Source organism: Neolamprologus brichardi, chromosome 20 (assembly GCF_056152115.1).
Source record: "Neolamprologus brichardi isolate AB-2024 chromosome 20, ASM5615211v1, whole genome shotgun sequence".
Lineage (NCBI taxonomy): Eukaryota > Metazoa > Chordata > Actinopteri > Cichliformes > Cichlidae > Neolamprologus > Neolamprologus brichardi.
In genome coordinates this window covers 10,394,852-10,530,454 of record NC_142123.1, presented here as the reverse complement: position 1 = coordinate 10,530,454, position 135,603 = coordinate 10,394,852, and the positions used below count along the sequence as shown (strand labels likewise).

General features: G+C 40.9%; 5 protein-coding genes across 14 annotated transcripts; 4 read left to right on the top strand and 1 right to left on the bottom strand.

The window, feature by feature from the left end:
• The first annotated feature begins 8,521 nt into the window (after positions 1-8,521).
• LOC148096914 (uncharacterized) lies at positions 8,522-19,034 on the top strand. The gene is made up of 6 exons (XM_087833321.1): positions 8,522-8,684; positions 11,085-11,300; positions 11,984-12,235; positions 17,494-17,913; positions 18,334-18,565; positions 18,650-19,034. The coding sequence occupies exons 1-6, from the start codon at positions 8,522-8,524 to the stop codon at positions 19,032-19,034; spliced, it is 1,668 nt and encodes a 555-aa protein (XP_087689447.1).
• Positions 19,035-37,963: 18,929 nt separating this feature from the next.
• On the top strand, positions 37,964-52,270 carry cdk11b (cyclin dependent kinase 11B). 5 transcript variants are annotated; one of them, XM_035905643.2, is made up of 20 exons: positions 37,964-38,013; positions 38,725-38,855; positions 39,172-39,311; positions 39,901-40,028; positions 40,118-40,259; positions 40,627-40,763; positions 40,993-41,112; positions 41,225-41,323; positions 42,535-42,666; positions 42,741-42,815; positions 44,964-45,190; positions 45,304-45,394; positions 45,490-45,611; positions 45,708-45,813; positions 45,983-46,104; positions 47,427-47,534; positions 47,900-48,016; positions 48,423-48,571; positions 50,908-51,097; positions 51,636-52,270. In XM_035905643.2, the coding sequence occupies exons 2-20, from the start codon at positions 38,745-38,747 to the stop codon at positions 51,726-51,728; spliced, it is 2,409 nt and encodes an 802-aa protein (XP_035761536.1). In that variant the 5' UTR covers positions 37,964-38,013; positions 38,725-38,744; the 3' UTR covers positions 51,729-52,270. The 5 variants fall into 5 exon arrangements, with proteins under 5 accessions (XP_035761536.1, XP_035761534.1, XP_006785402.1 ...); XM_035905641.2 differs by having other exon boundaries at positions 40,588-40,763; XM_006785339.3 differs by having other exon boundaries at positions 40,115-40,259.
• Positions 52,271-53,348: 1,078 nt separating this feature from the next.
• On the bottom strand, positions 53,349-62,604 carry mmp23ba (matrix metallopeptidase 23ba). The gene is made up of 8 exons (XM_006785340.3): positions 62,280-62,604; positions 58,997-59,133; positions 58,151-58,290; positions 57,567-57,734; positions 57,308-57,472; positions 56,327-56,437; positions 53,812-53,938; positions 53,349-53,697 (listed from the first exon to the last, which is right to left on the bottom strand). The coding sequence occupies exons 1-8, from the start codon at positions 62,421-62,423 to the stop codon at positions 53,523-53,525; spliced, it is 1,167 nt and encodes a 388-aa protein (XP_006785403.1). The 5' UTR covers positions 62,424-62,604; the 3' UTR covers positions 53,349-53,522.
• A 4,788-nt stretch (positions 62,605-67,392) lies between these two features.
• On the top strand, positions 67,393-73,523 carry ubiad1 (UbiA prenyltransferase domain containing 1). The gene is made up of 3 exons (XM_006785341.3): positions 67,393-67,574; positions 68,662-69,286; positions 72,602-73,523. Exons 2-3 carry the CDS (start codon positions 68,722-68,724, stop codon positions 73,087-73,089), a joined length of 1,053 nt encoding a protein of 350 aa, XP_006785404.1. The 5' UTR covers positions 67,393-67,574; positions 68,662-68,721; the 3' UTR covers positions 73,090-73,523.
• A 3,424-nt stretch (positions 73,524-76,947) lies between these two features.
• Positions 76,948-115,003, top strand: mib2 (MIB E3 ubiquitin protein ligase 2). 6 transcript variants are annotated; one of them, XM_087834371.1, is made up of 19 exons: positions 76,948-77,043; positions 89,738-90,136; positions 91,159-91,330; positions 97,230-97,336; positions 98,678-98,872; positions 99,158-99,300; positions 99,666-99,773; positions 99,865-99,969; positions 100,551-100,713; positions 101,292-101,425; positions 102,859-103,007; positions 103,446-103,602; positions 104,302-104,456; positions 109,910-110,036; positions 110,135-110,395; positions 112,046-112,224; positions 112,477-112,670; positions 112,809-112,874; positions 113,188-115,003. In XM_087834371.1, exons 2-19 carry the CDS (start codon positions 89,914-89,916, stop codon positions 113,427-113,429), a joined length of 2,880 nt encoding a protein of 959 aa, XP_087690497.1. In that variant the 5' UTR covers positions 76,948-77,043; positions 89,738-89,913; the 3' UTR covers positions 113,430-115,003. The 6 variants fall into 6 exon arrangements, with proteins under 6 accessions (XP_087690497.1, XP_035761625.2, XP_006785405.2 ...); XM_035905732.2 differs by lacking the exon at positions 76,948-77,043 and adding an exon at positions 77,995-78,074; XM_006785342.3 differs by lacking the exon at positions 76,948-77,043 and adding an exon at positions 81,369-81,796.
• The last annotated feature ends 20,600 nt before the right edge of the window (positions 115,004-135,603 follow it).

The following is a 135,603-nucleotide window of genomic DNA, read 5'->3' as shown; positions in this document are numbered from 1 at the left end:
AGATATCAGGGTTTGTATATGGACGCAGTGCAGCTGTTCCCTGATCACCTGCAGGAGTTTGTATATGGGGTTTGTAAAGTGAAACATGCTGAAATTAACGGCAACATTTTTCCACATTTAGCTCAAAACAAGTCCTTTTTTACAACATTTAGTAAAATATTTGTAACTTTTCATATTTAAAACAGAATTTTAAATGTTAAATCTAAATGTTAAATCTAAATATTATATTTAAATCTAAATGTTAAATCTAAATATTATATTTAAATCTAAATCTAAATGTTAAATCTAAATCTAAATGTTAAATCTAAATGTTAAATGTTAAATCTATATATTATATTTAAATCTAAATCTAAATGTTAAATCTAAATGCTAAATGTTAAATCTAAATGTTTAGGCTAACATGCAAATTTATTGCACGGATCAGCGGAAATACCAAAATAAAAGCTTTCCGAAAACCACTGGTGCAAAAATGTGCCGGTAGTGGTTGTAATGATAACAGCAAATCCTTATTTGCCTAGTATCATGTTTTATGTTTTTAATACTCCTAGACTGTAGGGGGAGCTAGAGAGCCAGAGGAAGTTACCTCGGAGTAGACTGTGATGGCGAAGCTTTGTTTACATGTGAACCACAGTTCGATAAAATACCTTCTCTTCAAGTAATGGTGTCATTCTTAAGAACCCACAACAACATAAAGAAACAAGACAGTGGTCAGACACGTTCTCACTCCCTAAGCATAATAATTTTAATTTTAATTTAATAATTGTCAACATTTTATGCTTTCGGGTACCCAACACGTTCTTAAATGACGGCATCGGAAAAAGGAGAGCACATGAGAACCGTTTGGACTCAATCTACACATGTTCGTTCATTTTCTAAAAATCGCTTTGGAAAACACTATTTTACGTCATTTAACTGCTAGTAAAGGTTAGGAATAAGGTTAGGGATAAGGTTAGGTTTAGGGCTGGAACACATGGCTGGAACGTCTATTATGGCGGGACCGTCATTCCACTGGAATTCAGCCATAACCCGGCGCCGATCATGGGAAAGCACGTCCGGCGATTTAGCTGAAAACATCGGAAGATCCGTTTTGTCGGCTATCCAAAGGTTCAGCAGTAGTGCACTCTTAGCAGCTGCAGTCTCCACTTCACAATCGCTGCAGCACATATCCAGCAAAATCGCTGGACATGCTCGTAGGCAAGAAGTGAAGCAGCACATGGCGGGAAGAAGTGAGGGGCAGTGTTGCCAACTCCTCAGTAAGGAAAATCGCTATTGGCTGTCCTAAAAGTCGCTAGAAGTCGCTAAATGACGTCATCACCTAATTTGCATAATTGGTCATGCTAATGTAATTGTAATCTATGTTGTTGGAGAGAGAAATAACATCATGGAAGAGACATAAAGTGAGTAAAAAAACGTCCTAAATGGATTTAGAATTTATTTAGAACTACAAATTAAATTTATTTTAGCAATTATTGTTTTTTTAATGTCACAATTCCAACCCTGCTCCTTGGGCTTGGACCGGCTAAGTGACCCGAAATAGGCACTCTGGGTGAGTTACTTTGTGTGTGTGTTTATAAGTAGTTTTAAACCTTGTGATCCAGAAAACAGCATAAGAGTAAAAGAGTAAAAGAAGAACTGACTGCTTTACAGCACCCGCTGCTTGTTGAGTGATATGCGCTTTCACGTCTTTTTTCAGCGACTTTTTTTTTTTAGAAAAAAAGTCGCTAGGGGGTCTGAAAACTCGCTAAATATAGCGACAAAGTCGCTAAGTTGGCAACACTGGTGAGGGGGAGAGCAGACACAATTTTGCACCGGAGGTTTTCGGGAAGCTTTTATTTTGGTATTTCCGTTGATGCGTACAATAAATTTGCATGTTAGCCTAAATATTTAGTTTTCTGTAACATTTAGATTTAACATTTAACATTTAGATTTAAATATAATATTTAGATTTAACATTTAACATTTAGATTTAACTTTTAACATTTAGATTTAACATTTAGATTTAAATATAATATTTAGATTTAATATTTAACATTTAGATTTAACATTTAGATTTAAATATAATATTTAGATTTAATATTTAACATTTAGATTTACTATTTAACATTTAGATTTAATATTTAACATTTGATGAAAAGTTAGAAATATTTTACTAAATGTTGTAAAAAATTACTCGAAAAAACATGTTTTAGGTAAGGTAAGGTTTTGAGCTAAATGTGGAAAAATGTTGCCGTTAATTTCAGCATGTTTCACTTTACAAACGGCGCCCCATAGAGCTGTGCCTTTTAATTTGTTTTAGAAATCCCTCAGTCAGAACCTGGTATATTATATTTAGATGGAAACTAGCGAGCTAACTCTCTGCTAACTTCTAACTTCAGACAGATTTTTAACTCTCAGTGATCATTTGACTTTGAGACCTGCAGTGTAGTTTGGGTCCAGACACGGCTAATGACCAGACTTAAAGACCAAATTTCGGGTCACTTTTGCTGGTCCCAAGCCCAAATAAAGGAGCTAGCTTGAAGCGTGACATAAAAAACAATAATTGCTAAGAAAAGTGTCATTTGTAGTTCTAAATATATTCTAAATGCATTTAGATGGTTTTTACTCACTTTATGTCTCTTCCACGATGTTACATCTCTCTCCTATGTTGGTTACAATTACATAAGCACTTAGCAGGACGGTGGAAAAACCCAGGACCACAGTGATACTGAGAATTCCACGGTGTTCACTGTCTTCAGCAACCTTACAAGGGCCGGTTGAAGGGCTACAGTCTTATCATACATGTGCAGTGTTCCTACAAGCCATAAGGTTACCTTGAGTGAGGAAGATGATGATTGAATGTCTGTCTGAGTCCATAGGTTGAGGTGCAAGCACATTTCTCCCATTCTCCACAGAGGGCAGTGGCACAGGTGTGATGTCAGTAACACTTAAGTTGCATTAGACTGATAGCACAAAATTGTGAGCGTTACACTTGCATGCGGCTTGAAGTAGGCACACATTGCCAGGGATGTGGTTGGAACGGCTGACTAGATAAGGCCTGGCGTCCAGCTAATGAAAAAGAGCTGAAAATTGGGGTGGGGCTGTGCACGGGTGTGCACTTTAAATATAGCACTTTTGCCCTTTCATTCCGGGCCGCCCAAGTGGCTCATGGGAAAGTGACAAGCCCTATGGCAGAGATTGAGGACAGAGGGCAGTGGTTCGAATCCCATGCGGACCTTGTGTTGGGGAAACATGTTGAAAAAAAAAAAATAAGAAAAAAATCCCTGGATCTGAAATTCACCTGCTACGCTTGCTTAGAAGCCTATAGATGGGCTCTCTCTGCTTTTTTTTTTTTAAACCCCTGTCTCAAAATCTCTTCCATCAATCAATATTGGTTGTTATGGTTGCTATGGACGCCAAACACACCATGCATTGTCGCTTTCTCTATCTCTTCTTCATGTCCAAACTCTCAATTTTGCCTTCATTAACACAAATTATACATCAAAACGTAGGTATTTTTCTTGCCTTTCACAAAATGGCACTGTCATTATTGTAGGAGTTGCCGTTTTCTTGCAAATGGCCTCGAAGCAACACAGTTAAAAAATGTCCACATTCAAAGTCTATGGAGACTTGAGTGAAAATGACAGCTGAAATTCTGTAACAGAGGCGTTTTCAACTCCTCATATCTCCTAGATGTATTTTTCTTTAGAGACCTGAAAACCACCTTGATTTTTTTTTTCTTTTTTATTAAAGCCTGCTGATTGTTACAGTGAAAGAAAGATGTCGACAGCCCGTGTACTTTTGGAGTTACAGAACATTTTGTAACACGAAGAAACAGCAGTTTTCACCTCTCAGTTGTGGTAAACGCTTGAAATATATTATAGGGCAGGCCGCAGCGTAGAGAACACGCTTTGGGAGTGAGAGACCCGGGTTGAAATCTAGCCAGTGGCAGTATCTAATATCTTTCCCTAATTCACTTTATAATTTCAAATTCTCAACACTTGAACATTCCCACGTGTGTTCTGATCAAAACAGTGCAAGAATGAGCTCTTTAGCTTTTGATTTACAACTTATCCACATTTCTTTGCGGACACTCCTGCATGTCACAAATACATTGCACAAAGCGCATCTGTGGCTGTGTACCATTTGTGGTGCGTTGGCTCCCTCTACTGGTACGCGCCTCATTCAAATGTCGCCGCACATTTAGAATTGCAGGGTGTCTTTACACTGTCATAGCTCCTAGATAGATTTCTTCAGAGACCTGAAAATCGCTGTGATTATTCACCATAGCCTGCTGAGTCTTACAGTGAAAGAACGATGTCAACGTATAGCATCGTCGGTTACTTTAATTGTGTTTGTTTTTTTAAATCAAATCCTACAAAACAGGACCATTGTGACACAAAACCTCTCACACACTAACACAAACTATTATGAAATTAATAATTCATTATTAATTATTTATTATGAACACACCTGGCACCCTCAAGTAGAGGTGGCAGAGAGGAGGCACTTGGAGTTTCGGTCAAGAAAGTGTCCGTGTGACTGAGTCCTGTCCCAGCTCTGCTTCAAGGTCTGTCGGTCCAGCTTGTTGAGGGCCTGAGAGCAAAGACGGATATGGTGGACCAGCTCTGACAAACTGTCCAGGTCTTGACTCTCCCAGGGGCCAGAGACCTGACAACCTGCAGGTTAAGCAACAAAGAAACATTTTATTTCATATCCATAATTTCCATTTTCCCCCCTATAAATATTTGACATCCAAATGTAGCCTATTAGCTAGCATCCAGCAATGTTTTCTGCTCCGTAAAATGGAAAATTAATTCACAGCTAATCTTTTTTTTTTTATCTTTAAACCACACTTCTATATTTTAATGTCTGTGTGTGTACTCATCATGTAACACCTCTGTGCATACATACTAAATGTTCAAACTTAGAAATGCATCAAAAGGACACAGACTGATAGCAAGAAACAAACTGTTGCCAAGTACAACTTTGCACAGGTGATAAAAACATTAAAGAAATCCAAATTGTGAATTTGTGTGAAACGGTGAATCTAAGAATAGCTTTAGAAAAAAAAGGAACTCCATGGAGTATCTCCAAGTTCAGACATACCTTCAAGGTTTAGAAGTGTCAGTGGTCGACGGGCCTCTCTGACAGACGCCAGGATGTTGTGAAGTCCCGCTGATGTAACAGACGAATTTCCTGACAGATCCAGACTCACCAGTGTGGGACACGACGAGAGGCACCTGTGAAATAATAATAAAAAGTCCAACAGGCCAGTAAAGAGTGACAATTTAAACAAAGGCAAAGCCCTAATAACATGAGTAATAACTGAGCCGTAGAAATGACGCCCTCACACAGACACCTCGCCAAGGTAGCTACACTGCTGTCTGTCAGCCCATTTGGAGCCAGGCTGAGGTGGGTCAGAGAGCACTTGTCCTGCAAAAACACAAAAGTCTTAACCTGATTGCACAATTATATCTTTCGACAATAAATGACATTGCATGATTTTTGCGTGCACACCTGTGACAGGACTTTGGCGAGGTGTTCCAGTGCCGGGTAATCAGCAGGCCCTCTGCAAACAGCTGACAGGTCCACGTGTGTGAGGCAGTGGAGGGGCAGAGTCTTTAACACCAGCTCAAAGCCGGTGGAGCCCAGGGGATTGTGGGACAGGCACACTGCTTTCAAATGGCCTGTGCCTGAACGTTCAGAAGATGTAAAGTTAGTTGCAGTTTTGCTTATGGGTGGGAGTTCAGTGAAGCTTAAGGCTTCAGTCAGCTGCTCGTTAGAGAGTCACCTGTGAGCGCGCTGGCTAGCAGCAGTCGATGCTGCTGAAGGAAACGAGCAGTGAGGCCGCAGGCCTGCAGAGACAGCTTGGCTAGCACAGGGCAGCAGGACAGCGTCCCCCAGTGGGTTCATACTGAGGTCCAGCACCTCCAGGCACTTTGAGTGGAAACAAGCAGAAAAAGCAAATGATCACGAGAGCCAATTCTCTCTGACAGATATCATTGATACAAATCAGGTTAGCTTGTTATTAAGATCTAAGGTAGTTATTAAGACCAGAGCTAGTTAAATACAGGTTAGATGGTAAACCTGGAGCTGCCAGTATTGGCTAGCTGAGGCCCTTACTGGGAATGCGGGTGCACTCTGGAGTTTGCATGTGTTTTGGAGTTTGCAAGTGTTTTGGAGTTTGCAAGTGTTTTGGAGTTTGTACGTGCTTTTTCTAGGGGCCACCGTAGTTATGAGAGTGTGAGTAATGTGAATGTCTAAGTTGTGAGATAAAATTGAGGCACGCAGGCAGCCAGAAGGAGACAGAGGGGGGGATGCCTCCTCTGCACCCTGGTGACACATCTTTACCCCAAGGCCCTGCATGTGTGGGTGATTGTGGTGGAGCGGGAAGAGGGAGGCAGCTGGAGATGGGGAGGGAAGGAAGGGAGGGGCAAGTGACCCCTCCCTGGGGCCAGCTCCCCCGCTGATCTTCCTCCACCTCTCCTGTATCTCCCCCTCCTGCAGAGTGAGTTCCTGAAGAGAGTAGAGCTCCTACAAGATGTAACAACCTCCCCCACCAGTTGAAGAGCCCCCCAGGTGGCTCGATGCACCGGCGGCACCCTGCGCCAGGACTGGACCCCCATACACCCACCCGCCCACAACCCCGGCAACACACCAACCAGGACCCAAGCCCCCAAGGCCCAGCCAGGGCCCCAGCCCAGAGACGGAGCGCCCCCAGAACCTCACGCCCATCCCGGACCCACCCAGGGGCAGCCAGGCTACCAGGTCAGTAACCCACGTCCGTCAGCACAGATGCTCCCCTAGCCCCGCTGCACGCAGCCACGAGGAAACCGTCACCTAAGAGCCAACAGAGCCCTTAATAGGCCATGACCGCTACCCCGGGTTGAGCCCTCCAAGGAAGATGCTCCTGGGGAACCCCCGACGCCCCAAGCCTGTCCCTACCCCCACACCAATCACAACAGCGAAGGTGGGACTAAACTATGACCCCCCCCCCCACACACACACACACACACACACACTAGGTGATGGAGCTGATCAAAGGAGCCCAGAGCAATTGATCTGATGTGGTGGCAGAGGCTGTATCAAGACTAATGTAATCTAATAGATAATTTCTGTATTGGTTAGAATTAAGATTATTATTTTTCCAGTTCATGAGGACTGTTTTTTTGGCTATGCATAGGGCAGTGAAAACCATATGGGCTATATTCTTTTCTGAAGTGACATTATCTAAGCTGCCCAACAAACACACTAAAGGGGAAGTTGGAATGTTACATTTCAGACACTTTGATAAGTCTTCACATATCTCGTGCCAACACTTCTGAACTGGTGGACAGAATCAAAGAGCATGGATATAATTGTCTGGTGAATTGGTTTTTCAGTGTGAGCAGTTGTTGGTAGACGTAAAGCCCATCTTGAACATCCGATGACCTGTATAGTGCACTCTATGTAGTATTTTGCATTGAATTAATTGAAGACTGGGATTTCTAATTAGATGAAAGGTTTTTAAGCAAATCTGAGACCAGAAGTTTTGGTCTAAGTTAACTGATAAATCCGCTTCCCATTTTGCAATAGGAAGTGATATTGATTCATCTGTTTTAGAAAGCATTCTGTATATTTTGGAAAGTAATTTGGGGGTTTTAAGAGTAAGAAATTGAACCACACTTGGTGGTGTTTGTAGTTCAACTTGACCCGGTTTAAATTTCTTTTTTACTATGGATTTAATTTGTTGATATTTTAAAAAATCTTTTCTTGTTGATTCCATATTGTGTAACTAGTCTGTCAAATGAAATAAATTCTGTTTGTTTTTTTTTTTTAAAAAAGAAAAAAAAAGAAAAAAATTCTGTTCCTTCTAATATATGTTCTAAATATTTGATTCCTTTACCACTCCAATCTGAAAAGTTTATCATATTATTGTTTTGTAATATGACAGGGTTGTTCCAGATAGGTGTACATTTGCATGGGATTAATGAAGACTCCGTCAATTTTAGAAACTCCCGCCATGCTGTCAGAGAAGAGCTGATGTTGATGCTTTTGAAGCATTCATGTCGTTGGATGTTTGAGCTGATAAATGGTAGATCTGAAATCTCTAGATTATTGAAAAGTGCTTGTTCTACATCTAGCCAAGGTTCATCTAAGAGGGTATGTTTTAGCCATCCTGAGATAAACTGAAGCCTATGTGACAAATAAAATTTGAATTTTTAATTTAATTTTTTTTTTTGAAAACTTATTTACAAGTACAAAATATTTATGACCACAATTTGAGCCCATACATTCACTCTCACATTCACTCCCGCATTCACACCTATGGGCAATTTGGATTAATCGATTAACCTATCCTAGTTGTATATTGTTATTTCATTCCAATTCATGGACCGTACTAGAGAAATCAGGAGACCTGACAGGGCAGTATTACGCCTTTGATACCTCCAGCCTACCGTAAATTCAGTAGAAGAAGCAATGGCGCCATTGAGAGATCTCATCGCGATCTTGAGTTAAGTTTGAAGATGTTGGTTTGGCAGTATCGGTTGTTGTTGCAATAATGTCTTCAGTTCAGAATCTTAGAGAGTTTATCAAGGAGAGATTAACTTCTGCTGCAGAAGAAATCTTCTCAGAGTTTGAAAAAACGATCGTCCGGTATGAGGAAGAGATCCGTCAGCTAAGACTGCTTGATATCAGACCCGGGATAAAGTCAGACAATACAGGTGTGTAAATTGGAGGTGGAGGTGTGAGGGTTGCGGGATCATCGTGTGATTCACGTGGGCATGATCTAAATGCATTGAACTAGTAATACACCACAGTAAAGTGTATGCAGTTATATCTGTGCAGTGTTGAGAAGGTTGCTTTTAAAATGTTTTCCACTAAAGATTACAGAATACATGGGCCAAATGGAGTTTGTAACGTATTCCGTTAAGTTACTCAATGTGAATAACGTATTCTGAATACTTTGGTCTGGATTACTTTATTACTTTATTACTTGCTTTTTACAACCAATTGAATGTACTATTGCCGTGTGAATTATTGCTATAACTGAAGGCTACTAGCCACCGAGCTAACATTGTTAGCTGGCTTTAGCTAAAGTTATTTCATAGACTAAAGACTGTTAGACTTGATTCATTGCATTAACATCCTGCTAGCTACAAACAATCATGTGCAGTTCTGAAAGTAATCCCAAGTAAATTTTTAAATCGTGATGTAAAATGAGTAACAGTAGGGTGGACATTAGGCAAGGCTGCAGTTTTTTCAGCGATCTCGTATAGAACACAATTTCTGTATCAGTAATAGGTTTTCTTTCTTTTTGCTTTCAACACTGCACATGATTATGTGCAGGTAGCAGGTTGTAATGCTGCCTTCAGTAATAGTAATGAGTCACACAGCAATAGTACATCGAAGATTCTGAAGTGGGACATATCCTAGATAGCTACATAAACTAATACAAGGTAGTTGTAGTAGGCTTACGTTAGGGCTGTGCAATCAATAAAGATGAAGCAGAACCTGGTAGCTCCAAACAGAAGGACCAGTCAAAACAAATTGAGGATGTTATTCCTAAATGAGGGGCTCCCCTTGTTGCATGGACATGGTTTGGTTATGAAAAGTCTGACACGGATCAGAAAACTGTACTATGGAAATTATGCCCAGACTGGTCCCCACCACGGACTCAAGCATGACAAACCTCTTCGACCACCTACGCATGAATCATGTGAAAGTTTGTGGAGAGAGTTTATAGATGAGAAGCAAAAAAGAGCCATCAGGTGCTCAAAATAAACCTTAGACTCAAACGTTAGAACAGGCTTTTCCCCCACGTGTAATAAATACTCAGAAAGAAAATGGCGGCCGTTACAACATATATCTAAAAATATATAGTGCATTGGTCAAAATACTCGACTCCAGGTACACTGAAAACACTTCATGAAAGTCGAGTTGTCCGACATTCACAGAATTTACAGAAAAAGCACTATTTTGTCATATATATCATTATCGGGACGAGAAACGTCTTATATTGGGATATGAGATTTTGGTCATGTCGCACAGCCCTAGCTAATGTTAGTCTTTAAAAAAGAATGTACTTCCAGATGTTTCTTTCGGGTGGAGTCTTTATAGTTGAGAGCAGCTCGGTTGCTGGGTCCATTGTATAACTGACGCCACCAACATTACCAAGACACTTACACTAGAGCCTCTTATTGCGTGTTTTGTTTAGGTTTCCAGTAATGCGTGAAATCAACAAAATTAGAGCGGGTATAGCCTAACATATGAAACAGGAAAAGACCATCGTGTAATCCATTTATTTAGAAGTAACTGTATTCTAATTATTACCAATTTATCGGTAACTGTAATGGAATACAGTTACTCGTGTTTTGTATTTTCAATGCATAACGCCGGTACATGTATGCCGTTACTCTCTAACACTGCATCTATGTAAACATACTTTACATAGTGTAGTTAAAATACTTTGTTAACTACACCCGTTCAACTACTCTTTAATCCAAAATGTAATCAGCCAATCAGATGGCAGCAGTCCATGCATTTCAGCATATAGTGATCAGTGAATTGAAATCACTTTGATCGTGGTGTGGGTGTTGGTGCCAAATTGGCTGATCTGAGTATTTCAGAAACTGCTGATCTGTTTAAATTTCCAGCACAAACATCTGTATGATTTACAGAGAGTAGTCCAAAAAGAGAAAATATGCAGTTCCCTTAAAATGACCACCAGCTCTCAACCCAACAGAGCACCTTTGGAATGTAGTGGACCATGAGATTTGCATCATATTTATTAGTAATGTTAAAAGATTAGCATTAACAGCATATCTTACCTGCCGTCGTAAAATACTTTAAGCTTTCATGATCATATTCAGATCATGCTGCTGTTCATTTGTTTGCTTATTTACAGTGTGTGATGATCACTGGCAGTCACATCTAAAAATCAGACCCCAGACAGCTGTAAGGTTATCAACATCATCCAGTGAACAAATGACTATCAGTGAATGTTTCTGTGGCAACATAAAACACAAGCTAAATTCTCAATAGGTGACCGTTTTCATCCTTCTTGAGCTTTCTTATCATCACATTAGTCACTATTTTCTTGTGGCCTTTTGTTGAACACGAAGGTCTGGATGATCAGCAGTTCTGTAGCCAAGAAAGGAGCTCCAGTCTGGACCAGCAGAACACAGATCCTCCACAGACTAAAGAGGAACAGGAGGAAATCTCCACCAATCAGGAAGGAGAGCAGCTTGAACTGAAGCAGGAGGATGAAGGGATTAATGTCTGGACCGGAGAACAGCTGGATTTGTTGTGGAAACCTGGATTACAGCTGACCAGATTTGGTATGTAAAAGTGTAATAAGCAGATTTCATAATATAGAAATGAATATGACTTATAACAAAATGTCACAAAGACACATGGCGTGCATTACCGCCTGGGATACTGCCTCACTGAAGACATGTTTTCTGTTTCAGATTTAAGTCATGTTAGCCCAGAACTGTAAAATGGTAAATGCCTGTATTTGTATAGCGCTTTTCTAGTCCCTAAGGACTCCAAAGCGCTTTACACAACCAGTCACCCACCCATTCACACACGCATTCACACACTGGTGATGGCAGCTACATTGTAGCCACAGCCACCCTGGGGCGCACTGACAGAGGCGAGGCTGCCGGACACTGGCGCCACCGGGCCCTCTGACCACCACCAGTAGGCAACGGGTGAAGTGTCTTGCCCAAGGACACAACGACCAAGACTGTCCAAGCCAGGGCTTGAACCTGCAACCTTCCGATTACAAGGCGAACTTCCAACTCTTGAGCCATGATCGCTCCCAACTGTACGCAGAATGTAGAAAAATAACATTCTCATAAATGAGACTGAGAATCTCAGCCTCATAAATGATGACTTTCTGCATGTAAACAGAATTCTTCTCTGTTCACTGCATGAGAGAGAATATTTAAATATCGCTCACATATCTGAGAGACCTGCTCACAGTGTGACTTTTTTCTTGTGTGTTCTGTCCATCAAGACCTCCCACAGCAACATGATTGTAAGGAAAATGAGGATCTGGATGACTCGCAGGTCTGTAGCCAAGAAAGGAGCTCCAGTCTGGACCAGCAGAACACAGATCCTCCACAGACTAAAGAGGAACAGGAGGAAATCTCCACCAATCAGGAAGGAGAGCAGCTTGCACTGAAGCAGGAAACCAAAGGCATCATCATCTGGACCGGGCAGGAGCTGGGCATCATGTGGAACCCTGAAGTAAAGTTGCACAGAATAGGTATGCAAAACTTTAATAGATAGATTCAGTTTTGTATTAAGAAATCTAACTCATGTTGGGTCCTAATCAGACCTCCGATATACTTTATAGAGGCAATATGTCTGTGAAGGTTCTCAGTCATCCAGGTCATCGTAGTCAAAGGAGCTTGCAAAGAAAAGCGTCTGGACTTCTTTAAGTTACTTGAAGACGTTTCACCTCTCATCCGAGAGGCTTCTTCAGTTCTAAGGTCAAATGGTGGAGAGTCCCAGATATAAACCTGGTGGGAGTGTCCCCCCACAAAGGGACAAAAAGACCCCCTGATGATCCTCTAATCGCCTGAGCCAAGGTGTGGAACTGGGTGTGGGTCCCAATCAGCCAGAGTTTCGGGTGAGTTCATTGTGAAACCTGGCCCCACCTTATCATGCGAATTCCTGAGGTCAGATGGCCCAGGGTGTGAGTGGGCGTTAAGGCGTCTGGGAAGGGATCTCAAAACTGGATTATAGATGGCAGAGAGGGGGTCCTTTTGTCCCTCTGTGGGGGGACACTCCCACCAGGTTTATATCTGGGACTCTCCACCATTTGACCTTAGAACTGAAGAAGCCTCTCGGATGAGAGGTGAAACGTCTTCAAGTAACTTAAAGAAGTTCAGACGCTTTTCTTTGCAAGCTCCTTTGACTTTATAGAGGCACATGAAGAATTTAAAGACCGACTGCAATAAGAAAACTGACGTAATATTCTAAGAGCCAAAATGTCTAGCCCTCCCAGTATCGCCCCTGTCAGGACTGTCTTATGTTGAAAATAATTGAGTACAAGAGAGAGGAAGACACCCTACAATGAGTTGAAACGTCAGCTTGTTATTTATTCCTCCATATTCATATTTGTCATTCATATGGTCACTTGGTCACTGCAATTTGGTTTGTCCCTCCAAATTGCAGTCGTCACTCCTTGGCCTGTGCTGCGCCCCTGCACCTGCAGGCACACTTACAGTGAATATCAAATTTAATAACAGGAAATTAACTACGCATGTACTTTTCTTTCTTTTTTTTGCCACATTTTTCAGGTGACCTATATTTGACAACAGCATATAAAAAAATAGAACAAAAAAAGAACTTTAAAATATGTTTTTGGTGTGCCATCTCAATGTTTTCAGTAGCCCCCATATGGCCACCCATATGAAAAAATTCTGGAGCCGCCCCTGTACATTATGACTGAGTACATCCACTAAACCTTTTGTGGATAACATAATAATCCCCATTAGGAGTGAACGATCAATTTAAAAATAAAATATATCGATTTGAAACTTAAGCTTTTAGCAAACCACACAACACTATGATAGGTGTGTTCTTGTGCCATGTGTTTCTGGGTCTTTCTTTCTTCTTCTGTCCCTTTGGTTTCCAGCACAATGCCTGTATAGTGATGCTATTGGTGGACTTCCTGATTGTGTGGCCAATCCAGCACCACTTTCTCTCAGAACTGGTATTGCTATTGTTTTCTGGTTTGTACTTGTCCACAATTTGTAATCCTCTCTGGCCACTGGATACGGAGGATTTGTTTTAAGCAGCTGCTGATGAATGTCTGCAACATACAAAGCGCTGTCTTTGCTTCATGTTTACGAGCTATAGAGAAGTATAGGTGTGACCCTGATTTTAAAAATGCTCAGCTTGGTGGAATTTCTGACCTCTTGAGTTTCAAACATTTTTAAAAATAATATTGTTTCTTTTTTCTTATTTTTTTTAACACTAAATTTACTAACCCAAGGTGTTATTCACCCCTACTGAGATTTTCAAAGGTCGTCAGCTCAATTCTCCTGCTTTTGTTGTGCAAACCACCCATTATCTTTGAGGCCTGGCACATTTGCATTTGTTTACTCAGAGTAGCTCAGATCCAAGGCAGGCCAAACCTCTGTGTTACAACCTTCAGAAATGCCTGCCGTATCTGTACAAAATATCCCACACATTGACTGACCTGCAAATATTAGGGGTGCAACGATACACGGTTCGGTTTGGTTCGATACTTTGATGTCACGGTTCGATATTTTTTCGATACAAAAAATGTTCATGCCTTTTTAATTTGTCATTTATTAAATTTTCACGGCACATTCTGCACCACATCTCTGTGCGTTCATCATTTGTTTGAAGCCAGCTCACCTCCTGCAACCACTTTTCCGAGAATACGCGCTTCTTTTGTGGTTCGGACTCCTTCTGACATTTCTTTGGAGGTGGAGGAACATCACAGTAATTGCTTAAAGGAGCTTGCTTCTTCGACATCTTTAAGAGTTCTAAACAAATGTCTGTCCTCCTCCAGAAAATCTTATGTATGCAAACACGCGTTGCAACTTCTTATCTTGTGCGCGTTTTTTATTTTGACAGTGAATGCGCACCTGTGGACCACTTCTGTGCAGCCCTGGTTATTTAGCTTGTCATATTGCAGCCACAGAAATTCTTTTGTCCATGAAACCATAAAGCTGCACTTTCTTTTTGCCTTATAGTCTGATTTGTCATAACTTTTCCGTTTTGTGGTCACTTCTTCACCCTGACCTGTCTTATTTAGCTCAGCAGAACTAAAATATATATCCTGCTCCTTTTACACACGCACTCACATAACGCTCAGCGATTCTCTGCGCGATCAACCTCTCACATGTTTAAGCTTGCTGCGGGAGATTTCACTTGTCATGTTTGCATAGTAAGCTAACGATTGATAAGATGATGTCAGAGGAATTGGTGCGCAAATTATTGTCACTCACCAATCAGTGCTGTCGCTCTCTATACACAGTTTGCGCGATTGCAAAGTGAAAGCAAAAAACACAGTAGTTCCCACCCATTTAATTGAGCATTGCGTGGCACATCCGACATACTGTTTTACTTTTGTCCATGACGCGCTTACCTTCAGGGTCATACTTCACATGAAGACCAAAATAGTTCCAAAGGCCAGATCTGAATGACGGTGGGGGAGGTTCAATTTGCCATGTTGCAACGAGCTTAGCTTCTGTCTTGCTAGCTTGTGCTGCACTCAGTGGATCTGCGCTCAACAGTGCAGCCTAGGCGGAGTAGTCGAACGCAGATCCAGTGAACGCTCAACACAGACAGCATGGTCAGAAGAAAAGTTGATAAAATAAATTAAAAATTTTGTATTGTTCGATACATATGCGTACCGAACCGAAAGCACTGTATTGAACGGTTCAATATCGATACGAGTATCGTTGCACCCTTAATAAATATATATATATATATATATATATATATATATATTTTAGGGGTGCACCGATACACAAAATTCACGGTTGGGTTGGGTTCGATACTTTGGTGTCACGGTTCAATATTTATTCAATACAAAAAAATGTTCATGCCTTTTTAATTTGACATTTATTAAAATTATAATTATATATTTTAACTCAAAAGTACAGTTTTTAAATTTAATGTTGCTGAAACAACAAAATAATAATAATAAAAAAATCTATCTGATCGAGAAATCACTTGTAAAGTCAAATTGTTGAATGTTTCATTGTGTTTCTTAAATTTGTCTTAGTTCAAGCAGTAGGATCAAAGCCATTCCTTTGATCCTGACCACCCCTCCAGCCAATTTGGTGCTGGGGGAGACTGACGTAGGTTTTATTGTAGATACATTCTATCTGAAAGATCTGTTTCTTGTGTTGTAAGCTTCCTGCTTTTATGACCCTTTTGGTGAGCAGGAGGTCACACAAATGCACCCCAATGACACAGACACAGACACACACACACACACACAGTGCCATGTCTTAGAACCATTGGGGGGTGCTTGTGCTGTGATGTGTATTGTAACTGTCATGTCAATAAAAAGGCTACGAGGAGAGCTGCTCTTTGAAGGAATTGGGCTTAGAGACAGGTGAGGACCATTGCTCCACTGCCTGGTTCTGACCGGTTGAAGATGTTCTGTTTTGTCTTGTGTTCTTCATGAGGAATAAGTCTCTAAAGTAGCGGGGCCTGTGGAAACACAGACTCAACATCACTCATCTTTGGAAAAGAGAGTTTATTACAGAGAAATGGCTCTTTCCAAAATAAAAGCTATACTATACGCTTCTTCTGGGCTATATTCTCAGCAGCATATTAAACATATCAGGTCCCCATAAGGAGAATCATGTGCTAACGGCTGTCTAAATGACTCGGGTAAAGTTTGTAGCATGCGTGCTTGTTGTTTTTGTCTGCTTCCACTTGTCTTTGCACTAGGATGATGTCGGCGTAAATGTGCAGTCATATTCGCTGTGTTCCCACTAGTGCTGTCAGCGTTAATCTCGTTAAAATGACGTCAACATCATAACGCGGCAAATCTCCGTTAACAAGTTACCGCGGATTGCCCCGTGTGTGAGGCTGGACGGCGTCAACATGTTAACCAGCTAACTGCGCTAACGCACTAGTTTCCACCAATGTAATTGAGCATTGCGTGGCACATCCGACATACTGTTTTACTTTTGTCCATGACGCGCTTACCATCAGGGTCATACTCCACATGAAAACCAAAATAATTCCAAACACCAGATCTGAATGAGGGTGGGGGAGGTTAAATTTCAGGTAGCGTTGAGGCAGTTGCCATGTTGCAACGAGCTTAGCTTCTGTCTCACTAGCTTGCTAAATATATATATATATATTGGTGTGCTAGTAGGTGTTAGGTTCAGGGAATTTACGCAAATATGCGTGGGGTTAGTAAATCTAGTGGTAGGGTCAGTATTTCTAGTGTTAACCATAATGTAAACCAACAAGAGGCCACCAGACAGTAAAACATACAAAGAGACTTTAAGAGAATGCTAACTGCCCCAACAGTACTGACCTAAGCCTAATGTTAAAAGTAGAGAGGGTGTCTGTCTTCCGAATCCAAACTGGCAGCTGTTTCAATAGAAGAGGGACCTGAAAGGTGAAGGTTCTACCTCCCATTCTCCCCAACTTTCAGGCAATGAATGGTTAATCTAAAAAATAAACAAAAAAATCCTGCAGTGAGTGTCCTGTAAAGTTTTTAACTAATTTTAAATAAACTTTTAAATGTTTTGTGCACTTTGATTAAAAAAATTTCAGGGATACGACTTTGTTTTGTTTGATTATATATCGTCTTTATTTTCTCACCGTAGATGGTCTGTTGATATTATTTGTAGAGTTTGTAAATGAGCAGCCAAAATGGTTTTCACTGAGTCAGCAAAACTGTTTCTCCCCACAACATGCATTTCATTGGTATATCTAAGCAACATGCTTACCATGTGGAGATTTGCTAATGGTTAAGGCAAAAAATGTATGCTTTTTGATCTGTCCCTTCAGATTTTCCACAACATGACTGTAAGGATGAGGAGGGGCTCACAAATCAGCAGGTCTGTAACCAGGAGAAGAACTCCAGTTTAGCCCAGGAGGATCCTTCACAGATTAAAGGGGAACAGGAGGAACTCAGTACCACTGAAGAGGAAAAACCGCTTGTACTAATGCAGGAGACTGCAAATTTTCCATCTCGTGAAAAAAATGACCACAGTGAATCAGAACCATGCTGTGACCAGTGCCTTTCTCACAACTCTTCTGACACAGATCAGGATGAAAGCAAGGATGGTAACTCACACAGAACTAAGTCGGAGCAAATCGTATCAGGCCTGTCAGTTCAAAATTCCAAGACAGCTAAGTTATGTAGAACCTGTGGGAAAAGATTTATTTGGAAGTCAGACTTGACTAAACACATGCGAAGTCACACTGGTGAGAAGCCACATTGCTGTAGTATATGTGGGAAAAGATTTCATGTAAAATCAAATTTGAAACCACACATGCAAACTCACACAGGTGAGAAGCCACATTCTTATAGCACCTGTGGGAAAAGATTTACTCAGAAGGTTCACTTGAATATGCACATGCAAATTCACACAGGCGAGAAGCAACATTGTTGTAGTACCTGTGGGAAAAGATTTACTCACAGGGGTGAGTTGAATAGACACATGCAAATTCACACAGGCGAGAAGCCACATTCTTGCAGGACCTGTGGGAAAAGGTTTACTCTGAAGGTTCACTTGAATATGCATATGCGAATTCACACAGGCGAGAAGCAACATTGTTGTAGTACCTGTGGGAAAAGATTTACTCACAGGGGTGAGTTGAATAGACACATGCAAATTCACACAGGTGAGAAGCCACATTGTTGTAGCACCTGTGGAAAAAGATTTACTCGGAAGGATCACTTGAATATGCATATGCGAATTCACACAGGCGAGAAGCCACATTGTTGTAGCACCTGTCGGAAAAGATTTACTCAGAAGGTTCAGTTGAAGAGACACATGCAAATTCACACAGGTGAGAAGCCACATTGCTGTAGCACCTGTGGGAAAAGATTTACTCTGAAGGGTAACTTGAATATGCATATGTGAATTCACACAGGCGAGAAGCCACATTGTTGTAGCACCTGTGGGAAAAGATTTACTCAGAAGGTTCAGTTGAAGAGGCACATGCAAATTCACACAGGTGAGAAGCCACATTGCTGTAGCACCTGTGGGAAAAGATTTACTCAGAAGGTTCACTTGAATATGCACGTGCAAATTCACACAGGCGAGAAGCCACATTCTTGCAGCACCTGTGGGAAAAGATTTACTCTGAAGGTTCAGTTGAATATGCACATGCGAATTCACACAGGTGAGAAGCCACATTGTTGTAGCACCTGTGGGAAAGGATTTACTCGGAAGGTTCACTTGAATATGCACATGCAAATTCACACAGGCGAGAAGCCACATTCTTGCAGGACCTGTGGGAAAAGGTTTACTCTGAAGGTTCACTTGAATATGCATATGCGAATTCACACAGGCGAGAAGCAACATTCTGTATTACTTTAGTACAGTTGAAAATGCATTTCAGAAACCATGCTACATGCTAAGTTTCATTCTTAGAAAATGGTGATGGCAGATCACATAAACAGTGTTTGGATCATTTAAAAATGAACATTAAAAAAGCAACAACTTCATTTTGAAAAGGTTTTTGGAAGCTCAGTTTCTTTTTTCACACATGGACAAGAAAAAGTGTTTGTCTCGCAACATGAAATGTGTGCACCTTTATCACCTTATTCTGACGTCATTTTTTTATTGTTTATGGGCTTTGTCTTTACTGAAGTTTCTTCATTTTCTTTGGCATGGCCTCAACAGTGTTTGAGATATTTTTGGGTCTTGACATAAAAGAACTATTTCTCAGAATCACACTTGGAAATATTAGTTTAAAAAAATACCCATGTACATGCAGTAGCCTTTATTGAAATCAGTTTTTTTCTCTGAAGTTCACAGTTTGAAAGTGTTTAAAGCATGAGACAGTTTACTAACTGTGCACTGTTCGCTAACTTGCACACTGCCAGAACTCCTGTTGGGATATTGTTTTTTTAAATGAATTTATACACTGGATTGACATTAATGGGAAGTGCTTTGTATATGGAAAGGGAATATTTTAGGGAATGGCAATGTTAGGCGGTTAATTCAAGTTCTCGTATTGTTTGTGACCCATATACTTAGGTCATTAATTATTCATATTTTTAACATAGCTTGCACTACTGTTATGTGAGCACCTGTTGATACCCAGCTGTTGTTTTGTAAAAGGACCTCAGAAGAGTCCCGGGAGTCTTCATCTTTATTTATCTTGATTGGCATTTGGCCTGCATGTACTTATGGTGAACACCCTAGTGGGCTTTTCTTTCTTCTAAATCTTAATCTTGTATGTTCAATAAAACTGTTGGCATCACACTTCACTCATCTCCTGTAGATTTTGTGTTTTGGTTTAAATTGTGTTCCAAAAGCCTGAATCAACATCTTTCCAGCCTATAGAAATTCTGCAAAGCCTTTAAAATTTGCGACCCCACAATCCTGCTGCTCTTTGAAAAACTAACAGTACTTCCAAACGAGCTGTTAAACAGGGCTTCGTGTGATCTGCCTTTTGGTGATCAACTGGCCAGAAAGATTCAACGCATTCAAGTGGATAATCATGCTAACTCCCTTGATTCTCGTCCTCACTTTCCAGGTCCTCAACGGTACTCCATCAATGTCTCCTGAAGTTGTGTGTTTCAGAACAAAAGTGGAGCAAATAATAGCAAACACTGAACACACACCTCCCCTGTCTGCCAAGAGCATGTCTTTTTTTTTTTTTTTTTTTTTTTTTTACCATTTTAATTTGTTTTAATTGTCTTCCCCAGTCATGATATTGTGATATAAACATGACAATGCTTTGAAAGAAAAAATTACCTGAGGTTTAATTCTTCACAGTCAGGCATTCGCATCAGTTTTTTTTTCCTAAGCTTTATTTTCATTTTTAAATTGGAAAACAAACAAACACAAACAAACACACAAAGCAAAAAAAAAACAAACAAACAGAAAACTCACAACTATGGGACAGAGCAAGTATCATCAAATAACCACAGCATGGCAGGTCATTGTGACCACAGAAGCACTCCCAGGTGCACACTCTTGTATCTATGCCTTTCAAAGATAACCTCAAACATCTGAAAACCAAACACAGAAAATACAGGCATCATCATCATCATCATCATCATCATCATCATAATAATAATAATAATTGATAATTACAGAAATAACAAACACACAAACAAACAAAGAACTCAAAAAAAAAATTGAGCAAAACAGAAAACACATCATGTGAACCCCTCCCACCATCCCCCCCACCCCTTTACCCCTGTATGGCTCTCAACCTCGTCACATTCATGTATCCAGACAGCCCATATTTACACCTATCTATAGAAACTCTCATGCACAGGAATCAACATCCCACACGATAAAACTGCAGCACTCAGGAAATCGAGTCAGGAGGGCCTAACCGGGGATCAACTCAAGGCAGACCCAGGGGGATTTGTGTCATCTCTATGATCTCCAAAAGTTGATTCTGTTCATCTGGACGTAGCGTTTTCTGGGAGAAACGTTTCGTCACTCAACCAAGTGACTTCTTCAGTCTCAGCTGACTGCAGGTTTCCCAACCTTATAAACAGTACACATGCATAATGACTATGACTATGATCTGTTAGGTCCAAAGACGGTAGTACTGACAGGAAGGGGCCCCAAATTTTTTCAAAGGTTCCATATTTCCCTTTTACACTATGCAATATCTTCTCAGGTGTGCAGTAGGACGCTAGCTCATTAATCCAGTGTCTCAGTGTTGGAGAATTTTCAGATTTCCAAATGTAGCAGAATACATTTTTTCACTGCAGTACTCGCAAGTAAAATAAAATATTTCTTATGATAATTCACATTATTAGAACCTGTGTCACCTAGAATCCATAGTTTTGGGTCCAGTTCAATTTGGATCCCCATTACCCTTGAGATTATTTCAGTGGCCCATCTCCAGAACTCTTCTATCACTGGGCAATTCCACAGCATGTGCAGGAGATCATCATCTGTCACCTTACATCTCAAACATTTGGGGGAATAATTATTATCAATTTTATGTAACCTATGAGGGGTGTAATATATCCTATGAAATATATTAAATTGCATTTGCCTGTGTTTTGTAGAAATTAACATGGTCTGTGCCTGTTCCAATAAATGGTGCCATTCTACCTCTTCATAGACATAGCCCAGGTCTGTCTCCCATTTTCTTTTTATAGAGGCTTTGTTATGGTCAGGTAACTTTTCATTGATAATAGTATATATTGAAGATGCTATTCTTTTTATTGACTTCCATGGTTTGGTGCAAAGATGCGTTTCAAGAGGAGTTTCTTTTGGTATCTCGGGGAATAACCCTTTGGATTTCTCTTTGACCCAATCTCTTATTTGTAGGAATTTGAAGAAACTTTGTCCTGGGAGTTTGAATTTTTCCTTTAGTTGTTGAAAGTCAATAATTGTATCATTATTGTATAAGTCAGCAACAGTTCGAATATTTCTGTCCTTCCATCCCCGCAATATTGGGTCAGCAATATGATGAGAGAGATCAGGGTTGCCCCATAAGGGTGTCCTTCTAAGAAAAGAGATATTTATTTTCAGAAGTGAGTGGGATTCCTGCCAGGCACAGAAGGTGTTTAATATTATCAAATTGTTTGTGAGCTTGGATAGACATTTTTTGTACCTAAAAATAGAACATCTTTTAATGGTATGGGGTTCACCTCATGTTGTTCTATTGGAACCCATCGAACCTCACTCCTCTCTGCATGTAGCCAGATCCAAATTGATCGGTACTGGGAGGCAAGATAATAGTTCCTAAAGTTTGGTAAATCAAGTCCTCCCCTTGAATATGGGGCCTGTAGTGAGGAGAGTTTGACTCTTGGATTTTTCTTTTGCCATATGAAAGAAGTTATGAGTTTATTAAGCTCTTTGAAGAAACTTTTAGGAACATTTGTAGGGAGACATTGAAATAAGTAAATAAACTTAGGCAAAGTGTTCATTTTAATAACATTAATTCTCCCTATAAGAGATAATGGAGAATCCATCCATCTCTGAATATTAAGTTTGGTTTGCTCCAACAATTTGATATAATTTAGTTTGAATATTTGATCCTCGGATTTACCAATTTGTATACCTAAATACATAAACCCATTATTACACCACTGTAATGGGTCAGTAAGAGCTCTAATACGGCTATCTTGTATATTTAATGATATAATCTCACTTTTGGTATAGTTTAACTTGTATCCTGAGCTTGCACTGTATTCTTTAAGACACTTCATTAAAGAGGGAATTGATTTAAGAGGGTTTGTTATATATAGTAGGAGGTCATCTGCGTATAGAGAAAGTTTATGTTCACTTGTGCCAAATTTGATTCCAGATATGGAGGCACTAGTATGGATGGCAACTGCTAGTGGTTCGATCACAATCGCAAAGAGCAAGGGGGAGCTTGGACAACCTTGTCTGCAGCCTCTAGTTAAAGAGAAAGTGCCTGAGAGCACATTATTTGTTATGATATTGGCTCTGGGGGCATTAAAAAGTGTCCTAACATAGCGGGTGAACTTTTCTCCAAAGCCCATAGCTTCCATCGCCTGAAATAGAAAGTTTGGCTCAATCCTGTCAAATGCTTTATTAGTGTCCATGGAGATTATTAGCAGTGGGTCTTGGTTTTTTTGAGCAGTGTTCAGTATATGGAGCAAACGTCGCACATTATCTGCTCGATGTCTGTTTTTAATGAAGCCTGTTTGGTCGGCATTTATTATCTTAGGCATAATGTCTTCCAATCTGAGTGCAATTATTTTAGATAATATTTTATAATCTGCATTTAAGAGGCTGAGGGGTCCCATATGGAAAAGATATATATAAATCTTATAAAGTTTGTATCTGTCTTGTGTGAAACTTGTATGAAAAGCATACAAGAGTAAAAACAGATATAAGATCCCTTGAAAAATTATATAATGAAACTTGTATGTTTTGGATACTTACTAAAACAATATATGAAAGTAATGAGAAAGTGGCCACTTTCATGAGTAAATCATGTAAGCCTTATATGATTTACTCATGAAAGTGGCCACTTTCATGAGTTAAGTCATATAAGTTTTTACTATTTCTTTTCCATATGGGGTCTGTAAGAGTCACATCTCTGTTTGTCCTTGCCCAGTTTTGGCAGTAATGTGATTGTTGCAATTTCCAATGATTCTGGTAATTTATTATTTTCTAAAGCTTCTTTAATCATATTTGTAAGTGGTGTCAATAATTTATTAGAGAAAGCCTTATAATAATCAACTGGGAATCCATCTGGTCCAGGGGTCTTATTATTTTGTAAACACTTGAGGGCTCGAAGAACCTCCATCTCAGATATATCTGCATCAAGCAGTTCTTTGTCCTCATTATATAATTTAGGAAGGGTTATTCCATCTATAAATCTTTTTGCAGCAGTACTGTCGACCCCTTGCTCAGATTTATACAAATCTTCATGGAACCGTTTAAACTCTGCATTTATGAGTGCTGGTCTGGCCTGGATGAAGGTTTTGCCACACATCAATTATGCCTATATCTTTCATACCTTGGTTCAGTGCTGTTGCTGCCTTGGATAGTGAAGCTGTTTTAGGTGAGGACCGATCCAAAGAAGGATTTAGGACCAAATTAAAGTCTCCACCCACAATATACTGGCCCTCAATTGTAGCCACTTTCATTATTAAGTTGTTAAAGAATAAAGGGTCATCGTAGTTGGGCCCATATATATTTACCAAAGTTATCTTATTTCTATTTATTTCACAATCTACAAGTAAGAATCTGCCATTTTTGTCCTTTTCAACTGAGTTTAGTTGAAAGTTCAGGTGTTTATTAATAAGCAGGGTAAAGCCTCTTGCTTTGGAAGTATTTGTCACGATCCTGGGTCTTATGACCCAGCGTTTTGAGTTTTAGTTCATTTTGATGTTTATAGTGCATGTTTAAGCTCATTAGATTTCTATGTTCATTTGCTTATTCTATTCCCCTTGTGTTTTCAACCCTTGTGTTAAGTCTCCCTTATCCTTCATGTGTTTCATGTCTGTTTCTTATGTTGTCAAGTCCATGTAGTCATGTCAGTGTTTCATTGTTTCCTATTTTATTTTGAAAGAGGTCCTATGCTTCGGTGGTCTGTTTTGCTCTTTCCCTGTGGGCGTTGTTATGTTCATGTTGTGTCTACTTTGCCTTTCTGTCCCATGTTTCAGCTCCCTATGTTCTGTCTCAGTTGCTGTTAAGTTTACATGTTTTGAGTTCAGTCAGTGTGTTTCCTGTTTTACTTCGAAGGTCCACGTCTCATGTGAGTGTTTCTAGTTTTGCTTCCCTTGTCTCGTCCAGCCTGATTACTCCCAGCTGTGCTCTCCTTCTGTGTCTCATTCCCTCGTTATCCCTCTGTGTATTTAAGCCCTGTGTTTCTCTTTGTCAGTGTCGTAGTCCCCCTCATGGCTGTGTTTCCCTGTGTGTTAGTTATCTATGTCCCAGTTTAGTTTAGTTATATTTTTTGGTCCATTCTGCAATAAAGCAGCTTTTTGAGTTTATTTTTGTTGTCGTGAGTTTTGCGTTTGGGTCCTTCTCCTGCCTGTACACAGCTGAAACATGACAGTATTTGACGAGTAAAAAACATTGCCCACCCAATCTCTTCGTAATTTTAAATGTTCAGCGTCTGTGAGGTGACTCTCCTGGATAAAAGCGACATCTACACTCTGCCTCTTTAAGTATGTCAACATTTTTTTCCTCTTAATAGGTGAATTAATCCCTCTAATATTCCAAGATATACAAGTTAGATGACCCGTAATTTAAGTTTTTATTATGAATATCTTGGACAGGTAAGTGTCATAGTATTCAACTCTGGGGATTTCTGAACACATTCCTGCTTTTCTGAGTTTCGATGTGGTGAAGCTCTGTACATGGGTATAATAACAAGATACAGCCTAGACCAGGGAGCTGTCTGAACAGTTGCATAAGTATGAGTAAAATTTTTGGTAAGAGACCATACATAACCCCAAAACATTAAAATAAAAACCTGCCTCATAAAACCCCTATAACAAAACCACATTAGGTAGGTAATTCAGCTAAACAATAGTGGTGGCCCAGGCAGCTGCTAAGGTTGAAACTTTAGCCACTCTTGGTGAAATATTTACAGCAAAGTACTGAATTTTTACAGTCAGATATAGAACATAACTGTGTAAGGGACAAATAAACTGGTTGATCAAGATGTAATCACACTCATCCAGTAGGGGGTTGATATCATGATCATAAATGCACGCAAAATCTGTACTTTTATGAATTCGTACACATTATTTTAACCGACTAACGAGCAATTATTTATATTAGTTATCAAATACCGGATTACTATAAATCATATCTCCAATTTGTCTGAAAAGTGGAGGATGGAGAGTTTCTATGTCAATGCTTGATGTTATAGTCTTTTTTTCCTTCATTTCGCCCCCACCCCCAAAGTTAACAGTGGAGGGCTTCTCATCTGAGAGTATAAGAGCGAAATGCTTTGTTCAATCACATTAGATCACTTTAGTCTACTCACTCGGAAGATCTTTCAAATAACGTTGTGCTTCAGCAGGAGTGGGGAAAATTTTGATAGATCCCTGGTGCCTGATGCGAAGTTGCGCTGGGTACATCAGAGCATATTCAATCTCCTTCTCTCGCAGCCTCTGTTTCACGTCATGGAACTCGTCTCTTCTGCGTTGCAGGTCTGCGCTGTAATCTGGGAAAAAAGATATTTTCTTATTCTCATATGTCATCTCTCCCCTACTTCTGGCCAGTCGGAGGACTTTCTCTTTGTCTCTGAAGTTCAGAAACTTAGCAATGAGGGGCCGTGGTCTGTCAGACTCAGGTTGGACCTTCTACTGCGGTTCTCCAAGTCGTCAATTTTGTCTTTGAGTTGCATTGTCAATTTCTCCATTTTATCGACACGGTTGTGTGCATCTTTAATGTCGTCTTTGTTTGCGCTCACTCGCGCCTCCATCTCCTCAACCTGCTCAGGAAGCGCATTAGAGGATTCAATTTTTGTCAGGGTTGTTTGTATGTCGTCCGTTTTTTTTGTCAATATGTTTTGTGAGGTCCTCTTTAGTTTCCTTGATAGCATTGAGTAATTTGCTAATTGGCAATTCCTCCTCCCCATCCGCCATATTTCTTGTTGCCAATATGTGCAGGTGTCCTGAAGTTTTAGCTGTTTTCTTTCATTTTGAGTGTCGCAAATTATAACTTGCCATACAGAAGTTTCCTTAGTAACTTTGCCTCTTGCTATGGTCCAGAATTGTATGAGGGCAAGTCAGGATAAAGAAAGATTCCTGGGCCTACCGCCGGGAGCTCACAAATACACGTCTACTCTCGTCCGCTGTCAGCCATCACTCCCCCTGCCAAGAGCATGTCTAAGACTTTTCTATACCACCATCAGTGACGTGAAGACAGATTGTTCAAACAAATCTGCGATGGTATTTTCAGATTAAGTTAGCCAATTAAACATCAAAGTGGACTTAATTAATGCAGTCAACAATTCCTTAGGAGGTATCATGGCTCGTGGGGTGAGCTGTGTGGAATTTAACTAGGACCCAAGATGCTGGCAGCTGAGATGCAGGAGAGTTTTATTGAGAAGGTATAGATAAAAACAGAAACGGCGGATGTGTGTAGGAAACTAAGCATAACCTAAACTGTAAAAAACTAACAAAACAAACCTGAAGCGCTAACTGGAGACCCGGGAACATAGAAACACGCAGGGAGGAACACAGGTTGACACAGGGAATTAACGCAGACGAACCAGCAACAGGCAGGAGAACACACAGGGCTTAAATACACACAGCAGTAACCAAGGGATGGGAGACAGGAGGGGAACACACCTGGGACAAATCAGAGCTGACGAGACAGGGGAAACGTAAACTGACCACAATCACATGAGACAAAGACCTTCAGAATATAACATGAAATTTACAGACACAAAGAACCAGACAAGACACTGAACTCAACAGACAGACTCACAAGCAGACACAGTGACACCATGGACAGACAGAGGGAACACAGAGAAGTGGGTGCAGGCAAGCATAGAACAAAACCCTAACAAATGGCAAACCTAAACAAAAGACATAGCAGAATAAACAGGATAGATAGAACAGATAGAACATAGAATAATATAAAGAAGAATATAAAGAACCATTTCCTGCAGTCAGCTGAGACTGAAGAAGTCACTTGGATGAGTGACAAAACGTTTCTCCCACAAAACGCTGCGTCCAGATGAACAGAATCAGCTTTTGGAGGTTTACTTTCCTGGATGATTGAGAATGCATCAAGACTTTTTAACCCACTTTGGCAAGGACTGCGCCAAAAATTGGTCCACCCCAAGGATCGGGTCCCCCGACACAAACAGAGTAACATAGTGTACGCCATTAAGTGCCAGGAGGATTGCCAGGATTTATACATCGGGGAAACCAAACAACCTCTGGCGAAGCGGATGGCACAACACAGAAGAGCTACCACGTCAGGCCAGGACTCTGCAGTCTATTTACACCTACTGGCCAGTGGACACTCTTTCAATGATGAGGATGTACACATCGTGGACAGGGAGGAACGCTGGTTTGAGCGCGGAGTCAAGGAGGCCATTTACATGAAAAGGGAAAGACCATCTCTGAATCGAGGAGGGGGCCTAAGGGTACATCTTTCGCCATCTTACAATGCTGTGATTGCAGCCAATTCCCAACTCTCTGTGAATGGTACTCATGGCCATTAATCAGTGGTCTTTGATCAGTGGGTTTTGGTCAGTGGTTGTTGATCAATGGTCATGAGCATTTGCATAATTATAGTTAAGGAACTGACCTACCAGCTTATTGTTCCTTCAGTGGGCTGGTTTCAGTCATTATGCAAATTTACTGTTTATAAGATTTGGGGAAACCTGCAGTCAGCTGAGACTGAAGAAGTCACTTGGATGAGTGACGAAACGTTTCTCCCACAAAACGCTACGTCCAGATGAACAGAATCAACTTTTGGAGAAAGCAACAAAACAACCTGAAGAGCCGGTTCAGAGCCGAAAGAGCTGGCTCTTTTTAGTGAGCCGAACCGAAAGAGCCGGTTCTCTAAAAAGAGCTGGAAATCCCAGAAGACAAATGGCACGATAGACACTTTTCTATCGTCCACGATATATATTGTCATATCGCCCAGCACTATAACATTGTATTTAATGTTTACCTCTAATGAAGAATACACATGACGAGCAAGTTGTTTCTCTGTCAAAACACCCGCTATTATCTAAACATCTGGTGTCTTCTTCTTGAGTTTTATTAAAGGTTGTCAAACAGCGAAATTGTAATTACCGCCAACATTCAGCGTGAAGTGTGGACCAGAATATTGCTCAGGAAAGCCACTCCTTTCATCTCCTCATTCTCCTTTCATTCTCCTTTCCTTCCTGACAGTCCCCAAAGGACTTATGTCTCGTTCCAAACTCAAACTAGTGATCTTCTGTTTGATATCTTAACTTATAAAGCAATACACTATGAATCCACTTGCCCTTAAAGAAAGTACACAAAAATCTAATTCTAGCAGATAACAGACTAACTTAAAGGATATTAAGTTAGTCTGTCTTAGAAAATGCAATATAGCCTGATATTGTTCATTTCTTGAGTTCTTTTACAGCATATCAATAAGATCCACTTTGACTCCTTTTTCTGGGGCTTTGCATCAGTTGCCTTCTCCAACCCTCATATTTCTGACAGTGTAATCAAACATGTTCTTTGGTTTTATCTTCTCCACGACTGTGTTTCCCTTCTTAGTGGGTTCTTATTATAAGTAATGTGCCAAAATGTTATTACCTGCATGGGCTCACAGTGGGTAGTTGTGGGTGGGACTGCGTGAGCAGGGCAAACCTATGCTTATCCCACACAGGGCAACAGAAGTTTTGACCTTTGGTGTCCCTATATGGGTCCGGACGGACAAAATTATTTTGGATTGGTCTTCTAAAACCTGTAGCTTTCCTGTATAACCATTGCTCCATCCTCCAATCCAGCAGATGGCGAGAGCGTGCCCACAGGTGAATGTCAACTGCAAATGCAGCCGAGGAAAAAGTTAGCGTCATTTCCTGCTATACGAAAAGCAGCGGCAAAAAGTTGAAGCTCGGAGCTCGGAGCTCTGAACCGGGCTAGACAGCTAAATGGAAATGACCAAGTCCTGATGTACCAGATGGCCCTGACAAGATTTATTAATCTGATCACGGAGCGCCAACACAGGAAAAAGAAGCAGTGGCTGAGAAACCTGGCTGAAAAAATAAACATCCCGAGGTGGTTGGTGGACCTGAGACAGAAGCCACGCACCGGAATCCTCTTTCTTTGAAATTGTGCCAAAAGGGGATATAAGGTGACCCTGCAGTGTCTTCAACAGGAGTTCTCGTGCAGGCAGTTGGAAGGAGAGGATAAGGTAGGGGACCTCAAGCAACAGGAGGATAAGGTCATTCTTTATGCCTTCAGTCATAGTCTAGTGGGACTAGGGATGGGTACCGGCGGTATCCGGTGCCATGATGGCACCGGTTCTGACATAAACGGTAGTAACCAGACCGAAAAGCAGCGCACATTTCGGTGCTTTATTTCGGTGCTTTTTTTTCCTGAGCTGTGATACACTTTAGATTCTAGCCAATCATTTTACGTTTCCGAGGATAGTAGGTGGGCCCAGGTACGTACGTTCTTTTAGAGCAGAGCTACAGATTAAAAATGCCCAAGGCAAAGCGGTCAAAAGTCTGGCTGTACTTCACAGCAAAATATGCAAACTCAGCAGCCTGCAACAAGTGCTTTAAGCTGATACTGTGATACTGTCAAAGGAGGTAACACCTCAAATCCGATGAAACACCTAGCACGCATAGCGTTTTTTTTAAAAGCCGAGAAATGCGCTGTATTTGATAGCTTGCTGCGAGACCTCACACCGAGCACATCTACTGCGGGTGTGGTGCCTTTTATCGGACCCGGAGTTAGCAACATCCCCCAAAAACCCGAAGAGTAGAGTCCTGGCCCCTAGCCCTGCCAGTGTAGCAGAAATGATGACGGATGATGATGGCAGCAGCAGCCGTTCTTCTCTGCGTGAGTAGCTTAATGTTGTTCGTGTATAATTTACATTGAGTAGGCTAACCACGTTATTACATTAATGCATGTAAGGTGAACTAGCAAACATCATCATAGCTACATGCGGCTGTCTTCTTGTTTGATGGCAGATACTCCCTTTACCCTGGCCAAAAAAGCTAAAATAACCAAAGAAAAAGTGGAAAACAGTTAAACATGAGAGGTTTTTGGACAAAGTTTGTGTTTTTTCCATTGTTTAAGCACTGCTTCCAGCCAAGAATGATACCATATATGCCCCATAGCTGCAGAAAAGGCTAACATTGTTATCTTTTTACAAAAAAACAGCTGAACATGATAGGTTTTTGGACCAATTTTTTGTTCTCCATTCTTTAAGCACCGGTTTGAGCACCGTTTAAGCACCGGCACCGTTTCAAAAGTACCGGTTTGGCACCGATATCGGATAAAACCTAAACGATACCCATCCCTAAGTGGGACTCTGCTGCCTTGAAGAAAAAATGGAAAGCAAAGGAGATCCAGTCTTTCTTTCCAAGGCACCCATTTGCCCATGTGTGGGATTTGGTACATGTCCTATGAGCAGAAATCTGTGCCATCAGAAACTGAATTTGAATAACTTAAATTTGAATTTGAATTGCTGAATCTTTTGAATCTGAATTGTAACTTGATTAAATGCTTTTAAAAACTGAATATGAATTAGCCTAATTTGAAATTGAATTTATTGGTTTGAAAATGATCATCACTAAATTGAAATTGAATTTTATAGTTTCAAGATGAATCCATTTGCTTTGAAACCGTATTTTATCCTTTAAAAATGTAGCTCTCGAATAATTGCAGATTCACTTCTCACCATTCAGTTTCAGTTCTACAATTGACTATGTGCACGTTAGCATACTACTTCCGGTGCGGAAACTCCTGTGTGGAGCTTTGTTTCCGGTGTCCTATTCACGCCTTGTTTACGGTCCAAAACAAGTTAAGCAAATGAATGAATCAAGCGGCGATTTACATTTCTATAGATGTCTTGGGCATTTACCCAATATATCTGTAAATGATGTTCATCGACTTGTCGATATTTATCCCCGCGCATCAGAGCAAAATAGAAAGGGGGATTCAAATGTTATATTTCTCAGCTGTCCCACGTTTATCGTGGGTGTTATGTTCTAAAAATAACCAGCGATAGGTGAAATCAAGTAGCCAATTTTATTTTTTGACGGTGCAAAACGTTTCGTGGACATCGTGGACATACAGTACTGCACTTCAGAGTCACACTGCTAGCGATCGATGCAGCGATTCTGTACTGTACAGGAGAGACATCATGGAGGAGATCGTCTGCAGCGATCAGGACGCAGGACACAATGTGACGTAAAAAAAAAGCATGCAAACTTGCACTAAAAAATCTGCGAAACAGCGAGGTGAAAGGTGAACCGCGTTATAGCGAGGGACCGCTGTAATTTTGAAGGTAAGTCACAACATACCCTTCGTAAATACTAATGTACAGAAACCCTTACCAGCAATCATTCATTTTTTGTGTGGCTTTTTTTCACGGTTTGTTAACATGCTGTGTAGGTGTGTACTTGACTAGCTGATATCGACATAACGAGGGAAACATCTGGTTTGACTATTCTTCACCTGTAGTTTGAATGCTGAACATTTGCCTGTTTAAATCATAAGACCAGTCACAGAGATAATTCTGAATGTGGACGATGTGTCTTCTGCATGCAGTAATGCAGTTCTGCTTGTGTTGAGTGATGTAAACAACTGATCGATCTAAACGCTTTAAACGTCAAAATTGATCATTAGATTTTTTATGACACAACAGCGGTGAGTGTTCCCACCTTCTGCTCTTTGTAATTTAACGCGATCTTTCCGTTTTCGATTTTTGGACATGATTTTGGAGTATATCTTCGCAGTAGCGATTGACCGCAAAGTAAAGCTACTGGAAATGCACAAGCCCACATCCGGTCTCAAACCAGGAAGTTAGCATTTTGTCGTGCACAGGGTCAATTCAATTTCAGTTCCAAAATTCTGTTTTTTGGGACTTACATCCGGTTCCGGTTCAAGAGTAATCAAGCGCAGATTAATAGAACTATGTTTTACTAGCGGACCGAAAGTGTTACTGACGGGAGTCTGCAGCGTCTTGAGCTGAATTAAGACTTCAGAAGTCATTCGTCATGTCGAATGACCAGCGGATAAACTCTCAGGTTGGTAATAAATGTATTACATGTATAAGAACAAGCGTCATGTTAACAAATGATAGCCGTACGGTAACTCTTATGCTTATTGTAGCTGTTAGCTAAAAACGCTAATTTAGCGTACTTTGCCCTGAATTCAACTTTGACAAACAAATATGATCGACTGTTTCTAGTAGAATTCCAAAGTTGTCATCTTGTACCCTCTCAGTGCCCTGTATGCTTGCAGAGACCCCTACAGTACGGAAACATGCAAAACAGTGTCCAAAACTTTGTAGTTTAGCTTTATTTTTGTCTTACACAGCATCCCAACTCTTTAGCTAACTTAATAACTTTAGCTAAAGTGAATAGTTAGTGTAATTCATTAGTGCAGCATTACTGGATCACCTCTGTTTGAAGTGATATGTGACTATCACTGTGTTTAACTACCATAATAATTCTTAGGGTACTGAGTGCATGCTTAATTAGTTGTTTGTTTGTTTGTTTGTTTGTTTTTAACATACTGCTCCATTGCTATGTTTGACAGGCTGAAGTTGTCGGGTCACCTCCTAAATCAACCATCTTTTACAGGTGTTTTGTGCCAGAAATGGAGTGTCCAGTGAAGACTGAAGATACTGAATCTCTACGCCTTGCCATTGATCCCTCTTGTGCCTTCATCTAGACAAGAGACATTAACTTAACCACTCTCACATGCTCTGTACCTACATCACCTTCCCTGACAGTCGTAGCTTGGCTCATCTGAGGGTGAAATTATAAGAATGTGTTATTTTGCAAAGTGCTCTCTAGGGTTCCTAAATACAATATGGCATTGAGGTCATTTCTTTTGAATTAATCCCTTCTTCTGAAATATAAGAACTTCTCCTGGTTTTAATGACACTTTGGATTTCCTTACTTTCTGTTCCACTCCCAACCCCAAATAGATACTGACAAGCTGACACAGTAACATGGAAGAGGGAAAGAAGTTGGAAAGGACTACTAAAAACTAAAAAGAACAATAATAATAATAATAATGATACAGGTAAAAGATGAAGTAACAAGTTTTTAGTTTCTTGTTTATTCCAAATGATCATGCTGAACATGCAGTCAGACATGCTGTAACTGTGGGGTAGAAAACTGCATGAACACCATACGGCAGGGGTCTCAAACTCCAGTCCTCAAGGGCCACTGTCCTGCAACTTTTCCATGTGTCCCTGTTGCAGGACACCTAGTAGGTCATTAGGAAGACTATAGAATTTGACTGCATGCTGAGTTGGCAATTCAGCCATTTGATTCATGTTACAGCAGCTCATGATTGAATGAACATGGTGCAATAAAAATATTTTTAGAAGTATATTATTATTATTATTAGTCCTTTATTTATCCAGGTAAAAAATCTCATTGAGATTAAAAATCTCATTTCCAAGAGAGACCTGGCATCATGGCAACAAATGTCACATACCACATAGGTATATAACATTTGAAACAAATACAATATCCCATACCAACATGTGTAAAATATACAATAACAGATCAAATTAAGAGTACATTAAAAACAATCACACTGAGTAAAAGAGCTGTTCCTTTAAGACAGACTTAAATTCTCCCAAGGTAACCAATTCTGATAATTTCAGTTCCTTCTGCAGATTATTCCAGGAAGCAGGGGCAGAGTATTTAAAAGCCTTTTTCCCCAATTCTGTTCTGATTTTTGGGACAATCAATTGTATGATTTTGTTCGAACAAAGGCTGTATTGGTTGTGGTTTTTACACATATAAACATATAAATAAGATGGAACCAGCCGAAGGAGAGATTTATAGATAAAGATCAACCAATGGGAGAGTCTGCGAATATGCAAAGATGGACATTTATCAGCAGCATACAAAGAACAATGATGTACACGATTTCCATAGCCAGTAATAAAACGTAAAGCACAATGGTACACAGTATTCAACCTCTTTAGGTAGTGGGCAGGTGCATTCATATCTATCTATATATATATATATATATATAGATATCTATCTATATATATATATATATATATAGAGAGAGAGAGAGAGATTAGGGGTGCAACGATAAACAAAAGAAATTGTTCAGACAAAAGACAAAATGTTTGTATAAATTTAACAAATTAAAAATTGTTTATTATTGTATTTCCAGTTGATTTTACTCAGTGTTTTAGTCATCAAATAAACAAAGCTTTCTGCAAGTGTCTGACATTTAATAGACCAAACAATACATCTGAATCCAAAAAACTGATAATCTGATGAACCGACACTGAAAATATGTAGCTGTGGTCATAAACAACTAGCTAATGCTAGCTAGTAAATGCTAGTTGTTGAGGGGAAGTTGGTCGTGATACCTTCAACCCAAGTTTAAAATTGAGGTTGCACTGTTGTTCTGTTCACATTTTCAGAGATGAAATTAACAAACAGCAGCATTCGTTTTCATCTAGTGTTAAGCTGTGGCTGGTGTTACGGATTCAAATATTGGGGATGGATACAAGAGGTCAAACGATGATTTAATGAACACACGCGTGGGAGGTGGACACCATACAGCAGACAGCATCAGATCTCAAAATGGTGAAGCCTTGATCAAACTCTTATAGCCTCTAGTGGCCCCCACCTAATCATAAAAGCCTAAACATTCACATTCTTTCTCTCACACAGCGCCTAAGCTACGACCTTGGCTCCCTGTTTATCTGCTCCTGCTGAGATGGGGCAGTATGCTCTGTTCTCTTCTAATCAGACAAATAAGGCGATGACTTTCTGGAACAGTATTTCTTATAACTCAGCAGTATAATGCATCATAAAACAATATCATTCATTCACAATAAATCAGCAGTCTAATGTAATGCAGATCAGTTTAACAAATGTAATAGTTATCACCTTCTTCTAATTCAGGAGAATAATGCAAACCAAAACTACATAATAATTCACAATCTTTAATTAGGGGTCTAACATGGCATAAAATAATATTATAATCCAACACTGGAAAAGTAAGCTAGCGCTGGCTAACAGATATGTTCAAACAAGATGATAAGTAGGACTATTTAATCTAAGAGAAGATGTACTGTTTTCATCACAAATGCTGAGTAATTCCTGTGTTATAGCAGTCGCAACACAACTTTTAAAAGAATAACGTAAACAAGGAGTAACCTGAAGTAGTGTTTTTCTTGTGACATTACCAATAAGTTTGATGTGTCACATGGCCCTCTTCCTATTGAAAAAACAAAGGTTGTATCCAAGATGGCCGACTTCTAAATGGCCACCACCTATCTTGAGGAGTTTGCCCCCTCACATATATGTGCCACAAACAGGACTTTAATATCAACAACCTTTCCCATTTTATTACGGAGTATCCATATAAATGGCCCACCCTGTACATTCAGTCACACACACACACACACACACACAGTTGATGGCATGTAGCCACAGATGCCCTGGGGTGCACTGACAGAGGCAAGGCTGCCGGACACAGGCACCACCGGGTCCTCTGACCACCACCAGTAGGTGGTGGACACAACAAGGACACAACAACCTGGGCTCGAACCGGCAACCTTCCGATTACAAGACAAACTGCCAACTCTTGAGCCACAATCGCCCATATGACTGGTACAAGCCAGATTGTTTTATTTAGCAAAACTGATTAATAGTTAAATATTATTGTTGAGGGGCACAGACAGGACTCCGCATGCACACACATTTAAAAAAATTGCGTCAACAAAAGGGCACTTTGGGCACCTACCAGGAAAGGGACAGGTGTTCAAGCCCCCCCTTTGCATGTGTCAAAGTATATTTTAAATATTTATTCAATTTTTTTCCAAACCCCAGCAGCTTTCTGTTCTAAGTTTTGAGTCTCTACTAAAATAAAAATAAAAGCATTCTAAGTTCTTTGTTTTTATTCAATAAGCAGCAAAGCTATATACTATTTTTGTGAACTGTGACTTTCCCCTGTTAACCTTTGATCACCCCCTCACCTGTATGTCATCATCCACAGGTGTCTTATCAGTTTGCATTTGCCTTTCCTCACTGTTTTTAGTCACAAACTTAACCAGCCTAAACATTTGGACTGTTTTTGTTGTAACCTACAAAAATCCATTTTGTACGCTCAGAATGCAATACCACCAAAAGGTAAGGTGTCTATCCTGTGCTGGCACTTTTAAATTTAAGCCTGAGATCAAAAGCCCTGCCTCCTATGATAACTTGGCCATAGTACATGTCAGTCTCTCATAAATTCTGCTGTAATCTTGCTCTTCTTTTTTCACCTCATTATATAATTCTTTCTCAGTTATAAAACCCAGTGTGGTTCATTATGGTTTCATCCTGCACATCCTGTGCAGATAGTAGGCTACATATGAAATAAAAATGTTAATGACGATGCTCATGATACTCCCCTGTGCCAACTCGATTTGATGTCTTTTGTTGTCTTTTCTTTGGCTACACTGCAAAGAATATTAGTGATCCAGTTTGATGGAGTTGGAATAACAGCACCCTCTGGTGTGTATAGCATGAATAAATTCAGCAATCACTCATTTTGAGGCATGTACTCCACTCTGAGAGAAAGCGTTTAATGTAGTTTTCTTTGACAAATATTATATGTTAACTTCTCTATGCTCTACTCTGCCGAAGACCTTACATCAGCAAGGTGCTTTTAAGCCCCCTCCCCGACCCTCTGTGACTGTAGTTTGGTAAGATGCTAAGATCTTCCGTGCACAAATAGATGTTATATCTGCACTTATAATTAATAATGTAATAATTAATTAATATTACTAATTAACATTACTTCAAATTACTTCAAAAATGACCTGCACTCCCTCCCTTCTGGCCCACTGTGCAGCACTGTAAAAAGTGAAGGAGGGCATGCATTTTGGACTTTTAACTGTATTTTCATTAGTTTTACGCTATTTATAGACATTTAAAATGACACCTGTTTTTTCACTATCTATTATTGAAATACAACTTTGTTTTATAATTGCAGGACAGCCTGGGAAATAAGCCACCAGAATTTTTTCTTTAGTTTTTACATTTAATTCTTACAATTTAAGCCTAAAGATTTGTGATATTATATTATATTATATTATATTATATTATATTATATTATATTATATTATATTATATTATATATGACCTTGTTGGTTTACACCGGAAGTATTACATACGTTACCAGTGCGTTGTAACTTCCGGTGTGCCATAATACCGCTGCGCATATTTCAGGTTTGTTTGACCATTTCATTCGCTCGGTCAATAATTTGAAAGTTCACTGCATTTATGCTTTCAATTTTAGATATGCACACGTCTATATGTGTGTAATTGATTAACATTATTGGCAATATGAGTAGTTTCTTTCAACACCATCTTATTAGCTGTTGAAGTTGTTTAGCAGTGATTCCCCATGTTAGCTTTCGCTAACTAACGTTTAGTAGCTAGCTTGTTAGCATCCACCGCTTTAGTCAGCCGATTTAGCAAGAAGTCGCTTTTCGACTGTGTTGCTCTATGTATTGGCATGTTTTCCCACACCATAAACTTAATATTGGGTATTTTATTTTTGGTGGCGACCTGTACGCGTCTAACTACACTTGGTTGGCGTCTCTGATATATGAAAGTGGTAAAAATGACTGACGGCTGAGCAACACTTGAACTCTCCGACACACTGCACGAGGGCATTAAACAGCGTGTACACAGTGTATGTTATGTCCACTGGCTAAAACTTACTTTATTTAATTATTTCAAAGCCCTAATCTGTTTTTTATTAGTAGTTGTCCAAAGCAAAGACGGGGGTGGGATTCTGAAGCGTTGATCCTAAATTAGTTGAATGGTAAATTAAATCAGTAATTAACAAATGGTAAGCCCCTTTCTCTGATTCAAACAAAGCTAAGCTAAGGAGACAGTACTGAACCCTCTGTGTGTGTTTGTGTTGCAAAGCAGGCGGTGGAGAGCAGACGCCGATGGGGGACGAAAAAGACACCTGGAAAGTTAAAACTCTTGATGAAATCTTACTAGAGAAGAAACGCAGAAAAGAATTACAAGAGAAAACAGATCCGAAACGCCAGAAAAATGTAAAGTATCTAAAAGCTAATATACAATCTATGTTACACATGCATGCTGAGACAGAATGCAACAAACAGATTTGTGAATTAATGTCTTAGGTCTCAGTTATTGTCATGTTAGCATTTTTATCTTAAAACCCAGATGTTAATTTAGGATTGGAATATAGAATTTATTAAGAAACATAGCCTAATTAATTTAGTCTAAACATTAGTGAAGTTGCTAAATACAAAAATGTTGTGGTCTTTTTTTGTATGTTAGCCCTCTTGTACTCAATGTCTTCTTGTAGGCTTTAACCCCAAATTCTGGATTTCTTGTCTTGGCCAGTTCTCAAAGGGCCTTGCTTCACAGGCGGATGATCGGGAAGCCAAACGAGACACTCCGGAGGAAGGAGAACTTCGGGATCAAAGAATGGAAATAACAATTCGTAACTCGCCGTATGCACGTCAAGACTCAACGGAGGACAGGTACTTGGAAGTTGGGGGAAATTATGAGTGGGTAAACTGATCCATGACTTTTTCTTCTTTTTTTTAATGTGGAAATTAGTATACATAACCAGCAGAAGCTACTATAACATACAGCTAGCATGCAGGTTAGCAGCAATAACTTATTACAAAGTTATAAGAGCTTAAAGCTGCTGTATAATGTTAATTCAGGTCACATTTTTTTGTTGTTGTTGTTGTTGGGCTTTTTTTTGTTATTGTGCAGCAAAGCAAATTTGCTGTATCAGTTGGGACAGCACAACAATGCAGAGGACACACTAAACATGCAATGCAAAATTACAACATAAGGGCAAAAAATTATGAACATGCAAAATATAGTACAATACCACACAATACAGTACAGAGTACTATAAATAATATAATTAATATAAATAGTAGCAGATTATTTACTTTTAAGTAGTCTGCTATTGCTTATAAGTGGTTATAAAGCCAATACTGAACAGATTTATTTATTAAAAAAATTTTCGTGGAATGATTCATAAGGGTATTAGACAGATATTGGTTCTGAATTGGTGCAACTCTCCTCACAATGTTTTCTTTATGTTTCTTGTAGAGGAGAAGAAGACGAATCACTAGCAATTAAGCCTCCACAGCAAATAGCAAGAAAGGACAAATCTCACCACAGAAAAGAAGAGAAGCGAAAAGATAAAAGACGTCATCGCAGTCACTCAGCTGAAGGAGGTTCAGAGACTCTGCTTCACATGTTTTACAGATAAATATTTTTATTTTTAGGGCTGTTTTTTCATGTCTGTTTGTTACTTAAACAGCAGGAAAACATGCACGACTCAAAGATAAAGAAAAAGAGCGCGAAAGCGATCGCAGGAAACGTCACTGGGAAGAGGACAAAGCCCGGCGAGACTGGGAAAGGCAGAAAAGAAGGGAACAGGCCAGAGCTCATTCACGTAGAGAGAGGTGAGCACCAACTTTGGCCAGAAGTAAATAATCTCATGTCAGTTCAGATAATTTCTGATAATTTTGCCTCTTTGATATTGTCAACGCTAACTTGTTTGAAAATCGGTTTTGTTGAACTTTTGTTGATTGCATGTCAGAATGTTAAATCCTGTCAGCGCTAATGTGTTTGATCCTTTAAAAAAAAACACTGTAATTTTATATGTGATGTTCCTTTTTAAATTAAATAAAGACGTGAAACATAAATAATTCAAGTTAATACTTAACTACTGTCCATTTAAAGAAACCAAAGAAAGCAGTGACAAGAGTGAACTTTGGATTATCCAAACAGACCTCCAGTGGACTCTGCTGGGTTTTTTTTGGATCACAGGGACCGACTGGAGCAGCTCGAGCGCCAGCGGGAGCGTGACCGAAAGCTCTGGGAACAGCAGAAAGAGCAACGAGAGCTAAAGGACCGGGAAAGGAGGGCTGAAGAGCGACGCAAAGAAAGAGGGACTCGACGAGAAGGTCAGTGAGTGTAACTAAACATGGTGTCCTTTCCCAGCTGTGTAATTTCAGCACAGAAGAAGAGTCATAATTTTATTCTCATGTAACTGGGGAAGCAAATGTATTTAAGCAAGTAAGCAAATGTCTCAAAATGCTAAACTGTGACTTGATGGATTGGGATTTTTAGACCCTGCAGCCTGTCAGGCAAACCTGCATCAGTGATTACCTAATTATTTTTTCTCATCTAAAGTGCCATCTCGGATGCTACCTGAGGAATATGATGACAAGCCAAAACAAAGTCACCGCAGCCGTAGTCCAGTACGTGTTCCCAGAGAAAGGTCTGATCACAGTGAAACACGGAAAAGCGGATGTGAGTTTTTTATTTTTATTTTTTTATGTTTTTTTTTTATTTTTATTGATGGTTATTGTTGAGACTATTAAGAGATTATTTTTTATTTTTTTATTTTTTTTATTTTCTGCAGCATCAAAAGAAGAGAAGCCTGAGAGCAAAGATCTGCTTGCTGATCTGCAGGATATCAGTGATAATGAAAGGAAGACTAGCACTGCAGAATCCTCCCTGGGTGAGTTAAATTGTAACCTACAGATTTAGCAATTAGCAGATAATAATAATAATAATAATAATAATAATACGTTTTATTTATAGGCGCCTTTCAGACCCTCAAGGTCACCTTACAGTAACACGTAAACAATACCATAAAAAACATAAGAAAAATGTATATAGCAAACATGGTAGATAAAATTTAGACATAAACAGTCATAATAAGTATAAAAGCAAATATAAAAACTGAGCAAGGTAAAAATGGCCTAAGACAGATCAGGTGCATGCAATTCTAAATAGATGAGTTTTGAGTAGTGATTTAAAAGTGGTGAGACAGTGTGTGGTCCGTAGAGCAAGTGGAAGTGCATTCCAAAGTCTCGAGGCAGAACAACTAAAGGCTCTGAGTCCCATGGTAGTCAGGTGAGCAGGTGGAACTGACAGAAGGGATGCTGAAGAAGAGCGGAGTGTACGAAGGGGTGAGTATGTATGGAGAAGATCGGATAGATATGGAGGAGCAAGGTTATGAAGCGCTTTGAAAGTGAGAAGCAGGATCTTGAAATTGACACGGAGGTGAATTGGGAGCCAATGGAGCTGTTTAAGAACAGGTGTTATATGTTCGGTGGATCTAGTTCTGGAAATAATACGAGCAGTTGTATTTTGAACCAACTGCAATTTATGGAGGGAATTATGAGGTAGACCATAGAGAAGAGAATTACAGTAATCCAGACGAGATGTGACAAGAGCGTTGACAAGTATGGCGGTACTGTGTGGTGTGAGTGAGGGACGAAGACGGTTAATATTACGGAGATGAAAGTAGGAAGACCGAGTGATATTATTTATATGTGCTGTGAAAGACAGAGTGCTATCGAGGATGACACCAAGACTCTTAACCTGAGGGGAGGGTGTGACAACAGAGTTATCAATGGATAACGAAAGACTGGTTAGAACTGTAGTCAGTTTTGATCTGGTGCCTATTAAAAGGAATTCTGTTTTATTGCCATTAAGTTTAAGAAAGTTAAACTTAATGGATGTCAAAGACTCCACTGCAGCAGACGATTAATATTGATAGGGATGTTCGTTGATTGGTCAAACTTGGTAAGACTTCTGATCATGATCAGAAGAATAGGATGACAACAAATATCTACCACAGCTCATTGTGTTAGGAAGGCTCTGTAGATTTGCAGTTAATTTCCAGTTTTTAAACTGTTTTTTATCTTTCCTTATGTCATTTAGCATCAGCATCTGTTTCTGAGGAAGAGGAAGATGAGGAGGAAGATGAAGAAGAGTCCAGCAGCCAGAGTGAGGGTGAAGAAGAAGAGGAGGAGGAATCTGCTTCAGGCTCAGGGCGGTCTGAGCAGAGTGCAGGTACAAATATTTTTGGCCCATACGGTTCTGTCACTGCCATCAGATGCTTATCAAAGTGGCTTTCTTCCTCTCAGAAGATGTGAGTGAGGACGAGCAGTCAGGGGAAGATTTTGAACAGGAGAGGGAAAATGGAAATCACATACCTGCAGGTGAGTAAACCTCAGATATTAAAGAGAGTAGAAATCATATTTGGAGAAGTAGAGTTTGTTTTTTTTAGCTTTTTATACCCAGCCAGGACTCTAACTCTGCAGACTGTGCCTTTAAGAAACAATCGCACCACCATAAGGGCAAAACACAGAAATAGTATGAAATAGTATTCAGGCAAGAATGAAAAAAAATGTTCCTTAAATTAAGCCCTTTACTTTACTTTAGTTGTACCAAGTTTTATATTTGGTAACTAGATGACATCAAGGCATCTGTATAGCTAGAAGATTTTATCAGCCAAATGTTACTGTGCAAAAAATTCAGTACTGTTAAAAATGTACAGAATTTTCACATTTAAGAGAACACATTTTCTGATGGTGTTTTTTTTGTTTTGACATTATGCCACTAAATTAATTACAACATTAGCATGGCAAAAGAAAAGAATCTTTAAAGCCATCATTTTTAACTCAAACTATGGCTGTTTTTTTTTTTTTTTAACTACTGTGCTTTAGTAATGATGCAAAATAAATACTCTCTGTAGCACATTCATAAATGACTAAACTTCTGATAAAAACTCCCCTTGATCACAATCTACACAACATTATTGCCACAAGCTAAAAATGGAAAAGTCATCAGCATCACTAATGAGGCACCTTTTGGTGGCTGATGGGTCACACCTCAGGTGTGTGTGACTGTGCTGTGGATGTTCCTCTCATATCTGAGAAGTTTGCTGAATGAGCATTTGTGTACAAATCACACATTGTTTGGAGTTTATTCATCTGAAAATTCCAGTAATTTAAATTTTCTGACATAATTTTGAGAGATCTTATCTTAATTTCATGGAAAATGAATATTGTACATATTGGAATGTCTTCTTGATTGCTGCATCACATGGCTGTTTTTGTGCAGAGTTGGGATTCTTGTCCTGCTTTTGGATAGCTTTTCCTGTGCTGTGTCACATTTATGAACCAGGTTAAAGGGAAACTATTTTTTATCTCATCCAACCGATGAGCGAAGTGGGTGTTGTCTTGCTATCCCTAAATGATTCCCCAAAATTGCTACTCCTCCTAGAGTAGAGGTTCCCAAAGTGTGGGGCCCAGAGCCATTGCGTGGGGGTGGGGGGCGCAGTATGAAAAGAAAAAAAACTGAATGCTTGGACACTGCTAGCATAATGGACAGGTTTTTGACGGGGCTCCCACACAAACGCAAAGCAGGAAATCAAGCATCGCCAAATATATTTCCAAACCAACTTCCTTCCAAGCCAAAGACTAGAAAATATGATGAAGCATATCTTCCCTTTGGCTTTACCTGCAAAAGTGCCAAGGTAGGTCTCCCCTGCAGAATTTGTTTTCCTTACAGACAAACAGTATCCCACATTCTTGATTTTTAGTTCACAAACACTTCTTATAATGACTAACTGCTCCTGAAATTTTGACAATGTTAGATGTTTATACAGTAAAGTTACAGCGGGATACAAATAATATCAGGCTGATCCTGCCACCATTTGTTCCCCCGGTTCAAATCACGGACAAACAGTATCCCACAGCTGTTTGTTTTTGAACCCATTTTGCACAGAGAGGCATTTTTTGAAAAATGTATTGATAGCAATGTTGAATATTATTACACAGAAAAACAACTACATGTAAAATTACCCCGTGACGCCTCTGCCTTTCTAAATGGAGGGACAGTAACTGCGTGTGTATATGTAAGCGTGTAAAAACTGAAGATAGTAAGATTAACAGAAGCAGTATTTTGTCTATCTGCTATTGTAGAAATTCATCTCATGTAAACAATAACATGGCGCACAGCGTGACGTCAAAAAAGGCACACACCTTTGATGCTGCGTGACAAACTCCGTATTCCTCATCCACACGTAAACGCAAAAACAGAGTTTTTGAAAATCTCCAACCTGGCAGGAGTTTTTCAAAATCTTGTAAAACAATAGGGGGGGGAAGTTTGAGAACCACTGTCCTAGAGTACCACGATGATCCTTGTATTTACCCAGATTGTGCTCAAGGTCAAATTGTGTATTTTATGGGCAATAATTTGTGAATTCAGATAAATGAACTACTATTTCAAAATAGTTTCTAAATTGTAATGTATTCATTTAAAACACATACCTTATTTATAACATGTAACCGTTTACCACACAGTACCAGAGTCCCGTTTTGACCATGACTCAGAAGAGAGTGGTGAGGACATGGAGGAGGAGGAGGAGGAAGATGAGGAGGAAGAAGAAGCAGGAGAGGGGGAACCCACCCCTCACTCTCAAACTCATTCCCGTTCAGCCACTCCAGAAGGGAACTACATCCCAGAGTCTCCCCCAGTCTCACCTGTGGAGCTGAAGAAGGAGCTGCCCAAATATCTGCCGGCTTTTCAGGTTAGTGTCACAAATGTTGCGTATCATCCATATGAGCGCAAATTATGGATGTATGTTATTATTTTTGGCCCATTTTCTGTATGTTATCATCTTGACTTGCATTTTGTGTTCAGGGTTGCCGCAGTGTTGAGGAATTTCAGTGTTTGAATCGCATAGAGGAGGGAACCTACGGCGTGGTGTACAGAGCCAAGGACAAAAAGACCGGTATGAAAAGAAAGATACTCATCTATTTACTTTTGTGCTCTTCAGCTGGGTTTATTGTTTTTAGTAAAACACTGACTATAGTATCATGTTCACAGATGAGATTGTTGCGCTGAAAAGGCTGAAGATGGAGAAGGAGAAGGAGGGCTTTCCCATCACATCTTTAAGAGAAATCAATACAATTCTCAAAGCTCAACATCCAAACATCGTCACAGTAAGGGTAAGAAAACATTTTGATATTTACTTAGCTATTAACATTTCACCATTTACAGCTTCGACTAATGATTTGTACATACAACTAATCCTTTCCTATCAGGAAATAGTTGTTGGAAGCAATATGGACAAGATCTACATTGTGATGAACTATGTAGAACATGATCTGAAGAGTCTGATGGAAACAATGAAGCAGCCCTTCCTGCCAGGTAGAATGGATACATTGCTTCAATCCATTTTTGTGTATGTCTGTGTGAGAGTATCGTTGAAAAAAGATCTTCTGACTTCAGTAGAATGTAAGATCTCATAGATGTTTCTTTGCTTCTGGGTTTATCTCTGAAGGTAGCTAACTGTACAATGTGCCACCTTCTCTTCCAGGAGAAGTAAAGACTCTGATGATTCAGTTGCTTCGAGGAGTCCGACACCTCCACGATAATTGGATTCTTCACCGTGATCTGAAGACGTCCAATTTGCTGCTGAGCCACAAGGGTATTCTCAAGGTATACTAGGAGAGTAATTCTAACTCTGAGGGACTAATGGTGTAGTAACCTTAGGCTACGTTCACACTGCAGGCGAAAGCGCATCAAGTCCGACTTTTTTGACCCTATGCGACCATATCCGATCATGATATGACAGTGTGAACGGCACAAATCCAACATTTACAAAACCGATCTGGGTCACTTTCGTATGTGGTACTGAATCAGATACATATCTGATGTTTTAGAAAGCAACTGCTGTTTGAATGGTCAGGTCGCATTAAATCCGTCTTTTACGTCACTGACACAAGACAGACGCCAATTATCAGCGCCGGAGAAGACATCGTGAACGCTTCTTGGCCATCCAGTGAAACTGTTGGGAAGACAACGTTGGAGAAACGTGAACATGTTATTTGTACTGTATAATCTGCAGATTCTGACAGAAATCAGCAACTATCCTTTGAAGCACCGCTCCTCTCTAAAACAGCAATAAGGATAATTATTAGGCCATATGTAAATAACAAAATAACTTTATAACTTAAAGCAAAATTCGAAATGTAAAGTCCGAAACAAGTCTTTATATTAAGGGCCATCAGTCAAACAATACTGTTTGCTCTGGGTCTAAACATAGCGCGTTGTGTGTGACGTCTTCTTTTGTGCATGCGGGCCGCTTTGAGGGTTCACAGTAGAGCGCGTTTGCTGTTGCATTTTATTTGTAGTGTCAACAAGCAGACAAAAAAATCAGATTTGATCAAAAAATCGGAATTGAGCATTAAGACCTGCAGTGTGAACGTAGCCTGAGACACCGATAGTTGGTTTATCACTAGTCTTCATTAAGAACAGTCACTAGATGACAAGACTTGAAAGTCCTGGTTTGACTCTTAAATACTGTCTCACTTTTTAAATTTTTTTTTAATCTTTCACATTTGTTTTTAAAGCATAGTAATGGAGGAAATCCAAAAGGTGATTTCATTAATGCGTCTTTCCAACATGCTAGCAGCGTGAACACAGTTGCATAAACAACACATGATTAGTAGAATTCAATTAGAGCATGAATTTCTGGCAAAGGGTAGTGAAGATTGGGTCCATGTGTAAATAAACAAACTTTTTACAGACACTTGTTGGTGTGAATTTTATGCAAATTGGCAGTAGATAATGTGAATTACACTCGATTGTGTAATTTTTTTTCAAATTGAATATGACTCCCTGTTGCCAGGATATGCAGTCATTTGATTTCTTCTTTAATGGTCAGATGATTTTGATATAAACACCTTTAATGCTGAAATACTGTTATTTAGCCCAAACTAGAGCATTTCAAAGGTCTCCTCATCCGTCTTGGATTGTAGATTGGTGACTTTGGTTTGGCCCGGGAGTACGGTTCCCCCCTGAAGCCTTACACCCCGGTGGTGGTTACCCTGTGGTACAGATCGCCTGAGCTGCTGCTTGGAGCCAAGGTGAGGATTCAAATTCACACACTGCAGGAGTCTGATGAATCCTGAATACAATAGCTGAAACTACAGACAGTAAAGTGATGGCCTTTCATAGATAATAGTTACATCATCCTGACTGATTGTTTTACACAAAGGCATATCTCTCCAATAGAAGACAACATCTGTTGAGCATTTGGCTTGTAACACACCAGATACCACAAAATGCTATTAGAGTTTTACAGTGCATGATTTATGCCGTCAGACGGCAGAGGCCCAGCGACCCGTCAGTGTGCATCCACTTTCACATAAACTCCAGGAGGAACGTGCCAGGCAGACAGTCTACTTTATGTTTCTGTGGGCTGCCACTGTGTTTGTTCTTCTCTCCGCAGGAATACTCCACAGCTGTGGACATGTGGTCAGTGGGCTGCATATTTGGCGAGCTTCTCACTCAGAAGCCTCTCTTCCCTGGAAAATCTGAAATTGACCAAATTAACAAGATTTTCAAGGTAAATGCTTTCATTTGTGCTTATAAAAGGTGGGGTATTGTCACTATAAATATTAAAGCTTTTATTTTTACTGCTTGTAAGGTTTTCTGTCAGAGTGCAGTTCTGCAGTGAACCACAGGGTGGAGCTGCTGGTGGCTGTCACCCCAGATGATGTTGTTATACCTTACACTAAATGATCTAAATTAGGCATAACAGCAATATGAAGCGATGTTACCTGGGCATCCCATGTTGTTGTTATCAGTGATCAGTTTTGAAATGCACCAAGGACTGGCTACTTGCCACTTCTGCAGTTAATGAGCACATCAGCCAAACTGGGAATCTCTCGTGTCCACTTTTTGTTTTTGTTTTGTTTTTTTGGGGGGGTGGACTAAAAGTATGTCTGCTGACTTGTCTGTGTTGACTCTAGGATCTAGGGTCGCCCAGCGAGAAGATCTGGCCCGGTTACAGCGAGCTGCCCGCTGTGAAGAAGATGACTTTCACAGAGTACCCCTACAACAACCTGCGAAAGCGCTTTGGAGCACTGCTGTCAGACCAGGGCTTTGACCTCATGAACAAGTAGGATTTTTAGAGACTTTTTTTACTCTTGCATAAGAAACATAACTCCTTTCACTGCACTGCAGTCAGGTTGTAGTATTCCAGCTATTGTCTGTTTTCATGTTTCTGTAGATTCTGTGTTTTCAAAAAATACTAAAGAGGTTATAAACCATAAAGACACCATTTGAAAAAAAGGTCAAATACATTATAAATTAGCCATTTTTAAGGAGTAGAGAATAAGTCCCATAGACTTATGTAAATATTTGATGGCAAATTTTCAGTGTTGAGAGAACACATATCACTGGTATACAGTGATGAAGAGCATGTATTAGGTAACAATCAGCACGGCTCCTGCAGTGGAAATTGCCTTACTTGGACGAACCCTTTTCTACCCTGTCAAATTCTGTTACTCTTTCCACAGCTTTTTATTTAGTCGGTGCACTTCTGGCAAGCTTTCTTAAAACATGACAGCAGTAGTGGATATATCCCAGCAGGAGTCCAGTTCCATCCCCCTTGTTCCGTTTCACACACACGCACTCACCATGGTGACGCTCCACAGTACAGGAAAATGTTTTAGAAAACACACATTTAATAGGGAAAATCAGTGATGGCTTCATAATTCTTTCTCTCACATTCCAAAGATCAGCTTTGTTCTGCACTGCGCAGATGAGCTTCTCAACTGTCCTCTCAGGTCTTTAACCAGCCACAGAAACTTTTCTCTACACCTGTAAATGATAAAACCATGCTGGTCAGCTAGCCCCCAGCTGCAGAGGATGGTAACAACATGTTCGCTGTGCTGCTGTGTGAGGAACCACAATTTGGTGGAAATTTGGTTCATTTCCGAAATTGCTGAAACTTCAGCTGTCAGTGTACAACACGTAGGGAAGTGCTGTTAAAAAAGCTTCACAACTGAGCAGTACAGAGAAACTTTGGAGATGTATCTGGCAGGTTGACATTGCAGAGCAATGGGTTTTTGGTTGTTGTTTGCAATATCACACCTCTCCTGTGTGTGAAAGCATTTGAAGACCCAGATTCAGTGTCTAACTGAAGAAGGTTTCAATTCACAACTCTTTAACCTGTTATACGTTTACCATTTCAACATGTAGTAGTTAAGAGATCCCAATTTTAATCCTCCTAGAGAGCCAGAATACTGCCTGTTTTCTGTCCTGTTTCTATCCTGTTAGATAATGAGTCTCCATTACCTGGTGTCCCGTGCATAAATAGGACTGTAGTCCTCAAATGAAAAGCAGCTGGGTCCTCAGTCAAGAAACGGAACAAGCTTACAGGACAGGAAGAGTGCACATTTTTGTAATTCCATAACAAAATTGTGCATTGGACACAAGTAGCAGGTTTTGTCTTATGTTGCTAGTATAGTGCTCTTGTCTTCTAGGCCTGGTGTCTGTCTAATCCCAGCCATTAATCCTCCTGTAGATATCCTCTCACGTTAAATTAGAGATCATTTGTTTTGTAAAATCTTTTATGTTTAATGTCTGCACTCACTTACGGAGAGTTCCCCTCAGACACAGTCTGAGTCTGTGTTGCTTCTGTCATGTATAATTACGACTGTTTGCAGAAACTCTCTGGCCTTTGGCATCAGCACCACACCTTGTGTTCAGACTGTGTCACTACAGGGCCTGTTATACACTGTTATACACTAAACACTAAATATTTTGTTCTTTGACTATGTAAGAGTAACTTTGCAGAATAATCAGACTGATCCTTGTTAATATTATTTGGGGGCGTTGGAGATTAGGTGGGTAGTCCTTCTGTAGACAACCACATTATGAATATGATTTTTTTTGACATCATTTAGAGTAGAAAAAGTAGGGAAAACAACGGTGAAATGGAGCTTTTCAAGCATTTTGATGCCAGTTATATGCCAGCGTTACCCAGTGTGACTGTGACCCAATAAATTAAAAGTCAGCTGGCACATGTGTAATCTTCAAATGCTCGTATCAGACACAACCATCAGCAGGACTTTGATTACACAGAAACCATTAATTAGCTGTTAGGCGCTGTTAACTTACAGCAACCTGTAAAGCTGCGTCAATCCCATCCATGCATGCGTCATTCTGCTGGCCATTTCTCGTCACTATTTTTTGGCCATGGCACAGAAAGATCGCTCCTTCATGGTTAATCCTACCTACAGAGCCCTGATTGGTTTTCCAACTGTGGAACTGGCCTTCATTGAGCTAAAAGGCAGACCCGTTTGAATAGCAGAGAAAAAAAAACTTGAGGTGAGAGCAGGTCTGGCAGTTTTGTCCACTCAAGAAGCCTGAGTTCTCCGAGGCAGTTTGGCATCTCTGATGAAACGCTGCTAAAACATAAGTTTAAAATTATTATTGATTGTTTTCCAGGTTCCTCACCTACTGCCCCAGTAAGAGGATTTCATCAGATGAGGCTCTCAAACATGAGTACTTCAGGGAGTCTCCTCTCCCCATTGACTCCTCGATGTTCCCCACCTGGCCAGCTAAGAGCGAGCAGCAGCGGGTGAAGCGAGGCACCAGTCCTCGTCCACCCGAGGGAGGCCTGGGCTACAGTCACCTGGTAAGAGCATTAGGCCTGACTTTTCTCCATTACACACAGCTACCAGGCTTTCTGAACGCTGCCTGTGTTAAATAGATTACAGACCTACAGGCTTTTGCTTTGTGTCCGCGTATTTCCTCCTTGTGTTTTCCATGATGAGCACTTTTTAGTTCCTAATGTTTTCAGCAGTGGTCCGGCTCACCCAGCAGCTTAAGGCCACTACTGAGATTTTTCATTGGAATTAAGTGTTGGTATTTGCTGCCTTACACGCCAATTAGACCATGACAAGTGTATTTTTGTCTCACTTTTCTTCTCGTCAGGGTGGGAAAAAATGTGTGCTGGAGCTTGTGATTAAGTATTTGGAGGGTAATAATAATAGTCTTAATACAAACTGTTAGTTGTAATCAAATCCCTCATTAAATTCAGGTTAGGGGTTTCCAAAGGTAACTAGAGTAATAAAATAATATTGGTCAGTTTTGTAATAAGCATGTAAGAAGTGCAAGATTTCAAAAGTTTTTGTTAATGCTACAAGTTGTGAATGTTTCCATTGTCTCTGTAGGGCGATGATGACCTGAGAGATACTGGCTTCCACCTGACAACCAGCTATCAGGGGGCATCTGCAGTCGGTCCAGGATTCAGCCTCAAGTTCTGAGCCTCAAGCTGCAGGACGCCCAGCTGGAAAACAGAAAAAGATCCAGCAAAGACTCGTGGGACTTCTTGTTTTGTTTTGTTTTTTGTTTGGAACCGGATGGTATCACTGGTTTACAGCTTTAGAGCAGATCAGTATCTGATCATTTACAACTGTTACCACATAGTCAAGACTGTCTCACAGCAAGACTGATGGCTCAAACCTGTTGAATTTCCACTCTTCCTGTTTGTTTTTTTGTGTTTTTTTTATTAAGCCATTTAACTAACTGAAATGTGACCTTTGTAGCTCTTAAAGAGGAGAAACAACCATAAATCTATTCAAAAGTGTTTCTCTCATGTTTGACTTTTATTTTCCCTTTTATATTTCATGAGAGAGGACCAGGTTTTATAAATGGTTGGTATTTCCTGGCTGCCTGAGCTACTGTATAATGATGCAGCATTTGCTGTGTGTTCCATCCAGCATAATGTTAAAATTTAAATGGGAATGTCAGCTCTCCTGATGACAGGGAACTGATGTTTTTGCTAGAAATAAAGTTTGAAACTTTGTTTTGTCTGCCTTTTTTCCTATATTTATAAACTCTGTCCAAGCTATGCAAACACAACCGCACACTGCCAAAGGAGGGGGAAAAAAATGAAGGGAAGTCGAGCCTAAAAGAAATCCAGCCTTCAAACCAGCTTGGTAGCTGCTGTCCAAAAGTGATGTCATTCCTTGTGCTGCACACTTTGTCTCAGTACTTTGTTCTTTCAGGGGGAAAAAAGAGGCCCCGGCTTGCTTTGCTTTTGTTTTTAAATGACTCTGACTTCAGAATGAAACCAATAAATTCTTTGATTTCGAGCCAAAGAAAAATAAACAGTGCAGCTCGGGTCCCTGCACGACTGGAACAGGTACTGAAAAAAGGCCCCTCCTGCCCTGGGGCTCGCAGAGCCAGCACTAAATGGAAATATTCATTAATCAATTTTATCTATCCCCTGGACCCACCGTAGGCCTTTCTGCAGATTATTACACCTGATGTGTTGAATAAGCTTGGACAGAGAGCTGCGAGTGGAACTGACTGCTCAGTCCCTGGAGGCAGACTCTTGGCCTCAGCGTGCGACTAGTAAAGTAAGCTAGACGTCTGAGGTGTTCCATATGCGGTTTAAGGTCCAAATGGTTCCAAAGGCTGTAGACAACATTGTTTATTCTGGCTTTAGTAGCTTACTTGGGGCAGTGTGTAAATTATTTGAATGCTATGCATCTAAAGCAAGGGCTTCTGTAAGTTTTTCAGGTCCATTAAAAAAAAAAAGAGACATTTGGGACATTTTGTAGAAGCTATGGTGAGTTCTCCCAACAGTACTAATATCTTCTGGGTTTCTGTGCAACTAATTAGTCCCTATTTTTCAGAGGAATCCCGTGGGTGGCCTTGGACTCCTTCAGCTGCCTTAGCTGAAAGAGCTTTGAAGAAGTCCAGGCTTGATGAGTCCAGACTTGATGAGTCCAGACTGACGTCATCGTCCCGAACAGCTGATGAGAGCTGCACTGAACTTTCATCACCAAATAAAATGCAAACCACAGCATCTGCCACAAACAGCTTTTTACAGTCAGGTAGTATTTTCCACAAAAAAATATCTGTCACAGAGCATTTATTCTTTGCACAGATGTAAACGCATTTACACAAAGACGGTCAACAATTTTACGTGGATACAGGAAGAACGTTTAAAAAACAAAAAATACTAGTATGTGCCCTAGTGAGTGAGGTCTCCTGGTGACCATCTGTGAATATGTCCTGTTCAGTGTGCAGAGGTGCTGGGCTGTTCTGCTTCAGAAGCGCACGCGTACCCTCCACGAGTAGTTAGTGAGAATTTTGTTCTTCTTCTTAACGATGCAGGTGTACGTGCCTTCGTTGATGGCGTTGGCCACTATAGTAATGTGGTCGTCTTTCAGTGAGATGTAGTTTGGGTGAGAGAACTCCAGCAGCTCCCCGTCCTTGTACCAGCTGAAACAGGAGTCGCACGTTAGAGACGGCGCTCAGCAACTGCAATACTGTAGCATCACTGTAGCCAGGTAAACTGATAACATATTGGAGGGAGAGAGAGAGAGAGACACTCACTGTACTTTGCCTTTCTTTGATGCTATTTTCTTCCCGCAACGAAATGTCAGTTTCTTGCCCTCGACCACCAGCTTGTGTTTGGTCCTTGGGGGAGCCGGGGTGGGAGCTACGGTGGGGAAAGGGAATTCTGAAGAGGATAGAAAAGAAAACACTGGTGAGCTGCTGCACCACAACAGGAAATGCAAAGGTCATAACTTGGTGTTCTTAACCATAAAATGATCCTCTTAAGATACACATGTGCAGTGTGACAACTTGCAAGATGTGGGCTAATTTAAACGATAATACAACGTTTGGGTTGAATATTAGTAATTTAATCACTCTAACCTGTAGCTGTGTTTCCATTCATATAGCTGGTGTGTGGCTCTTGGCTGACTTTATCTAACTTAGTCAGTGTGGCTGTATGAAATAAATGTTTCCCACCCGTGATCAAAGAGGAACTAAAAGATTTGTGATAACCATAAACCTCAGTTTCTTTCACTGTCTCCAGCTGTCACAGCCTTTCCTCACACAGCAGTGCCTGAAAGGAAAATGTGAACTAGGTGCAACAGTTTATTGAAATTATGCAATCATACATGGAAATACATTATATACGGCAAAAACAGAGTTTGTGTGCAATTCTAGTGAGCTTGAAAGTCATTATTGTTATGACCACCTTTATTCTTCCACACAGCTTGAACTCTCTTGTCATTTCTTTAAGTAGTCATCAGGAATAGTTCTCCAGGGTTCTTAAAGGGCATTCAAAGCTCTTCTTTGGATTTTGGCTGCCTTTTGTCAAGATAATCCCACACTGCTTCAATAATGTCGAGGTCCGAGATATGCCAAGTTTTTGTCTAATAGCTCTTTGGGAATCATCTTGTTGGTGCAAAAATACGATTCCATGCCTGTCAAATGGTGTTATCTTTGGTATTTTTCATAGATTTGACTAAAGAAATGGAAAAGATGATGCTTTTTTTTTTACATACTGGTAGTAATTCTAAGATTGTCTGTTATGTGTAGACACAACACTGATTCATCCCTTGAGTTAAGCATCTTTTTATGATTGAATGATTGATAGGTCAGTCTTATGAGACTTAACAAACAAACAAACGAGTGAAAAAGCAGCCAATGTCCAAAGAGAAGCTGTGAAAAATCTTCAGAAAGCCTGGCAAACCATTCATGAAGAGAACTTTAAAAAAAAGTACGAAAGTCTTGTTTAGTTAAAAAATTAAGAAATTAAATTATCCTGCTTTCTGCTTTCCACTAGATTTTGGATGCACATAGTGTCATTTGTACTCCATATTTTTTAAGGTTTAGTTACTTATTAGTTATTGTTTTAATTTGCTGAAACGCTATATTAATGTAGAATTACTGTAGGTAAAACTACCCGAGAGTACATAAGTAAATAATATCCTCTCTAGCAGCAACATTAAAGAGAAACACAGATGAATGAATGCATGTTCCTACCTGATGAGTCATTTTCCTTTAGTACTTTAAAGATATTCTGTGTGGGCACTATTTTTGATATAATACTCTATCTGGGCGTCGGGCTGCACATGAGAGATTTTTATCAGTATTTTGTACGCCAGGTTTCTTCACTCTGTTTATTTATTTTTCACCAAATATATAGATTTCTTGATTTCAGCCCGCGTGCGAACCCCATGTTTTGTTTGTTTTTAAATCCCAGAAACGCCCATGCTTTCACAAACGCTTCGCCAAAATGCTGATTACTGTCAAAATCATTGATAGCAGCGTTATCACGTCAGACATCCATGCTGCTAACCTGCTGGCGGTGTGCCTGTGTTATCAGTGTAATCTCTCCCATCTGGTGACAAGCGCAACAGGCCGCCTCGTGATTAACTCAGAGTCTGCCTAAAAAACAGTCGCTCTCGTTAATGCTGCAAAAATCCAAATTGACCTTGTGTGTCTCTAACCCTCAAGCCACAGTCTGAAATTCCAGCGGTTTGGAGTCACTCAGGAATTTTCCACAGCCGTACAACGTCTCCCAATCAGCAATGAGGAACAGATTACTGTGAGCCAGGAATTGTATCCTCTTGCCTCTCTCCACACTGTCCCCCTGTTGCTGACAAAAAAATCTCAGAAAGCCACAGTCTGTGGGGCTGTGATAGTTAAAACTGAGCCACTTCTTGTTGTGCAAAAAAAAAAGGAGATCTCTGCACCACAGCATCCTACAATAAACCTACAGAGGCAGTTGTTTGATGAGTAACACTTGTGTAAAGCAGCCCTCACTGAGCGAGCAATCAACAGGTAGCAGCCCTGCTGTGTGAGCGTTCTGAAACGCTGCCACTCTCCAGAAATAAAACACAGACTCTCCCAGCGCCAAGTGCAATCTCCCTACAAATCAGACCCTTGAAAACCTCCAGCGCAGCTCTGCATGGCTGGACCTGTTGGCTCCCGTTGCTCCATTGGCAAACGGTTCACAGCAGCTCCTTGTACTGCTCAATTGAGAGAAAACTTTCTCTGTCTTTTTTTTCCTTCCCCCTGGACTCCTGCTGCCGTTGCCACTGCTGCTTCTTACCGTAACAGAAATCACAGCTGGAGGGGCAGTGCTTCTGCATCAGTCTGCGTTTGCTCTCGCAGTAGCCTTTCCGAGCCCAGGCCGGACAGATAAATAGACGATCCAAACATCCTGGAGGAAGGGGGAGAGATGAAGTGAGGAGGAGGGTCAGATAGCAGCTCTTAGTCAGGCAAAAGAATTGGAACACCTCCAACCCTCCAAACACAAACACACAATCTGCTTTTTGTGCCAGTGAAAATGACTCGCTATGATACACGCTAAAGACCACTCGTGAGTATTTTGTACAGTATTCATTAATGTTTCGCTTTCAGTCATCAAACGCAAACATTGTGCTCTACATTTTGATTGGTTTTGATCAGAAGCGCACAGGAATATTCCTTTACAGGAATACTCCTTTACAGGAATACTCCTTTACAGAAATATCTAGATGCTTCTAATACCAGCATCAGACTACATTCTGAGAAAGCGTCCAATCCGGGCAATGCCTTAAATCATCCCAGTGGGATGTTGGACAGCGACCTATGCAGTTTGAAGGCCAGTTGGAGTCTAGACCCAATTCGTCATCTCATCTGACAGCGGCAGCATCAATCTTGTTTTCCTTCGGCCATGTTTAACAACAACGTTAAGGAATTCTTGAACCTGTCAAACTGCCCGAGGGAATGAATTCTCCTGCAGGTTCTTCTGTCAGGCTGTTGAGAGGCTTCCCAGATGCACCGTCAGTTTTCTGCCCTTGTGAAATACCAGTCGACACTCAATGCTCATTTTCGTTCCTGATGCTGCCATACGTGTCATCAGCCTCATCATGTGTCTTGATCCCAGCTCTTTATGGGCCTCATTCATTCAATCAAGAGGCTTTGGGATGCCTTTCAACGTGTCATCTAGACCACATAAGTCCCCCCAAATCCTCAGATGTGTTATGAAAGTACAAAAAGAAGACCTTTAATGTTTGTGTAAGAGAAAACATAAGGACTGTGAACAAACCGTAGAGCCGGTGCAAACCCCACACCTCATCCTGTGTGATGAGCTTGCGCCCTGTCAGAGTTGCATTCAGGTGCATCAAAGCTTTGGGATCCATGGAGTGCATGAGTCCCAGGACGTGACCGATTTCGTGAGCCGCCACGTGGACGAGATCCGTCAGCCAAACCCCTGCAACAGAGACAGCTCAGCTCGGTGTCTGCTGCATTCATTACTTCACGCATGAAATATTAAAAGTTTCAGCAAACACAATAAAGATGCGTGCCTTTCTTCCAGCTGAAGCGCATGTTTCCCAGAATCCAATATTCGTGGTCGTCAAAGTGGATCTCGCCTGTTGGCGGGAAGAACGCGTGAGCCAGTTCTCCTGTGATGCCATCGAAACAATGGTGCAAGTGGGACTGCCAACAGTCTGTGTGGTTGACTGGATAGAAGCCTGCCGAAACAGAGAGAAATAGCTCAGAGCCAAGGAGGGAATCCCTCCCTCCATTATTCCTGCACCGTGGAGACTGGAGTGGGGAGATGATGGATCACAAAAGACAAACTCAGAGGATGACGACCATTCCTCTCACTCACTCTGAGAATTTATGCAGGACTCTCGAGTTTGCACCCAAAGGGGGCAGATAAAGCGGAATTTAGGGACTTTTGCCATGAGCTGATATGTCTGGAAGTTGTTAGACATTTTTTTTCATTAAGAATTATGAAACGTGTTGAATATAAGCTTGGTAATATCTTTGCAGTGCTGCGATTTAATGAGGCAAAGAAATTACGGCGACGGCAGCAGGGAGAAACAGAAAAGTCTGGCACTCAGAACTAACCAAGCAACATCTTTTGAGGGAGAGATGCACCCACCGATCTTGATGTCCGCCTCTTGGTCGGCCGGCACCTCTCTGAAGGTGAACGGCGAGACGTCGCTCCACATGCCAAAAGCCTTGGCGATTCCCCGACGTGTATCGCTGGCGTTCATCAAGTTTGTAGGGAAGGAGAGCAACCTGCTCGGAAACAACAGCATGGTGGGGTTAATAGTTGTCCCTCAACACATTCCTCTACCGCTGAGGAATCTGCCAAAACACAATACCTACTGTTCAGACACAAAAGAATTCCCACATTCCTCAGCACAGCTCTGTTTTAGTGAGACCTGATAGTTTCTAATATCACGGTTAGACAGTAACTTAATAAATTGTTGATACCATCCATTTTACTAGTGCGAAAATGACTTAAATTAAGCTGTTTTTTAAAAAAAAAGTTTGTCTACCACCAACCAACGGTTTTTGGAGCTCCTCTAGCTCAATCTAGTCTTCCCGTTAGCAAATCATTTTACAGCTCCAAGATGAATAAAGTTACTGGATCTTCTCCTGACAGTTAACACAGCTCAATCCAACTCTTTGGAAGCCAAGCAACTGTGGCGTGACTTTCAGAGTCCCCTATGTGCTCACTATTTTACAGTGTTCACAGTCAGATGATAGTTCAGACCACTTTTTGGTGCTTCGACAAACTTTTGGTGGACAAGGTTCAGTGCAAACAGTGACTTAAGATTAGAAAATGTAGCAGCTGACCCACATCAACAGTAGTTATAGTGCACGATTGTTTGAAATCTGGAGCCTCGGTCTCTCATCTCGGTTTCTTTTAGCACTAATATTCGCCCTCCCTTTGCCTAATTTGTATTGCTTTTGTGCATCGCAGGCTGTAAATAAATACTTGTATGTGAGCTTGAACTTGTCCCATTTGAGCTTCTCCGGGGTGAGGGTGTAGCGCTTGTTCCTGGAGAGGTGAAGTACTTGTGACCGGGCCTCTTTGCGGATCCCGATGAGCAGCACAGTGGTGTGAGCTTCTTCCTTGGACAAAGAGAAACTTTGAATGAATGACCTCACACTGTGACAGGAGTAACTGAATCCTAAAGACTCATTTGGCTTTCCTAAGAATTCAATGAGATTCAACTGGTCACATTAGTGAATATTATATTTTCAACTTTCCATCTCAGGAAAGAAGTAAGAAAAAAGTTGCATTAAGTTTGATACTTTTCACCAGTATGTTGAGTCTGATATCTCTTCGGGGGGATGACAGCTGGAGTCTGGACTCTGTTATAACTCTGAAATGCTGCCTATGGGTGCTTTGAGTTTTAATGCTTTCATAAATATTCTGCGGCTGATGTTGAGTTGCAGAGATATTCCATAATAGTGATCACACCTCGCAATAAATCTATAACTTTCTATGGAAATGGGTTTGAGCAATAAATCCGCTTTTCGGCACTAGAAGAGGGGCTGCGATTTCTCAGTTGAGGAGCCCATTCCTGTGCTTGACAACAGGAATGTTTCTCGCACTGCCTGATGGCTTTAATGGGGTTTTAAGGAGGCAGACATTTAAAAAGAGAAACTGCTGAGGGTACACAACTGGCAGTCATTGGGAGACACGTGCACAGCACACGCTTTTGAAGGCGCTGGGCGAATATAGGCTTAAACCTGACTTTGTTGAAAAGTACCACTTGGTCTGTTATACCTGGCTCTTTACAAGAGCCTGACTGATGAGCAGGAATACCGTGTGTCAGGTGAAATGCAAGGGGATGAACAAGATTTTATAGTAGAGAGCAGAGCAAAGTGAAAGCTTTCACTATGCTTCAGACTAAGTGTTTCTTCTGTGGTCTGACAACAAGATTAGAAATGTCCTTTCAGGGTCTAACATGCAGCCAACACGAGGCTATGGGTCATGCTCGCCAAGTCTCTTTGGGTGTGAAACTAACCAGTGTCTCCATGTGACTGCAATCATCGTCTGAGTGAAAAACAGAAAGCAAGACACCACAAATTCCTAAGAGCATTGGGATTTTCACGAGCATTCAGAACATGGATGCGCTGATTAAAAATGGCTAAAGGTTCAAATAAAAAGGTCCGATTATGCACAAGTTATCCCCGTGAGCCATTCAGTTTCAGACAATTTTTTCTTCTCTTGCCTCTCTGTGATGTCATTACACGTGGATATGTTTAATATGGTCATATCAGGCACTCTGCTCTGATTGTGACCACCGAAGCCCCAAACCATTGGCTGTTTGCATCATCTGCTTGTGAGGGGGAGCCAATCAGAGGAAAACCTTGCTTTTACAGGGGTACGGTCCTACATGAGAGGCCGCACCAACAAAGTCCTTCTAGGAGCAAGTTTTGCATTTTGGCCATCTCAAAATCTCTCCAAGCAGTTATTTGCGGTTATTTTTAATTTACCTTAAACTTCAGAAGTCACTTGGATATAAAGCTGGATTCTACTGTAAAACCACAACTCCAGGATTCTTTGAGTACCATGCCTCTTTTTTTAATAATATCTCTGACACTAAAGCCCAGTACAAATATAATTTTCTTTTACAAATATAAGTTTCTTGCTGAGGAAAAACACTGAAGATGGAGAGAAAATATCAAAGTCTCTCCCTTCATTTTGGAATCTACGCCCAGTCCTCCAGTTCCTGTTCCTGCTTCACCCAGTCAAGACAAACAGATGCAGTACTTCCTTCATTTCCTTTCCAATATAGTTCTTTGGGTGGCCAGACTGTCCCACACCGTTATTAAACTTCACGATCTCTCGTGGTTTGGTGTTAATTATAACATTTCACTACCAGATTAAAGGCATAGGTCACTGTTTTATACAAAAGTTGCTTTTCCCGACCTCAGCTGACATGCTGGAGTCATGCGTTCAGTGACTTATGAGGTGTTAAAGCCAGCGCGTTTCTTAATGTGTCACGTCTTGTTATATTCACCACAAAGCTCATCTCGCATGTTTGCCACAAATAAAGGTGAACCGCAAACCCACTAGTCCTCTAGACTAAACCTCAGAGCCGGCGGTGAGAGCTGACAGAGGGCCAAACATCTGAGGACAAATCCCACAGGGATCGTTTGGGGAGTCTGGAAGAGTTTAACCTCGTTTCCAGAAATTTCTAAACAAGGGATTATGATTTTCATCTGAACCTCAGAAACTTTGAGGGTTCTAGTCAACAAAAGCGATTTTCTGTACACAAATCAAAACACAGACTGTCTGTCGTACTTTTTGTCAACACGCACATATTCATGTTAAAATGAAACAGAACGAGGCTGAACATTGTCAAAACAAATATTGTTAATCTCGTTTAGTAATATAGAAATAATAAGTATGTTACAGTGGATAATTGCCGATTCATTTCAGTATAAATCAATGAGAAATGCTCTTTGGTTGTTCTGTTACTTAACTTCATGAAGTTGTGTAATCCCCACCAGCGGGCTTCTTGACTGACACATAATGAGAGCGTGTGGCAAAGGCAGTGACATAAAGCGATCCCTCAGGCTCTATGTCACAGCGGGTGGGTGGCACTGAGTGAAATGTGTGGAGAAACACATTTATCCAACTCGCTGAAGATATTACTGCACAGAGACCCATTCCACAGACATAAGCTAATAGCAGCATTCATCTAACTTCACATAATTGAATCTGATGCCTATTACCATCACTCACTGATTTCATGTGAGGATTTCCAGCTAAAAATATCTTTGAAGATCCAGACGAATGGCTTGAAATTGCACGGATTCTTGCATAATGTAACAGTGAAAGAAAATGATGTGCATCGTTCCTAAATGATCTGGTGTTTTCCTGATACCTGCTGCTCTGTTTTACTGATTGTCAAGTGGGCACAGCCAGCACAGCTAATAATAAAGCAGATAAATAATCTTTGTGGATTTGTGGTAAATATATGGTGCGTTGCTTTTACCTTGCCTCTTACTCTCAATATAAAACAGCGTTTCATTGCTGGGTTCACCACTACTGCCACTTTCACCATGAACTTTCAATAAGCCTTACTTTTCTACCCCCGTATGTAGTCTCCTGTTACATAAACAGTTTTGCAAATGGAGCAGAATTCTGAATGGAGTTTGGCGTTATGTGACTTCAAAAGGTAACCAGCATCTTAATAACTTCATAAGCACAACTATGTGCCGGACTCTGCAGCTGCAGGAAAAAAGTGGTCACAGCATACCTCTAACCTCCAGGTGGGAAACGCTGTGGTCTGCTGCATCCCTGCAAGCAGAAAGCTGAGCAGCACAGCAGCCAGCAGAGGTGCGAAGCCCCAGTCGCCGTTTCGTAAACTTCTGCCACTCTGACAGCTCACCATGGCTGCCATAGCGCACCTCTAGGGGAGACAAAAACAAGAAGAATCCCTTCTGCAAAAGACTGCTTCACCATCTATTCCAGTGAATGCTACTGCGTGGCCATAGCACGCATCGCTGCTGGTGGGTCACTACTTGGGGAGCTTGTGGTCGCTGTGCGCAGCAGGCAGCGCAGTCCAGCCCCGCGGACCGACCGGGTTGTGAAAGCAGTGCAGACTGCATCAGCTCTGCTCGCCTTTCTTCCGCACAGAGCGCCTGCCAGCGGGCTGGTTTCACGTTACTGTAGACAGGGCAGGGGGTCAGTGTCGAGACGACTTAATGAAAACCAAACGTCCGTCAAACCACTTGTTGCAACCGCCGGAGATGCAGCCAAAGCAGAGTCATAGGCTGATTTTTTTTATTTTTTGGACACGATTATTTTTTGCACGTTCATGTAACGCTGCTGAGTTTATTCTTCTCCTCCTTACAGCGTGGCAGATATTTTTAGGTCAGAATAAAATCAGGTCTTTATTTAGTCGGCTGTTTTGTTTACATTACTCTATAATTATTTAAATTTTTTTTACAGCTGTCATGTCCAGGAAGAAGAGTATGATATGAACAATGAATGTACCACAGATAATAGATTTTACTTGTACTTTTCCAGCTCCAGAGGTGACACTAATATCGTGTACATGGTGAAACTTGAGGGGGTATGGACAAATAAGTATATACTTCTGCCTACTCCTTTTCAAACAAATTTTGTAATGATTGTGAAGGCACATGTTTGAAATGTTTGAAATAAAAATGAACTGAACTGAGGTGGTCATAAAAATATTGATGATACCAACCTGCTATTGGTACTGGATCGATACTAGTGCGATAGGATCAATATTTTGTTTCTATTTTTCAAGTTCAGTATGGCAGGGCAGTGCCCATCTGAGCCTGATAAACTTTGTCCAGCTGGGATGTGGAGAATCTGCAGCGCTTGGATTGAAGAGTTGAGCTTTTGTGAGGGAGCCACAGGAAGTGGGTTAAGCCACCCTCCTCTGTACTATCCACCTCCAGATACTGTCCAAAGCTGGGCACAGTGACACAGGCAGCCCTTTATGGTTCTGGTTTGTGCTTGTCTAATCCATTAACATGCAATCAGTCCAGCTAGCTGCAGGGACATCAACTGAATACTCTAGACCTTTGGCCTCAGACAAAACTGTGTCCCTGGACTCAGAGAAGAGAGAGCCCTGCCATGCAACAGCAGTTTTTCCTGACACTTTCTCCAAAAGTGTGACCTTTTTTTCCAAGATGGAGCACTGGAGCAGGCAAATGTCCAGGCACACGTTGTGCTTGTCTTCGTCATGCAAAGAAACCAAACCGGTGAGGACAAGTGCAAACAAAACTACTGCAATCTTAAAATCTCTCGAAGGCACAGTTTCCAGAGGCGATCTGCAAGTCCTTCACTTATCACGTTTGTGTTTTTTAGAAAGGAAAAAAATGTGCTTGCTAGACTGAATTTGTATCAGGCCTCTCTGCATTGGGGGTTTATTTGTGTCCAGTTTTAAGGAAAGATCTGTTTGTTGGAACCTTTCACACTTTGCTTCAGAATAGTGTTACTCTGTCACTCTCCGGTCGACCTCACTGCTGCTTTGTTTCTCTCTCTGCTCATCAGCAACTTCTGCTGATTCCCCTTTGTTAACACCAAAGCAGAAAAACTGCAGATTAATTTTTTTCTAGTACACCCTTGGGTGAAGCCAACAACAAAATGTCCAGGCACATTTCGTGCTTGTCCTTGTCATGCAAAGAAACCGGGATGTTCATCACTGAGATTTTTTTTATATTCGAAAAGTCCAAAACCCACTTTTTTTCCACCCCAAGTTTGGAAGTCTTCCTAGTTTATCAACTGAACTTGTTGTCTGTTCTTCCTTTTTCAGCCAGACTCAAAATGCATAGTTGATTCCCAAAAATCATCACAAAACACAGACACGCGACATTTTAAATGAACTGTTGTTGTTCAGGCGTTGATTAATGAAAATAAATTCATTTTTTATTTACTTTAGAGGTTCCCATTTAAAGAGATTAAAGATGCCACTAATAGCTTGGTAAACAGTCAGTTTATTACACTGTCAATCTGAGCTGACACAAAATAGCACAGAAGAGTAAATCTGTACAGGTGTTGATTTAGTACTGATGATATTAAACTTTCCCTTTTCATACATAAAGACACTTCCAACCATGTTGCATAAAAGGTGGAAAATGGTGCAGAAAAAATCCACCAAAATGCAGGAAAGGACGTGTCAGAGATTTAAACTTGAGAGAAACCTGCTGCTTCTGGGATGAAAGTCAAACCATAAGCAGTGAGTCAAAAATAAGGTTGAGTCTAATCACAAAAATGTTCCATGAGTTGTTCCCCTACAAGACGTAGTGACACTTTAATGGCAATTTTCATTTGCACCCTCTGTGTGACCCTGTTATGACTCTGTATTTAAATAGCGTAGAGGTATTTCTATCATGTGATCATTTTTGTGGCTTTTGGGCCAAATTTTGTTTGAGTGTCTCTGACTCCGGTTGGTAAATAGTTGCTTTTTTCCCCGACACACAGTCTGACTGACAGGAAAATTGGTGGAATTTCTCGAATTAATAAATACTTCATAATGTCATGCCAGTTTCAGGGTTCTGGTATTATGCATGCTGACTCGCATGCTTGGCCCCGAGGACACATAAATGATATTTAATGATGATTCTGCCCATGTTTTTCCTTCCCGTGACAAGCCAAGATGCTCTAAAGAAGACAGATCAACAAAAGTAGAAGGTAATCAACATTTTTTCCCTGAACTTAACTTTCAACAAACTAGAAGCATTACTGCAGCCTTAAAATACTTTATCTGTTTGATTTGGTACAGTGACCAAACCCAGAAGTTATTTCATAGAAATGATTCCACTGGATCCTTTTCTAAAGTGATGTAGCTGAATGCACTCCCACATTATTTGTCTTAGATAACCCAGTAGCTGGAGCGACCAATCCATTTTTGTAGTATACATTTGTGTAAAATGTTACAACTTTCTCTCTCTCTCTCTCTCTTTTTTTTTTTTTTTTTAACATTTTCTTACCGAGTATATCGTGTGCAGCCCAACTGCTCAAGGGGGGAGATTTTCTTTTTCCCCTGGTCTGATGACCTTCCCCTGAGTTTGTTGTTCTAGTACACCCTTGGGTGAAGCTGGGAAAAGTCCTCAGCCAGCTGACTGTCATCTCTGGCCAGACCTGGCTAATCTTTTTTCCCTTAAATGGCTGGAAGCTAGACCGCTTGAACTCATGCGTCACTCATCCAACCACAAACCACTCTACTTACACACTGATTTTCTTTTTTAAGTAGCTTAACTGTGATTAACTGAGGTGAGTAAATCACTCTTTGTTATATGGCCAAGCCACATGTGATAGTTAGATTTCTTTCCCTGTGTTTGTCAGTTTGTTTGTTTCTTCCAATCATCTGTTTTGGATTGTTTTCATGGCCATGAGCACAAACAGCTTCTTGTGACCTCAGTATGCATATGATAACTATGGCTATAACCACTTTTTCCTTTAAATTGTATATGTCATTGGAGGGTTGACATTTTGCCTGATTACATCATTGTGTGTGTTTGATGATGACATAATAAATATATATACAATACTGTGCTAAAGTCTTGAGCCACCCTCATTTCTTTACATTTTGCTTCCAATGAGTCAGGCCTTCTTGGGATTTTTTAAATGGCCTTGAACAATAGTTCTCCAGGCTTTCTGAAGAACTTTGAGTTGTTGGTTATTTTTGTTGTTGTTGTTGTTGTTGTTGTTGTTTATATTGGGTGCTTTTTCACTTATTTTCAGTCCAGTCCTTGTACCTGACCATTGTCAGAGAAATGTTGTTAAGCCACTTAACACTGACCTATACATCATTCAAGCACACAAAAATGCATCTAGCTCAAGGGGTCAACCAGTGCTGTGTTCACACATAACACAGTTTAGCAAAGAACCATTTTTAAATTGTATCTTTAGGCATTTTATTACCATCTGCTTCTCACAAAAAAAAACCCCAAAACAAAACACAAAAATCTTTTTTTTCTTTCTTTAGTTGAATCTACAAACAATGAAATAACACAGTCTGACAAACATAAAATAGTGTTTTCACCCTAACATGGTGACTCCCAAAGGGCTATTAGCTAAAGAAGTTTCATATCTTGGTTTGATGTCCAGTGTCTCCTTAAATATTTGAGGAAACTGGACAAGTTGGAGGTCTGGAGAGAGGTACAGTGAGTGTCTGCAGCCATCCGTAAAACACGGTGGAGGATCTGTTGCAGTGGGGCTGCATTTCAGCCAGTGGTGCTGGAGATCTTCTTAAAACAGATGGAATTATTAAAAAAGCAGAAAAGTGCTGTCAGATTTTGATCCTCCACCACCATTGATCCGCTATCTGTATTCGGGTTAGCTATATATTTTTTAAGCATAGCAGTGATCATAAACACACTGTCAGTGGAGTAAAAGCATTGACAATGTGTTTGGGAACATCATCAGTCATGGATTGGCCTCCACGGAGCCCGGACCTCAACGCTACTGATGTACTGTGGGATCGTCAAATGAGAGCCAACATCCAAAGAAGAGCTGTGAATGTTCAAGAAGCCTGAACTATTCATGAAGATGATTTAAAGAAATAAATGGAAGACAGTTCAGGCTGCGTTGAAGAACAAAGGTGTTCACATCAAATATTGTCGTTCAAGCTGGATAGAATTTTACAAACACGTTTGTTTGTTTTTTTACGTTTTTGTGCCTTATATTCTGTGTCTTTGCTTATGTTCCAACAACAATTTTCAATTCCCATTTTCCTAACAACATATAAAGACTTTTCCAGTGCTGTATCCATCCACCCGTCCACTTATTTTCTGCCTCTTATCCGGGTTTATATCTAAGAATAAAAAAAGGAGGGCAGAACCTTTTTTACGACGCTTGTTTTCTTCGACCTTTGTACGCGGTTACACTCGTGGCGGAGGAAATGGCACCCGTCTGGTCTCGCAGGCTTTACAGTGGCCAGCCAGTCGGGTACTGTCGAAGCTGACACGTAAGCTTTCTAACTGCCTCCTGCAACACAGAGCTCAGCTTGAGGAGAAATATGGTTTTAAGTGGAGAGAGTGCAGGTGTGTGTGGGATATTGAAAACATAGCAGGTAAGAACTGCTGTCAGACATTTCCTCCCCTCCGTCTCCGTACACACAGCCATTAGCTCGGATGGCTAGCACTTAGCTTTAATCCCATAATCTCAGTCGTTAGCCTCATGTTGTTTGCCCCCTTTTGAGTGCCGTGTCCTTGTCTGGGTAGCACCTGAGCCGTTTTTCTCCCGAGGGTAGTTTCACTCAAATTTCAAATGAAGTTGGCATTGGCAGTAAGCCGGAGTTTGGCTTTTAAACGACCCACTTAAAAATAAATTCCCTGGCATTACTTTCGTGGAACTCAGTGAGACTATTTGTCACGCAATTCGTATTTATTAATTCATGGAAGTTTAACAAACAAACTCAACATGGTGTGTACATGTCTACAAACAGCCTTAAACTGTGTGAACATTTGCCAGAAGATGGAGGATGTGACGTGGTTGTGTACGTCAGTAACAAAGTCTGTGTGAAACTTTCAGAAAAAAAATGCGTAAAAGTTTTTAGTTCTTCGCCAAAACAGGATAGCATGTCACTCCTGTTTTAGTTTATCTTAACTTTTGGATTGTTTTTATGATGACTTTTAAGGCCCTCTCTAGACTTCCGTCAAAGTATAATTGAAATCATATGATACCATAAACTTGTGGTTTCAAGTCAAGACTCTGCTAGCCATCCCTGTCTTTTTAAATCTCTCTTATAGACATTTTTTAATAATTGGGCTTTCTCAGTGTTGAGTTACTTTTATGTTGTGTTGTATAATGTGATCTCTTTTGGGTGATTATTTTTCAATATGTTATATTTGCTTCTGCTTTTAATCTCCATGTGCCCAATACATGTGTCAGACTCAAACAGCTAAGAGTACTAAGTTGTGACCTCTTGAAGCTGGCATTCATTTCTTTCTTAAAACTGGGGATCTTTTGTGTGTAAGGCAAATGGTGTAAACCATTACACCAAAATTCTTGACGTGTTTCCTCAAAGTACTAAAGTTTACTACCTGGCTTTGTTTAGTGTATTGGAAATGATATGCTCATATGATGGCTGTGGTCTTGTAAACACTGTCAGCTGTCTATTTTGTAAATTTATATTCTGTGTTTTTTGTTTCTTGCAGAAATCCCAGACTCGGAACATTTGGGAACATTGCTCGTGTTGCAGACCGCCTTGAAGGACAATGGCCAAAGAGCAGAAACAAAGCAGGGCGGAAACGTTTTTACTTGCAGGGTCGAATGGTCATAATGGCCAGCAATGGGCGACTGGTATGAGTAACTCTGTGCAAAATCATCCTGCACCTGCTAACAAAATGTCAAGGATGGCTCGTGTTGCCTCGGATGTAAGGCACAAGTGTGCGGCCTACGTGCTAGCATTGAGGCCATGGAGCTTCAGCGCCTCACTTACGCCCGTGGCCCTTGGCAGCGCCTTGGCGTACAAACTGGATGGCTCCGTGGACTTGGTCGTTCTGATGGTGTGTGCTGTGGCCGTGCTCGTGGTTCACGGGGCGGGTAACCTTGTAAACACCTACTATGACTTCTCCAAAGGGATTGACCACAAGAAGAGTGATGATAGGACTCTTGTGGACGAAATCCTGGCACCACAGGATGTTGTTATGTTTGGCGCTTTGTTATATTCTCTGGGGTGCTTGTGTGCCACTCTGCTTTTCTTCCTGTCTACGCTGAGGCTGGAGCACCTAGCCCTAATTTACTTTGGGGGTCTCTCCAGCTCCTTCTTATACACCGGTGGTGAGTGAAACGTTAAATTGAGTATTAATCACTGCTTAGCTGTTTGTCAACACACATCTTAAATTTAAGCTGTCCTACGCAACATGTTGGAGGGTCACTTTTGGTTCATAGCTTTGCAGATAATTTGTACTCTGCATCTACCCTAAAATCATAGAGGTGCGATTCAACGCTGAAAAAAAATATTTCACAATCTGGTGGCAGATGTTTGAGAGACAGATGACTGAAAACTGGCAAAAAGCCCATCCCCACAGTTACCTGTTTGTTGAATTTGGGTGAACTGGCCCTTTAAGAAAGCATTTCTTTAAAAACATGACAGAGATGTGTCACATTTTTTTCATAAGGTGACGTTTATGCTTTCCAACAGAATGTAGTTCATCAGGACTTTTTTTTTTTTTTTAAGTGTGATATTATTTTGTTTTAGGAAAAAAAGTTCAGGTGATCAGGATTCATATATAACAAAACATTTCTGTCAACCATTCAGAGCTGATTTTCAGGAAAAATGTTTGTCTACCAGCACAAGATGTTGAATAACTTCTATTACCAGATATCTGCAAATGCAAAGGACACGGGTTTTGTAGGGCTGCAACAATACACAAAATTCACGGTTCAGTTCGATACTTTGGTGTCACGGTTTGATATTTTTTCGATACAAAAAAAATGTTCATGCCTTTTTAATTTGTCATTTATTAAAATTATAAATATATATTTTAACTCAAAAGTACAGTTTTTAAATTTAATGTTGCTGAAACAAAGTAATAAAAAATAAATCTATCTGATCAAGAAATCACTCATCTTTGGAAAAGAGAGTTTATTACAGAGAAATGGCTCTTTCCAAAATAAAAGCTATACTCAGCAGCATATTAAACATATCAGGTCCCCATAAGGAGAATCATGTGCTAACGGCTGTCTAAATGACTCTGGTAAAGTTTGTAGCATGCGTGCTTGTTGTTTTTGTCTGCTTCCACTTGTCTTTGCACTAGGATGATGTTGGAGTACATGTGCAGTCATATTCATTGTGTTCCCACTAGTGCTGTCAGCGTTAATTTCGTTGAAATAACGTTAACGCCACAACACGGCAAATCTCCGTTAACGAGCTACCGCGGATCGCCCCGTGCGTGGGGCTGGACAGGGTCAACACGTTAAGGAGCTAACTGCACTAAGGCAGTAGTTCCCACCCATGTAATTGAGCATTGCGTGGCACATCCGACATACTGTTTTACTTTTGTCCATGACGTGCTTATCTTCAGGGTCATACTTCACATGAAGACCAAAATAGTTCCAAAGGCCAGATCTGAATGAGGGTGGGGGAGGTTCAATTTGCCATGTTGCAACGAGCTTAGCTTCTGTCTTGCTAGCTTGCGCTGCGCTCAGTGGATCTGCACTCGACAGTGCAGCCAAGGTGGAGTAGTCGAACGCAGACCCACTGAGCTCTCAACACAGACAGCATCGTCAGAAGAAAAGTTGATAAAATAAATTTAAAATTTTGTATTGTTCATACATATGCGTACCTAACCGAAAGCACTGTATCAAACGGTTCAATATCAATACGAGTATCGTTGCACCCCTAATAGTTACTACACGCAACCTAATTAAAAACAACAACAGGTAAACACAGTGCAGTTCAAAGATAATTTTAAAATACTACTTTGTAAGAAAAATAGGTGGCAGTATTTCCTCCCACAGAGAAATGACATTTCCTTTCAACATCTGAAACATCTGAGTGTTCAATAAGAGTCAGTGGCAAAACTGTAACCCCCTCATGTGTCCTGTATCAAACGGTTCAATATCGATACGAGTATTGTTGCACCCCTAGAGTTTTGGTATGAGAAGCTTTCTGGTTTCTGTTTGTAGTCTTATGTAATTGTATGAAGGTAAACACTTCATACAAGGACTGGATTTGCTTTAATGCAGTCTGAAAACCAGATCATCTCATGACAGTGTAACTATTTATTGGCTTTTGAAAATATTTCTGCCTTGCTAAATAATGAGCGGTAGATGGAACACAAAGTATTGGCCTGAATTTACTATGATTATACCAGAGTGCTTATAAGATTGGTGAGCTTAAGCAGAATTTATGGGCCTGCAAATGTGTTGGATCTGTGTACATGTTTCCATTCGGACAGTGATGCCTACACCATAACCTTCCATGTAACATGATGTGCATCTCCCGTCGTCACGTTGCTGAAAATGGCGGATGTAAGCATTGAGTAGGCTGGAGTAGGAAGGGATTGACAGCAAAGTGCAGTTGGAGTGGGAAAAGCACCCAAGAAACCGCAATAAAAACGCAGACAGTAGCTGCAGTGGACTTTTGTAACTGTTTTTACCACTGTGTTAGTGGACAGTGCACATGTTGCCTCTGTTGGACTGCAGGCAGAATTTATGGTCCAGGAGAGGTGGCACGTTCGCTGACTGCTGGCACTTCAGGGATGTGTGTCATCTGTTGTCAGATGGAGGCGATGTACAAAGTATTTGGTACAACTGGTCTAAGGGTTACTCTAGCTTGTGGTGTTGGTCAGTGAGCCACAGCGAAAAGCGAAGTTTTCTCTGTGAAGCAGCCACTGTCTGTGCTTTTATTTCTGTATTTATTTGCAGTTCTGCTGTTCCATGTGTATTCCACTGTCACTCTCTTCACTATTCCCTTCCACTTTTCAGCCAGTCACCATATGTCCAGATGATAAATTACGCTTCAGTATGCACACTAGCTGGTGGGTTCCTAGATTGGCTGTTTGATGACATAGTCAGGCTAAGGGATCACTTTATCTATCAGTTAAATTTCTAACATTGTGTTTAAGTAGAGTCAGTTGCAGTGAGGTGGTGGAGGGGTCGGGTATTCATAGATCCACTCAGGCTGAAGTAGGCAGAGGTGTAGGGTTACATTTATTCCTGAAAGACTTTACCATTACAAATAATAAAGTAAAATGCATCATTTGAATGAACGGTGATGTGTTTTTAGGAATTTGATCACTGCTAAGGGAAAAAAAGTTGGTGTTGGGGAACATCACTGATATAAAAACAGCAGTTTACTGGCTGTGGTAGGTACTGGTGAGTGTATGATAATAGTTGGTCAGTTTTTCAAACTGGCTTGAAAGACTTTACATGGCAGTGAGGCACTAATGAAAGGCTTTAAAAAATTGTGTCATGGGAGGTGGGGATCAAATGATTCTGACCAAACTAAGACTAACCCAAACTTTTTAACAATGCAGTACCCAGACTGCTGGAATACTCTTTTAAATGTACTGCCAAACTTTTGCCTGTGAGACACGGTGGAACTCAATTTGCTGTTTTTGACTGATCCTGTTTTCTCTTCTTCTCCAGGCATTGGCCTCAAGTATGTGGCCCTGGGAGATGTAGTCATCCTCATTACCTTCGGCCCACTGGCAGTCATGTTTGCCCACGCGGTGCAGGTCGGGTACCTCTCTGTGCTCCCGTTGGTGTATGCCGTCCCGCTGGCCCTCAACACAGAAGCTATCCTCCACAGCAACAACACGAGAGACATGGACTCTGACAAGCAAGCGGGGATCGTCACCCTGGCCATCCTCATTGGACCTATGCTGTCTTACATCCTCTACAACCTCCTGCTCTTTGTCCCTTACGTGCTCTTTTGCATCCTCGCTACCCGTTACACCATCAGCATGGCACTGCCTCTGCTCACGCTGCCCATGGCCTTCTCCCTGGAGAAGCAGTTCAGGAGCCGATGCTACGCCAAGATCCCCCAGAAAACAGCCAAGCTCAACCTCCTGATGGGACTTTTCTATGTATTCGGGATCATTCTGGCTCCTTCTGGCAGCCTGCCATTACTGTGATTTAGTAGAAAATTCAAATTTTGTCCATTTAATACTGACTAGTTTACGTACTGATTTGTATTTGTATTCATACAAAACTGTCTAAAGTCTCTCGCTGGCTTTAATTTATTGTTTAATTTATGACCTGAACAGACTTAGCTCCTCCTTCGGGATGCTGAAAACATAATCAAGATGCTTTTATCGAGTATTAAGCCTGCTGTAATGTGTTGGTAAAAGTACGAAGTGTTGGTGTTGATTTGTAGGGGCGGGCAACATTTTTATCATATAAAGACTAAAAGTAAACCTACTGTTGCCATATTTCTAGACATGACATATAACATGATCCTACAAACATCAGTAAACCTGTCCTCTCATTATGGTACGTACTCTTAATTTGTTCATTGTGGTTTTCATTTTGGAGAGCCTAATAGTATTTTGTCAGTAATAAAAGTTACTCATACTGACGTGCCATGTCTTCACTTTGAATCAAAGGTAAGATTGCTTACTCATCTTTAATCCAGATCGGTTGAGACAAGTAAACATCACTAAACACTTAGAAATCCTTAGTTTTACATTGGGTGGGGGAAAAAAAACAACCTCCAAATATGAAAAAGAAAATGCATCACACATAATGACAGAGCAACTAATGCTTCATAATATGGACACTTCTCTCATGTTCTTGGAGCGATACAAAGCTGGCATGACTAGTAGCACAGTCTTATTCATACCACAGGGAAAGATCATTTACATGTCTAAGGAACTTAGAAAAGTGACTGAACTTCTTTAGGGTTTCTTTTTTTGGGCATGATGATGTTTCACCTCTCTTCCAAGGGGCTTCCTCAGTTCTAAAACCAAAAGGTGGAGACACGAAGGTATTTAAATTCTAGTGTTTTTTTATGCTTAGGTGGTCATTGACCCACTATCATCACATGAGCCAAGGTGTGAGTCATTACCACCACACACAGGTTTCAGGTGAAACCATTTGGAGACCTTGCCATACCCTATCATGTGATCTATTGAGATCACATGACACAATGTGCTTGGGAAGGGGGGCAGCCGCTCCCTCTGTTCAATGATGGACATAGCTGACCTCTTATTCCTCTTTCAAACCATCTGTGGTCTTGCTTCAAAAGTTTGCATTTGAAGCAAAGTCGAGCATTGGCATCCTCGACAGAGTAACCTTTAACCTCCTAAGACCCGAACTCTTTCATGGCATGCATTTTTAATTTCTTTTTGATATTTGGGCTGATTGGGACCAGATGAATGTAAAAACAAAGAATTACCTTATTTTTGTTTCTAAGAAAAATGAGAGCCACATATAAGGATATTCATTTAAAATTTCGATAGGACAGTAGCAGTATAATGTCCTCGTAAGTGGATATCAGGCCCTTGTAGAGCAAGATTTAGTATTTTGGTCTAAATAACCCAAAATGTGATGTCCACATATATGGACACCAGGTCCTAGGAGGTTAAGAGCAGATGTCTTATCATGTCAAAGTGGTTCTTCTTTCAACTCTGTGCCTTGGCTAACATGACAAGGCACAGAGGTCAAACATTTCCTAAAGAACAAAAGCACCATAAAGAAGACAAGTCGCCTCCTTACTATGACCAGGATGACTGAAAACCCTCACAGACATGCACATCTAGTCGTTCCTCCACGCCACTATAACTTCACTAAATTACATTTCTAACAGCAGGCACTAAATATGATTCTAATACAATAATGTTGAAGTTTCATTAACAAGTGCATATTGTCATAGCTGGCCAGCAGGGGGCAGTATTGAACAGGTGTTAGGACAACCGGCACAGAAAGCTGTCACAGGCTTTGCGTTATTAAACATTTCACGCGCTCTCTGACGTTTTTGTGTAACGACTCGGTGTTAGACTCATTGTTTACATATTCTATGTCTTATATGATCAAATAATCTATCTAATCTATAATCTCTATAAGTATCACTAATTTGAATATTAGCAGAAGACCGATGATAAAACACAGCCTCTGTGGAAAGTTATTTTAAATAAAAGATCGCAGAAGAAGCTTTATTTTTATTCTTTTAATTGAATACTTTTTATTTACTGGACGTGTTTGCAGTATTCCTTTTTCTTTGTCCTTAAACATAGCTGATAGTTTTACACTTTAACCTTAGTTACAGTGCAGTTAAGAGTCGAGTGCTTTAATTGAATTTCATTAGGAAGGCTGTCCCGAGCTTTACTTTAATAATTACATGGCTCCATACTGCATTCTGCAGTTTCCACCCATAGCCCAGAGACATGAGGGGCAAATGAACTGGATGTTGACAACTGCCACTCCCATCTGGTAAATGCTGTAAACAGTGGAGCACCATAACATTATGCATTGAAAATGCTATTGAAATGTTGGCATCCTATAAATACTGATGAACTGTAAGGTACATTTATCTTATGTGACTCGTTGTACTACATTTAAGGTGACGAGAAGGATATAAGTCAGCTCAGTGAACGACTGTTAAATAACCTTGTTTCAAATAGTTCTGCTTTCCTTTTAACCTTTAACCTTTTCTAAAGCAAGTTTGTTTATTTTGTTTTTTAAAAATATCATTATCACTTCAAATGTTCTTGTTTCTTTGCACTGAAGCTACACAGGTGACATAAATGTGATTGGTTATTATTTGAAGTCAAACGTTATAAAACACACTTACTGGCCACTTCATTAGTTACACCTTCCTATTGCCTTCAGAAGTACCTTAATTCTTTGTGGCATAAATTCAGCAAGTTGCTGACAACATACCTCAGAGATTTAGGTTCATGTTTACGTGGCAGTATCCCACACTTGCTGCGGAGTTGTCGCCCGAACACCTATAATTCAAATCTCCCGTCCCACCACATCCCAGATGTACTAGATTGAGATGGTGACTGAAGGTCATTTGAATACAGAAAAGGAATTGCCACGTACAAGAAACCAAACATTTTTTTTTGTTTTTGATTTGGTTTGTTATCTCGCTAGAAGCAGCCATCAGAAGATGTGGTCATCTGTGGTCTGTGGTCAAAAAGAGACAGACATGGTCAGCAACAATACTGAAGTAGGCTGTGGTGTTTAAACAATGCGCAGTTGGTACTAATGGGTCAAAAGTGTGCCAAGAAAATATCCCACACACAATTACACCACCAACAACCTGAACTATTTATACAATGTGGGATATGTCAGAGCTTTTAAGTTGTTTACACCAAACCGTCTGAATGTTGTAGCAGAAATCAAAGCTCATCAGAGCAGGTAATTTTTTCCCAGTCATCTATTGTCCAATTTGACCCGTGTGAACTGTGGCCTCAGTCTCTTCTTTGTAGCTGGCAGGAAGGGAACCCAGTGTGGTCTTCTGCTGCTGTAGCCGGTTTGTGCTGTTTTGCATTCAGAGATGCTCTTCTGTATATATTGGTTGTAACGAGTGGTTACTCGAGTTACAGTCACTGTGCCCTGACCTCTGTCATCAACAAGACATTTTTAATCAGACAACATGTTGTGCAGAAAAATCCAAGAAGATCAACAGTGTGAAGTACTCAGATCCTGGCACCACTAGACATGGCACGTTCAAAGTCACTTAAATCACAACTCATCCCTATTCTGATCCTTGGTTTGAACTTTGTCTTGACCATGTCTATTTACCCAAACACCTCGAGTTGCTGCCATAGCTGATAATATAAGATGGGTTGGCTGTCCAGATATCTTAATTAACGACCAGTTGAACCGGTGTACCCAATGAAGTGGCCGGTGATCGTATACACAGTTTGTATTTGAATGAAGATTTGTTTCCTTTTTCACGAGGAGCACGTGAAAGTAGCACCAGTGACGCAACGCATGGGCGTGTTGTCATGGCTGTGTGCAGCAAAAGCTTTCAGTATTGTAAATACTTATTTGCCTTGAAGCAAGCCATGTCAGCGTTGATAGCAGGCAGCAATATGGAATTTTATTTCACTGCAAAATAAATTCGTGGAAAAGACCCGGTGAGTAGCTACACCTATAAAATAAGCTGCCTCTTTTTTAATATACCAGTACAGGTTGGGCAAACATGAATTAGCTAGCTAGCATTAACGTTTGAGAAGCTAGTAATACGCAGAATCCAGCCATCCCTAAAAAAGCGACGCTGATTTCTGGTCACTGTTATACCGAGGGAAAAAAGGTCTGTGTGTGTGTCACGGCAGAGTTTTGACTAAATAAGAACACATATGTGAGTCTGTCCAGCTGCCTTTAAGATGAAAGGCTTCCGTTAATTTTCCTGTTATAATCACAGCATCTTTATACTGTGGTGAAGCTGCTTGAACTTCAGTTGTCAATTCAAAAAAGCCACACTTAAGCTAGAGCGAATAGTTTTGGACTGCCTTTAAAGTGTAACAATCTGTATAACATTTGCTGTAATTAAGCCGGCAAATTGTGAGAGGTGTTTAGTGTCACGCCTTCATCACATGAGAGGTCAGGGAGTCGATAACAAGGAGGCTTACTTTCAGTTTGTTGGGTGTCATGGTTGTTTTACTGTATCCATCAGCATTGGTCAAACTTTATATTCACTGTCACCTGACTCAAAATGCCGAAAAAGACAGAACTGTGGGAGCATAAGAATAAAAAATTATTAGAATGAACGATGGGCACTGTTAGAGAAATTATTTTGTCATTGATGTTGCAGTGTCTGGCTATCCTGACAGGTGCTAAGACTGTGGCACTGTTTTTTTTTTTTTTTTTTTAACACCTGTCATCTTTCTGGTCATTTGTTAGTGATGAATCAGAGCTCAGTTGCAGCTGCCTCACACTGGAGCAGCAACTGGTCATATAACTGGTCAGCCACACCTACTCGGCAACATAGTTTCAGCCCTCTGCTGTGTCTCTGTCTCTTATTGGTTCCACAAATCTACATTACAGTAATAACCTGAAGCGCCTGCTCACTTTCCTACATCACGGTTGTGGCTAGTGTTTTAGAGAAACAGTTCACTTGACTGCGTTTGAGAACAAATGGGGAAAATATTATGTGGAAATACCCAAGGTAAGGTATTATGCTCTTTGATTTAACTTTTGGAAGAAGCTTGAAACTTTCTTCAACACATGGCCTGTTTAAAATAGCAATTATTTAGAATTAATGATTTCAGTGGCCCTGTTATGGTTTGTGTTTCCATCATTGTTGGCTGGAATGATACATTCTGTAAATGATGGAAAATATGGTGACCTTTTGAGTGTTTCCACATCTCTTGTCATTTCTTGTCTTTTTAAGTAGATTTTTCTAACTAAGCTAAAAAAGGGGATTTTTGGCTGACAAGCATGCATAATATTGCATAGCGGAGCTTGATGTTAGCCGTCACGAGTGCAGTAATGGGTTTAACAAAGTGTAGCAATCCACAGGTCAAAAACAGTCTAATTTTGCTGATGTTTTAGAGTGCAGCATTTGTGCCAGAAAATTGAATTTTTCTTGAGATGGAACAGCGCCTCAGGTGAAGAAAACTGCAGCCCAGAACTTCGCTAACCATTACCCAGTGGATGTGCTGTTTGGAACTGTGGTGTGTGAACATTGTGGTTGAAATTCGACATTACCCGTTGTGTGCTGCATGTGAGAATGGACGAATTTGGACAATGACCTGACCTAGTTCTCCCAGCAATATCTGGAAGGATGTTACCCTCCCAGGTCTGGTTGTGGCTTCCTGAATCCTCACAAGGTAGCACGTGGTAATACCTCCCTCACTCGGTCTTCTAAATCTTCTTTTGGCTCTCCCTTTGGGAACAGCTTTCCGTCATTTCCAAAACCACAGCTGCCAGGATCAGCTGGTCCAAGTAAAGGCGCTCCAGTGTTTCTTTTTTTTTAACTCAATTTTTATTATAATTTACAACATTGTCAATGTTCACAAGTAGGACAGTTACAGGAACCGCAATGCAGAAATGTAGATTAAAATAAGAACTGCAATTAGGAAGCACAAAACAAAACTGGAAAGCAAAACAAAACCCAAGCAAGCAAACAAACAGACAACAACAAAAAGAAAAAGAAAAGAAAAGAAAAACAAAAACTTTATGTAATAGTAAATAACATGTGACAAATCTAGCCATAAATGAACAAAACGAAACAGACCTATGCTAAATTATTGAAACAGTAAAGCATGTATGGGTCGCCAACGCTCAGTAAACAATTCTCTCTGAATCCGCAGAGCATATGTTATTTCCTCCATCTGGTAAATTTCTCTTACTTTATCAATCCACATATTATATGAAGGTGGGTCAAGATTCAGCCATTTAATAGTAATACACTTTAGTGCTGCTGTAAGCAAGATTCTTAAGAGATACTTTTTATTGTTTCCCGCAAAACCATTTGGTAATACTCGTTCCAGTGTTTCTGAATCTTTTTTACAGCTAGTGATGGTGAAATGGAGCATGAGGTTGAGGTTGAAGGTTTGAACTGTCACTATTTCTGTTATCCTGAGCTAAATGTGTACTTGTATTTGCTAATGCAAATTGCCAAAATGACTGTTTTTTTGTGGAGTAGCTGGGCTGAGTGTGAGCCAAGATAAAGAGCTCCAACTTGTGGAAGGAGTTGCTTCTCCATTGTGTCCTGTGTTACCATTTTAAGTGATTTCCGTGTCTGGATCAGGATTGCCCCTACTGCCTTGCATTTGAGTTTTTTGGGCACATCAAATTTGGGGAAACCCTGGGTTGGACAAAGAACACACTGCTGCTATTAGATCTCATCTGGTCTTGGACCACCTCTGGGTGTTTGTGGTCTGTGTGTTGTGGTAGCTTTCCTGCTGCCATTGTGATCTGTCAAGAAATTGATTGATGAGTGACACTAAAAAGTGAAGTGTGGCTATATTTGCATTTAAGGGTGTAAGGGGAAACTTGATCAGATTTGGTTGTGGTGTCCAGAAACACAGAGAGCATTGCTGCGAAAGGCTTTGTTTTTTTAACCCACTCTTGTAATTACACATGATTCTTCTGCTGCCAGATTCATTGCATGTCTGCAAGCTCCATTTAGCTTTTGCACACCATAACATGTTGCATAGTTAAGTCATCTGACCAAAATATTATTATTTCAAACCTGGAATTTGTTTGTTTTTACACTTGTAAAGGGGTTGCAACTGGAGAAACGGGTTAAAATCAGATACAGCCTCCTCTGTATTTATGCCACTTGTTGGGCTCATTGCAGTTTCTACAGTTTTCTAAAGACTAATTTGTAGCTTTGTGAATTACTCCTGGGGGGTGGGGGTCACTGAATATAACCTAGTATCAGACTTGGCTGATGTGCTGGAGCTTTAAATGATTACAGTGAATGAATGTTTTCACTCTGTGGAAAAACAAACATTCATAATTTTTCATCATCACACTAAGTTTCCATACCGTTTCATCTGTAGTATGTTTGCATTCATGGCACGCATTTGGACTGAGCAGTGAGGATGCCTTGGTCTCATACTCCAGGCCTGAGTACCCAGGACATAAATAGAAGTGAGCGTTTGATTCTTTGCAGTGCTAAATATGTTTGCTGTTCCCTGTTGTCTTTTGTAATAAAATCAAGGTTCTAAATAAAGCCAGTGTACCTGCTGGGACAGTTGGTTGATCAGACATGTCTTGCAGCTATATTAAAACATCTTTTTTCACAGCCTGAGGCTTTTATTTCAGCAGTCCTCCCAGTCTGGTGACATCTGATGACATGTTTGTGTGTGTTTGCGTCTGCTGGAAGAGGAACTGGGTGACTGAATGCTTCCTTTTATATATATGTCTATTACACAGACAGCAGGAGCTTTGTTTACAAGAGTAGTGTGATAAACTTTATTATATGGCTGGGTCTCAAGTACTTCCTAAGCTTGCACTTGTCTTTTCGCATCTTGGCATTACCATCTGTACATTCATGTGTGTGCTAGCATGGACAGAGTGTCATTGGCTCACTTTTGGATCCATATTGGTGATGTCTCCTACAGCTGTAGCCACATTGGAAGATAATTGTTCAAAGCTAGGAAAGCATTGGGAATCTCTTTCTCTCTCTTACTCTCTCTCTCCCACACACACACACACACACACAAATGCCCGTCTCTTCTCAGTGTGAGCTTGGAGGAATCTCTGGACTGGTGTTGCTCTCTGACTAGCAGTGGTTGCACAAACCTGTTTGCGACCGAAAAAAAAAAACAAGGATTGTGGCAGATGCCCATTCATCAGAAACCATTACCAGCCCCACCCCTTTCCATTTCCCTGAGCAATCTCCCAACACAAAACACAATATCCAGACCCTCCCCCTGAAGCATATGCCCCTCCCCCCTGCTCTGTGTCCTTTGCTTGTCTGCTTATTGGCAGTAGAGCGAATGTTGTCCCCACGGGCTATGAAAGAGAGGGCTGTGCATCCTTATGCAGAGCTTGATGCGCATGTGTTTTTGCATTTTTTTTTTGTTTCTGTAAACACAGCGTGTCAGCTTCACATGCGTGCTGCCGATGCTCACGTCCCTCAGTGATGGAGTATAGCATCAGAGGAAGCCTTTACAGAGCAAAGCCCATTGGCCTGTTTTTTATGTGAGACCACGGGAACGTCAAGCTGAATGCAGCGCTCGTCAGGCAGCCGCTTTTCCTGGCCTTCCTCCTCCCTCTCACCTCCTCCTCCTCCACGGCGGTAATCCTTGCTGACACAACGCACAAAGGACTAAATGCTGGCTGCATCCTCCAGCAGCAAGGCACTCTCCTCTTCCTTCAGCTCTGATCCTGTACAGCCTGTTTGTCTGTACACTACAGAAGGATGCTGGTTCTGTAAGTCTGCTTGCAAGTGCATATGATATCTCTTGAAAGACATCCTGGCTGTCCTACTCCTCCGCCCCCCAGTATACCCTCCTCCTCCTTGGCCGGTTCATTCAGGGAGTGCATCAGAACGAGGCTTCAGTGCTGAAGAGGCGTTTTATATTTTCCTTGCTGGAAGCTGGTGGGACCACTGGTAGCTTATTTTTCATTCTCTGATGTGTTTATGTAGCAGGATGTAGGAGCTGCTTCCTCTCCTTCCTGTTTTTGTCGGTCTCTGTGTTCACCCTGCTGCACATCACTATACCAACAGGTAAACCAGCTAAATGGGGTATGCAATATGTAGCAAGTGATGCAGCTTCAGTCATGTCCATTTAAGCAATGCTACCTGCCTTTTGTGTAAAATATTGAAATCCATTCTGTCATTCTGTTCACATTTCAAGCCCCAGCAATATATGGTAGACATATTTCCTGATTTCATAGTTTAGCTCCCAGACAGAGAAACTGTTCATGTGCAACATACATGCAGCCAGCATGTGTCCACAGCCATGCTACTACAATTGTGCCACATGTCTTTGCAATCTGTAGTAAAGCTAGCAGTCGTGCTGAGGCAGACATCTGGCCGCTTGGCTGCTGCTATCTCTGTTTGATTATAACCAATCTGTCACATAAATGGCTAAACATGTTTGTCCTGGCCTGCAGGCACTGCATCACGCTAATGTACGTGTTGTCAAAGTAATGCAAGTGCTTTTGGATTTTAGTGTGTCGATTCACAAATGCCAGTTGTTTAATCACTGGTCTCCCCATCTCACAGGCATTTGCGTTTATTAGAAGTAGCTGTCACAACACTGCGTGCTTGGTGAAGCGAACTAAACTCGATCAAATAAATGGACACTGGCCTAGATAAGACTTAAAAGTTCATATGTTTCAGGTGAGGTTAGTACAGCCTGGATATTTTAATATACAAATACCTAAAGTACAGAATCAATGCTGAGTCACATTGATTCTGTACTTTAGGTCTGTCGTCAATTGCGCTGATTATGTGTAGGTTTTTTCTTTACCTCACTCAGCCAGTATGTTTTTCTTTCTTTGTGTAACAGCTGGGTGACAATCACAATGCGAAAAATGTTTGTCCTGACCTGCAGATGCAATGATTTTGCAATAATCTCAGTATGAGGTGTCAACGTTGAGTAAGTAATTTTAATTTTAGTTACAGGGAAGCCAATCACAGTTCTTCAACAGTATTAGTATAGGCAATGACTACAGAGCTGTAGGGAGTGCTGTCAAAAATGTCGAATAAGTAGACTCTTTTAGAGAGGATGATTGTGATGTGGAGAATACTGCATCGATTTTTAGCTTTTAAGACAAGAATGGAGCGAGCCAGGTATAGCCAGTGGGTAAGACTTAATGTGTCCCCCCCCCTCCCCCCATTTCTTTGTCTCCTGTTTTTGTAGGTGTCATTAATACAAAATCGAATTATCATATGCAAGTAGTCACATGTGACACACTATTGACTTTTAAAATGATGTATTTAAGGTCTATGCCGGCCCTGATTGGACTTGCACTTGTGTGAGTTCAGCTCGTTGTATGAAAGATCACCCTTGGCAAACACATGAACTGATCAAAGCTTTCGTGTACCTCTGATGTGACAGTGCTCATTATAGCACAAAGTAATGTGTTTATCTAAAAAAAACAGTCCTCTTGTGGGATTTGCACTGTTTGTTTTTTAAGTTATTTCTTTACTGAATCAGTATGTTTTTCACCCCAGATAAGGCGTCAGGCGCATGTAGTTCTTGAGCAACATCTGTCATCTGTCCCAAAAAAAAGAGGGAGAGAGAGAGAAACTGCATGTTCCAAAACAAAGATCAAAGTTCACAGCAAACCAAATACTGAGACTGTGCTAGAAAGGGTTCACTCCCTGGGTAGTGGGGTGACTGGAGCTTTCACATGGTCTTGCTAGTAGATCCTGGATAAAAGTAGTTGAAGCTTGAGGTGTCACAGAAAACTGGAATCCTACAGCTGCTGACATGTTCAAAAGTGGACTAAAGATCATGGGAAGTGAGTATGACTATCATTATCGTGTGGTATAATATGATTAGTACAGTGCTGTCATAGAGTTTTTTGATGTCTTTTTTAAAAATTTCTAGGGTTGAAGTTTTCTTATCTGAAAACGTCTGTGAGAGTCAAGCTGTAGCCATTAAGCTTTCTAAGTATGCTTTTGAACAAAGAGTTTAGTGTGAATTTGTTTTAAGAGGTGCATGGTCATCATATTTTGGAATTGTGGAACTGAAGATCTTCACAGATGAGCCACAATATTAAAATCGCCTGCCTAATAATATAATATAGTGGGCTCCACTTGTGCAGGGCGATGAGGGGATGGATACAGGACCTTAGGTAACGTCCTGTGTGTCTGCCACAAGGAGAATAATGATGGGTGAAGACCGGTAACTAAAAACATTTAGTTACCTAAAATTAAAATAAAAACTACACCTTTGAAAAAAATTACAGCTGAAATGATTAAATGTATAAAAATATAGAGGAAATACTTACTTTTAGTATCTGTTTGTTGAGGCATATGCCCTCTGTAAAACTAAACATTTTCAAACAATAATGGATCCTGTTCATTTTGGGCTGGGGTCTTTTGTGGGTTGGGCTTGTTCTTGTGGATGCTCAGTCAGTCTGGATCAACACCTTGTGCTCTTTGTAGTGTTTTGCACTCTGCTGCAGATCTGTTTTTGCTGTGTAGCAAGGATCGTTGTCCTTCTGAGGAAGCCCGCAGTGGTCAGAAAATGCTGTTAGAAGAAAATGAGCAATATTATATCACATATCTGTAGCGAGGCTGTGAGATTGGTGTCTCTGTTAAGTCTATATGACCTGCTCTCATTTGATTATGTCAAGTAAGCTAGGGCAAGCAGAAACCTGAAACGGTGAACTGAGAGTTCTCTTTTAATCTCGACACCTAAGCTGGAGAAATCTTTTTGTACAGGTATTATTTACTCACGGTCCTTATTGATTTTCCCGCAACTCCTCGGGCCTCCAGATGTTTCTGACGTAAACTAGTTCCAGCAGGCTTTTACTCGCTTCTGATATTAAAGCTGATATTAAACTCTTGTGTATAGATTACACTTTGGTAAGCATTTTGGTCCGGTGACAGTGATGAAAGGAATATCAGTACAGGCAAACGGGCTCTTGTTATTAGAAATGAAATCGAGGATATAAGCCAATTTGAACATGTGTCTCTGGGCGCGCAGCCAAACTGGGCCTTTGCAGCTTTGCACAGTAGCACGTATCTGATGGTGCTGGCTCTGCCAATAATAATACTCCTGACTCATTTTCCATTTTGAAGCTGCTCAGTGAGTAGAGGGCAGGACTGGGTCTTTCTGATGGTTGGATAAAGAAGTGTAAATATGTAGTATCTGCTTCATCGATGTCTTCAGATAGCTTATCAGGCTGTGGGCCTACATCTCTGAAGATTATGTAACAGTCTTTGTTTAAGTTAAAGTGGGGACATGTGTTTACCATTAATACTGATTCTGAAGTGCTTCTCTAATCATGGACTATTTTTCAGTGCGATTTATGATCATCTATTTATGATTTCTCCTATTTAATTTTTTATGCTGTATTGCATTTAACTTTATTTCAGTGAACAATAAGTTAAAAAAATGGTACAAATACAGAAGAACTGACTAGTATTTCCTATTTTTAGCAGAAGAAATATCACCCGTGAGTAATATATACATCTTTCTTCTTTGCAACTTCTGTATTTATTGTATGAGATAAAGAAATCAATTAAGGGTGCTATTAGCATTGAGTTATTTTTTACAAACAACATATATGCACAAATAAATTAGACATAGTGTTGCTGTTTGCTTTGTGATCAGCTGCTACACATAATAATTCAATGAGGACTTTTTTCTTTGTTTTTTTTTTTTGTTACATTTTTTTTTAAATGTGTGTGTTTGTTTTTGCTGTGTGTAATTTTGGCATGTCTGCCTGTTGTTTGTGTGACGGACCTTACTCTCCCAGATTGGCCCTCAGCAGCGTGTATGACGGAAGCTAGGCCATCTGTTGTTGCAGGCAGAGATCTGTAATCCAGGCCGTCTTAGCCCTCTGTCGCAGATTGGCAGTGACATTTCAGCAACACAGGTAGCCTTGTCATGACTGCCTTCACCCCCGCCTCTCATAGAGAGACGTACAAGGAATGCGCGCTGGAGAGCCGACCTCTGGAATAAAAGAGCTCATGCTGCGCCTGCACCTGTTCGCTCTAATTAGATATTCGCTTGCAGTTGTCGAAATGTGGTGATACTCCAGAGTTTGACATCTGGAAACTATGATTCAGAATATCTCATATCGTTATTGGTTGTAATGCTTTGTAAAACTCGTAGACTGTGGCTACAATCTTTTATGTGTTCTCAAACCTAGACCACCATTGAGAAGCGTATCGTTCTGTCCTACATTATGCATAAAGTCATGCCATGACCTCACTCCTTTTTTTTGCTGTTATCATAAACTACACTACAGGCGCTGATTAGGTTTGAAAGAACTGTCTGTCTGGTATTTATTTAAATGTATTTGTGGGTGCTCTTTAAAAAATATGTCGATAAATGTAAACACAGTATTGGTACTGTGCAACTACTAATTGCTGTTGTCTGTATGTCCCTGAGCAGAATTTTGGCTGTTTGAGCACTAATGAAGTAGTAAAGACTGACAGTAAATTTCATCATTAAGTCTGTTGGCACAGTCTTGTATTTGCCTTGCAACATTACATATGAGATGTAGTAATACATGAAAACATAGAGTAAATTCTAAAGTTGAAGTTGCATGAAGCTGTTAATAGCAGAGCATGCTGAATTGTTTTTACATCCGTACCGCTTTGCTGTCAAGCATAAAGTGGTAGTCACCGTTTTCTGAAATGTTTCCATGAGGTAAAAGTGTGCTCTTCACTTGAGGGCTGGTGATTCGTTTTCAACAGGATTCACTCTCATTTTCAGGATTCTTAAACAGCAGCTCTGTTGCCTAAGATGTTGGGATTCTGTGATCTTTTTTTTTCCGCAGTTGGTGTGTTGAGAAGAAGGCTGGCAGCTACCGTCTGCCAACATAAAAGAAAAAAAAATACTTTGGGATTAAAGAATATGGCGATATTTTATTAATTATGTTTGCCAAGGACAGCTTTTAGCTGTGTGTTCACCGTTTGTGCACACTGTGCATATCTTCATGAAGCTTTTCCACAGGCAAAAACACCACCTTCCTCAGCACTAAATTGTGAAACTGGAAATGACCTAGTTGCGTAGGTAAAGCGATCCAGTGAATCCACTATGTTTTAGTCTATTTCTCAGTACTGCACTATTTAATAATGATAAGATATCAGTAGTCACGCTGGGTTCTCTGGAACACTGAGGGGGCTGTGGAGTGGGTGGTATTGGAGAGTGGGGGGGGTATGTGTGGATAGCAAAACAGTTTTAAATGTAGGTGATGATAGGTTGGTATTTTTTTATTATTATTATTATTTATTTTTTTTACTGTATCTGTCAAAGAGCTTCTAACACTGAAGGCTAAGACAGCTGACTGCTTTTTCTTTACTCAGCTTCACTGCAGATTTAACTGTGGTATAAATATACTGACCTCCAGGGTTTCAGTTTGACTCTGAATAAGTTAGGATTGTGTTGTCATCCAGCACTTTTCTTACTTGCATCCATGTGCAGAATGCTGGGAAGCTTCATGAAGGCTGTCCACTGCCCCTCACAGCTCCTCTCTGTGCACGCTGAAATATTAGATAACTGGGATGTTGTTTCAGTGCACAAAAGAGGCTAAGCTGTCACGTTGGACAGAAAATGGAGTATAAGCAGCCTGCTTTTCCTCCTTTTATCCCCTACATCCCATATGTTTTATGTTTAAGCAGTCACCACCTAAATGACATTGTAATCTCAATAAGCGTGCAAGTGTAATCTCAGCTTCTTACAAACATCTGTCCGCCCTTTTATATAAAGGTTTTTGTTTATCTTTTAATAAACACTATGGCTGTATTATTAGGCTCAATATTAAAAGACATGTTGGGTGTAAACATGAACAGATAATGGAGGGTATTTGGAAAGTTTAAGGATATTTTTCACACAAATATGCACAGACTTGTGGATTTAAAGATCATTTATTTATTTATTTTTTCTCTGTTTGAGCTGTTCATAGAAAAAGCTTAAATCTCATCATCTGCTTAATTTAAAATAATAGTTTCTTTGAACAGGGAAGTTATGGACTACCCACATCATCATTGTTGTCAGATATAGTGCCTGATATGCCACAGATAAGCTGTTATTGCGTTGTTTATTGTTCTGACTTGCAGTTTAACCAGTCACTACTAGTGACTGCTGTTACTAGTGTCTCTGTTTATGTCAGTAACTGTAGGGGTATAAAATAATGACTGATTTAGGGTCTACCACCATTATTGGTAAGTCCAGGGCTGTTGTCTCACTGGTATTCCTTGAAATCCAAAGCAATCAAGTTACAATGCCTGCATTGTCTAAGTAAATTTTCTTCCTCTCCATTACAGCAAGACAAGAGGCCTCTTTGGTAGTGCTGTATGTGGAGGCAGGCCTTGTATGTGTGTGTGTGTGTGTGTGTGTGTGTGTGTTTGTGTGAGTAAGCCTGGCTTTACAGTGAATAATGGCGACCAAAAGAATGTGTACTTCCAAAGAACTGAAGATATGACATCTTCTTTATTGAAATGCATGTTGTAGGAAAGGACCTGGTAATTACTTGAGACACACTATATTTAAATAGCATTGCTTTAATAAACAAGGAATACTTTAAATTGTGATGGAGATGTAATGATGTGGTGTATAAAAGAGTAGATCTGATGTGCCCACATGTGATTAATGGATGTAATTAGATGTGTGCTGATGATCATGGTCTCCAGAAGTTTCTTTCTGTGCTGCTGACTCAAGCTTTCCCTTACTGTAAATGCCACTTCCTTTTACTTGTAGTTGTAGTCTCCAACACCCAGCAGCATCAGTTTAAACCACTGGTGCACTCAGTCAGCTGTGTGAAATGTTTTCTCCTTCAGACAAAATTTAATCTTTTTGGTCTCTCTTGAAAAAAGAACCTAAATTAATTTATTCGCTTACGGCAAAAAGAGTTTGTTTCTTTTTAATTAAGGAGATTTAGGCAGATTACTCCCTACTTACTGAGGAATACTGTGAGATTTATTTATTTATTTATTTATTTTGCATTTGATTGTTTTTGCTGTTATAGCTTAGTGTTCACTTGTTCATGAAGAATATGACAACAAGCCCAGGCTAGGGGAGTGTGGGTAAGATTTTTCTTGTGATTAACTCTGTGTTTAAGAAATCCCCGTATAAGGAAGTTCAACTCGATGGCTTAATGGCTGATCGTATCTGGACCAGTAGCGCCAGTCTTTGTGAGACAAAATACTTATCTCATTAGCAATCACATAAACTCAGAGTTTTGTTCATTGTTAAATTGTAACTTTGTTTATGTCACATAAAAGAGGCCTGTTTTGTTTGCTTCAGAGATCTCACCTTATGTGTTTTCAGCTTTTGCCCCATGATTACTAGCTCAGTCTTATGAGTTGACGTTCAGGACAAGAATGAGGACAATATGTTGTCCTGCTAAAGAATTAAGTGTGTGTGTGTACATGTGCACATATCCGGTCAGGGCTTGATTAGCGCAGGAGGGCATAGCATTGATGTCCAGCTGCTTTCTCCACAAGTGTGCCATCATGCACAGCAAGACCTCCAGTGAATGATCCACCCCTAAGAGTAAAACACTACTAAGAAATTAATAGGACGTATGGTATGCTGCTATTCAAGTCCCCAAGCAAACACTGATAGACATGTAGTAAAACACACTGGTGCAGGAGTGGAATGTATCAACTTCTTTTTGTACTTGGAGCATTTTACTGTGACTGCTCTTTCAATGCTTTTTATCCTTTTTTTCCTTCAGTCACCCCTGATCTGTTCCCGGAAACAACCCTTGTGCCGTCCTTACCAGCAGTACCATCGGCACGAGCCGGCTCTGCACCTCAGAAGCCTCGGAGGCGCAGCAGCAGCGGACGTGACAGCGTTGCCAGGCCTCAGACGTTGCCCTCAGCCTGTCGGCCAGGCCCCAAAAGAGGCAGCATGGAGGTAGGCATGCGTGTTGTGCGCGGCCTGGACTGGAAATGGGGAAACCAAGATGATGGCGAGGGCCATGTGGGTACTGTGGTGGAGATCGGGCGTCAGGGCAGCACTACAACTCCAGACAAGACGGTGGTGGTGCAGTGGGACAGCGGCACGAGAACCAACTACCGTACTGGCTACCAGGGTGCCTATGACCTGCTGCTTTATGATAACGCTCAGATTGGTAAGTGATTTGCATTAGAGTCATATGAAACTGCTGTGAAACTTTTCAGTCACGGCACCAGTGTGATTGTAGTTTTGTTATTATACCAAACGATACTATGCTTGTATTGTTTTCAGTCCTTTGAGTAATTCATAGTTAAAATGGTTATTTCTGCTTTTTCCAGCTTAGGAAAATGCTAGAAGCTTTGATGTTCAGGAGCGCCTTCAAAATAAAATGTTGCCTTTGGTTAGATTACTTTCCAAGCTTTTAATAGGTTCAAATTTGTGTAGGTAGTTATTGTTTGCTACGAATTATAGTGTTATTATAATCCTAATACTTCTTTTAAATTAAAAAAAAAATTGATCAGGATTTGTTTTATATTTATGCTTGAACTCTGTCTTATCCTGATATTTCAGCATTTTTAAGGCCAAGCACTAGCTTGAAAGGCTCTGATAAAAGTGAAAAATGTATCCATGTAGTTGACTCTGTATTTTTTTTTATTTTTATTTTTTTTTACACACATTCTCTTTACACACTTTGTATATTTGTGAACGTAGCCTTTACTGGGCCCATTTAAAGAAAGCGGGGTACAGTAAGTCATCTCTTATCTTCAGCCATCAGCCATCCAGCTCAGTTTTGAACTTGAATGACACACACATTAATGCAGGACTCATTAGCATTTTTGCTCCATTTCAAGCAACATTTTTCTGCCTCACAAAACTTGCCCTTCAATTAATGGAGCGAAAGAAGAGGAGGAGAAGAGATGAGGAGCCAAGGGGGTGGGGGTCCTGAGGCACATGCTGTTTGTGCCTCAGTTTTTGCACATCTCATGATGTTACCCTCTGCGATAAGTAACATCATTAAGGATGTGACGTATGCCTTAAACGTTTCACTGACTTAGACACGGGGGAATGAATGGTAGTGTCCTCATTGCTGTGAAGGTTATGACATGTTCTGTCAAAACATATGTTTCTTTGTAACAAAAATACAAAAAGAAACATCAAGCCTGTTGTCCCCACTCAACATCTCACTTTCCACTCCAGGGGTGCGTCATTCCAATATCATCTGTGACAGCTGCAAGAAGCATGGAATCATGGGAATGCGATGGAAGTGCAAGGTGTGCTTCGATTACGACCTGTGCACCCAGTGTTACATGAACAACAAGCATGACCTGAGCCACGCTTTTGAGCGTTACGAGACGGCACACTCCCAGCCGTGAGTACGACGCTGCTCGCTCTCCAGCACAGCTGATCCTTATTTATTCTAATGATGGTGTATTTTCTACTTTGCTGTTTTCAAATTGTGTTGGCCTCATAATGGCTTCCTCAAATCTTAATCTTAATCTGGAATTCATACATTCCTGTAGGTCTGGTCGGAGTCTTCTGAACAACATCATGCGGCCACTATTGCTTGTGATTGTGATGTTGTACCTCAGCGTTATTGTTATTGTTATTGTTTGGACTTTGGCTGCGGCTGTAGTTAGTCTACAGTGCTATGTGTTAAGATGTTAGTATTTGAGGGTGACACAACCATTAAAAAATGGATGTGTCACAGCCACAATTGTAACGACCTCAGCAGAGCATGGCTGGTCCCACACGAACTCTAACAAATGTCATCACAAGACACCTGTGGTATAAAAGTGGGCATCGTGCAAACTGCACGCCTCCTTGCTGGGGATAAATGTTTAGTGAGCTGATTCCAAGTGTCCTATGTATCCAGATTTACTGGAGTGAGTTTTCCCTTCAGAATTCACTCTTCTGCATCAGTTCACAGTAGAGCTCCAAACTGCTCCAGGCACTGTCTGAATGTCAGCTGGATGGCCTGTTCTCATTTTAACGAGGTGATATGTATGACCCAGATTTCTTCTATAGTTTAGTCCCGTCCAGGTCCAACACGGTTCCATTTATTTCCTCTGAGTCTGTTGCCCGAAAAATGCTCAGAATAGGTGCATGAATCATGGCTTCTTACAAATGGCTTCCTCTCAAAAGTTTTTTTTTTTGGCCCAAGAATTTGGTAATCTTGATTTCTATTAAAACTCCTTTTTAAAAAAATTAAGTCTCACAATCAGCACATTATTTTAAAATGGGATGAGCAGAGGCATTCTTACACCCTTGCTTGTGAATGTGCAGCTTGATTTTTCCTGCATTGATCTGTGAAATCCTGTTTTAATTAATTAAATATGAGACGTATTGTTAATAAAGTGGAATTTTAGATTTTGGTCAGGTCTGTACTCGTCTGCTATGGATGGGTGGTATGGTACTGGAGCAGCACATCAATTGCACATCTGAGTGAAATCTGGCCTTTGCAGTAATCATTTAGCATTCTGACACCAGCTGGAATCTCATTTCTTTTCCTTCCTCAGTTTCTCCCCAAAACTATTGATTTTCATTAAGGTCAAAATTTTGTTTGGCTCAGCTGTGAACAGCATTGAGATGATAGAATAAAAACCTTTCTGTGAACCTCCATGTGGGTTAAAACATCAGCGCCTTCCTTTTGTCAGTACTGGGCAAGTAAATGCTAATACTCACTGACAGTTCATTTTTTATTTCATTGAGTTGGGGATTTCTTTAGACACATTAACAAAGATAATGATTTTAGGAAATATATAGTAGTGATATATTTCAAGTAGCAACCTGCCTTTGTTATTGAAATCTACCAAACAGGCATTGCTGCAATCTCATACAGGGTGCATAACATCAAAGTGAGACAAGGCTAAACTTAGAAAGCCGAAAATAAGATTGTACTTTATTGAGACGAGAAACCCCTTTAAATTGTTCGAGCTAGTAAATGTAAGTAGCATTTGCATCCGTCAACCTAAATGTTACAGTTTTGCATTGTTGTTAGTTACTATTTATACTGTAGAAACCTTTTTTGTGTGGGTTCTTTGAGATCATGGCACATTACGTAGATGCTAATTTAAAGCGGTGTAGAAGAATAGAAATACAGAATCTTAAAATACAGAGATTTCAAAGACTAAAATAGGATGTTGTGGGATTAATATCTCCATTTGAAAGATGTTTGAAATGGCCTTTCATAAATACTAGGTTCTATAATATGAATGAGATTTAGAAATTGTAGCTCTTTTCTGCAACCTTTTTGAATGGAGTGATGACACAATGAGCCTCTCTCAATTCTGGCTCTCAGGGAGATGACTTTTAAAGAATCAAAAATACAAATGGTATATTGATGCCAACCTTATCCTGTCACGATGTGGATGAAATCTCCAACAGGTCGAAGCTCTTTGTCTTTTGAGTGGTTCGGTGTTTATCATTGACGGCTCTCACAGCGAGTGAGTGCACAATGTTCCACGTGTTGTTCTCGATGGCGGTGAACTTCAGTGTGACTCAACATATTTTCAGTTGTTTGACTACAAGATATATTTATGTTGCCCCAATAAATATTCCAGTCATTCCTTTAACTTCTGAAAACTATGTACTGGCTTATAATTATGCCCCGCCCCCTTAAAGTGAAATTTTAGCTTTTAGAAAACAAATTTTGAGATGTTATTGTTTGTTATTCAGTTGTTTTTTTCACAGTGGTGATAAATCGGGTTGGATTTTCACCTGCAGCATTAATCTTTGTTTAGAGGATGGTTTAGAACAGGGGTGCGGGAACTCCAGGCCTCAAGGGCTGGCGTCCTGCAGGTTTTAGATGTGTCCTTGATCCAACACAGCTGATTTAAATGGCTAGATTACCTCCTCAACGTGTCTTGAAGTTTTCCAGATGCCTGGTATTGAACTTATCATTTGATCCAGGTGTGTTTACCCAGGGTGATGTATAAAACCTGCAGGACACCAGCCCTTGAGGCCTGGAGTTGCCCACCCCTGGTTTAAAAGAATGAAGAGTGTGTAAAGGTTCTTTATGTAATTTTTATGCTGTTGGCAAGATCTCAAATACAAGTATTTGAAGTTAGAAATAACTTTTGTTTATGTATGTCAGAAGCATTTTTCTAGAGGAGTCTTTTTGGTCAGTGCAAGCTTACTCATAATGTCAGCACACAGCCAGTGTAGTGAATGCAAATTATACAAGACAACCAAGATCATTTAATCATTTGTGTGATATAAGTAACACTTTTTCTCTCATATCATTATAATGCTATGTATTTATATCTTGGAGTCTTATCAAAGGGAGATTTGTATAATCGGAGAAAAAATGAAATTGCAATTGTTTTCTCTCACTGATACAGATTTGGAAGATCATCACATGAAAGTCACTTCTTTTCTCATCCAATGAATGAAGTAGAAGAGCAGTCGACAATATGTGATGCCAGACACACAGCGCTTCTTTATTTCCGGACCACACTGACCCATATTTCACTGACAGCATTTCAAAAGATGAATTTATAATCTGGCAGTCATGGGACACACTGATATTTGCCTGGAAGGACAAATTTAACTTGCCTTCATAATGTTTGTGACTTCATGCAGTGCTAGCTGTGATTTATGTTAGGAAACTCAAGTTGGGGCTCGGGCTAGTTAAGAGGGACTCCTTTCATGTGGGTCAAACATGTGCAAGGCTTTAAATGCAACTTAAGCAAGCTTGATCTATTTGTAGTTTACTGTCATACCGTTGGCAGAAACTTTATCGGCGGCCTGAGGGTACAATCGGTGGTCAGCGTAATAAACGGCTGCAGAATGCTGACAATAAAATAGCGCCGTCACAAACGTGGTGTGAGAGCTGAGCCGGATGTACTGTACATGAGTGTTCCATTGTAATTACAGCAGATTTAGCTGGATTAGCATGGTTACCATTCTCAGCTGTGAGGATTAGCATGTTAACATTTTCAACTTCCTTGAAGACATGTTTTAACAGGTCTCAGATGTGGAGCGAGTCAGGGCGAAGTTTTATGCTCACAAGCCATGAAGCCTGGTCGTTATTAGCCTCTGGCTGTTGTTTTGGAATAATTTTGCAATGTACCAAATGCACTGAAAAGCCTGCGGAGTCCTGCATTTAGTTAAGATTCATATGTTACATGGTACAAAGAGGCATGTGTTTACATGCTCACAGCAGCATATGTGCGTGCCATATGTTTACGAGGAGATGGTCGGTATGCAGCTGGTTAATCGGCTCTCCCAACGCAAGCATCACACATGCGAACCTATTGGGTCAAATCAGTGCCTAATCCTTCACCGCCCCACCTGACTTCTCAGTTTTCTGCTGTGTGTTCATGTTTAAGCTACAACCAAACTATCCTCATTATTGTCCTGCAGGGATTTCTGCTGCTTTCCCTCTTCCAGACAGAACTGAATAGAGTTGTAGCTCTGGTGGGAAAATAGCTGTCTCTCGTTCTCATTTTTTTGTTAGGGATCTAAGTACAATGTGTAATGATTTTTTTTCTTTCCAGTCTTATCGCAATAGCGTTTAAAACGCTCCTCAAATGAGTTAAGATTAGTACGTTACTAGGTGAAGTATGGATTAAAACAAGTATCGTACTAGATAATGACAAAACATGTTATTTCTATAGATATCACCAGTAAGTCTGGAACCTAATGCTGTTTTTACAGTTGTAAAGGGGCAACTCACACATTAAAGGCTCTAAATGCAAACAAGACAGACATTTTAAACTTGCTTTGAGGTACAAGCTCTGAATGCATTTGCATGACCCACTCCTGGTATTTTTACATACACGTAGTTTAGCTTTGTCTTTCTGACAGATGTGACTTCTCTTTGCTTGGTAGGTCCTTGTGTGTATTACACTGCTTTAATACCAAAGGCTATTGCTTGGATGACTGTTGATCCAGCTTTTGTGTCAGTAGGTTTAGGTCTCTTGCCCTGATCCTCATCTTGTCTGTGAGCAGCGCTGACATTTGGTCAAGCTGGATTAGAAATCTTGATCCCTTGAAAGAGAAGCTGTACTGAAAAAACAAACATGTGAAACACTGAGGTCGTGTGTTTCACTGTCATGAAAACGGGGACATCTGTCAGTTTATATCTGCTCTCAAAAAAACCATGGGTCATGTTTTCATAATAGGTTTGTTTGCTTTAATGAGCTGACTTGTTGTTGTCATAAGTAGAGGTGCTCATGATACTTCAGTCTGTCCAGTCTTTCTAAACTAAATCTGAATGGTGCCATCAGGAAATGGGCATTTGTTATTAGCAGCTTCATGGTTTGAAGCTGTATATGCATGTGCATGACTATCTAGATGCACATAGTACTGGATGCTAGCACGTTCACTGTCTATGATTTGCCCTGTGGTGCCCTGCTTTCTGATAGCTCTGCTGTCTAGGATTAGGCTGAAAGCTCTGTGCTCAGATACACATCATTCTCGGCACAGACCTGTCTAAGCTCAGACCACACTCACTGTTGGTTAGCTTTAAGAGGAAAATGCACTGCTATTTTCTGCTGTGGCACATATGGGATCCTGAAAATCTGGCTAGTGATGGGGGAGAAGTTAGTCAAGCCTAACTTTGAGCGAAACCCCAGCACGAGAGTCTCTATGAGACTCCCTGAGGATGACGGCTCTCACAAGACTCTTTTTTCTTTTCAACACACTGGATTTAATATGATTTGGAGTTTGTCCCATTAGCTGTTTGCTTGGAAAGGAAGCTGGGCTTTGATCTCGTCGAGAAGTATGGGAATAGGCAGCTCTTTTGCACCAAGATCTGATCAAATTTTTACCATAAAGTATGTTTGATTTTGAAGATATGGCTAGCTCACCTATGTCAGATTGTGTTCAAGGTTAATGTTGAGAATATTGTGGCTTTAATAGTGTGTGTGTGTGTGTCTGTGTGTATGTTATTATTAAGCATAGCTATTCACAGTCCTTGAATTCCTTTTACAAAATGGCCTTTGCTAAGTAAGATATCATTTCTCAGAACAGACAGCCTTGAGTAGCATTTGTTTGATATGTCAGGCAGATGTGTTCTTTACTGCACTGTCATATCTTGTGTAACTTCAAATGTTTTCTTGTCACGAGTAAATGTATTGGCTACAAGTGTTACATTTTTTTCTTACTTGCCTTGCCACTAATTCCAAACTCATATGTAAGAGAGTTAATTTTTAATTTTTAGAACTTCTAATGTGCATATTTGGAGAAGGTTTTGGGGTTGCTTAGCACCCTTCAGCATTTTCTATGATTGTTTGTTCAGCTGCGTCTTCATGCTCTTGTCACAGGGTGAGCCTGGCACCAAGACAGAACCTCCCACGAATCATCCTCAAAGGAATCTTCCAGGGGGTTAAAGTGGTTCGTGGACCAGACTGGGACTGGGGCAACCAAGATGGTGAGTGATGTGTGGGCTAATGATACCAATAACCTGGCAACTCAGCAAACTCTGTGCATGTTTGAGTGTGGAAATGTTCCTCTTCAAAGTGTTTCACCATCAACAGCCCATAATAACATTGTAACCTCACAACTCATTAACCTGTAAGATGTTGTGTTAGCATGTGTCTGTGTGTACTTATGTTGCGGGTGACTCATATGAGTCTGTCTCACAGATGTGCCTGACTGTTTGCGTCTCTGAGAGTCCCAGTTGAGTCCTCATTGTTTGAATGTTTGCCTTTTCTTTTCCATCATTGTGTAGTGGCATACACTGAGAAAGACCCTGCACCTAAAGTCTGTGGTCATAGTTTAGATAAAAAAGATTAGTTTAGATAAAGTAGAGAGTTAAGAATATATGAGACATTGACGAGAATTGTGTTTTATTGCCTCCATGAATGGCTGAAGTTTAACTCTGTCATATACTGTATACTGACTTCGCTGTTGCATGTTCTTTTTTTTTTCAGATCCAAACAGCCTGCACTGGCTGATGTTTAGTTAAAATCTTAATTCAAAGTAATCTTCCACATCGATGGGCTAAATTCAAGTCGGTAAACGTTCCCTTTAAAGAAATCGAGAATGGCAACGTGTCCTTAGACTTTTTTTTTTTTTTGGTCCAGGGTTGTGAGAATAGCAACGCTCCCTTTTCTTTCTAAAGAGAATGAGTCAAAATGTCCTTTTGGTGCCTTTGAAATCAGTGCCCTGGGGTTCGGTTAAGTCACTCATCAGGCCTAAATGGTGTATGCTCTAAGTGCATAAAAGACACACTGAGCATGCTCAGTGTCTTCCCAGCCTACCGTGTTGTCTTACGGGTCACTGGTTTAGTTGGTGTGTTTAGGCGCTGAAGCAGCTTGATGACTTAAATGGCATAGCAAGGATTTATTTACATCATACAGCTGGATGTATGGATCTGAAATTATCCTGTGACACAACACGTGCATTAATAATGTGGTTTGTGTTTATTGTTTGATTATTTGATCCTTTGGTTTCACTCAAATCAAAAAGAGGAAATTGTCAGGTGTTTGACGGTGATTGTAGAAAATCATAATGAATGTCTGTGATACTTGGCAGCCCCTACAATGAAATGTTTTTCTCTCACCTTGTTTGCACTCATTTTTATTTATTTATTTTTTGATCATTGCATCACACCACGGTCGTCTAACTAACCTCCTTTTCTTTTTTTATTGAGCTTCTTTTCTTTTCACTGCATTTGTTTCCCATTTTTCCCATAAACTGATGCACTGGTGTTTCTTGCATTATATCTGTGTTTGTTTCTGCACTTTTGTGTGTGTGTGTGTGTGTGTAGGTGGGGAGGGTAAGGTTGGGAAGGTAGTGGACATTCGTGGCTGGGACAACGAGTCTGGTCGCAGCGTGGCCAGTGTCACCTGGTCTAATGGCACCACTAATGTTTACCGAATGGGCCACAAGGGCAAGGTAGACCTGAAATATGTGACAGATGGCCAGGGAGGCTTCTATTACAAAGATCACCTTCCAAAACTTGGTAAGACAGACTTTCTTTATTCAAGTATGCATTCCTTAGAAAGTTTAAAGTTATTTAGTGGCTCAGAAACTTGATTTAATTTGATGAAAAGCAGTAGATGTAAACTACTTATGTCTTGTATGTCGTATATCAGTGCTTATCAGTACTTCTACGTGGCATTGTAATACTGTAACACTGAGAAACTGATTACATACTGGCTTTAAACCCAAGCTATTTTTATCATTAGCTTTGAAAAAAGATTTCAAGTCAGTTTCTGTTTGTTGACGCTGACACCTGTTCATCCAGGAGAGCACGCAGAGCTGCAGCGTCAGGAGAGTGCAGACGGCCATTCTTTCCAGCAGGGTGACAAGGTCAAATGTCTGTTGGAGGTGGACATCCTGCGACAGATGCAGGAGGGCCACGGAGGGTGGAACCCCAAAATGGCAGAGGTACAAATGCCTTTCGCTAGAAAAAGGAAAAACATAATACCGGTTGACAATAGGCAGCTTTAAATAACTCCCTATTGAGTTCTAATACAATACAGACATACACAGTGCTCTTCCTTGGGTTTTTCCAGCAAGTTTCCATTGTAACCATATGGACTGCTTCATGTTTTACACAAACATGTCCTCAAATGCACGTGGCTCTAGAACACAGCATACAGAAGATTTATATAAGTGGCTCAGATGGAGGTTGCAACAGAGGAGAAAGAAATGGAGCATCCAACTCTCATATCACAGCTGCTGAAAGGGACATTAAGGTCACAGCCATGTAGAGGAAGACCCAGGGTTAAATAGCATATTTGTGTTTGCAGTACATTTGCCGGATTGGGACGGTTCACAGAATCACTGACCGAGGAGATGTCAGAGTCCAGTACAGCAACAATATCCGCTGGACTTTCCATCCTGGGGCACTCACCAAGGTACTGCGTTACTTATTTTGTTATTTTAATATCACAGTTTATTACAGCTAAATTACTTTGTTTAGACTTCGGCTGCTTTTTTCCCCCTTAGGTGAACACGTTTGGAGTTGGGGAATTAGTGAGAGTATTGGAGGACATGGAGAGCGTGAAGAGACTGCAGGCTGGCCATGGAGAATGGACAGACAGCATGACTCCTGTATGCTCATTTAACTGATAATATTCGGTAGCCTGCTAATGCTAACTTACTGTGGTTTTTCAGAATTGGATTGAAAATCCTCACCTTGTGTGCAGAAATGAAGACTTGAGTCACATAAATTGGTGAAGTAATGATCGCTTTGAAGAATGACTTTGACTTGAACCCAGTGTTTCATAAGTCCAGCAACCCAGCTAATCTGTTGACTTACCCTCCGGGGGCAACAGCCAGTTTTCCATGGCTTCCGCTGTAGCCAGCGAATATCCAAGTCAGGATTTATGTGTCAGTTTGCTGTGTATTGTTTACTAATACAGATACGTTGGAACATGGCATCATTTTAGATGTTAGTTAATGCTTTTCCGATGCATTTTGGCAAATGCCAGTGCCCTTTTACTCCATTCTCTATACTCCGGGTTTCAGGTTTCTCCCTGTTTATGTGCACAATGTTTACTGTGCTACTTGCAAAAGTAAAGGATCCAGTTGACCTACTTCATGAAAAATAGGTTGTACATGGGTGTTTAGTAAGGATCATTTATTTGTCCTTGTCAATTCTTTCTCACCTATTCATTGTGTTATTCTCATAGGTGCTGGGCCAGGTCGGCAAGGTGTTGAAAGTATATGCAGATGGTGACCTACGGGTGGCATTTGGAGGCCAGACATGGACATTTAACCCAGCGTGCCTCTCAGCCCAACCGGTGGAGGTGGATGCCAACCTCATGACGGCCGAGAACCCCAACGAATCTGGAAGTAAGGCCTCTGCCGGGAAGAGGGGGCTCATCTCTAACACGCCAGCTCCAGCTTTATCTCCTGCAGGCTTTCAGTTATCCCCCTACTCTCCCTCATTTCAGCTTTGCTACGCATCCTTTCTCATCCATGCTGCATCAGTGGCATCAAGTTTGTTTGTTTTTTTTTTTCAGCAGTGTGTAAAGTATGCTTCTTTCTGAAATTTTCTCTGTAGCATCTCCTGATCCTGCACTTTGACAGCAGGTGGACACGTTTGTCATCATGTCACAAGTTCTCAGCAGTCTCTTAATCATGACAAAATCTTCTCTGTTTATGTGTTCAGCTCAGATTATGGGAGGCTAACAACAGACTGATGTGTGTTTGCGAATGTGTGTGGTCAGATTCCAGTGCATGCTGGGACATTTTGACTCATTCTAGCATTCGTTAACCAGTTCGAATGGCTTTTTTTTTTTGCAAGGCTTGTGCAACATTAGAATTGAAGTGGAAAAAACTAATGTAATTTTTTTGTCTTCTGTTCCCTTTTCACATCCTACCCCTACACCTCCTCTTCTCCCTCTCTTTCTGACTGTGTCTCTGTTCAGGTACTGTCATCTCAGTGCTGGAGAAGCTGCTTTCTCAGTCCACAGAGCAAGACAATCCCAGTCGGCTAGTCATTGAGGCAGCGCATGGCAGTGCCAGCAAGGTGCGGGAGCTGGTGCAGAAGTATCCTGACAAGGTTAGTGCAGCACTCCTTCTCTTTGCTGCAGTCCACTGTCTGTTCCAAGAGCTCTTTACACCAGGGCTCCAGGCCTTGGGTTGAAGTCTGATTGACTTATTGAGCCAGAAACAGCAATATTACAGGCTGACATTTTCCAGTCTGTCAGTGCTATTATGTAAAAATGCAACTCAAACTCAACTACAGGACTCACTTGTTAACAGATTTACAAGGTTTCCCCTCCACCCTCACCCACTGACACAGGCAGTGGAAACACTGTTCAATAATTTATTGATGTAACCCCAAAGCATGACATATGTATCTTCAGGTCACACACAAGAGGGCTGAGACCTTACATTATTATAGAGAAAACCAACAATTCTCCCGTGGTTTGGAGGAAAAATCTCCAACACAACCAGATGGGCTACCTTAGCCAAAGAATCAAATGATTTCAGGGATTATTTGCATGTTTGAATGATAGAGCGTAAAACTGGTTATGAAAGTCAGAGGTAGATAAGCAAAGGACAGATCAGTGATTGATCCAGGCATGCTGTATATAGAATATATTTTCTTTATGAAGTTATTTGTTACAGTGCTTAAGTCACTCCTAACTGATTACAGGTGAAGAATAAGGCATAATCTAAAAGCTGTCAAACAATATGGGTAAAAAAAAGCAATAAGTGATCAGTTGTTTAAAAATAGAATAAAATGTTGGCATCATTTTTCACCCTTTGATCATTGCCTGTGTTCTAGTGAGGTTCTAGACTTGCTGTGCATCACTGTGTGCAGTTTGTCTTCATCATGAACCAGATTTTCTCGCCACCTGTCAAACCTGAGATTCATTGTTTACACTGTCTTTTGCAATTTTCAAGTTTTCCTGTTCACATGTGCTTTTTTTTTTAGAAAATACCCAACTGGTCATTTTGGGAAACCCAGCTGCTATAGATAGACCTCAGATAGGCTGTGGGTTTTACAACCTCATTATCGTATTGAGTTTTTTCTCTAAATGGCATCCCTCAAACACCTCTGAGTCACATGTGGCTCCTTTTGTGCATCAGTGACACACCGAAGTGTCGAAATACTTTTGAAACCTTGCAGTTTGGCCACTGTGTGTTAGTGTAGCTGTGTCGCACTCACTTTTCATTCAGTGTTGATCTAGACTACTTAAATTAAAGTGAGATGTTTGAAATTCCCTAAGATGTTTTTCTTTTGTTCAATCTTCTGAAAGGCAAAAAGGAAAAAAAAGTCACGCTGTGAAGTCGGAGTAAATATTTATCTCTGCATTCAGCTCTGCTGTGACGACACTACTTATTTGGATTATGTGTTCAAGTGTATGACGAGCGTGGTTGTTATTCATGTGCAGATTATTTCCAACCACTCTGTGTTGAGCTCAGTTATTGTCCAGACTAGCATCAGCTCTGATGAATCTGCAACGATGTGTGTGCCCATGGCAGGTAGATATCAAGAACCAAGGCAAGACTGCGCTGCAGGTTGCTGCTCACCAAGGCCACATGGAGGTGGTGAAGGCCCTGCTGCAGGCAAACAGCTCAGTTGAGGTCAAAGATGAAGATGGAGACACAGCATTGCACTACACTGCTTTTGGGTAAGGACACACACACACACAAATATATATATATAGACAATTTGCCAAATACAAACAAGAAAAGACTAGCATATTGCAAGTCCAAAACAGGAGCTTGTGACTGACAGATAAATGACTTGAGCTCAAGCTAATCCCTTTCCTTGTAATGTGATCACGTGTTCACAGAAGTGACTGCCTTGAACTGTTGCATAATAACCATAATAAGCCACCCAGTTAACGTCCTGCGTTAATGTGATCAGGAAAGATTTCATATAATCCAAATTTTAAAAAAGTCAGATGGGATATTTGTGTGTCGTGGTAAGCAACTCTTGGGCTTTTTGAAGATGCAGGTAGCTTTTTCTTTTTCTTTTCATTTGTTCTCTCCTAGTTTTGAGTTAATATAGTTTACAGAAATTTGAACAATCAAGTGCGGATTAATTTGTGTCTGTTTTGGTCCAGTAATCAGGCGGAGATCGCGCGGCTGCTGTTGAGTAAGGGGGCAAATGTCAACCTCCTGAACAACTCCATGTGCACGGCGCTCCACATCGCCGTCAACAAGGGCTTCACTGACGTGGTGCGGGTGCTAACTGAACATTCTGCTGATGTCAATCTCCAGGTGAGAGGCGGCTGTGTGCTCAGTCCTGACCCCAGCCATAAATAAAAATGATCCAACATGTTAGTTTTTTTTATGCTTGATCCTTTTTCCAGTGTTGCTTTTTACTCCTTATCTTTTATTTGAACTAAATTAACTCAACTATTTGACTCACTCTGGTGCAGTTACTGGTTAGGAGTGAATGAGCTTATTATGAATTATCAAACTAGTCAGTTTAGGGGGGGTGGAGAGAGACCCTTGAGTAAGTGTTTAGATAGCCAGTAAGTAATCTTCTCTGGCTTTCAGTCATACTGCCCATAGGGGATTTTTCACATGGTCTAACACGCCTGCAACCAGGCCAACGATTTCCTAATTTATTTTTTTCTGCTTCAATGGTGTGGCTGCTCAGCTAAAAACATGCCAGCCCAGAGTATTTTCAGCTTTTCCGTGTGGTAAATGTGCGCGTGATCTGAGCGTACATCTGCTTTTTTTGACCATTTCATAAAGGCGGGGAAGCATATAGGCAATCAGGAACTTTTGCCTCCCTGGATCAACAAATTGTAGTGAACAGAAATCATGTTCAATCGACAGATCACCAGAATATTTTGTATAGAAGATGTTTAATAGATCATGTCAGTGTTATTTTCTAAAGTCTCAAGAAAATATTTAAAAACCTGAATTTGAAAAGCTAATTTGACCCTGTTTGCTTCCTGTCTTTAACAGGATTCATACGGGGACACGCCGCTCCACGACGCCATTGCTAAAGATTTCCGCAATATCATTGAGATCCTGTCCGTGGTGCCCAACATTGATTTCACCCAGCAGAACCACAGAGGCTTCAACCTGCTGCACCATGCTGCCCTCAAAGGAAACAAACTGTGAGTGGGGATGACGTAATCATATCTGCATGCACAGTCACATGTCATACACAGAAGTGAAATTAGGAAATATCCCCAAAACTTGTTGGAAAAGATTTTTTGATTTTAAATGTTATATTTAGGCACTTGAGGCATTTTCTTGAGCTCTGACATGCAATTGGGGTTTCTAGGGGTTACCATTTAGTGTCATTAGAGTATTTTAGGACTTTTGAAAAGATTTTGCCTTGTAGTCTTGCAGTTGTCACTTTGAGATTAAGAAGTATTGGGCATGTGCCTTAAAATATCACAAAATTGAATGTGCCAAAGCAATAAAAGACATTTATTCTGCCAGTGTGGCATCTGTGCTTGGGTGGAACCAGCTTTTCATTGGTGGCCTTTGAAAACTTGTCCATAGTCTTGACTGGTTTGACTATTGTTACTGGCAGGAGTTGGGATAGTTTCTTTAGGAAGAAAATCATAGTGGGTTTCATGTGCCAATCGTTGCTGAATTTCTTGCAGTAGTCACTGGCATCAGTGGTTCTGCTTTGGGCTGAGCAAATTAATGATACTATACTATGTTTCAGAATTTGGGAAACTGGTTCTGGATTAAACCTGGCACCACGTTGATGGAAAAATCGATCAAAAGCTTTGGTTTCCCCAAATCTAGCTTTATGTACACCAAACAAATTCAGCTGCAAAGTAAAAAACCTTCGGCATCATTCAGCTTTCAGTCCTTGCTCAGTTTTTCACCGTGTATTGTTAGTTTACACGCATGTATCTGTGAGCGTTGGAAGTGTGCGTGTATAGGCTTGTCTGCTTATGTGTGGGAATCTCTTCTGTGGGTTCAAATAAGGATTCAAAGGTCAGCTCTCTCAGCGCTATCTGTTACAGATAGATCTCATCTCCCACACAGCTTCTGCTGCTGTCAGCAGGCTGACTGTCAATATGAGGCAAAAATGCAACAACATTTACTTTTGCGTCACTTCTTTCTGTACACACTCAGTTGTTTTTATTTCTCTTTTCCCTGGACTGTATGCAGTCTAGTCATTTCTCAGCAATGCAGTTTTGAGATTCATGAGTGCGTATAAATTCCCAAAATCCAAACAAAAGCTAAACAATGAGCCAGACATGTTTTCCCAGGAAAGACTTTATTAACACAGCAAAACTGTCACAATTCAGCTGTAGACTTTGTCACTGCTGTGTAACACTATTTTAGAGGCACAGAGGGAAAATACTGTACACTGTGTTACATAAACTTCACTTTGCAACGCTGTCGAAATTCAAGCCCATTCTGAAAGCAGCTCTGCACCAACACAGACACTGTCCGGATGGGAAAGAGGTACAAGTGACACCGTTCGGAAGCTAGAAAGGGATCAGCTCAGCCATTTTACTCAACACTGAAGTGCTTAAGGCCAGCCTTCAAAGTTGCCTCAGTGGTACGTGCCACAAAGGCTCTATTATTTTCTGTCTGTTGGTTTGAGGCTGATCAACACTGGAGGTTCTTAATCTTAAGCTGAGTCTTGACACAGAAATGCAGTTGATAACTGAGTTTTCTCACAATGATAGGGTTTCATATAAATGTTCCCTGGATTTTTCTTGGTGTGCCAGTATCTCCCTCTGTCCTCCACACCTCCAGGAACATGTAGAGGTAGAGGGAAAAGTCAACAATCATCGTTCTTCTCAGTAATGCGTTGCCTGTTGCTTAATGCGGTCTGTAGTGTGATTTTTCTTCATTAATTTCCGGAGTATTAACAATATATTGCTTGAAATGATTGAGTGCAGTTCTATATGTATAAATATGTATTTAAGTGACTTTTAAAAGGTTGCTGTTTCCCTAAATGCAGCAAATCTGACTGAACATTTGCTTTGAGGCCTTAACAACCTTTTGGGAATTTTCCATTACAAATAGCACAAATTTGTCATGGAAGATTTTCCCTGGCTTTTTAAGGGGTGGGTCAATAAGGCAATAAGGCAAGTAGTTAAAAATACCAGAATCACCGTAAATTCCCCCCTGAAGCAATTCATTCATTCAAGGCTTTAGTTCAAGACTTTAAAAGTGTATCTTATATCTAAAGTCCATGAATCTGTATGGTCAGTAAAGAACAAATGCATTACTATAGCTTACTATAGTCTGCTGGCTGTTTTTCCTGAAGACTCTCCTCTATTTATTTATTGCTATAAATTTACTTTAAAAAGGCTGCAAGTTAATGAGGCTTTCTCCTCAAAAAAGGCTTTAAAGCCTCAAATTCTGACTTCCTCCCAGTGACCCACATATCCTCAGCACTCCCACAGCCAGGCTCCTCCTATGTGTCTTATAATCTACTGACCTTGAAAAATAGGATCTCAGGACATCCCTGCACATGAGCGGTGTGTGGACAAATGTGGACTGAGCAGGGAAAAGACTTTTGGCAAGCAACACCTGCAAGTGGAGGCCGCAGTAGACAGTCATTTAATAAATGTCCGATCTGTTCTGGCAAGTGTCATATGTGCACCTCTGGGAATTTAGGCTGCTCTCCCCAGCATTCATTTAGCCTGACATCAGCTGCTGCACCAAAAACAGAGACACAGGATTTACGGTGTTCAGGATCAACTCGGTTCACCAGGTCCTTCATTTATCATCAGCAGGCCTACACTATGTTAATGCAGGACAGTGACTGTCTACTTTTTGTGTTTCTATATTGTCCAATACACATAGCAGATTAAAACTGCTTCTTTTGTTTCCCTCATTGTCTGTTTTCTTTTCTATAGTTTTCAGTCCATTTGTCCATTAGGATATTTCCACTGCTTAATTGATGGCTGCTTTATTATCCTGAGGAGTGAGTTCTCAAGAGCAGCTGTGACCTTCTTTTTTTGTGACCAAAAGACAAGAATGTTTTGTTTATTAGAGTATTTATTTATTATAAGGAAATGGAAAAACAGGGGCTTGAGGCCAAGTTCACAAACAGTCCTGGGAAAGAAAAGAAACAAGGCTTGTTGCCAGATTTCCTTTTAGAGGTTTCAGCTCGATAGGAGAGACGATGCTAACTGTATTTACTTGAAAATGAAAACTGCTTGGCTGGATTTCACCTCAACATAGCTTCATTGTTTTCTCCTCACTTTCACCACGTCTGCAGCAAGTTTTTTTTTCCCTTTTTCTTCAAACCCTTGTCTTCATTTTTAGTGTTCATCTTGACAGTACTGTGTAAACTCTCTGACACAGCTAGATTTCACAGCTTAGTCACTCTTATAGCTAATAATACCGCCACGTTTTATGTTTTGTTTTGTCGTCTCGTGCACATCAAGCAGTCCTCCTGCTTTTATCAAGCTTTGATTGAAAAGCAAGCTACAAACAAGCATGATGCAAACTCCCAAAAATAACCTAATGATGACTTCAGTCCCCAGGAAAGTCATTACCAGCGTGCCTAAGATGCCCTCCAGCTCTTGCACGTGAGTGCATGTTTGTACAAAACTGCCTCAAAACGCCAGCTCAAGTCTGAATATTCGTGAACACACACAGGAGTAAGAAGAAAGGCACAGCAGATATAGAGGTGACACAGCTGAGGCGGCTGCTACCCATCCTGAGTGAAGCTAATAAAAGGTGGTCTGGAGCTAACTTTTATAGCTCAACCACACACACGCTGACACACACGTGTAGAGCTGCATTGCAGATACCAATGACCTCTAACACAGTGTCTCCCTAACAGACTTCATCCATCAATCGTGCCTATACATGCCGCTTACTTATAGCAGTCCAGGACCTCATGTATTAGCACTCTGCTGCTAAGAATCCTGTAATCACTGTAATATTTTAGTTAGGTCAGTGAAAGCTGCATTAAAGTTGTCCCTGTTACTCTGATGTCATACAGTTGCATCCAGTCGGGTTAAAAGAAAAAGCACAACTTTGAAAACCATTATTTGAATTGGAAGAGTAGTATTTCCAGTATATGAATTACATTTATTTATTATTATCAGACAGACTACAGTCTCAATTATAATGCGTTATCTCAAGGCAATGCAGACAGTGATTGGATACAGGGTCGTGTTGGTTAAAGTGTCCACTCCCCTAACAAAACAAAGGGATGAGTTAAAAAAATAATGATGGGTGTTCCTTATATGCCATCTGTTAATCTGCTTCAGCTTCACTATGATTGCTCAACACCAGCTATTGATGGTGTTTTTCAGTGAGACCCAGCAGGATTGACATTAAAATTAAGTTAAGATCACTGGAAAGTTTCACCTCACACGGAGGCCTTCACGGACACGCTAGCTAGGGCGTTCGTAAAGGCTGACGACTTCAATTTCACACGTCATAAAGCAAACTCGGCTACAGACCAGAGGGCAACTCAACAGTGCAGTCCATCCTTAAACTGCAGAATTAGTCCAGTGTGGTAAAGATAAAAAAAAATAGTTCCAATATTGTCACTTCACCGAATGCAGCCGAATTTCAACTTCACTTTTGTTAACCTCTCACAGTTAAGACGACTTGCTCTAATCTCTAATCTGACCAAACTTGCTCTTAAATTTTTCATGTTAGAAAACTTAAGCTTGGCTGTCCTCGGCTGAGTTGAGCACTGTGTAAATGAGGTGGAGGTTGTGGTATTTGTCCTTGATGTAGTGCACTGTTTGTTTGAATACTGATGATGATGGTGAGCGGTCTTGTCAGATTGGCTTGTTAGCGGCTTTACAGCAGCTGCGTCTCAGTCCAAGCTCATTTCAGAGACCAGGAAACTTGATCATATTTCCATTTCTGAGAGGTTTATGCTTTGTGCCTTTTCTTCAGCTCGAGGTGGTGTTGTAGACACTTGTCGCTGTCTGGTCAGATTCAGGCACATAATGATAAGCCTACATCAATATATGGTTAAGGAAGTACTCAATGTTGTACATTTAGGCTGTTGTCATTTTATTTATACTGTAAGTGCATCATTTCATTAAAATTCAGTGGAAAAACAAATAGTATTTCCCCAGCTTACATCATAAATATATTGCACTTTTTGGGCACTTTTTTCCCTTTTTTTTACTTCTCTATTTAATATTCATTATGCTGATGTGCATGATGGATGTTCACTTTATACTCGGTATTTAGTTGAGATTTAGAACAGCTTATTTGTAATCCTGCTTGATTGTTTTATCATTTTAAGGTCACATAGTTATTGCTGATATGGTATTTTATTTTATTTTACCTTAGAAAGGGAGAACAGGCCTTGAGTAAAATAAAAGGACAGTTGAATAACTATTTCTTTGTTTCCTGTAAAAGCCTGACTTGTTGTCCCTTTGTTCCAGTGTCCCTACGTTTAAGTATTTGTAGATAAATAAAACGACATCAAATAAATCATTGATATTCCATTCAATTCAAGTGTTACCATTATATCAATATTCAGCCGTTTCTGTGAGTGTTTGATGGGGCAACAAGCTCGAGGACAGCTAATGCAGCACTTAATTTAAGGAGTCAGGAACGATGTGGCTAATTGAGTGTTGTGTTTCTGTCCTGCTGGCAGGGCCACAGAAAAGATCCTGGCCCGAGCACGGCAGCTGGTCGATGTTAAAAAAGAGGACGGCTTCTCTGCGCTGCATCTGGCGGCTCTCAACAACCACAAAGATGTCGCAGAAATCCTCATCAAGGAGGCGAGTTGACCATACGTTTGCATATTTACCCGTTTAAACCGATGCTTTTGTTGTAAAACTAAAAAAAAAACGTATTTCTTTTTGCTCTTCTTCTACAGGGGCGCTGTGACATCAACATCCGAAACAACCGGAACCAGACGCCGCTTCAGCTGGCGGTGACGCAGGGCCACACAGAGTTGGTGCAGCTGCTGGTGGACGAGGGCGCCGACGTCAACATGGAGGACGAGGACGGTGACACGGCCATGCACGTGGCCCTCCTGCGCCCGCAGCTGGCCAACGTTATGCTCAGCCCATCCGTAGGTACCAGCAGCAGCGAGGAGAGCAGCGACGGATGTTCCTCCACGTCTCTGTACTGCAGGGTGAGAACTGACGGGGAGGGGGAGGTGGCATGTTGTTAAATTTGTTCTTTTCATTTTTTAAGATTCCTTCGAGGGGAGCGCCTGGTTTGATGAAACTGCTTTACTGCTACACCAAAGTTCACCACTTTTTAACTTTTGTGATTCCTGTTATGATGGGATAGATTTAAAACATGAGATTGGCATTTAACAGATCCTCTACTGTTGAATTCTTGGTGTTGCTGGAAGTGGATCAAAGGAAAAGAGAGCAAGAGAAAAGATGCTGTTTGACAGGATGAAATGGTGGCTAAATAAAACATGGCAACAAGCTAAATAAAGGACAAAGACAAGGTTACTAAGACTACTAAGAGATGTAAATATAGACTGGATAAGAGAGTAAATGGCGATCAGAACATTACTTTAGAGCTGGAGAAAGATTATTGTGGGCTTTAGAGTGTAAGTGCAGGCTCATAGTAGGGTAAATAAAGGCTAATAAGGGTCGAGGATAAAATGATGAACATAAATGAATAAGTGTTACACTATTTACCTTTAGTTCTGGGGGTTAATTTAGTGTAAGAGAGTTGACTTTACCAGGTAAACAGCAGGATGAGTGTGAGAAGAAGTTGGAAGGACTCAGGTGGCATGACCTTAAAGACGGCGTTAAATAAGGAGTAAGGACTTTGGCAGGTTGTATAAACATGGCAGAAGAGTGGGGTTAACTGCGGACAAAGTAATCAGGAGTTCAGTGAAATGATACCATATATAGTTTAAAGCAGGGGCTGCATGCCCAGTGAAGCTATAGACATTTGAACAATAAGTCCTCAACATTTAGGATTTTGTATGATGACTGTGTCTTTGACTCTAATCTCATTCTGTGGCTTTAAAAGAAAATACTGGCAGAGACTTTGTAATAAATGAGAGAAGTGCATCCAGTGTTACAGTATGCATTTGGCAAAGATAGACCTGAGTATTACTGCAAAGAACGGCTAATTCTACTACTTGCTACTACAAACATGCTTTGCTGAGCCATTAGGACCGCTCTGACATCATCAAAATGGGAAATAGATGGATTTAGGTCACATGATTTCCACGTATTCCTACACTGGGATAAGAGAGGTTCCGGTAATTAGATAGATGCTAACTTTGTTTATCTGTTGTTTGATACTTGGCTGAATCTTTTACTCACGAGAGGTAGCCTAATATTCATTTTACACAGACCTTGACTCTTTGCTTTGAGCAGCACTTTAATTGCTGTTCCATCAGTTCGTGTTGGTATCATTGCACCAGTGAAGAAGAACGTCCTTTCTAGTATACATGACCGCAAACACTGCGGCTCCTCTCAGCATCCTGGACATCTGCCAAGCGCACACTAATACACACACATACACAGCCATGAAGGTGGCTAGACTTAAGTGCTCAGGGCTGTTTTGGCCACTGTCAGCAGATGAGTTATTAGGAGTTCTTCCGTGCTGATTAGGAGTGCAATTATATATCAGCCTTAGCTGGGTTGCACTGTTTTTACTTCAGTTACCTGGTGTTGCTTAAATTCAGCTCCTGGAGGTTTTTAAGTTGTTCTCAGCTCTCACTGTTCGGATCAGCTGTTAGGTTTTTAAAGAGTACGTCTCTAAAACGGTCTAAAATTTCTCTCCCCTCCCTTATCTTCTCTGTCCACAGCTGAACGCGACAGGTCTTCTGGGGAGTACGGAGCTGAGCGTAGGCACAGCTGTCGCCTGTTTTCTAGCGATGGAAGGTGCTGACATCAGCTACGCCAACCACAAGGGCAAGAGTCCTCTGGACTTGGTGGCAGACAGCACCATGCTGCAGCTCATCAAGAGCTTCTCTGAGAAGCACAGGTAGCCGTTTGCAAAATTAGGGTTGAAGTACACGAAGCGGTGGCTGATATTTTTATGATGCATAGTTCATAAAACATTCTGACGGTCATATTTACACTCTTATGTGCTATTTTTCCATTGAAATGAAACAGGACTTTAAAGACAAACAGAAAACAGTTGCTAAGGAATAAGCGCTGGTGTGTGGGAGTCAGCTGAGGTTAAAAAAGGAAGCCTTGGTTTAGTGGGGCGTTATAGCTGTGTGTTGTGTGTCAGGTTGCAACGCCTGCAGGCCATCACATGTGGACAGGGCCTGAGCAGCGCCAGCCTGCGGCGGGTCCACACGACGCCCAACACCATGACCAACCTGGTTCTACCAACGCCGCCTGGGCCCAGCGAATGCCTCATCTGCTCCGAGCTGGCTCTTCTGGTTCTCTTCTGCCCCTGCCAGCACAGTGTGGCCTGTGAAGGTAGGCTGTGCCTTTTTTCTCTCTGTGTTGTTTGCTCTACTTTCATTATTGAATGTCAAACACTATTGTTATTGATACAGATAAAAATAGACTTTGAGTCTAATTGATCCTTGGCTAATGCGGTGCTTGTCTAAACAGAATGTGCCCATCGTATGAAGAAGTGCATCAAATGCCAGGTCACAATCACCAAGAAAATTAGGCAAGGTAAGTTCTAGCTGCTTTATTGTCCGAAATCTTAAGCCTTAAATGTTTCTTGTTATCTTAATGTTTATTCATGAGATTATTTAATCATTTATGATGTCCTAAAGACGACGTCTCCGTATTCGTGGTGCTCTCTGGTCACTCAGACGCAGCCTTGAATGGTAAATGAAAGCAGCTGTGTGTTCTGGACACTGCTGTCTCCGTGTTAACCTTATTATCTTTGAGCCATTAACACAACAGGACGGTCTCATCTTGCACAGCACTGCACAGTCTGCATAAAATGAACTCGTTTAATAACGATGACCTCCCTCCACAGACCAAACGGAGGTGGACTGCAGCCCCGGCACCGAGAACTCAGAGCAGCACAACCTGCTCGAACAACTGCAGTCCCGCTACCGTCAGATGGAGGAGAGGATGACCTGTCCCATCTGCATCGACAACCACATCAAGCTGGTCTTCCAGTGTGGGCACGCCTCCTGCATCGACTGCAGCGCCGCGCTTAAGACCTGCCCGATCTGCCGGCAGACCATCCGCGAGCGGATCCAGCTGTTTGTCTGAGCTTCTCTCTCCGCTCAGTCCAGAGAATAGTGGAGGGGGGCATCGGAGAGAAGCGAGGCTGGGGATGGGCAGTGGGCAGCTGTTATTTTGGACACCCCCAGTAACCCCAACCATCCCCTTGGATCAGCCCACAGGCTGCTTGACTATCAGATGCTGTATTAAATCACTGAGAGGCCACCTTGTGTTCGGAGTAGCTTTCATCGAGCAGCGCAGGCAGGAACGTGTTTATTAATTTAATTCGATTTTCAGCTCCAGGACAGATGTTTAGCTGAGTCCGACAGTCAAAGTCACGAGACGACGACGCTGCTTTGATTGGCAAGCTGGGAGGGTAAAAAAAACGCCCCTCCTCTTCACTCACTACTTCTTTTTCTCACTCCCACCCAGCCTCTGCCTCGTGTAATCTGTCCTCTCTTTGCTGCTTTAAGTGGATGTTTGTCCCATCATCCTCTCTGGCTCTCTGGCCACATCTGTTTACAAGGCTGCGCAAAAATCACTTCTCATCTTGCTCCTCAGCCTGTCCTGTGAATTATGTTTGCTCTCATTTGTATCAGTCTCTTAATAATCAGTGTTAGTCTCTGCAGAGGGAGTTGGTATAACTAAAGGCTCTCTATATAATCCCCAACCAATTGTCTGTATGCAAGGGGAAATACACACTGTATATGCATGAACATATGCATATTGCAAAGCTGAAAAGGACCGTGTCGTCATGGGTGATTTGTTGTCGTTTTCTTTCTCTCTGCTTACATTTGTGGTTTTTAACGTACCTACGAGTACAGGTGTGTATTTATGTGTGAAAGGTGGTATTACTTAGTAATGTCCTTTTTCAGCCAAAAGGTTTTTGGTTTCTACTGAAGTTCACCCCCAAGCCTATGTCCTCTACTCAGGGTATCAAATCATTGAAAGCACTTGGAATATCCATACAGAATTAAAGAGCCACCCCCAGACGCACACACACACGCACACACACACACACACACACACACACACACACACACACACACACGCACACACACACACAGACTCTCAGACACACACACCACACACACAGATACAGATACACAGCATTATAAAGCAACAGGTTACTGAAAGGAAAGGTTGGAGAGTTGGGCATACTGACTAAGAACTGAAGTAGAAACACTTTGCCTAAAGTCACAGTTTCATTCTCATTAGTTAAACGAATGTTTGCAACAAAGCTGATGTGTTCCTCTGAAAATACAAGGAAAAAAAAAAGTCCACCAAGCTTCCCAGAAGAACCAGTCGGCTTCATTTCTGTGTTTCACTTTGTGTGTGGTGACCACTCGGTCTGTCTGTCACACGGCTGGTGCGGAGAACCCAGCGAGCACACACTTTAACGGCTATTTTGTTACCAAACCCACCAGATGTATTGTAAGATCTAGAATCAGAAGGGCAAAAACATTGCGTAGTCGTGTCACTCGTGTATTTCCTTCCACGTCCACCTTTGTAGTCCAGTCTTTTCAGAAGAAAGCCTCCCTTTCTCCTCTGGAGTTCTGGATTGTATATCATCCTGATATCTGTTCTCGGTGTGTTAACTTGAAGGGCTTATGCAGATATATATATATATATATATATATATATATATATATATATATATATATATATATATATATATATATATATATATATATATATATATATATATATATATATGTATATATATGTATATATGTATATATGTATATATGTATATATATATGTATATATATATATATATGTATATATATATATATATGTATATATATATGTATATATATATATATGTATATATATATATGTATATATATATATATATGTATAAATCTTAATTTAATTTTTATTTTCAGACATAAACTTCCAGAGACACTTTTTTTTCTTCATTAGATCCCAAATTTTGGGAGAGGCAATGTTAAAAAGATGTACATTTGAATGTTTTTTTTGGGAGGGGGTATATCCGGTCTCACTCTGCCTTTCTTATGTATAAAGAAAAAAAAAAAAGTGACAGAGAAGGAGCTGGAGAAACCAAGGGGTACCACGAGATTTGCTTTGAGGAAAGAATTTTTTTTTTTTATCAGTGCCAAATCGCATGAGGATGTGCATGGGCATGCACGCCCGAAATTACCTAGACGCACTATGCTAAACCCCTCTAAGCTCAAGCGAGGGTTCAGTTATTCCAGCAGTGTGAAGTGAACTAAAAAAAAAAAGCTAATTTTCATGTTTTTTTTAGGTTAGAATCAGAAATATTATCACAGCACACTCTGTTACTGATGTTAGCAGCTGAGCTAATGGTGTTAGCCTTTTAACTTTAGCTTACTGTTTTGAACCTCCTCGTGTTCTCAAAGAAACGTGATGTTACACACTTCTGAAATATTATCAGTCCCATATCGTTTGGAGCTTTTTACAAGTATATATATATATATATTTATATTTTGTGAGACATTGTCAATCAAGGGACACGTTTCTTACAGAAATTTCAGCATTTTAAGGATTGTTGGTGTTTTAAGGTGATGGGTTTACAGGCAAAGGCAATAATGTTCTAGAAAAAAAGGGGAAGATGTTTGTGGTTTTTTTGTTTGTTTTTGTTTTTTTAAGGAGGTCGCTGTGAGGGCGGGAAACAATTTATGTATAAAAATTATATTAAAGCAGCAGTTGTTACTATTGGTGTTTGTACATTTCAGCTCTTGGAGTTCTGATGTTGGCCTTACTGTCCATTCCTCCTCTGTTGATGTTTTTTCAGTTGTATTCTGTACAAAAATATTTTGCAATAAATATGGAACTGTTTTCTAAGGACTTGGGCTTCTCCTATGCTTCATTTCTTAATTTAAACAATGAGATTTCCTTACCTCAGTTGAGTGTGCTGCATTTTCCCATTGACTTGAAGCATGCTTGCAGAAATCAAGTGTCAGCAGCAACAGAATCAGATGCTAACCTCTGTGAATGAATGGTTAACGTATTAATTATATTTTAGATTTAAAAGGTAGCTCATTCTTTCAAATTTCACAGATCAAGCTGCATGTTTGTCAAAATTTTATTTGTAGAATAATGTGTCCAGTCATATGGACACGTCTTGTTCAAAGTAATGTGACAGGATGCTGTTTTTAACAAAGGAAACCTCTCAGCTGACCAGATATCTGTCGGTTCTTCTCATGGATGGAGGCTTGAATCTATCCCAGCTGTGCATACCTGAGTTTATAGTCACCACTATTTTTTACAAACATATATGGATGTCTTACAAATGTTTCAATAATGTTTTTAGCTATTTTAATTATTTTTATTATATTCCTCTGTTCAGCACTTTGGCCGACGCTTGATGTCTTTTCAATGTGCTATATAAATAAAGATGACTTGACCAGGTAACCTAACCATGTCTTTGAAATGTGGGAGAAAGTCTGAGTACTCTGAGACAACCCACGTAGACATAAGGAGAACATGTGAAGTCCCCACAGGAAGGGCCCCAGCCAGGATTTGAACCAGGACCTTCTTGCTGTGAGGCGATGATGCTAATCGCTGCACCGCTGTGCTAGCCGTAGTGCAAACTCACATTGTTGGACAAGAAGTACTCTGAAAAAAGCTTTTGATCATATGTTTGTGATTTAAAAAACAAATGACTTCTTCAGGAACATTGTACATGTATTCAAATTATTATATAGCATCATCACTTTGTCCTTCGGATTGATCGATGGTGCAGTTCTTAGCACTATCCCCTCACAGCAAAGCGGTTTTGGGTTTGAACCGTGTGTATGGGTAGAACTTTTTTGTCTGGGTTTCCTCTCACAGTACAAAGATGTGAAATTGCACCCCGAGGACAGTCCCACGATTTACACCTGTCATATCTCCAAACATGTAGCTCAATTTCAGCTGCCTATATAAAAAACAAATGATGATGCTGATTATTATTATGTGCCCTTTGACACTGGTGAATAGCCTTCACAGTATTGACAGGAATGCTTTAGATTTGTTTTCAAATAGTTTTTTTTCTCCCTAATCTGAAGGAGTTCTCCAGGGCTCCACATTAGGAATACTGATCTTCTCTGTATATAGTCATTTATGAAATGCTTGGCCCATTTTTATCCAGATAATTCAGCGATCTCACGCTAGAGTAACACAAACCCTGTAAAACCTTCCTACAGTACATCACACTTCCTTTTTATAATAGTGAAAATTTGATTAATAACGTGTTAATAATCTTTCTTTGTGGTAAAATCTCTTTCCTGTTACGTAAAAATCCTGTTATAGTAACAGAGTGGATACCGTGAACGAATGATACCTTGATAACACCCATGGTGTTATCTGTTTTATTTTTTATTTCATGTTTTATTTTTTTAATATAGATGAAATCAAGAAATAGCGGGGGTATCTTTGTAGTTACATGCAGGAAATAAATTGGCGCATCTAAAAATAGGTCAACAATACAATTTGAGTTCAATTTAAAGGTCTTATTTTCAGGATAATGAATGTTTATGAGCAACACATTTCCAGGGTAAAGTGTCATCAACAGAGATGATAATGTCCTGTAACAAGGTCTCAGTCTGGCCTGTGTCATGAATTTGATCAGACTGACCCACAGTATCCTTAGCTGAACCATTATGGACTCTTCATCAAAGCAAAGGATTAAATCATGGAAAGTTTTGCACTCAGTTATTGTTAAGAATGATTCTGTTAGTTTTCTCGATTTTCGAAGCCCTTTTTGTTGCTGCCTCGTCTCCCTGCTAATCCTTACCTTCATCAGTGCACACCTGCTTATTTTCAGACACTATTTTCATTCCTGTTTTCACCCACACAGCAAAGAAATCGATTTTTTGCAGCCTGTGAGAAATGAAAAGGCTCCAAATGACTATTTTTATACCAGGAAAACTATTTCAATCACACTTTCCTCCCTCACTACATTTAGGAGGGGGGGGGGAGGGGGGGATTAAACAGAAGAACACTCACTGCAGTATCAAAGATGATTGGAAAGGTTCAAAGACTGAAATATTTAAAGTGTGTATAATAATGGATCCCTCGATCCCTTTCCTGGTTGCATCCTCCAATGAGATCCTGCTTAGTTCCGCTAAACAGCAGGTGAGCAGGTTGTGTTCGCTGTAACCCTTTTAGTGTCGCTGGTTTCTGAGCAGCGTCTCTGGTTAAACACTGCCTTGTGCTTCCTCTTAGTCCTAATTGTCTTATGGCTCAGAAGGCTTTGGCATATGACTCAGTGCTTTGGTGACGTCTGAGGACACGATGGCAGAACAGTGGGACCAAAAATCAAGCCGTGATGTTCGAATTTCTTGTTTTTGTTTGAACATCACAAAGCTGAGGTGATATATATATATATATATATATATTTTTTTTTAAAAGGTTACTGGGTTTGTCTAATCCTCTACGATAAACGCCAGCTTGGTCAGTTCAGTTAGGTGGACTACAACATAAAATCATTCAGTACTCAATATGTATTTGTTTGACTTTTTGTTCACATGTTAACATCACATCTTTTATACTTGATATATCCCAATATTCCCGCTCTTGCCATTTCATTAAATACAACTGTTCAACCTTGGAGCTAGCTCGGTGCATTTATGCACGTAGACATGGTGAAGACAACATGGTGAAGTTCAAACCGAGCATCAGAATGAGGAAGAAAGGGGACTTTAGTGATCTTGAATGTGTCATGGTTGTTGGTATTTCAGAAACGGCTGACCTATTGGGATTTTCCTGTGCAGCAAAGTTGAGTGTTTACAGAGAATGGTCAACAAACAACACATATCGAGCAGCAGTTTTCTGGGTGAAAATGCCTTGTTTATGCCAGAGGTTGGAGGGGAATGGCCAGACTGCCTTTCTCCTCCAAACTCTGCCAACAGTAACTCAAATAGCTATTTGTTACAACAATCAGAAGAGCACAAAGGTACCACTCCTCTCAGCTAAGAACAGGAAACTGAGGCTACAGTTTGCACAGGCTCAGTAAGATTAGTGACCTGGTATGATATGATAACCAATGATAACCAATGATACCTACCTGGTATCATTGGTTCAGCCTCCTGGTGTGTGGGATATTTTTCTTGTTCACTTTTTACCTCTCAGTACCAACTGAGCATAATTTAAATATCACAGCCTGAGTATATGACCAAAAGAGGTTGGCTGCACAACGCGGCATGTTCAGTGTACCTATGGTGATGGCTGCTTTCAGCAGGGTGACAGACCAAAACTGAAATCCTTTTAAACTGGTTTATTCAACATTAACCAGTGAGTTCACTGCACCCAGATGGCCTCCACAGTCACCAAATTTCAATCCAATGGAGAACAGGAGATTCACATCCTGGGTGTCCAGATGACAAAGATGTAGCATGATGCTATGATGTAAATGGACCAATTCTTATATAGTGCTTTTCTACTCTCCTGGAGCACTCAAACGCTTTATACAAATGCCTCCTTCACTCATATTCATACTCTAATGAGCAACTTAGGGTTAGTATCTTGTCTAAAGATATTTGGCCTGCAGACTGGAGCAGCCAGGGATCGAACCACCAACCTTCTGACCTACTCTACCTGAGCTACAACCCATATCATGGCAATATGGAACAAAAGGTACCTTGGTGAATGTATGAAATTAAGGCACTTCTGCAGGCATAAGGGCCCCAGCTAACATATGCTGATGTAGCCATGAAAATAAAGGCAAAACAAAGGGGATGCCCTTTCTGTTATGTGAACTCACATTACATTACACATTACATTTTGATCATGGGAAAGTTTGGTGAAAGAAAAATACAAAAATATGTTTAGCACAGGATAAACAGGAAACACGTGTTAGGAGACATATATACTTCAAATATTTGTGAACAAGGAACTGGCATCCATCCATCTTTTCCACACTTTTAATTATGATGATCACTATACTGGCATTTTTCAGGTGTATTGTGCATTCTTCTGTCTCGTATCCTTCTGATTTTAGCTTCTGTTCCAGCTCCTCCTCGTTATTTTCCTACATTTGCAGCCAGCGTGTTACTATTAGTGTGTTTCATCTCCTGCAGCAAAGCCAGAGAGATGAGGTGAGATCGCCATCTAGTGGCAGCTGGAAAATCAGAGAATGACTGTCTTGACGTTTAAACACACACACACACGCACACACACACAGACACTCACACACACACACACACACACACACACACACACACACACACACACACACACACACACGATATCCATGTCATTATGTCAGACAGACTGTATGTGGAACGGGAAGGCAACAAGCACAGGGCGATGTCTCAGGCCTCCTACAGAGGGCGCACTTCCTCACCAAAATGTCTGTGAAGGTTCTCAGTCATCCAGGTCATCGTAGTCAAAGGAGCTTGCAAAGAAAAGCGTCTGGACTTCTTTAAGTTACTTGAAGACGTTTCACCTCTCATCCAAGAGGCTTCTTCAGTTCTAAGGTCAAATGGTGGAGAGTCCCAGATATAACCCTAGTGGGAGTGTCCCCCCACAGAGGGACAAAAGGACCCCCTGATGATCCTCTAATCGCCTGAGCCAAGGTGTGGAACTGGGTGTGGGTCCCAATCAGCCAGAGTTTCGGGTGGGTTCATTGTGAAACCTGGCCCCACCTTATCATGCGAATTCCTGAGGTCAGATGGCCCAGGGTGTGAGTGGGCGTTAAGGCGTCTGGGAAGGGATCTCAAAACTGGATTATAGATGGCAGAGAGTTGGTGTCGTAAACCACCACCTCTGTTCAAAGATGGTCGCTCACAGTGGACATAGATGGCTTCTTTCACTCCTCTTTCAAACCATCTGTCCTCTCTGTCCAAAATGTGAACATTGGCATCCTCGAAAGAGTGACCTTTATCCTTAAGATGCAGATGGACAGCTGAATCTTGTCCTGTGGAGGTCGCTCTTCTGTGTTGTGCCATGCGCTTGTGAAGTGGCTGTTTGGTCTCTCCAATGTAGAGGTCTGGGCATTCCTCGCTGCACTGTACGGCATACACCACATTGTTAACAATGTGGTGTATGCCGTGCGGTTTACGACACCAACTCTCTGCCATCTATAATCCAGTTTTGAGATCCCTTCCCAGACGCCTTACACTGAAGAAGCCTCTCGGATGAGAGGTGAAACGTCTTCAAGTAACTTAAAGAAGTCCAGACACTTTTCTTTGCAAGCTCCTTTTCCTCACCAAACTGCTTTCCATGCCCTGTGTGAACTGAAGCTCTCTCTCCTTTCCATCCATCCAGTGAGGTGAAGAGTTCTTGCTAGAGTATTTAGGTTATACTTAAAGGTCTATCCAACCATCTATCCAACATTAGTGCTCACAATGTTACAGAAGGAGACTGACAGTTGGATTTAAAGCTTTCGTGAGTGTTAAATAGCTGCTTGTGTTCTGTCTGAGAAAAAAGTCCTACATAAAGACACTAATTATTAAAGACACTGATTAATTTAGGGGTTTGAAATTTGTCCGCTGTGTCCTGAACCTTTCAGGAGCTTTTCATACAGTTTCCCAGTTTGACCACTTATGTCTCCACAACGACCGTGCAGATGTAGCACTCTGCCGGTGTCATGGGGCACATTAACTCAACTGCAGATACTCGTGTTTCTCCTCTGCTCCATTCAGCCAAAGAGTACCTCAAGGATATGTGCTGGAACCTCTCCTTTTAATAATTTACATGCTTCCACTAGGTCAGATCATCCACCACCATAAACTGAGCTATACTGATAATGTATCTCAGCACCAGCTTCTCCAGTCACCTCTCTTCTCCACTTCCTCTAAGACATCAAACTGAACTCTTGTACGCTACCCTCCTGTTGTTATCATATACCAAATCCATTCAGACTCTGACCATTACGCTCATTACCTGTTCGATCTCCCTAACAGAGGCCTGAACATGGGAGGGAGAGCCTTCAGTTTTCAGGCCCCTCTTCTGTGGAACCAGCTTCCAGTTTGGATTCGGGAGACAGACACTATCTCTACTTTTAAGATTAGACTTAAAACTTTCCTTTTTGCTAAAGCATATAGTTAGGGCTGGACCAGGTGACCCTGAATCCTCCCTTAGTTATGCTGCAATAGATGTAGGCTGCCGGGGGATTCCCATGATGCATTGAGTTTTTCCTTTCCAGTCACCTTTCTCACTCACTATGTATTAACAGACCTCTCTGTATTGAATCGTATCTGTTATTAATCTCTGTCTCTCTTCCACAGCATGTCTTTATCCTGTCTTCCTTCTCTCACCCCAACCGGTCGCAGCAGATGGCCGCCCCTTCCTGAGCCTGGTTCCGCCGGAGGTTTCTTCCTGTTAAAAGGGAGTTTTTCCTTCCCACTGTCGCCAAAGTGCTTGCTCATAGGGGGTCATATGATTGTTGGGCTTTTCTCTGTATCTATGAAGCGCCTTGAGGCGACATTTGTTGTGATTTGGCGCTATATAAATAAAATTGAATTGAATTGAATTGAATTGAATTGAACAGGCTGCAGTATGCTCAGGACTCACCTGCCAGAGTGCACACCTGGCAACACGTCCACCTGAATCTCCAATAAAATCCTCCTCACCTACAAATCTCTATATGCCATCGCTCCTGGTACTTTTCAGACCTTCTCAGCTAAACGTCTACTCTCCTGTTGAGTCCTCGGCGCTGTTGCCCGCACGCTCTGGAAACACACTCCCCTTTCCGCTCTAAAATGCCTCGACTGCATTTTTAAAAAGCAGTTGATAAAAACTGTCATGTACTCACTGAGGCCTTTGACTTGGGTTCTTTGAAATGTGCTATTTAATCTAATGTGCCCTCATTATTACTGAAGAAAAGCTAAAGCTAATGATCAATATAACCGGGGGGTTTTCTAACTCATAAACCTGTGTATGAACTGTATCAACATGACTAAGTAGGGATCCAGTGGTTGACATGACGCACGCTGCTTCAGATTCCAGTTTTTAAGTTGTCTTACAGGTTGGCTCAGACACTCACTGTGTTTACTGTATTGCCTGGTAACTGTGTGTGTGTGTGTGTGTGTGTGGGGGGGGGGGGGGGGGGGGGGGGGTGAAGGGGGGGAGAAAAGAACAGGTGAAAGCACAACAGGTTTGTGCGTACACTTTCACGTGTCTGATATAACGAGCCCGGGGAAGGAAGTGTCATATGATTCAAAGCTCTCAGCCTCACATCATTTGGTTCTAGACTAACATTATTTGATGCTCCATCAGATTTTGGACAGATCAGGAATAAATGCAGATTACGCCTCTTTTAGCATTTAGCATGATTCAGTCTTCTGTCAGTTTTTCTGCTTTAAAACACAGTTTATCTGTGGCATTATCACAGTGTGACTCTTCCTTTAGAGGTGTGTTTTCGGCACTGTTTACCTGTTTGCCACATCTACAATCCCCTGAGAGTCAGCTGTTTGTTACAAGGTGTGGCACCCTGAGTCAGGAAGTCCACATATTCCTCTGTGTCCTGTTTCATTGATGAAGTGTAAAACAAACACCAAAAAACCAGAATGTGTTTGCAGTCACAGCACAACACTTCCCCAGTCTTTGTGGCAGCTTTGCCCTCCGAACTCTGCGCGGTCCAGTTTTGATGCTTTGATGGAAGTTAACCAAAAAGATGCTGCGAGTTTTTCATGCTAAGGTTTAGTGATGCAACTTGCCCACTGGGGAAAGAAACCAGTATTCAGCCTGGCTTTGTTTACACTGTCACTAAACACCTGTTGTCCCATCAACAAGTTGCACTGCATCGGTTGCTTTGTTTTGGGACATAACTTTAAAACGTCCACACCTGCAAGTTTTGCTCACTCGCTGAAATAAAGCGGGAGATAAAGGGAAAGAAAATGCGGCAGCAGGGCTCCCTTTACCTTCTCCAAATGTCTCGCAAACACAGTGAACAACTTTAATTTCATCTTTGGAGCCTGTGAAAGACCTACGAACCGTCCCAAATTTGGAGTGACGTTTGACACAAATAATTCGACTCCTGAGATGCAGCTTTGTTTGCATCGTTTCAAATACATTGTAAAAACATTTAGCATGTTTTCACCAGTAACACTTCTTCTTTAAAACCCCCCAAAACAAAACAGTTAAGAAACTTTACAGGTCCAAAATGCTACAGAAAGACCTCAAAAACGATTCAATAAAAATGAATAACACTGTCATTTATTAACAAGAGTATTTAAGTGAACATGGGGATTTTCCTCATAATGTCCTGCAGCTCTGACCTACAAAACCTCGTGTGAGCCTGAATGTAGCCTGAGATCCTCTGCTAGAAGTTCAGGCTACAAAACAGAGCAGATGAGGTTTTTATTGTCAGACGTCCCCCAGTTGGTCATTCCTGTTTCTTCACTGAAGAAACTTTAGGATTGTATTAGCACAAATATACAGTGCTGTGCAAAATTCTTATTTATATATAGCATATAAGGTAAAAACAGTGCTTGTGCAGCACTAACGAGCTTGAAAGTCAGTATTTTTGTTATGAGCATGTTTATTCTGTAACACAGCCTTAGTCAGCTTTCTAGTCATTCCTTTAAGTAGTTTTCAGGAATATTTCTCCAATACATTCAAAGCTCTTCTTTAGATGTTTCTGCCTTTTGTTCTGTTCTCTGTTGAGATGATCCCACACTGCTTCAATAATGTCGAGGTCTGGGCTCTGGGGAGGCAAATCCATGACTGATAGTGTTCTATTTTGTGAGCTTTTCTATCCAGGTAGATGATATTTCAACAAGGAGAGATGATATAAGAAGGATTGAGCGTGCTTTGTTGTGATAGAGAAATTAATTACTGATGAACATTCCTCCGAAAATGGTCAGGTACAAGGAAGGGAATGAAAAAAGGGAAAAGTTTAGCTTTTATATGTAAAGAAATTAATTTCATGAATGATGGAGGATAATTAAAAAATAATTATTACACATAGACTTGTTTTCCTTATAATTTGAGGCATTTTGCCCAATATTTGCAAAGAAAGCTTCAGAGCATTCCTGAAATAATTTATTAAGTTCATTTATAAGTTCATAGCTTCACAGTGTTGAAGGGGGATTCAAGCTTTTCACGGCTGCACTCCCACTAAGTTTCAAGAGCTCAGAGATAGTAGTAGTAGCAGCAAAGGCCAAAATATCCAGGCTTCTAGGATTGTTTTAGTCTTAGTCTTATCTAGTCTAGTCTTATCAAACCTGATGAAGCTGCTCCAGAGCTGCACAGGTTTACTGACTGTCACGGTATAGTTGGTCCTCCTGGGAAAAAGGAAAGATCCTGCGTTTAGTTTTAATGGCACAGATCGTGATAACTGTGACCCACGGGATTAAAGCTTCTCTTTAACAACAATGACTTAAAGTTTCCAGGAAGTCTCAGTGTCTCCTCTCGGTCACAAATAATTAATAAATAATAAACACATGATAAATAAGTAGCACAGGCTAATTAACATATAGTGTCACCCTCATTCGGCGGTTCACGCACAAACAGATCTTGCTTTTAATGGGAACATTTAAATCCCCAAACAAGACAATACCTTTGTTACTAATACAGTATCCCTTGCTTTAAACAAAGAAGCAGAAATCCTGTTATTTTACTGCTAATGTCTCACAAGATGATTATCTGAGGATACAGAAATGATCTTTACAATCTCAGTAACAGCAAGGGGTCGGTTGTGCATTGGTGGTAAATGATAACCGATGCTCCAATTAGTGATGATTTGGGTGTATTCTTATCAAAGTGCTGATAAAATCCAAGAAAACTATATGTGGAATATGTTTTATAGGCTTTTTGATACAGGATGGAAATGATGCACCTGCTCCTTTCAGGAGGCGAGCACCTTGTTTTCCCCTTTGTGCTCCTGTTCTCGCCTTCCTCCCAGGCTGACTGTGGGCATCTGTTGCTATGATGAGATTCCCACTGATGCAACACCAGCCAAGCTTGGCTCAACTCTCTGGGCACACGAGAGCCTTGTGTAATTTCGATGTTTGTGCTCACAATACCCCACACAGGAGCTCGTTTCTTTGTGCATGTGTGTGTGTTTCCCAGGTACAACTGATCATTGATGCAACTCCACAGTTGCCTCAAAGCCATTTGAACAGCATTTTAGTGCATAGCCATCTCCCCACACTACCTGCCACACCTTAACTGCTTAACACTTCAATAGCGTGCCCATGCCGCAACTTGTGCACCCACCACCCCCTTCTGCATCCCCACCCTAACTCCTCCCATCCCATCTTGCCCTCATTGTAGTCAGCCAGCTGTTTCCTTGCTGCCCAGAGTGTCCCCCTTTGATGCAGATTTGTAAAAAAAAAGGTGGTCATTACACTTCTTATAGGATAATACAGTCCATATGTAGTGGGACCCCCACCACAGCAGATGGGTAAACAAAGAATGATGCAGGTTAATTAGGCCTGATGGCACCCACAGGATACGTCTTGTGTGAGTTGTAGTGTGTTCACATTGTTTGGAAACCATAAATAAAACCAGATCATAGGGATTTTACTTCTAAGGCAGGTTAAAATAAAAAAAAATCTAACCCATCACATTTCTTTCATTCATTTCACACATCATTAAAAGAGCGGTTGTGGCTGTTTTCAGTTCCCCTGCAGCTCGTCTCTGTGCGAAACTGTCGCAGACAAAGGGCGCTGCCTGTTAGTTATGTTTGCTGCAGAAGACAGTTTTGCATCTTGGTTTGATTTGAACAAAAGAGGTCAGGAAGAGAGGCCTGAACATGACAGAGCAGCCTTGTCTCCTGCAGGCAGTCCATGGATGCAAAGTTATTTGCATAGGAAAATAGAAGTGAAGCCTTTGGAGGAGCAGGGGTTATAGCGTGACCATCGCTGGCCCATTCAGTTGGAAGAAATGTCGATAGATATAATGTAGATAATATGGAATGTATTATTACTTTATCTGTGCTTGTGGCTGTTTTCCCCACATTTTCTATTAGTTGAAAAAATACAGGCAGTGAAACAAAACCAAATGAAATGTGGTGGCTCAGAAGCTGCTACAGCTCTGCCCGTGGACCGAGGCTCTCCCACATACTGCCTGATTTGCCTCTGATGCAAATATCAACCGAAGACGCGCTACGGTGATGACGCAGCTCAGACAGCAGAAAAAGCTGCTTCAGGCAAAGGAGAGAGTGATTTGACTTTCAGTGTCAGACTGGGATTTCCTGTGCACCTGGTGAAACTTTGTGCTTCACTTTCAACGTCTCACTATTCCACGTTTTATCTCCTAAACAACTGAAAACCCCCACAATTCATCCAAAAAATCCACGCAGCAGTCAGGGGAGATTTGATCCTAGATCAGCGCTAAAAACAGCTGTAGTGTAGACATACAGGATCATCGTGTGCTTCAGTGGTGTCGTGCAAGCTGCGTATATTTCTTAAAGCAACTATCAATGTGCTTTCCTTTTGTTCTTATGAGTTACGATGCTGGTGGGTGCCTGAAAACTCAAGGAGCAAACTTGTCTGACTACATTAAAGACATATTTGATCAGGCCCTTAGTGTGCAGCACACTGATATGGATCTGTGGCTTTGTAAATAAAGATACAGAAGTATTTGTATAAGGACATGGTATAAATATACACCAGATCTGTGGTAGGCTTTTAAAAGGTAGGTATACGGCAGTTAGGTAATGCAGGGTGGTGTTTCACTGCACTATTTCAGAAAAGCAAAGAGTGATTAAACGCATCCCCAGGTGACCTGATTAGGAGGCAGATCCATGAATTTATTCAAATGCCAGTGATATTCACCTGCAGGCCTCAGCAGCTGCACTGCAGGCCTCAGTATGTTCCACACTTGTCATATGAACAAAGCAACAACCGCCGAAGTTGAAAAAGGAAGCGGAAATCTCAAAAGTGCATTTTCATAAACGTTGCCAGCACTTCTCTACAGGCTCCAGCGTAAAAATGCCCAACTTTGTTGCTGAAATAAATATGGATACAGTTTATTTTAAAAATAAGAAAATTTAAAAAAAAAAAATGTCTAAAAATGGTATCAAGACTAAAAGTGGGGCAGCTTGGGTAATTTATGGGTTCTCCTTGTGCCTTTGGAGCACCTAGAGCACATGTGGAAGTCCTCTTGGTGCTCAGATTTCCTCCTACGCTGGTTAGCTGCTACAGTGCGGTGAAAATGTATTTGCCCCATTTTTGGGGACTTGTATTTGTGGATTAACACTCTCACTGTGGTTCATTGGAGTCCCAAAGCCTTAGAAATAGCTTTTCATCTGTTCTTCAGTTTCTTTAGATCGTAGCATGATGTGTTGCTTTGAGAGATCTTTTAGCCTATTTCACTTTGTCACACAGGTTCTATTTTAGTGATTTCTCAAATCAATGGTCTGGCAATAATCAGGCTTGGGTGTGGCTAGTGAAACTGAAGGCTTTCCAAAACAATGTGGTTAATCACAATTAACTCATGATTTAAGAAAACTATTTACTTCTACGGCAGGTTAAAGTCAAAATGAACTTGTCACGTTTTGTCTAATATTCGAATGTGTTTGATGATGTGAAACATTCAAGTGTGACGATCCTATTAATAATAATCAGTAAGGGGCAAATGTATTTTCGCAGCACTGCGTGTGTGTATGTGAGACAGTGTGGCTGTCTGTGTGTCTCTCTGTAGCACTCTGATGGAGAAAGTGGCTAAAAGTGTTAGCAGTCACAGGGCTGGGCTTTTCTGCCATGTGTGGTGTTGTTGATTTTTGTAGCATTTAATTATAACTGTCCAACAAATAGTCTGGCCTGTAGTAATTTTTGGGGTTACTAGCAGCACTTTCCACAAGCCTATGTTTCAGTTTTTTTGGTTGATGAAAATTTTTGTGTTGTTTAATGTATAATTAGCAGGTATATGTCGGTGTGCCTGTGTGACGCAATCCATAGATTCAACTTTCAACCTGCTAGCGGGGCCGGATAAATGAGGACTCAACTCAACTTCCATAATCCCAAATGTCAGATTTTAGAAACCGGTGGTCAATTTTCACAGAAAAATAATAAACTCTTCTGTCTGGCAACATTTTATGAGCAACACCAACAGTTCTGAACCACTGCAGACTGTGTGGCATTAAAAAGCTAAACTGAATTTTCTAGGTGTATGTAGATTTTAAACCTGACATCTGTCTGTGCTGAACACAATGTGTTACACAGGTCAGGGAGACAGACAGCCACTGTGTTGGATAGAGCTTTAAAGTTCAGGGCCTTTTTAGTCCCAACGTAGCAGCGCTCCTGAGGGAACACCGTCAGGTCCTGTGGGTCTCTGACATGAAAGAAACATGGAAAATGTGGAAAATTATGTGGACAGATATGACAGATACTTTTTGAGTCTGATTTCAGATGCTAAAAAAAGAGCCAATCTTTCACCTTAACTTCATGTTTTTTCACCTTCCTGTCCTCTGTTTAATAAACACAGAAGCCTGTTATTCAGTTGGCTGTTGGCCTGTTTGCTTGTCTTTTATGTGCTGTGTATTGGGACAGTACAGCCCAATCTCATGCAGGGGCCTATTCCCCAAAGCTGGTAGTGTGGCGCACTAAGGCAAATTGTGTCCACAGGTAGTTTTGGCCTCTAGTGTCACTGTCGCTGTTCGCTGTCAGCGGTGCTCCAGGTGCCACGCCCTTCTTTCCCTCAGCAAACCCACTGAAAAAGACAACTCAACCTTTTTTTTCTCTAGCTTTTCACCTTTAGTATGAGGTTATTGTTTCTGGAACCCTGGCAGCTTGATTTGGTTTGATTTGATTTTAAAAGTGTCATCAAATGGTTGGTTACTTGTTCAAAAATCATTCATTTACCTTAGTTTCACTTATCCGTGCTCCACCTGCAGCAGCTCTGTGCACTGCAGTCTAAGAGGCAATAAGATGCAGACGCAGTTATGTTTGAATGAAGTCATGTTAAATGATAATAACACGTGAATCTGTCCTGAAAACACTGAGTTGACGTGCATTTGCACACAACTTCTTTTGAAGTGTGTGTGTGTGTATGTTGGCGTGGTCTGTCTGCGGTCACCCCCCCCCCCCCCCCCCCCCACACACACACACACACATGAATAGAGCTGAGCCTTGTGCAGTCGACAGCTGTCTCCTTTGAACAGTCCAAAGACAAAAAGCCTTAAATCCAGTAACCTCCCTCTTTCATGTGTTCATTTGATACCACTCTTCCTCACCTTACTGTCGCTCCATTCAGCTCTGCAGCCTGGGGCTGCAGCTTGCTACCATGTTGCATTCATCGCCTGGAGTTCCTCACTTGGTCCCTCTGAATGAGATGGAGGAGGGAAAAAAAGCTTTTGGAAAGACAGTGTGCAGCTGAGTTTGACTTTTGTATGGCGCCAGAATGTGGGATCCTTTAACTTAAAACTTGTTTTCACAGTTGAGGGTTGATAACATTTGCAAAGATGTTATCAACCACCCCCCCCCACACACACACACACACAATTGTTCCGTGTTTTGAAGCGCACACCTTTAATGTCATGAGTTACAGCTGGTATTTTCACAGTATTCCCTGTTCATTTAGCATGCGAGTTCAAGCAAGACTGGAGTGAGACATTATGAAAGATATGACACCCAAAGAATCTATGGGAGAAATTAGTAACAGCAAAGATGGCGGTGCAAGTATGATTCTCAGGAGAACCTGGCTTTTTAAAATCTTTTTAAGCAGCGTTTATCAGATTTGACTGGCAAGTAGCAACTTTAATGTCCTGGTGACCAATGAGATTAAAGTTTATTTAAGATAATGGTTTTAAATACCTGCCTGAAGGTGTGTTTAAGATGGCTGCTTGTTGTAGAGCGGGGGTGTAAATTTTGGACTTTAAACTGTATTTTCATACATTTTAAAGCTTGTTCTACCAATAAAGGTCATGGGGGAGGCCATTCATACCTCGCCAAAGTAATTAAGTAATATATAAACAACAAAATGAGAGAAAAGTTCTTGTCTTTTCGTCTTCTTTACTACAGCAGACTTTCTTTGACATGTGTACACTCTGAGACATACTGTCGAAATTTCACTTCTTTGTCTTACATTACGACATCTCAGGATTAAATGTGTGTAGTTAAACTGTACATGGACAGAAAGCGAGGTATCACTGGTCTGGCCCACTAAAGTCCAAAGTGGACTGACTGTACATAGCCTGCGATTTAAATGGAGAGTGACATCGCCACTCTAAAGAAACTTTAAACTGGATTAGCAGCTTGATAAAGCAGCCAGTTTCTGTAGTACCTGAGCTCTATGTGTGAATGAGTTTTGGGGAAAAATAGCAAAGTGCATTGCCCAGAACAAGTCTTCTCCTCAGGATACCGCCCATATACTTCATGGCTTCTTAGGGGAAAAAAAGCCATAAATGAAAGCTAAAAATACTACTGTATATTTGGAAGAAAAAAGGGGAGTCTTGGGTGAGTGTGTGTGATAACCCAGGCGGTTGGCCCTCTGCGTGTCCGACTGCCTCCCATTCACTGAGGGTAATTAGAAAATCCTCAGGGCAGGAACTGCTCGGCTGTGTGTGTATGTGCCAGAGCGCCACTGAGTGTGTTTAGCTTATGCACAAGCAGGCTGAGGCCCAATACTGTACCAGGCAAAGGTTTCCACCGGATCGCTCTTGCATAACTCAGTGAGTGATAACACCGGTGCATTCCTATCAACACACATCACCAGCTGCCAGCATCTTTTCCTCAGTTTTTCCCAGTTCACGTTTTAAATGCAATTGGTCTCAGAGCACCGGGTGAACAGGAGAGTGTGAGGTTCTAGAGGAGATGGGAGTTACGGGGACACGTTTGCAGATTCACCTCTCGGCCTGCTTTGAAGGAAAGGAGAGACTGGGTGGTCATCCAGGCCAGAGGTTATGCTCATCAACAGGTAGGTCAGGTGGGGTCAAAGCTGCAGGACTTCCCACACCTATTGAGTGTCTTTACCTTCCAACCTTATGAGAAACACATTGTGGAAAAGGAGAAGGGAGGGTTTTTCTTATTGGATATGCACAGACAGGAGCTTTGATGGCAGTGTTTAGTCGTATTTAATCCTAAAATGTCAAGGTGGAGTTAGCTCGTGGGGTGCGTTTGCTAAATTTCAGCTGTTTTATGGTGCCTACTCTTGGCTAAATTTCAGTATGTTGATTCAGAGGCTCCTTAATGCCAGTGTCTTCCTGAATGATCGCAGATTAGATAGCATAAACACACTGCCATGAACAGAGCGCCTGCCATAAAACAGCAGCATCATACGGGATGAGTGTATACACTCTGCCCGCCAAAATACAGCCCTTACCTTCACTTCCTCAGCCGATGAACAGCTGGTCTCCATGGCACCTGCTCCTCCACAGGTTCTCATGCATTGTATTGCACCTAGCTGCCTCTTTTCTGATTGGCCGTAAGGATTATATGAACCCAGTTGCCTGCCGTCTGGAAACTGTAGTGTTTACAGAGCGGCGCCCGAATCCACAGGGTGTGTTTGGCGTTGTAAAAGCCGTGGCTGAGAAAGCCTTTGTGCTGAATATGTTAATGTGTAGCCTCTTACTATGACAGGCTGGTGCAGCAGAGAGGCCGAGGTAATGTTTAGGCCTGTGGACTTTGACACGCATGTTTTCATGTGCTGATGATTTACTTGCATAGCCAGCTCTATGAATTAAATCTGAGGACAGACTTGTGAGTCAACACAAGCTGAAGTGGTTTTCCAGAATCCTACCTCCTTTTTTATCAAATCCTGTGCTTCACATATATACTCTATATGATTAGCTATATAATTATCTAATTCAAGTGCAGCTTTTAGCAGCAGAAAACATTCATCATTCAGTGTAACACTGAGGAAGGTGTAGCTTACTATTCGATGTTCAATTTTGTTTTATAATCACAACAGTCGCCTTTTTATTGTAAAGGCTCAACAATAATAGAGAAATGAAAACTCAACCATCACATGACCCCCTGTGAGCGAACACTTGGCAACAGTGGAAAGCAAAAACTCCCTTTTAACAGCAGAAACCTCCAACAGGGGAGGGGCAGCTGGTTGGGTGTGAGGGAGGGAGACAGGACAAAAGATGTGCACTGGTAGAGAGCCAGAGATTAATATCCATCCATCTGGACAGGTCACCAGTTTAATAATAACTAATGATTAAATACAGAGTGGTGTTTAAACACATAGTAAGTGAAAAAGGTGAGTGAAGTCAGTGCATCATGGGAAATCCCCAGCATCGTAGGCCTACTATGTAACTATGGGAGGGTTCAGGTTCACCCGATCCAGTCCTAACTGTAAGGTTTATTAAAAAAGTAAAGTTTTAAGACTAATCTTAAAAGTAGAGATAGTGTCTGTCTCCTGAATCCAAACTGGAAGCTCGGTCTACAGAAGAGGGGCCTGAAAGCTCAAGGCTCTGCTCCCCATTCTACTTTTAAATATCCGAGACCCACAAGTAAGCCAGGAGTCTGAGACTGAAGTTCTCTGCCGATGTTATGCGGCACTGAGGATTTTAAATTTGCTTCTGGATTTAATGGTGAGGAGTCACTATGTAGGATATATGCTCTATATGTCCAGTCCCTGTCAGTTCTCTCGCTGCAGCATTTGGCTCAGCAATGAGTGTTGGCATGTTTTTAATAAGCGATACTGTAAATGCACAAAGGGATCTATTCAGTTCAGGGGGAAATCTGTTTCCTTTCACATAAACATTCAACAGCTCTTACACCACTTACAGTTGCGGAACCTGAACTCTGTTTGCATGAGGAACAAAAGCTTTTTCCTGCATTGATCCGATATGCAGTGTGCTCACAGCGAGCCACAGCACGAGTTTCTTAATGAAGTGTGAGTTTGTGTTCAGAATAGCTGCAGATTAGCTGAAGATGTCTCACTATTGAGCTTATTTTAAAAATATCTTAGACCTCTGCCCCTTGTTTTAAAGTTTGAGTGGAAAGGTTGAATTTCTCGGTATCACCCTATTCCCCTCCCTTACCGCTTAGGTCAGATGTATATTTTGGCAGTGACGTTCAGGATTTCGAAGAGCAGCAAAGAGATTTAAGCTATAAATTTCACTTAATTGCATCCATTTTATATGGCTCGGCAGTAATTTACTGGCAACAGACAGTGATGAGAGACAAAGCCTTTATGATGAGTTCCTAGTCAAGTCAAACAGATTCGTAGTATGTGTAACAGCAAAACACTGTAAAAGTAGTTCAGAGGTAAATTACAGTACAGTGTGTACAGTTAGTTTTCTCTTTTATTACCAGAGTTTAATGTTTAGACAACTCTTCGTGTGATTCTGAAAGAAATAAATCACACTGAGAAGCGTTTGGGTCTGATCTGGGCTTCATTTGGTATCTACGACCCTCTAAAAGGCTGTACCTGCCAGATGTGATCCAAATGCCACAAAACCCCTAACATCTGGATCCTTTCGAAATGTTGAAGCAGCCAGACCTACCCTGTTAGTGTCAGGACCAAGTATGGCCCATACAAACTGCAAATATGGGCCACATGAGGGCTGACCGTTATTTCCTATCTGGGATGGAGGTAGTGTCACCTGTTTGCGACTGAGAGTGATGACCTAAAAAGGCAGACTAGTTTTAGAAGTAGTAAACAGGTGATGCAGGAAGCCGGGGCTGTTTCTGAGAAGTGTGACTGTGCTGCCTTGGCACTGAGCTGTTTCAGGCTCGATGTGGACTTTAAAGTTTTTTTTCATACTTTTAAGCAGGTTTCATTTCAGTTGCTTCCGGCTGCTTTTGGTCGCTTCGCAATATCTGCTGCAGTGTGGGTGTTTTTTGTTTTTGCCCTCGGCCCTGACACATGGAGGAAGTGGAGGGTGCATATGGGGTTGCGGGCTGTGTTTCTTGGTAACTGGTCCCAGTGGGACGCTTCCTGATGGCGTCTTCACCTGAACCCTGCTTCCCTGGAGAGCTTCCAAATCACAAACACATCTTGCATCATTTGCACAACCTGCGATTACTGCCCCCCCCCCCCCCCCCCCCAAAAAAAAAAAAAAGCAGACAGTATGGGAGAGATCAGTCATTACTTAACATGCAAAGAACAAAAGAATAAAGAAAAAATGCACTGTACATGTCAAGGATTTTTAGCAACATTGAGACACAAGTTTGCAAAAGTTATAGCGTTAACATAAAATGAAAAACTATCAATCCTTTAAGCGGTCCCCAACCCCGGGGCCATGGACCAATACCGGACCATAAATCGTTTGGTACTGGGCTGCAAGAGTTGAGGCTCGGGTGTGAAATTTATGGTTTTCAGGATTTTTATCAGTTTTATCGTTATTTCATTTATTTTTTTTTGCATTTTTATCGTTAACTCGGTTTCCCTGGGTCTTTTCCTGTGTGTTATC

What these genes read in the sequence shown, in the direction of transcription:
- mib2 (XM_006785342.3), top strand. Translation starts at nt 81,697, where the DNA reads ATGCTGGCTGCATCCTCCAGCAGCAAGGCACTCTCCTCTTCCTTCAGC. An exon ending in GAGACGGCACACTCCCAGCC is followed by an intron (nt 91,331 to 97,229) that starts GTGAGTACGACG and finishes CTCTTGTCACAG; the next exon opens with GGTGAGCCTGGCACCAAGAC. An exon ending in AGCTTCTCTGAGAAGCACAG is followed by an intron (nt 112,225 to 112,476) that starts GTAGCCGTTTGC and finishes GTTGTGTGTCAG; the next exon opens with GTTGCAACGCCTGCAGGCCA.
- mmp23ba (XM_006785340.3), bottom strand. Translation starts at nt 62,423, where the DNA reads ATGGCAGCCATGGTGAGCTGTCAGAGTGGCAGAAGTTTACGAAACGGC. An exon ending in AAGTTCAAGCTCACATACAA is followed by an intron (nt 58,291 to 58,996) that starts GTATTTATTTAC and finishes GTTTCCGAGCAG; the next exon opens with GTTGCTCTCCTTCCCTACAA. An exon ending in GCGCTTCAGCTGGAAGAAAG is followed by an intron (nt 57,473 to 57,566) that starts GCACGCATCTTT and finishes TCTCTGTTGCAG; the next exon opens with GGGTTTGGCTGACGGATCTC.
- ubiad1 (XM_006785341.3), top strand. Translation starts at nt 68,722, where the DNA reads ATGGCCAAAGAGCAGAAACAAAGCAGGGCGGAAACGTTTTTACTTGCA. An exon ending in CTCCTTCTTATACACCGGTG is followed by an intron (nt 69,287 to 72,601) that starts GTGAGTGAAACG and finishes CTTCTTCTCCAG; the next exon opens with GCATTGGCCTCAAGTATGTG.
- LOC148096914 (XM_087833321.1), top strand. Translation starts at nt 8,522, where the DNA reads ATGTCTTCAGTTCAGAATCTTAGAGAGTTTATCAAGGAGAGATTAACT. An exon ending in GATAAAGTCAGACAATACAG is followed by an intron (nt 8,685 to 11,084) that starts GTGTGTAAATTG and finishes TTGAACACGAAG; the next exon opens with GTCTGGATGATCAGCAGTTC. An exon ending in ATTACAGCTGACCAGATTTG is followed by an intron (nt 11,301 to 11,983) that starts GTATGTAAAAGT and finishes CTGTCCATCAAG; the next exon opens with ACCTCCCACAGCAACATGAT.
- cdk11b (XM_006785338.3), top strand. Translation starts at nt 38,745, where the DNA reads ATGGGGGACGAAAAAGACACCTGGAAAGTTAAAACTCTTGATGAAATC. An exon ending in AAGAGGGACTCGACGAGAAG is followed by an intron (nt 40,764 to 40,992) that starts GTCAGTGAGTGT and finishes TCTCATCTAAAG; the next exon opens with TGCCATCTCGGATGCTACCT. An exon ending in CACTGCAGAATCCTCCCTGG is followed by an intron (nt 41,324 to 42,534) that starts GTGAGTTAAATT and finishes TATGTCATTTAG; the next exon opens with CATCAGCATCTGTTTCTGAG.